The 144,179-nt window shown below is 46.7% G+C and overlaps 1 long non-coding RNA gene across 1 annotated transcript; it reads right to left on the reverse strand.

Annotated features, from left to right (window-relative positions):
* Window positions 1–34,203: 34,203 nt before the first annotated feature.
* LOC142020323 (uncharacterized) lies at window positions 34,204–82,414 on the reverse strand. Its single transcript, XR_012647361.1, has 3 exons — window positions 82,347–82,414; window positions 35,511–35,629; window positions 34,204–34,252 (listed from the first exon to the last, which is right to left on the reverse strand). It is a non-coding gene; the product is annotated as an uncharacterized LOC142020323 (long non-coding RNA).
* Window positions 82,415–144,179: the final 61,765 nt, after the last annotated feature.

The following is a 144,179-nucleotide window of genomic DNA, read 5'->3' on the forward strand; positions in this document are numbered from 1 at the left end:
GCTTCCGGTTGCTGGGCAGCCCAGTTTGCAGAGCTGCCATTCCACTTTGTCACCACAGGGGAGTGCAGCCTGGACATTCTCTGTCGACAGAACAACCTGTGTATAGATGCAATTTGTCGACAGAGGTTCCATTGAGATTTCTCTGTTGGGTGCATCTACACTAGCAAGTACATTTGAAATTCAGATTGGAACACTGAGTACTTTCGAAGGAAACCGTGGAGTATCTACACTGACATGGCACTCTTTCGAAATTAACCCCCCCATTCTTTTGACGTCAGTTCTCCACTCCCAGAATGGGAAAAGTGCCCTCTTTCAAAAGAAAGGAAGTGTAGATGGTCCGCAGCCCACTCTTTTGAAAGAGTGAGTCCTCCATGGCCATGATCAGCTGGTAGGTGGCGGCGTGGCTTTCAGCACAAGCAGCGCTCTATGGCTCCAGGGTCTGGACATGTTTCAGCACGCAGGCGCCCAGAAGCCCTCAGGCAGGAAACTGAGAGCATGCAGGCCTCAGGGAGCCCATGCTGCCACTCAGACTGCTGCCAGCCGAGACGCCCGGGGGGGAAGCTGTACCACCATGGCCAGCAGCCGGGACTCCTGCCCACCCCAGGGGCCATCCAGAGACCAGAGGGAGTCCTCCCAGGAGGGGAGTGAGCCCCCCAGGCACCAGGCCCCACGTCTGGACAGAGGCCAAGCTGCAGGACCCCCTCACCTTGTGGGAAGACGAGGAGCTCCTGCAGCAGACAGGGGTCCAGCACCGGAACACAACGGCGTTTGAGCACCTGGCCAAGGGCCTCACTGGGCAGGGTCACCCCACCTGGACCCCAGACCAGGTGAGGTCCAAGCCCGAGGACCTCCGGCAGGACTACTGCCAGGCTTGGGACATGGCTGGATGGCAGGGGCAGCGCCCACCAGCTTCCCCTACTTTAAAGAACTTGATCGCTTCTTTGGGCCCAAGGAAGCGGGACCCCTGGCCATGTACCTGGACACCGCTGACCCCCTCAACTGAGCTGGAGCCAGAGGAGATGGGCACCTAGGGGGAGGACCACCATAGACCACTGGCTACCTGCAGGCGCCCTCCACAGATCTAGGCCAGCAGTGATGATGAGGGCTCAAACGAGGGGGTCCTCATCACTGACGTCCCATCCAGACCATCCAGCCCGTCCCCCTCCAACCGTGCCTTGCCCAAGTTCAAGGAGGGACCCACAGGTCTGTACCATGCACGCTGGTGGCTGTGGGGCCAAGGCGGGGGGCACACAGTCCTGCATGGGCCACAGCCGACCCACAGGGATATCAGTCCGAGGACACAGGCAGTCCCGATGGCCCCTCCACCCCAGCCCCAGAGGGCTGACATATGGCACCCAGCACCATGCAAGCCACCAGGCCACGGAGGGACAGAGGGTGGCAGAGGGGAGGTAGCACTCCCACAACCCAGAGAGTGAACCCTGGATGTGGTCCCTGCAAGGCCCCTGAGATGAGGTGGTGGGGTTCAAGGGGTCCTTCACTGGGACTAATGGCCTGTTCCTCTCCCCTTTTGTCTCCACAGCTTCAGCAGCCAGATGAGCCCCCACAACGAGCCCGGGGAGCCTGACCACCAAGGGTGAGGGGGAGTGGCCCAGGCCTCTGACGGGGCCAGCGCAGGGCCACCGCTGTTCCTTCCACCGGCACCACCAGGCTGGGGAGGAGGAAGCTGGGGAGACGGTGCACATGGCCGCCTTGAGGGAGCTGACGGGCATCGTGTGGGAGTGTCTTTCCATGGAGTGGCAGACATGGGAATGGGTGGTGTTCAACCTGGATACCCTCACCTAGGTTGTGGTCAGCCACCTGGCCCCTGCCACTGCTCCAATCACAGGTCACTCCCATACCCATGCTCCCCTGTTGCCCCCTCACTGTACTCCACGCCCCGGTCACCCATGCGTCCCCTCCCAGCAGTTCCCCTCGCTGCCCCAATCCCCCATCCTCCTGCTTCCCCCACAACACCCCCTCCCCTCGAGGAGGCTGACCTAGAGGCCCTGCTTCCTCCCCACCTCCCCCTGCCCAGCCTCGTCCACCTTGCCCACACCCTGCTGGCCAGGGCTGGTCAGATGGAGGCTGAGCCCCCTGCCCACCCCCACCCACCCTGTGCCGAGCCAGGCACAGGCACAGGGACCGCACGTGAGCCGCTTCCCTACCTCCCTGTGCTGCCAGCCCCCGCCTGGCCCCCGGATATGCGGAGGAAGGGGTGGCCATGGGCAATGGGGCTCCCCGCCATCGAGCCCCGTGGAGGGCTGAGGCCCCTCACCCCGGCTCCCCATTCACCTTCCCCCCCACATATATATAGTTCTCCCCATTCACCCTCCCCCCCACACATGTATACCGTCCCCCCCTAGAAAATGAGGGGCACTGTTTTGTCTAAGTAAATAGTTTATTTTTATGGGTTACCCTGTGTTCCCTGTGCATATGTGCTGGTGGGGTATGTGTGAGTGCAGAGTGTGGGGGTGGGGAGTGTGCAAGGTCAAAGGCCTGTTTGTACCCCCACCCTGCCTTGGCAGCCCACCCCTGCAAGTAGGGCTTGTGTTTTGCCTCCATCAGGTTATGAAGGGTGCAGCAGACCCTGACTACCCCTGGGACGTTGGGGAGGCCCAAAATCAGCCTGGTGTAGAGGCATCTAAAACACCCCTTGAGGCAGCCGAATGCCTTTTCCATGGTGTGCCAGGTGCTGTTCAAGCACTCATTAAAAGGTCCTAGTTTGGCTGGGTGTGCCTGGTGTATGGCCGCAACAGTGAGGCCTGCAGCAGGTAGGCCTCGTCTGTAATGATGCAGGCTGGCATTGTAGTGTCCCTGAAAGGGAGCTCCCACTGGGGGACAAAGGTCCTCTCAGCAGTGCGACGTCCCGTGTGTGCGGCCAGCCCAGCCCACGTAGATGTCCTGGAACCAGCCATTGGCGTTGACCATGGCCTGCAGGACCAACAAGTAATAGCCCTTGTGATTCACATAGTCCCCGTGGTTGCACTCTGGGGCCCGGATGGCAATGTGGCTGCTATCCAGTGCTTGGAAGGAGCTGGGGAAGCCCAGCTCCTGGAATCCCTGGATAGTGTTGTCCAAGTCCCCGATGCAAACCAGCTGCCTCATGATCACCTTGTTGATCGCACAGACGACCTGCAGGGCATAGAAGGGCACACTCATGGGCATGGGGTGGGATGCAGCTTCCCCACCTGCACCCTTCGCCATCCCCGCCCCTGTCCCCGGGAAGCCCACTCTTCTCCTGATGGTGCTCGTCACCAGGCTGCCCCCTGCCCCCCGCATGCAGTCTAGGTGTGAGCTTACCTCAATGAAGATGGCCCTGATGGTAGCTTTGCCCACCAAAAACTGGTGTCCGATGGCTTGGTAACTGGCTGGGGTTTTTTGCAGGGGGGGTGGTAGCCTCAGGTGTGTGTCCCAGAGCTGGAGGACTGTGGTGAGCCAGTGGCACAGCTCCAGGAATGTCTTCTTGGTCATCCTAAAGTTCTGTAGCCACCGGTCATTGTCCCACTCCTCCAGTACCAGCCGGTCCCACCAGTCGCTGCTTCTGGGGAAGCTCCACAGGCAACGGATGACCCAGGCAACCAGCTGGGGATGTTTTGTCCTGAGGATGGCATACAGGAGGGTGGTTATTTTTCTGGTCACCCAGAGCCGCTGCAGCACACTGGCCAGGACCGTGGCCAGGGCACTGGTCACAGCTGCGTGGGGTGAGGGGTGCTGCTTGGGGTCCATGGGAGCCCAGGATGCCACCTCCAATGTCTCTCTCGCTCTTGCTGTCCCTGGGGACATGGTTTCTGGCCCTCGGTGTGTGCAGGATGAGGAAAGGTGGGGGGGCGCTTTATGGGGACGGTGGACAGCGGGCTCATCCGCCATGTGACCCTGCCTGTGGTGCGTCCTGCCCCTTCTTTTTCAGAACAGCACCCTGGTATGTGTGGATGCTCTCTTTCAAAATTGTCCTGGAGACCTTTTGAAAGAATGGACCGAACCTTTTGTCCCCACTGGTGTGTGTGGATGCTGTGTTTCAAAAGACCGTCTTTCAATGTTCTCTTTTGAAAGACATTCTTTCAAAACAGATCTGTAGTGCAGATGCAGCCTGTTGACAGTAACTTCTGTGAACAAACGTTTCTAGCGTAGACATAGCCCCAGAGCAGCAACTCCGGTGGAATTATACCTCCAGCTTCTATTTTCATGAGATAAAACAAGGTATGTCATAACCGCTTTGATCGTTGCTGCAATCATAGGGCCCTCTGTTGAAAACAGGTAAGCCTTCTCAGGGCATGCCCTTGCAGGGAGAGCGCAGTTAAGATGATAAAGGAACAGGAAGTGTACACAGATAAGGCCATGGGGTAGGTAAACAGGGGTTACAAAAATAATCAAAAATCAGATTTAAATACATTTAAAATTACATTAGAACATTGTTTAAAAATAACATTTAAAACTAAATATGAAGTTATGACAACAATCTATGTTAAAGATTATCCTGTTATAGTCAAAAATAATGTAAATTTATGAAAACATATTCAAACAGTACATTCATGCTGCCAAATTTTTAAACAACCTCAAGCAATGAATTGCTGGAAGGCACTGGCTGAGCACCTGGAACCTGAATTTGTTCCAAATGCTCATTTAGCTTCTGACAGCAGTAGCTGCTTCTGCAGGCACAAAGTATTTTCTTCTGACGTTTTACTGAGTTAGTTCAGTTACTAGCTCTTTCAAAGCTGAGAACCTGATTCACAGTGGAAAAAGCAGGAAAGGTTGTTTCCTTTTCCAAACTAAGAATGAAAATTAACGTGTGAGAGGCTACTTACTCATTTTGAAATCCACCACTGCCTTCCAGCCTTTAAAATCCACCACTGCCTTCCAGTCAGCGGTTTCTGGGCACGGCTACAGAAATCAATCCAGGGCACTTTTGCTTAAAATCTGGGCCACCTACACCTTCTTACTAAGTCAAATTCAATTAGCTTTAGAAGTATCTCTACCAGCCCCCTGGCCAGCCAGAAGCCACACAAGCAAACCCACAGACTTCCCAGATGCTATACCAGCCCAGATCAGCAACTCCCAAAATTCAGGTGAGAGGTTATTAAACCTATTTCAAGAACTCCACACAGATTCTTCTAGGCCCTGAGGGTCCAGCCACAGTCTCTTGTCAATATATACCTGGATCTTACCCAAAACAGCATGCCAAAGCCCAAATCCTTCACAGTCAAACATCTAAAGGTTTATTAAAAAAAAAACAGGGTTAGAGAGAAAAATTATTAAAGCTACACCTTACATACGTCAATTATAGCTGTTGATGCAGGCCAGTGATGTTATTTGCTAATTCCTGAAAGTCCATTTCAGGTTACATAGTTCTAGTGACTGGAGAAACATAGAGCTGGCCTGCTGGGGTCCACATGCTGGCGCAAGGACCCTTGGCAATAGGCACGGGTACCAAAAGACAAAAAAATCCAAGATGGACACTGTTATGTCCATCATGGTTCTCTCTCGTGTCCAGAGACCAAAGCCTTTCTTTTTCCCATCTGGCCCATGAGGGTCTTCCTCACCTGACCCTGGTAGGCTGTTGTGGCAAACTGCCATTGGTTGCTGGTTTTGTTAGCACGTCCCAGTCATTTACATGGCAGGTGGGATGATGGCTTAGCATCCAGCTTCAATTCCTTTGCTCAGACCAAGTCACCTGACCAGTGGGCTACATTCCATTGACAAGTTCCAAGCATCTGCGATGTGGATTTGGCACCTGAGCACCTGGTTTCCACACCATTGTTTAGCCCAGCGTCCTGTCTGGGGCTGAGTTCAAACCTCTCATTGTGAAGCTTAGCACGGAAACATTTTTTTAATACAGGTACATAGCTAAAAACTATAACTTTACCTACCAACATGATACAGACATATAAGTTGTATATGTAAATTCAGGACAACCTTAGCTTTCATAAGACACCTCACATGCCCGCTGGCACAATATTTGGGGCCAATCATTACACTGGGCACACAAAAGGGCTTCCATATCCAATATAAAAATCCAGTCACATGACAGCAGTGCAGCAGGGTTAAGGCGGTCTTCCTGGTTGCACTGGCCCAATGGCTCCTGGAAGCATATGGCACATCCTGACTTCCTGTAGCCTCTAGGTGCAAGGGTGGACGGGAAAGTGTCATGTTTCTCCTATGGCTCCTATTGGCTAGAAACTGCTGTCAGTGGGAGCCTCAGGAGTGGCACCTGTAGGTGCAGGCCTCAAGCACTGTGCAGAGCTGCCTGGCTGGACTTCTACCTAGGGGTCAGACATGGTAGCTACTTCCAGGAGTAGCACAGAGCTAGGGCAGGCATGGATCATGCTTTAGCCCCACGGTGCCACTGACCAAGAATCAAGCATTTATAGGCAAGCGGGTCGTTGCCCACCAAAGCTTATGCTCCAATAAATCTATTCGTCTGTAAGGTGCCACAGGACTTCTCGCTGAATTTCCATCCAAATGCACCTTTGCACAAGCAATAAATAAAAATAAGCCCTCTAGTAGATAAGAAATGCCTCATTTGCCATTTTCTATCATAATTAATTTAAAAAATTAAAAATATGAATGCATGTATGCTGAGATATAACTGTCTCAATAAACATATACAAACATTATGTATCCTCCTGGTTAGTATACCAGAGTTGTATCAACCCTTCTCTAGGAAAAACTAAAAAATACAAGCACAAACAAATATCTAAAACAGATTATTTAAATCAAGATATCCCACAGGCTGATTCAAATTATGATTAAAAGCTGTTCACCCTGGAAGAACTTAAATATAAAAGTATTGAGGGAGCCTTGCTATGAGGGAACAGGATGAAAGTCATGATTGGCTAAACAGGGAGGGTAGGCAAGGATGAAGCTGAAGGGGCTGGGCCTTCCTAAGCTGTACACAATGAATAGTCTCTCCAAGGGCCTTCTGGATGTAGGGAGGCAGCCAGGCTTATTCCACCCTGATCAACATATCTGGATAGCCATGGGGAGGGAAACAAGCCACATGAATAGTGCAGTATGTACAAGCCAGATACTCTCAGCAATAGAAATTGGGGAGGAGAAATTTCAAAAATTTTACAGTTAGTTGTGAAGAGCAGATAGAGAGATTGTGAGGAGTAAAGCATGTTCCCCCAAACTGTTGGAGGTGGACATAGCAGGTGTTTTTATTTTTTAATAGAAGAGAGTGACATAGGAGTTGTTGGATTGTAACGGAGGCATGGTTCACCCATCCAGTGCATTGTCTTCTAGAGTGCCCAGTGCTGGTATTATTTCTGTTTCTGTTGACTTAAATTCTGTATGGAGCTTCACTACTCCAGAGGAAATCCCATCTTTGCCCCTGCAGATTGATCTATCCATGAGAAGCGTGAGCTGGCATTCATGGAACCATAAGAGTCCAGAAAGAGTTCAAACGTGTAAGGACAACAGAAGTTTTTATGCTGGGGATAATCTCAGTGGAGGAAGAAAAAGAAATCTCGCTTCTTTGATTAGATTTTGCAGACACTTCACAGCTTTCAGTTATTGACTTGCTTTAACAGCTGTGAAATGTTTTCTGATAACCATATATCAGAAATACTTGTCCCTGGCTCCTGGTCTCTTCTGTATTTCCCTTCACTACCCCACACTTGATGCGGCACATAGATCACAGGAATGATGTCCTAAATACAGTACATCTGAATTTCGATCTTCCACCGTCCACCATTTTCTTTTGATGGACAAAGAAACTTAACTGAGACGTTTCCAAAGCTTCTCTGAATGTAACAGTGGAGGGAGAACAGCATCCACCAGCGACACTCCCTGCAGGAGACTCAGATCTTTATAGTTAGCTTGGCATTGTTCCCCTTTTTGGTGTGCACCAAGGCTTCTGTGACACAAAACATGTATTTGATGAAAGTCAATTAGTTCAGAGGAGGACTCTTTAAAACACTGAGCAATATAACAAAGGGAAATTGGAGGTTGAACTAACTGGTTGCATTTTTCCCTAGATTAATTTCTTAGCATGTGCTGAGCACCTAAGCAAGCCTATTTCTACTGAAAACTGCAATACCTGACCATAAAAGGTACAAAGTTTATCCGACCAGCTGTTGAATGTCCCAAAAGAATTAAGCTGTGGCGACATATGCACAAAATGGACCTCTTTCAAAAGAACAGGAGGAGCATCTACACGTGCAACACCTTCTTTTAAAGAAAAATTGAAAGAACGGGATGCAGACATCAAAATCCAAACCCTATCCCGTATAAGGAAGACCACCCCCTTTTGAAAAACTAAATAGAAAGAGTAAATGTGTAGACAGTCCACAGTCAGCTTTTTCAAAAGAGTGGTCCTCCATGGCACTAGTCAGCTGAAGAGTGGGGCCGCTTCAGCCATCAGCAGTGGGGCTGTATGATCACTGCGTCTGCCTGCTCTTAAAGCAGCATGGACACAAGAACCCCATGGCAGGAAGCTGACAGCAGGCTTGGAGCAGCCCCAGCACGAACTACAGCAGCACACCATCTGCAAACCCTGAGAGCAGCAGCAGGCATTGATGATCAGTAGCCAGCTCTCAGGAGAGCCCCTGGGCGCCCCTCTGAGTGTCCTCACAGGGCTCCCAGGGTTCCTGGGGTGAGAAAAAAAATCGGGCCTCCTCCTGTACTGAGCAGAAGCCGAGGGACTTCCTGGGCCTCTGGAAAGAGGAGGCAGTCCTCTGTGAAATGGGGGTGAAGCAGCAAAATGCCACAGCATTCAACTACCTGGTGCAGGGCCTCCTCATGAGGGGCCACCCAGAGCGTACTGCTGAGCAAGTACACTCGAAAGTTAAAGAATTTTGGCAGGGCTAAGCCTGGGCCAGGGACCAGACCAGCCACTCCAGGGCAGCTTCAGCATCCTGCTCCTATTTCCAGGAGCTCCGGGGCATCCTGGATCCCTGGGACAGCTCCCCACCCTCGGCAGCCACAGCTGGAGGCAGAGGAGCAGCCTGGACTGGTGACTCATGAGGCTGAGGGCACCACTGAGTGGTTGAGTGAGGAGGGGGATCTTACCATATACATCCCCTCCCTCTCACCCAGCCGGGTGACTGGGAGATGTGCATCCCTGGACATCACCAAGGGACCCTCCGGTATATGCATGATGGTGCGTGCACCCGGTCCATGGGGTAAGGGTGATGCACTGGCCAACCAGCCATACACATGAACAGTGGTCCCAAGCTGCACACTTCCCGGCCCATCACAGTACATGGAACCCCCTTGGTGGCCCGCCAGCCATGACCAGCACCTACCCCCAGTGGACAGTGCTGTGAGCCACAGATGGGGCAGCAGCAGGTCCGGGCTAGATAGAACCTGGGGACCACTCACCATGGGCTGGGAAGCCCCACCTACCCAAGATGCCCTGTCCCCCCCGCAGCTGCTGCACCACCAGTTGGGCTTCCAGCACTGAGAGTGGCGTGGGTGCCCTGGGCGTGGGTGCTGGGTCCATGGTCAGACATCCCCAGTCCATAATACATTATGAATATGCTGTCCCTCTCTCCATATAGCTGCACCATCTGAGGGCTGAGAGACCTCTGCGCCATCCCTGGTCTCAGAGAGCCCCCTGGAAGATGTTCAGGGCAGCCAAGCCCACTCCACATGGTGCACCATTGAGGCCATGGCCGGAGGTCCCCTTGGTGGGCAAATGAGGACCCAGCCAGCCACTGACAGGCCGAGGTGGCCAATCAGCACTGCTGGCTTGCTTAAGCCAACCTGAAATGGTGGAGGGCAGCATGGGACACGCTGACCACCCATGAGGGCATTGGCACCATGCTCTGGGAGCAAGCAGTCAATGTGGCCCACCTCCTGGTCCCCCCAGTGGTCTCCCCACTGAACCTGCTGCTCATCCCCTGGCTGAACCTGCTGCCACACCCCCATGCCTCCCCATCGCCTTATCTGCTGGTGCTCCCTGCCCCTTCCCCACCCTGCCGGGGACCCCACGCCAGGGAGGTAGGGGATTCCATAGCCAACAGGACTCATGGCCCGCCACCCCAGCCCTGGACTGATCCCTCCACCACCTCCAGGTTAGGAGCCCTCCTGTCCCACTCCAGGTTACTTACACCCCCTTGTGCGGTGCTCCTCAGGGAGGGATTGTGGGTGGTGGATATGTGGGTGTGATGCTGTGGTGGTTGTGGTAGAGATGGTTGGTGGTGGATGTGCATGGGGGATTGGTGTGGGTGCAGGTCACAGGCAGCCATCTGGTGGGCCTGGCAGATGGGGGCAGTGCTTGGCTGCTTGTACAGCTCAGCACTAGCCCTATTGCCCACGCGCCCCCCCCCAGACGTAGGGACCTCCTTTGCCCTCCACTATGTCATGGAGGATGCAACAGGTGCGCACCACCTGGGGCACATGGAGGACCCCAAACTCATATGGAGGCACCTCCACTGCCCCATAAGGCAGCCAAAGGCCCACTCCACACTGTTATGGCATGAATGAGGAGCTGGTTGAATGTCTGCGGGTGGGAGGCCAAGGTGGTCCGTGTATGACCGCAGGAACCACGTCTGAAGGGTTAAGCCACGTCTGGCATGGTGATGTATCCCTACTCCACCAGGATCTCATGCTGGGGGATGAATGTGCTGGCTTCCATGTGCCAGCAGGAGCCCAGAGTTTGTGAACATGTAGGCGTCATGGTTGTGGCTGACCCAGCCCATGTATATGTGCATGAATCAGCCCCTTGCATCCACCAGGGCCTGCAGGCCCACTGACTGGTAGCCCTTCCTATTAACATACTGCTGTGTACCAGGGCACAAATGGAGATGTGCGTGCCATCCAATGAGCCAAAGCAGTTCAGGAAACCCAGGTCCTTGAAGTCTGTGATGGACACATCCAGATCCCCCACGTGGATGACCCTGTGCAACAGCATGACGGTGGTGTCTCTGATGACCTACATGGGTGGGGAGGGGAACATGTGCGCCCATGAGGGCATGGCAGGCTATCCCTCTGCCCCCTGCCTGCCTGGCCCCTGCCTGCCCCCTGGCCCCTGGCCACCCCCCCACAGCCAAGGGTTCCCCTTGCCCCAGCCCCCCTCACTAGCCCCGGGGACGTGTGAAGCAGGCCTGACTTACTTTCATTAGTACAGCCCCAACGGTGGCCTTGCCCACCCTGAACTGTTGTCCTATGGAGTGGTAGGAGTCTGTGGTGGTCCGTTTCCAGATGGCAATGGCAATCCGCTTCTCCAGTGTGAGGGCAGGCTGCATGCAGATGTCCTGATGCCAGAATGCAGTGGAGAACCAGTGACAAATCTTGTTGAAGGTCTGCCTTGACATGTGGAAGTTCTGCAGCTACTGTTCGTCATCCCACTCCCCCAGTACCAGGCATTCCCACCAGTCTGTGCTTCTTGGGTGGGTCCAGAGGTGCCGGGGCACCCATGGGAACCATGGCGGTGTCCTGGCTGGGGCGGGGTGGGGCACAGCCCCAGGGGGCTGCTCAGCCACCCAAGTAGCTCTGTGGCAGCTGCAGTGACAGTGCAGAGCATTGCCAGGAGGGTCTCCATAATGACGGTGTCCTCATGCAGGAGCTGCTGCTGGGATTCCATCCTGGAGCATGAGTGGGCTCTGCTGGGATGGGGACAGCTGGGCAGCAGTAAGCTTTTGTGGGGTGGAGGGAGGGGGACTTTAAGGGAGTGGCTGGCTGTGGCCCCAAAATAACTTGTTGGCCATGGGATTCTGTCCATGGCATTTCCTGCTTCACTTCTTTTGAAGGAGTGCTTGGAGATGTGTGGACGCTCCCTTTTGAAAGAACACAATGGTCCCTCGAAAGGACGGATTGATCCATCAATCTGTTTCTAGTGTGAGGTAGCTCCCTTCCAAAAGCCACACTGTTGACTGCCTTCTGTGGATTTGCACTCTTTCGAAAGGGTGCTCACATGTAGACCCAGCTTTAGAGTCTCTTGCCAAACCTCTTTTTTCCAGTCCAGTAGGGAGAGGCTCAGATCTGGTGGAATGAATACACTATTCTTCATTGTCAACCTAGAGCAATGCTAACTGAGGCTGGCTGGAATGGTGTTTAGCTTTCATGCATAGGAAGGATGCCATGGTACAAGGAAAGAGTTGCAGCTTTGGATAATAGCTCTGATTTCTGTGATTCTGTTCCATAACTTACCTGAGAACTTTCTACAGTAACTATTTTGAAGCAGAGATTTATAACCCACTGGACATTTTAGGTACACTCTACATAATCTAATCTATAACAATTACTTTAAAATGCAATTAATAATGGTTATGAGGACTCTCCATCTCCCTCTGAAATGCTAAACAAATACCTTGCTTGCTGATACTTTGTGGAATTAATTGAATTTCTCCACTAAGTGATGGCACCACCTTGTGAGCAAAGCACAAATACTTGCAAGTTAGCTGTTAGCTTTCCTAATCATTCCATTATCAGAGTATAGCACCTAGAGGCTTAACACAGAGAAAGCTACAGTCTTTTTTTCCACCACACTAAGTTTTTGGTATGAGAAGTGGTTTAATTGGTAAAGCTGTCAACACAACCAGGAACAGATCAAGAAAAAAAATCAACCAAAAATCCTTTTAATCTTCATGCAGCAGAAGAAAATCATTTTAAATGACTTATGCTGCCTATTCATGTAGTTTTTTAAGGCCTTAATTCTGGGTACCACAGTGATCCAAGCAATCAGAGCAAGACAGCTGTGAATATCATGCCTTACATTACACTGATTCAAGAAAGACCACTGGCCACTGTATTGAAGCCTAAACGAATTTTTGAGCAGATATATGGTTGTTTAAGTCAAAACTAATTTGGATGGTTTTATTTCAGGAGAACTGTAGATAAGTAGCTGTTAATCAGTTTTGGGGGTACAGTCATCTTATTACTTTCACCTGAATTTTTTTCTGATCTAATATACCTTCAAGGTATACATGAGCAAGTGATCTTTGCCCTACCTCTTGCTGTGCCTGTAACCAGGGGTGCTCCACTCTAGAGTCATCCTGCAAATTTGATAAAATACAGAGATGAAAGTGTAACCCACTGTTGCTGTGGCTTATTTGTACCCTGCTCTACCTAATCCAGAGGATGAATCTATTACAACTGCTAGTTAAGGGTCCTTTAATTAAAGCTGTGAAGACTCATAATTTCAATGGGGTGTAATCCTTAGCAAAAACCAACATAACTCCTTATAACACTACAGCTGCTATCAGTATTGTTTAGTCTATGCATCCTGGTCAACAAAACAAACAAATCTACTTTGAAACAAAACACAATCTACTTTGAAAAGTTAGAGGCTCTTACTAAGTCAGGATCAGACCCAACCAGGAGAACACAAGCATTCAAGTTAAACCCAAAGCTGAGGTTGAATGGCTGGACCTCAAAACTTTCAATGCACAATAAGTGTATCCCTTCTGGTGAAAGTGAATCTATCCAAATCCATCTCTTCATATGAGAATAATCCTACAAAGCTTTTTCTAATGACTGCTGTTGATTTCTTATTGTTAGAATTTTAAGAAGGTACTTTTATTGTATGCCACTGACCTGGAGATACATGTGGAGGGTGATGGTGGGACGCTACTTTGTAAATAAATGAATATAAAATGTAATTACCAACATATGCTCTCTACAAGAATAATCCACACTAATGCTCACACTGAAGTGCTGATTGCAACTCTGTTTTTTCCACAGGTACTGCAAGATTTAATTCTAGATTGCATAAGCCTTACTTGAGTTAGCAAGTTCTTGAACACAGGAGCAGAAGTAAGGATCGCATAGGTTAGCTCTATATCAGCAAACTTTCCCCTCCCCCTTGATCTTGCATGATTACACTGTTGGCTTTTCCCATAATTAATGACTATAACTTGTTATAGGAAATGCAGCTAGCTGCATGTAAGAGGAAGTAAGTACAGTTCTTGGAGCCTAACCTACTCTCACTGAATCAATTTTGCTAACTTCAAGCGGTGGGGGTGGGGTAGGGAGCTATTGTAATCATACTCGTGATTACTATCAGGTATACATTTAAAAAAGTATTAAGGGAAAGAAAAAGTCATTGACAGGTTTTCTAAGAAAGGTCAATTTAAAGTTATTCAAGAATGAAGGTTTTACTCACTATCTATTTTATTAACATAGTCCTGAAAGTTTTTCCCAAAAACTTTATCAGACAAATGGATGTTGCATGTGTTCTAGTTACAGAAGGCCAGATTAGACTGGTGTTCAAGAAATTTAATTGATGCTTTAGGATATGATTTTTATCAAAACCCAGCTATTGATTCTGGAAATCATTCATTTCTCTGAGGATAGCTTTGAATAATTCTTTGGTTCTTTCTATACTGTGAAAAGATTAGACATTATCTTCATGATAAGGATGTAAAGGAAAAAACACACTGTAGCCTTGTCTCCTGCAGGGAAGATCCAATACCCCAGCTTTGCTTCAAGTAGCTTGGGTCTTTATTGTTATCTTTTCCAATAAATATTATCTCTCATCATTCCAGGTTCCAACACAGATTAATCTTGATATCACAAAGACTTTTACATCTCTCTCCTTGATAAAGGTTCATGTCTTTGCTGCTAGTTATGGTATTGGCTTTCTAGATGGTGCTGTCCCTTAAGGTTTCATGAGTGTCTGTCTTGATGAAAGGCTAACTGAAATCCAATGCTTTTACATTTTCATTTCATCTGTGTATTGCCATCTTAAGTGTTATCCAGACAATTTTCAGCTGTTTAGATCTTTCAGTGTTGAATCATCTGTTACTTTAATTCAGAGGCTATATTTTTAATTATCTTCCTTTTTAATTTAAAATATTAGTCTCCGCAATTTGGAGATTAGCACTAACACCCCTACTTTATGAGCTGCACGATGTAAAAATAAAATTGCACTGTACATGAATGGATTCATTTAACTGCAGTTATTAAAGCAGTCTGAATGTTTTGAGGTTATTTATCTCCAGCTGCAGCTGTGATTGGCTTCAACTGCGGTCGTGTGTTTTTACTTGCAAATTTTATTAATATGATTAACAAGTTTTTATTACAGCTTCAAGTCAAGGATAAAGAGATAGACAAAGTTTGTATCTTCTTGCCAAGTGCTTCAGTTTACCCTTGCAGTTTAGTGATATTCCGCTAAAAGACGAAAAGGGATATTATGGGTTTGGAGCCACTCTCCCGCCCTCCATTACTTCAGATTTACTTTATGTGTGTTTTTCTCCACTCTGTTTGTATTTAGATGAGCAAAACATCCTTCCAGCCTGCAACAATGTAACTAACGTGTAGGCCAGATCAGCTCAACACAGAATGTTGAAGGTGAGATTGTAGCCGTACTTTCCCATCATCACACTGATGAAAGCCCAGTTGTTGGTTTTTGTGAATGTTCAAGTAAATTAAAAGCAACGAGGGATCCTGTGGCACCTTATAGACTAACAGAAATGTATGAGTATAAGCTTTCGTGGGTATGCATCTGATGAAGTGGGTCTTTGCCCACGAAAGCTTATGCTCATACATTTCTGTTAGTCTATAAGGTGCCACAGGACCCCTTGTTGCTTTTGCAGATCCAGACTAACACAGCTACCGCTCTGATACTTGACACCAAATAAATTAAATATATCTACATGTATTTCTTCAGTAAATAGGATGCCTCAGTTTCCCAGCAGCTAACAGTACAATTAGGATTCTCAGTTTCAATATCTAATTTTGTTCATATTGAAGTCAATATCAGCATATCTGTTGACACCAATGGGAGCAAGATTGGACCTGAAAAAGCACTAATGATTATTTCCTGCACTGGCTATGGAAGTCTCATATGTGTTAGCCCATAAGCAAGATGCATTTGGTAATCAGAATTTTGTGCTCTTTCAGAAAGTGCAGAGTAGACAAATTTAAAATTGTCACTAGTCATGGCAGATTTCTACATAGTCTTCCCAGTGTGTGTGACATTCCACAGACGTTAGAGACATGAGCAAAGATCAAGCACAGTAGATTCACTCCACTCACAAAAACAAATTCCAACCCCCCCAAAAAAATCCGCCCAAAACAAAACCAAAAATGTTTGCAATGAATTGATAACAATGCTATTGTTGGCAGGGACCGATGTCAATAAGTCATGCATCTCCTGCAAAATTTCTGGTCCATTTCCCAAAGCACTGGGATGTGAAACATTTCTGAGAATAGGTCTTAAGAAATATTAAATGCGGACCTGACCGTCTCATCCCTTTAGCCTCATTCTTGGAAATGACCAACCATGTTGGTAGACACCCATCTGGAAAACTGCCACCCCAAAAGTTAAGACCTGGCAAAGTTATAAGCAGCACAAAATAGACTCTTATAAGGTAATAGGTAATGCACCAGCACACATAATACTGTCATTCCCTAATTTTAAAAGCTTCATTTTGTAATGCCAACAATAATCATTTAATGTAGTCTGTGTGCATTTGTGCTCAGAAGGGCCCCAAGGCTGCAATGTGCAGAACATCTTTATTTTTCAATGATGTTAATGGGAGTTGGAGATGTTTTGTACCTTACTGAGGCACTCTGCATTTGATTAGATCAATTCACCAAGACCAGAATACTAGCCTTCTGTGCAAGCACCTGAACGTGGTGATCTAGCACAGAGAGATGGGTAAAGGAAGACATATTGTTGAGGAAATTCATGAATATTATTCCAGTTGCAGGGTGCTCACATTTTTGTGACTGCTAAGAATCAGTGACTATCTAGTTTGTTGCAAATTATTCCCTCTACACTGTTAACTAGCAACCTTTTACATAAAAAATAATTTGGGATTGATTCTTTCTTTTTAAATACCTGCACTAACTGAAAAGAACAGTTTGTGCATTGGTGGAAACAGGGTTTGTTCTTATTAAGATTTGGAAGAATGGATATGTGAAATAATGCCTCTACTTGTTCATGAAAAAGATGTTCAGGAACAAAAGAATATTCATCTATTCACTTATCATCGCATTTCAGTTGGATGGTTTGTAATTGGAGCCATGAGGTACATTTTTGGTTTCCACTTGAACAACCAATAGTGAAAAAAGATGCAATAATCTGTTTTAAGCCTTAAAGCTCACCCCATGCAGGAGTCCAGGTGGAGCTCTAATTTCCATAGAAGTGAGAGGAGAAGTTGTTTTACCATGCAGTCTCTCACATATAATTTTCTGTGCTGCAGTTTATCATAAACAATCAATCTTTCACTCTGTCATGTAAAAACTTTCACCAGCAATCAGTAATGATGGAGACCACAGGTGTATTTGACTGATGAAAATAGCTTTACTGTCAACAGGAAGCTGTATTTCATGACAACTCACCAAACTGCAGCATCCACCACTGATTTGTTCACACCTCTCTTTTTCGCTTGACTCAACTCTCCAACACTTCCCAAAGCACCACGTAGGGTTTATTCATTCCAGCACTATTGCATTAGCATTATGCAATGAATCCACAGGTCACAAAAAGGTGGGAATTATTCAGTTTCCCAACTCATTGCATCATGGCTAATGGCATTGCATTTGGAACCCACAGGCCCACAGCAAGGATGTGGATGTATTGGAACAGGTCCAATGGAGAGCAACAAAAATGATGAGGGGACCTGTGAGGAGAGACTGAGGGACTTTGACTTATTTAGTTTGAGGGGTGATTTGGTAGAAACCTTTAACTTCCTGAAGGGGGGCTCTAAAGATGATGGAGAGAAGCCGTTCTCAGTAGAAATGGATGGCAGAAAAAGGAGTAATGGCCTCAAGGTACAGAGTGGGAGGTGTAGGTTGGATATTAGGAAAACAATATTTTAACAGGAGAGTGGTGAAGCACTGGAATGTATTTCCTAAAGTGGTGGTGGAATCTCCATCCCTAGAAGTTTTAAGTCCCGGCTTGACAAAGTCTGGGGTGAGATGATTTAGTTGGAGTTTTTTAGGCAGGGAGCTGGACTAGATGACATCCTGAGGTCCCCTCCAGCCCCAGGATTCTATGATTCTATGAATTAAAAGGAAGATTCCATAATGTATGCCCCAAAGTATTGGCTACAGAATCAGAGCCATACTCATTACATGCTGCCCTTAGCAGAAATCTACCCACATGCCAATGTTCAGATATCAGACATGTGCTATTTTGCAATAAGACCATTCCTATAAGTCACCAGAAAATTATTAAATCAATTGCCTAGATTACAACCTTAGTCCTTCCCTAGGACAATTACCCAGCATTGCTCAGGTTCTTTAAGACAGAGGCCTTGAAGTATAGGGGATGAGGGATTCACGGCAGGAGGCAGAGGGTGTGGGGCATGTAGGAGTCAAGGTTGGGGAAGAAGGGAGGCAGAAGTCAGAGCAGGGGGTGGGGGTGCAGGAGTCAGACCAGGGGCTGTGCGGGGAGGGTGAGTTCATGGGAAGGGTTAGGAGTGGGGCCTGGCGGCTGCCCTGGGGTGGTGGAGTCTGTTTATCCTACCCATCAGCTTCTTCCTGGGATGTGGAGACGCACACCCCCAGCCCTTCAGCTTGTCACCAGGGCCATCCTGGAGCTGGGGGGCATGCTTCTTGCACTTCAGCTTGTCTTTTGGCTGGGCCGGCGGGCAGGGGGAAGCACCCCTCTTGCCAACTTCTTCTCACGTGTGGGGTGTAGTGGGGTCTGCAGGCTGCCTTCAACACTCAATAGGCATATCATGGGGGCTGGGTTAAGCTGGTTGGGTGGATGCTCCCTGGGGATGGCCGGGTTGGTGGGGACTTTCTAGTAAGATGACCAGCAACAGCCGAGCTCAATCCCCAGCTGGCCACTCCATTCCCAGGACAGGTCCCCCCTGTGGTCATTTGTTAGAATAACTGTTCCTGCAATCAGTCCTCGTGTTTTCCAGTTAATTAGAAACAATTACATTCCAGGCACTTCCCATTATTTTGGCAGAACCAAACTGTACCATTGTTTTAAGTTGCAATAAGAAGCACTTGCATACCAAATTTGGTGATCCTAACTCTTACTGGCTACGTCTACACGTGCACGCTACATAGAAGTAGCTAATTTCGAAGTAGCGACATCGAAATAGCCTATTTCGATGAATAGCGTCTACACGTCCTCCAGGGCCGGCAACGTCAATGTTCAACTTCGACGTTGTGCAGCCCAACATCGAAATAGGCGCAGCGAGGGAACGTCTACACGCCAAAGTAGCACACATCGAAATAGGGATGCCAGGCACAGGTGCAGACAGGGTCACAGGGCGGACTAGCGCTTCCGGGGCAACAGCTAGCTGCTCCCTTAAAGGGCCCCTCCCAGACACACTCAGCCTGCACAGCACGCGGTCTGAGGAGCCATAGGCACACAGACCCCGGGCGCCGCAGTCATGGACCCCCAGCAGCAGCAGCAGGAGCAGCAGCAGCAGCAGCCAGAGGTCCACCCAGCCCTCCCGGCAGGAGCAGGGCTTGCCCTGCTCCATGCCATGTGGGAGGCAGCTGAGCACCTCCTTGCCACACAGGAGGAGATGCCCCCAGGGCAGCAGGGCTCAACCCCTAACCCTGCAGCACCCCGCCCCCCCACCGCCTCACACGCCGGTGGCTGTGGAGCTACCCCACCAGCACCGACTGGTGGGAGCGGCTGGTGCTTGGGGAGTGGGACGATGACCGCTGGCTCAGGAACTTCAGGATGAGCCGGCAGACATTTATGGAGCTGTGCCAGTGGCTCAACACCGCACTCAGGCACCAGGACACCGCCATGCAGCGTGCCCTCACAGTGCAGAAACGGGTCGGCATCGCTGTCTGGAAGCTGGCCACTCCAGACAGCTACCGATCCGTGGGGCAGCAGTTTGGTGTCGGCAAGGCCACCGTCGGGGCTGTCTTCATGGAGGTAAGAGAACCCACGGGGGGGAGGGCAGGGCAGGGGAGGGGGACCCGGGCAGAGGAGGGCAGGGCAGGGCCACGCACACCCTGCTCACCCCTCATTGGTGCTCTCCCATGTGCTTTCTCTGCAGGTTGTGTGTGCCATCAACGCCATGCTCCTGCACAGGCTCGTGAGGCTGGGGGACCCAGATGCCACCATCGCAGCCTTTGCCACCCTGGGCTTCCCCAACTGCTTCGGGGCTCTGGATGGGACTCACATCCCCATCCGCGCCCCGCATCACAGTGGAGGACGATACCTGAATCGCAAGGGCTACCATTCTGTCGTCCTCCAGGCCTTGGTGAACAGCCGGGGACGTTTCCAGGACATTTACATGGGCTGGCCTGTCAGCACCCATGACGACTGGGTTTTCCAGAACTCGGGCCTGTGCCGCCAGCTGGAGGCGGGGACCTACATCCCCCAGCGGGAGAGCCCTCTGGGGGACACCACCATGCCCTTCTGCGTCATCGCAGATGCGGCGTATCCCCTCCGGCCGTGGCTCATGCACCCGTACACGGGCCGTCTCTCCGCTAGCCAGGAGCGCTTCAATGAGCGCCTGAACCACGCTCGCCAGGTGGTGGAGCGCTCATTTGGCCACCTGAAGGGACGCTGGAGATGTCTCCTGACCTGTCTGGATGCGGGCCCCAACAACATCCCCCAGATTGTGGGTGCCTGTAGAGAGCAAGGGGGACACCTTTTTCCAGGGCTGGGCTGCGGAGGCCGGCAGGGCAGACGTCCAGCCACCTGCTGCCCCCAGTCTGCAGGTGGACCCCGAGGGGACTTGGGTCTGGGAGGCCCTGCGGGCCCACTTTGATGAGGAGGCCGCGAGGTGAACTTTACCCAGGCCCCCTACTGCCCACCCCTTCCTCCACCACACTCCTGCCCCAACGCCTACACCATGGAGCACCCCACCGCACCCTCCCTCCCACTTTTCCTGGACAAATGACAGCACACACTTGTGGCTGAACTTTAACTTCTTTTTTTGTTTCAGAACCTTTTTTTTGGAACTGTAAATATTTGAACCACAAACAAACTATGTACAAACATGTTGAAAAAAAGTAATATGTACAAAAATAAAACAATACAAAGAAACAATTGTCCTGAATAATAAAAAGAAAACCAGGGAGGATAAAGGGGAGAACTATTTACATGGGGGGACCGGGCAAATGGGGGGCAACAAATAAATAATAGGGTCCAACTATATACAAGGGGGGGGCCACGTCCCGGGCCCCTCACCCTATAGCCAGGCACTGGGGGTTGGCGGCTGGGAGCCCCGCCGCAGTCGCAGCCCTGTCCGGGGCTGGGTGGGGGGGGCCGGACCGGAAGGTAGGATGGCCGGCGAGTCTCAGGTGGCTCCAGGGGTCCCTCGGCGCTCCGGCCCTCGGTGGTGGGTGGCAGGGCGACGGCGGACGGGACAGCGACGGGCGGAGCAGCTGGTGGTGGGGCTGGTGGAGCAGGCAGGGTGGGCGATGCGGCGGCTGGCGCATCATGGGGGGCCAGGTAGTCCACCAAGCGGTTAAATGTCTCCATGTAGGCCCCCCATGCCTCCTGGAGCCAGGCCAGCGCCCGCTCCTGCAGCTGCAGGTGCTGCTCCGCGATCTCCAGCTGCTGACGGTGGATGGCCAGCAGCTGGGGGTCCGTCGCCGTCGGCTGTTGGTGGCGCGGGGTCTGCCGTCTAGCCCGCCGTGGGGCCGGTCGGTCCTCGGTCGACGGGCTGCCCTGGAGCGATGGTCCCGGAGGGCTCTCCGGGACGAATGATGCCTCGCCGGCGCTCTCTTCCGGTCCTTCTGATGGTGCAGGTGCAGGACACAGGAAAGGAGGGGGGGAAGAAGAATGGAGACAGGCATTAGTGTGGGCCCCGAGCCGTGGCCGTTGTCCCCCCAGCCCTGTGCTGCAGGTTCCCCATCCCCGTCCCCGGGAGATGCTGCTGTGATGGATGGGGTTGAGGGGTCTCCCTGCCCTGCATTCCGTCCCCTGGTAGAAGCGACTCTCACTTTACCCTGCAGGGTCTGACAGCACGAGAGGTTTCTTAGGCCACAGATGCCCAGTTTCTGGCAGGAGTGACAGCACCAGCTGTCGGAAGAGACAGTCCTTCCAACCTGTCGTGGGGAGAAGACCCCAAGGGGGGCCCCTCTGGGATGCAGCTTTCCCCCTCCTCAGGCTGGCTGCCTTCCAGCTCTCCCATCCCCTAGCCTCTACCTGTGGCCCCCGCCCTCGCCCCCCAATTCCAAACCAGCTCAGCTCCTCCCTTCTCTTTGTTCAGGGCAGAGGTGTCACCTGCCAGCTGTAGCCCCAGCATCCTCCTTTGGCCCTGGGAGCTATTCGGCTCTTGTTGCTCATATCTAGCCTGAGTCTCCCTTTTGCACTCCCCCGCACTCCATCACATGCTGCTGCTGCGGGGTGTCCCACCCCCTCCTCCCAGAGGCCCCTCGAGGTTCCACTCCCCCCTGGCCCGGGGATGGGGCATGGCACTGTCATGCGGGGTGGCGGGGGGCAGGGGCTGATGCAGTGCTGTGAGGGCCATGGCCCTGCTCTCCTTGGGGCCATGGCCATGTGAGCATGTGGGGGCCCTGGACACATATCTATTACCCCCACCCCTCAAGCCCAGGGGTGTCCACCAGAGGGGGGTACCTACCTGTCGATCCGCTCCCACGGTCCGGAGATCCCCGGGGGGCGGAGGCCCAGCTGCTGCTCCGGGATGGCAGGAGGAGGATCTGCAGCCTGGATTCTGCAGAGGAGGAGCCCCCCTCCTCCTCCTCCTCCTGCCGCGATGTCCCGGGTGTGGCCTCCGGGGGGGGCCCCCGGGGTGCGGGGCTTGCCTCCGGGGCGGACTCCGTCTGCAGGGCCTGCTGGGGCTCGTCGGCCGAGGTGTCAAGGGTGGCCGGAGGGGAGGAGGTGTGCCGGGGGCCCAGGATGTCCCTGAGCTCCCTGTAAAAGGGGCAAGTGACGGGGGCGGCCCCAGATCGGCTGGCCGCATCCCGGGCCCGGGAGTAACCCTGCCGCAGCTTCTTCACCTTACTCCTGACATGGTCAGGAGTGGGGGCAGGGTGACCCCGGGCAGCCAGGCCGTCGGTCAGCCGAGCGAACGCATCCGCGTTCCGCCTCTTGCTCCCCATTACCTGGAGCACCTCCTCCTCGCTCCAGAGCCCCAGCAGGTCCCTCAGCTCGGCCTCCGTCCAGGAGGGGCCCCGCTGCCGCTTCCCAGCCTGGCTGCCCGCGTGGCTGGGCTGGCTGCCCTGGCTCCCCTTGGGGGGGTCCCCTGGGGGCACTGGGGGGGCTGCCGGGCAGCCTTCGCAGCTGGGTGTGGGGCTGAGGTAGGTGCAGGCTGGCCGCGTGTGCAGGCTGCTGCCTGCATGATCCCTCAGCTTCCTGCAGAGGAAGGGAGGGGGAGGGGACCTTTAAGGGGCCGCTCCATGCGGCCACCAGTGAGCTGAGGGGCTGGAGAGAGCGTCTCTCAACCCCCCAGCTGATGGCCGCCATGGAGGACCCGGCAATTTCGACGTTGCTGGACGCACAACGACTACACGGTCCGTATTTCGACGTTGAACGTCGAAATAGAGCGCTATTCCTATCCCCTCATGAGGTTAGCGACTTCGACGTCTCACCGCCTAACGTTGAAGTTAACTTCGAAATAGCGCCCGACGCATGTAGCCGCAACGGGCGCTATTTCAAAGTTAGTGCCGCTACTTCGAAGTAGCGTGCATGTGTAGACACTGCTACTGAGTAGGAGTTCTTGAACACATGGACTCACAGGGAGATGGACAGACAGATACACTTTTCTAAACTACATAGGTATCTTGAACCTGCAAGCAGATGACAAGAAGCATATAAGTACATGTCCTCTCCTACTCCAGCGATTACAATTAGATGCATCACCTTGTTATTACTATTTACTGTCATCATATATACCCCACATATAGGTTTTCATGTAAATTAAGTACGTGGACAAAAAAAGGAATGAATTTTGTACTAAATGACACAATAAAAATCTCAGACATTAATACTTTGCTTCTCATTTTTTTAGTAACCTGTAACTCAAAAGTAGTTGTCCAGTGTTAAATACGGCAAATGTCAAGCCTACGTTTGCTCTCCTAAACCAAATTGTAGGAAAACTAAACACAGGATTTGTAACCTCATTTGCAATGCTAAAGAACTCCAAGGAGACAAGCAGAATGTAGCAGAATATTTCACATCTACTGGAAAATGGGCTGAAGAACATTCACATCTGATTTCTTCCTGTGATGAAAAAGGGGAGAAAGCACGCTGGCTGAAGTCTAAGCTCATTCTTAAATCCAGTTCTGTACTGCAATTTAGGGACATTCCAGTTTGCCCAGTCTGGATCCTTAATGTTTATCAATTTTCTTATTTCATGATGTGCAACATCAGAGGAAGCATCATATTTTTGATGATCCTTTATGGGTTATGCTGACAGAGGCAATGCTGGTAGTGATAGTTAAGACTTTCTAAAACTCTCCATTTTAACATGATTTTCAATTGCTGATATCTTCATCAATCTTTAACCTCTTAGCTAGACTTTGCAGCAAAACAGTTCAGCTACTCCTAGTACAGAATTAAAAAAATCCAGCAGCTGCTTATTGTCAAGGTCTAACCCTCCGCATGTGATAGAACAAGGGGTTGAAGCTCCAGAGTGGACTGCTGGGTGGTTGGGGATGAATTTACTGTCATTTTGATGAAAATCTGCCCAAATATGACCAAAGACCTTACCTTGGGTGGTGAGAGGGGATGATCTCGAGGGGGTTAAGAGAAAACACTTCATACATTCTCAGAGTTTGGCTATTGGCAAACACATTAATGTCCAAAATCTGTCTAGACTGAGTATGTCCAGCTATACACTGACCAGGCTATGCTTCTGCTATGTCCACCAAGTAACCGAACCTGCTTAGTCTCTAACCTGCAATGGCTGGGCAGGACTTTTCCAGCATTACTCCTCTCAAGCACTTGAGCACTAGAGATCAGAGCTGAGAGCAGTGAGATAGTCAAAATGGCTCAGTCAGTTTCCTCCAAGAATAATCCACTACTGAAGTGAATTATTGCCTTTGCTCCACTCATGATCTGGGTGGACATCTATATATTTCTACATGATATGTGGTTTTGATTGCTTTTTCAAAAGCATAGAAAATATGGAAAAGGTATATGGAACTACATGAAAATGCTAAGATTGAAAAATGAAGCACTCAAAAGTTAGGAAATTCATATTACACAGTTTCCAATGCAAGCCCTTTTCATATTACGTATGTGTTACGATCACTTTAATTACATGACGGCATATTACTTTTTGTGTGTGTCCTCTGCCTCATTCACAGCCCAGAATGGAACACAGGAATTCCTACACTGGGCTGTTTGGAGTTCCAACCGGTGACACTTTTACTAGGTAAGTTTTTGTAATTAAATCCCACTGCTGCTATTCAGGCAAAACTCCCACTGAAAGTTTTCTAAGTACTGAAATGTTTGCTCTGGAACTTAGGAGAAGCAAAATTAAAAAAGATCAAACTACAACATATAGATGATGGCTGGTAGGAGGGTGGGGCATTTGCAAACAACATGTATTCATCCCTTGGTATTTTTCCTTCCCCCATGTGTTAGGTTTGGTAAGTCCTTACAGAAATTCTAAACAAAGCCAACCTTCTGAAGGACAATCCAGGGGTGACCAAAATTTTTAGCTGACAAGGACAATCTCTTAAACAAAGAGTTTGTTATTGATTTGTATGCTGCTATAGTGCTGAGATCAGGAGCAGTTCAAAGCTATAAATTGTTCTTAAATTCCCTTCAGATTAAAAAAGACCTAATTACTATACATCCACTGAAGTACATAAAATGCAAAGCTATTCTAATATTATGTTTTAAAATTGATCTCTTCCCATTTTTCCAGTCCAAATGTTTGAACTGGTTATAGTTTTTGAAGTATTATGTGAAGAACAATTACTAAAACTAAACAAACATGGAGTAAATAAATAGAACTGAGCCACCAATGCTTTGATTGCTGTTTTATCACAGGTGTTTTAAAATAACAATTGAGAACATGGCTCAAGATGATGAATATTACTTTAGCTGCAATGAGTGACTTAAATAGCTATATTTTCTTATCTGATCCAAAAAAGATTAATCTTTGTGGGTAATCATTCTTAATCTCCTTTGAGCTATTTTTAGGATGATTCTAAGTTCCTTTTGCAGACCAATGAAGTTCTGTAGGGTTCGATGCATCATTTTGCTATTTTGATTGGCATTAATATTTTATCCAGCACTGCCACTATCAGTGGTTAAAAAAATAAACAACCAGCCTAAGAAATACACAGAAAATGAGTAACATCCATATGCCTATTTGAAATAATTGTATCTGCTTGATGCAAATAGGATGGGTATTTTTCATTTTAGGGTGGTCTTTTTCCTCATTGTTGTAGCAGACATTTCAAAAGGTGTTTGATCACACATTCTCTCTGGTTGATATTCCATGCTGGTGACTGACAACAGTCCATTGAGAGTAAGCATTTAAGGAATGATGTACTGATGTGTTTGGAAATTGCTGTGTCAAGGACAGAAATGAACAATAAATCAGAATAAAATGGAAACATGCTTGAAACTTTGCTTGAGGATTTTTGCATTTGTGAGGACAAAGGACATTTGACAATATGCGTCATCTTTGCAGTGTTGCCTGTAGCTACTGTCAAATTAGTTCTTAATACTAAGGGGGAAAACAGTCAGGAAGAGCAAAGCTTAAAATTTAAGACACTCATCAAAATTGCTGGAAATAATTAGCAATTATGAATTCCACATTTATAAAACAAAGGCATTTGAAATACAGATTGCACCTCCCTGGTCCAGCACCTTTGGGAACTCACTGGTCTTGAATGAGGGAGTTTGCAGGACCAAGGGATGTCAATTCCAGCCCTCTACTGGGCTTGTTTCCCAACTCCACTCCCAACCTCAACTACCCTATCCCCACACTTGGTCCCACTTGGGCTTCATGTCCCCACCAGATCCAAGACACCAGCCTTGCTCAGGCTGCTTGCTCAGGCCCACTGCCTCGGGTCCCACCTGAACTTAGGGCCATGAGTCCTGGCAAGGCTCCCTGAGGCAGGTCCTGCTATCCCCCAGTTACTGACTGCTGGGCTGTCTGGCCCAGGAACATCCTGCTGGACCACAGATGCTGCTGGACAAGACAGTCCTGGTTATTGGAGGTTCTACTTGTATTATGTTTGCAACAACAATCAGTTTGTGCACCTAATTCAGCTTTTGTCAACATCCACCCAGCTCCAGAGTAAACTATATGCATATGGTCCTAAGAAGGGAAACAAATCAAGAAATTAACCTGATATGTGCACTACACTATGACACCTAGGCTCTACAGAGCACATCCAGGCCTGGACTTTCTACCAGCATATAAGGGAGATGGACAGAGACTCAAGATTCTTCAATCATCCCCAGAGCAGCAGCATTTCACTGAGAGAAACATGTAACTTGTGGGTATAATACCATGCTTGTTAATCACAAATGAAGTGCATGTGGCAGCACAACAATCCATGACTCTCCTCTTGAAGTTTGCCAAAAAAAACAAACAAGCAACTGTAATAAGAGCTTATGCACCAACTCTAGATGCCTAAGATGACATGAAGAGGAAGTTTTACACCCAATTGGACACAGTCCTGAAAGACATCCCCAAAAGAAGACAAGATTATTCTCTTGGAGAATATCAATGCCAGGGTCAGAAGAGATGCAGACCTCTGGAAGAATACCATTGGGAAAGACAGAGCTGGCAACAGCAACTCCAGTGGAGTTCTCCTCCTTACAAAATGTGCAGAACATGAGCTTGTCATCACAAACACCCTTTTCCTCCAGAATAACAAATTTAAGACCTCATGCAGCATCCTCAATCAAAGCTTTGGCACCTCTTAGGCCATGTTGTCGTACACACTCGGGATCGGCGTGGTGTTCTTCACATATGTGCAATGAATAGTGCTGATGAATGATAAATTGATCCTGCATTATTCAGTCCACCGTGGCGATTAGGATGGTCCCCAATTAGAGAAGTCAGAGGAAACAGATCCAGCGAAAGATCAACATACAAGGCTTGATGGACCCCATCAGATGAAGTGATTTCCAGATAGCGCTTCAAAGGAAGCTGCCGACAGTACACTCTGAAAATGTGGAAGAGCACTGGTGTCGGTTGAAAAATGCCACCATTGGAGCTTGTGGAGAAACCACTGGCTACCAGTCTTAGGAGACTGAAGGCTAAAAGCAAGACCTTCATGACCTTGATCATGGAGCTCAAGTTCATGGATGAAAACAAGGTTGCTGCTCTTTCTCCCACAACGCTTCAGACCATCTTTAGTGCCTTCACTGAAGCATATGAGAATCTTGGCCTCACACTGAACATTAAAAAGACCAAGGTACTCCATCAACCCTTGCTGATGGGACAATCTCATGTACTGTCTATTGAAGTCAATGAAGAGCTCCTGGAAAATGTGGAGCACTTCCCAAACCTCAGATGTCATCTTTCCACTAAAGTGGACATTGATGTGGAAATCCAGCTTCATCTGCCTGAGACAAAGGGTCTTTGAGGACTGGGACATGTATTCCCAAGACAAAGCTCCTAGTATACTGTGCAGTAGCTGTTCCACTGCTACTATACACATGTGAAACCTGGACAACATGCAAGTGTCATTTGAAGGCATGTGAACAATATCATCAACTCTGCCTCAGGGGAATCCAAAATATCTCTTGGGAGGATAGGTGCATGAACACTCGCATCCTGGAAGTGTCAAACATGACCAGCATTGAAGCCTTTATCTTTCATCAATAACTACTCTGGACTGGTCACATGGTTTGAATGTTTGATCTGGGCCTCTCAAAACAGATTCTGTTTTTCTGAGTTGGAGGAATGGCAGAAGAGCATTGGGGGCCAGCAGAAGTGATATAAGAACGTGCTGAAGTCACACATGAAAAAATGCAGCATAGGTGTCAACAATTGGGAGAACCTTGCCCAAAACTGTTCCCAGGGGACAATGGTAATCAATAAGCGGGTGAGTGATTGGACGCAGAGAGGCACAGAAGAAAACATTAAAACCTACCCTGTGCCTCTCCAACAGCTGCCAACACTAGTCCCTCGTATGATAAGATCTGTGGCTCCAGAATCAGGCTGATCAGCCATCAAAGGATTCACAAATAAGAGGGTGACATGAAGACATCCTACACGTTATTGAGTGACCACCAAGAAAAGCATGTGGCACACAACAATTCATTCACTGTCTTGTTTCTGATCTTCACTGGGGAAAAAGCAAAAGTTGTATGATCTTACAAAAAGATGTCTCACAAACATAAAAATAGATTTGTGTTTACAATAAAACCTGAAACCACAAACTCACTCAGTGTTATTAAACGCTACACACATTCTAGGATGGCCAAAGGGGCTGAAAGGCTTCAGACTGGGCTGAGCTACAGTTATTGGTTTCACAGGTTTTCAAAGAAAAGCAAGGTATTGCTCAGTGGTATTTGCTAGGTGTCTGCTGGTTACAGTTCCTGGGTTCATGTGTGACTGTATTTTGGGTTCTAAGCAGCTCCAGTCTCCAAGCTAAGATCACTGCATGAGCTCCAGGGAATTAAAAACAAACATATCTCACTGCAGTCCAAGTAGGGAGGTCTGCTCCAGTACACTGAACCATTAAGCTATTTATTGTTGATATGGCATTCCTGAAAGACATAGGAAGAACAGAATGTGGGGCATTTAGGTGGCCCCTTTCCAGTAGCTCCTTCCATAAGAAGCCCATCCATGCAGCTGCATGCCTCTATTTCCAGTCTGGGCTTTGTACAGCAATCCCATTGGAAGGTGAGGATGGCAGCAGTGTAGCTGCTCCCAAGAAGCTTCCGTCATAGAGCTACATGGTGGCTCCACATTCTGCTTCTTTCATTGATGTGGCTTAACGATCTACAGAGGCTGGCACAGGTCAAGCTGCAGGGGCCAATACAGAGACAACCAAGGGCCCAATAAGGCTGCCTAAGATTTTCCACCAGCCACCAAGCACCAGCCCAGGTTTTACCCCGCTACCTGGATCGATGTCAACGGTGTCTGATCCAAAGGGGTTTACAGGGTGTGTGACAGAGCCCGTTTGCTCCCCAGAAAAGATGACAGACAAGGGGTCAACTGTCCACAACTAAGTTTCTTTTTATTTTGACAAGAGCTAGGTTTTTACAATGTAGCGTTTTCTCTTTCCTATTTATTTACTATGTTACCACACTTTATTTTACTATGTATCTATTTAATATCTCTAGAAGCTACAACTATATCCTTCCCTGTTCCCTGAGTCTCAGCACAGGATTTGGGACTAGTTGACTAATAGCCCCTTTGTTGTATTTTTGTAGTTACAACGTTTAAACTATACCCTTCTTAGACTTACTGTTGGCTCCACTGGGACGCACAACTTGGTGCTCTTCCGCGCGTGTGCTATAAGGGAAAAGAAATAAACCAGAACTGATAATAATTACTCTGCTGTATATTTACTTGTGTATTCATTTAAATATGTATATATCTTTATGTTTCTCTTTATGTTATATATTAATACGTTTCTATATATTTAATTATGCCAGGTTGTTTAGTCTGGTAACGGGCTTCCAGAATTTCTATGTATACATATAATATGCCAGGTTATTTAGTCTGGTAACGGGCTTCCAGATTTATGGGATATTTTTGCCCGAAAAGACCCCAGCGCAATAAAATAAGACTGCGCTGGCTTCCCTTCGCCTCAGCGTCCCAAACGCTCAATTATGAGTAGTTTTTGGGCTTAAAGGGACTATAATACGACGCCTCCCGAGAGCTACCTATGTCGGGCCCCCTAGTAAGGGAGCCCCTTTACTGCCCTGCCTCGGGAGGAACTATACAATATTATATTCCTCTTACTCGGGGCACCCGCCCCCTTCAGAGCACTTTTCTCCTTTTAGGAAAATGGCCGGTGATGTTCGACCCTAGGTCCCCCAGCGACCCAAGGGAACAGCTGTTATGCTTTTACTGCCTAGGTGAGGTTACCCCTGCTGGCCAGGCAGATGGGGCCTCCAAAAGTGGCTAAGGCCGCTACCCTAGGACTTCTTATATGTATACACTTAATGAATATTAATAGGATACCTGCCTCCTACGGCCGCCTCAGGACTTATTGGCAACGCCTGAGGTCTTATGTAACCCTACAGGGATTTATTTAATATGGGTACCCCCTTAATGGGGTGTCCCTTTAAATTACTCTTTTAGTTTAAGATTATGTGTAAAATTCTAATTGGGGTTCTCCCTTTACCGGGTTATCCCCTTATGCTTCAACCCCCGCTTGGGTGAGCTCTACCCAGCGGAGGGAGCAATCAGTTCTGGGTCCCTATGAATTAAAATTCTTATCTAGTCTTCTATTATGTATGCAAAGGGTAAAACGGCTAGGTCAGTAGACCGCCTCCTGTGCTTTACAAATGAGAACCCTGGGAACAGGGTTCCACAATTTAAGACGATTTAAACCCGTATAATATCAATGAGGGATCGATATTATTAATGCTAACAATATATAAACCCTAACTCTAGTGAAATAAGCTAATGTCCCTATCTTTTTGTGGGAAGCAATTATTAAATACCTATCCTCCTCCTGATCTGTCAGTCCGGGCGCCGGGCCCGAGGGTCTCCACAGGAACCTAGGAAATGAAGCCCTCACGGCGCGCTTTTTACTGGCAGCCGCGGCAGGCAGATAGGATAGATAGGGAAAAGAAGAGGAGGCCAGGGGAAAAGGCCAGCTTGGTTAACAAAAACCCCTGGCTAAAAGCGGCAGCAGCTCCGCCGCCGGCCAGCAGAGGCCGCCGCTTGTGCGGCTCCCCAGGCAGGGCACCTGCCGGCGCGGTCTGCCTGGCGAGCCTGCCTCAGGTAAAATCTGAGGCCTTTAGTGAGTTCAGCTCAGTTCTTGTTCACTGGAGCTCTTCAAAAAGGCTTCTTAGCTGGAGCTCTTCGAAAAAGCTTCTGCGTCCCACGGTGGCTGGGGTGCGTAGATTGACACGCGGGTCTGCTTCAGCGCTTCTCGTCGAATCTTCGGCCAAGGCTGAGTCCAGCTCTAAACTCAGTCCTTTTTGCTCTTCTGGGTCCGTTGTCCTCTTCTCCGCTGCTCCCCGACGGACTGGCAAAGCCGGGCTGCGCTCCAGAATTTATAGAGCTGGGGCGGACCTGGTTGAACACTCGCAGGTGTCAGGTCCGCACCTGCGTTGCCCAGGCAACCAGGATGCACGTTCCGTTTACATATTCATGAGCATCATAAATGGTCTAATCCGCGCATCTGAATTCAAACCGATGCTCATGAATAGGCAATTAGCTTATGAATATGCATAGGCAATGGGCAACCCTAACGGTCACTCCCTATACCTTGCATTTACTTGGGTTATATAGTTACCTAAACAGTGTTTTATGAAGTAAATTATTTTACAGTTTAAATTTATTCTTACCTAGATTAGTGGGGAAGACTGTTAAGTCCATATAAATCCTATTTTTAATTTAAAACTGCTTGACATCTCGAGGCTATCTGGTAAAGGGTAGTGGAAGGCACACACAAACCTCACAGCCCATGGCCAGGGACATGTTCTCTATAGAGGAATTTACAACATGGCTCAGGGAGAGCTCAAGAACAGAACCCCACACTGGCAGGTCCTTTGGCACAGCTGTCCCACCTCTCTCCCCAGTCCTGTTCTCTGGCAGGACTGCCATAATGACCCCAGACAGGACTCAGGAGATGCAGCTGTATGGAAGGGCTGGGGATGAGGCAGAAGGCAGTGCAGCCACATCAGAAGAACTGGTTTGAAGAATAAGCCTTCCCTTCATCTGTAGCAGCCTGTATAGCAGCTGTGCCTTTTCCCCTACTGGGAGCACTCCTGCCCCAGTAACATGGGAAGGAACATGGGGAGGGAAGAGGGAGAACATGGGACTTTTACTTGAAGCCCTGTGAAACTAATAACTTAATTATTGGTAGTAAATGAATTGTATGTGCACCACTGATTATTCTAGATTTCTGTATAAGCTCCTATTTTTCTCCTTTTTACATGTTTGCTAGTAGTTCTATACTTGCATGTTCTCTGAATTTAAGTATTTAAAAAAAAGCTTTTAAACAGGAGAGTTCTTCTGTATCTGGAAGCAGGTTAAATGCTAAGGAGAAGTACAATAAGAAAGACTAGTTAAAAATAATTTGTGCCTTTTGTAGTAAAATGCCCTAAGTAAAGGGATTAAACTTTATGCACAGCTTGATGTGGGGGCCTGCTTCACTTTCTAAAGAAAATATCAATGAAAGGCACCCTGAGGGACAGAAGAATGGAAGAGCTGAACTTAATGAAGGTTGACAATGACTATTATTGATGTCCGTATCACAGATGACAAGTGGTTTAGGGGACTTTTCTGCCATATTGACACTGTAGCAGTTCAAATGCTCTTTTTGTATTTGTGTATATAATCTAGTGCATTGTCTGCTTCAATGCCGCATCTGAAAATCTTGATGTAGAAAATGACAGTTTTCACCCTATCTTCTTTTCCTTCTTCTTTCAGGCTGAGCAACAGCTGCATTAGCACAAACAGTTTTTAATCTTGAGATAAAAATAAAGCCAATGTTTCCTCTACTGCAATGTTTCCTAAACTTTTTGAGACCGTGAAACACCAAATAATATTTTTAATGTGGAACACCTCAGCAATTACAAAATGAAGTCATTTAATAAGGTATCATAACAATGAAGTTGTATCTGGTTTCAACATATACCATCAGTGTGTGATACCAAAAAAGTGGCAGACACTTATGGCACACATGCAAGTTGTTCACAGAACACCATTGTTCCATGGAAAATAGTTTAAGAAACACTGCTCTATTGGATAAGTGTTTTTGACACCTTCAGAGACCATTGGGTACTGTCCGTGTTGTTGTCCCCTCGTGGCTCCCTCATTTTAACCCTATGACCTTCATGCTTGTGCCTGTTTTCTTTTCAGTTGTCCTCCATAATTATTTGAGTTCCTGAGTCTAGTGGATCTCTTCTGTAGGGGTGATCTTTCATCTGTGAAGGGGATTGCACCCACCCATTACTTAGGTTTCAATAGGGCTAAATCAGTGTTCCAGGTTTCTTCCTCTCCCCAAAAAAACACACAAATACACTTTCATGACACCAGGCTTTGTGATGCTGAAATCTTACATGATGTTTTCCTCATGCCCAGAATGGGGAGAGAGGGTGCTTAAATTTAAAATGATAATGTACATTTTTTACTAAAGCACACTAATTAACAGGGCACAAAAAGTACAGAATGACTACTATGGAGATTCAGAAGCTAGAAAAACCATCTTCCTTTTTACCCAAACAAGCCTTGATAGTATGGGGCATTGTGCCATCTTTAGGAGCTTGCAGGTATATAACAGGAAGTAGAGGCGGGGAAAACTTACCTCCTATGGAGACCTCCCCATCCGTTCACTGAAAACAAGCCATAGTGACCTGTGTGACACACAAAAGGTCAGCATTGCCACCCCCAAACATTCACATAGTACAAATCAGCCCCCCCCCAACCCCATTTTGGGTTCTTCTGTTTGCCTTCTTGTTTCCTAGCATTTAATGGTAACAGGATATGTTTTCAGCTGTCTCTCTATCTACCCGGTTCATACCAAAAAAATGTGAGGATTCTTAAGTAATCATGAGAGTCCTGGAATTTTAAGAAGATCAAATAGCACTTGCATTAGTGTTGTGAAAATTAATAAAAATGAAATGGTATAAAACTCTACAGCAATTTAGCAATGCACCCAGGTTTTAAATCCACAATAGCACTCGTGTTATACCTTTGAAAATGAGACTTCATTAAATAAAATAATCTTAAATAAATTCCATGTCTACCCCTTTGGACAGGCAAGATCTTTCATTCTCTAGCTAGCCAGGCAAAATCTCTCCCACCCTGTTTTCTCTCTCAAATATACAGAGTACAATACTCTTCAAAGGACTAACTAACCAAAAGAAAAAAAATAAAGTGCCCCAGCAAAACAGCATTAGCCCAACATCCACTTCTGCATGTAAATAAAAATGTTGCAGTATTGAGACAGGGCCTGAGAATGGGGGAGAACTGAGGCTTGCTGGCCAAGGAGACTGGGATTCAACTGAGAAGACTGAGACTGGCTGGGTGAGGAGAATGGGAGGAGAAGTCTGTGCCCAGTAGAAATTCTCCCCTCCATAGACAGGAGGAGAATCCAAGGTTTCTGTGTCTCATTATTCCTCTGCTGTAAGGAAGCATGTGTAAAAACCAGCTTGAGATGTTTCCTACCCATTCTACCACTGGTCCACATAGAAGATGAAAACCTGCTATAAATAACAGTTTCTCTGTTAGCTCAAGTGTTGGCAGAGGTCTATGTAGTAGATCTTAAGGTTCCAAATGTGCTGATGACCATGTGGAGGTCAATATGATTCTGCTTCTTTTTTCATTTTTTAAAACCTAGGGTGGGCCCGATTAACCAAATGGGACTGGATCAGGCCAGCAGACTCAACCTAGTGGGTGAGGCAGTGGCTTTGCACCTGCCATTTCCTCTCCTCCCAGCTGGCAGAATGACATTTCAGGGAAGTGGTAACTTTTAAAATTACTTTTAAAGAACACAATTCCAGCTGTAAAACAAAACACTCAAAAATTAGCTTAATTCTAGAATTTGCTTTTCTGGCCACCTTTTTTACATGTGTTATGATAGAGTCTTTCACAGCATAATCATGAACTTACCCCTTTCCCATGCCAGGCTTCCTGCCTCATTCAGTGTACAGGATGTTCTGTAATCTGGGAGCTGTTGTCTGTAGACAGTTTATTTACTGAGGAAGCTGGATGGTTTGTAGTGAATGGGGCTGTAGATTGCAAGAAGAGAAAGAAGAGTCTTGGGTCCAAAGCAGTTGAATGGGTTCTATCCTTGTCGCTACTACAAAGTTCCTTTCTGACACCCATGAATTCATGTAAATTAAACTATTCTGAGAGGGTCACTAACGGTGTGACCAAATATGAAACAGGGAGATATGGAGGGGGAGAGGTGGCTTCTCCCAGCTCCACCAAGCCGCGGGGAGCTGGGAAGGAGGCGGCAGCCCCTGGCCTTCTCCACAAGCCTCAGGGAAGTGATAGCCCCCAGCCCTCCCTCTGAGCCCTGGGGAAGCAGCAGCCCTCAGTGCTCCCGAAGCCCCAGGAAAGCAGTAGCTGCTGGCCCTCCCTGGGAGCCCCACGGAAGTGGCAGGGATGCGGCAGCCACCCACACTTCCCCCGCTTCCCTGAGGCTTGGAGGTGCTCTCCGGATGCCTGACTTAATGTAATATGCATCTAGGTGTGGTTAATTGTCCCATGTAGCGGCACCTAGACCACTCACACAGAGAAAGAATGAATATCTTCTGAAGCCTTTGCTGAGACTCAGACAGGTTTTTGATCAAACTGTAGAAGCTCCTTCATTAAGCTCCAGAAATTCCAGGTTCAAGTCCACTGGGGGCGCGGTTACATTAACATGAAGGGGTCTAATTTAGAGAAGTATACTCTCAGATGCGGCTAATATCAGTGAGACTTCTGCTTTGAACACAGGAAGTACTATTTAATGTTAAGTACTCTGAAAAAATCAGGTCTTAAGTGCCTGAGAATTAGTAGAAACTTAATCTTTCTTTGCCTCAGTTTTTCTGTGTTAAAAAAAGAGCACTAGATGATGCCCCTAATCTCATAGGGCTGTTGTGAAAATAAATGTAGTCATATTTGTGACATAGTCACACGCTTATGATTATGAGTGACTTAGTAGAACCCATGAGATAACTAATAATTTCTCTTCAGAGCAGAGTTTGAACACTGTTATACTGAGCACCACATACTGACCTTTCATTAAACAAGCATGGTCATTAAAAAAGCATGGTCCATTCTATGTACCAAATGAGGGCACTCCTGCAGAAGGTAAAAGTTATGAATCTATGTAAGCAATGACTATCTTAATGCACATGAACAGAAGGGCCAAATGTTAAGTTTCACAGGCTTTAAATACCCATAATCTTCTTTTAACATGGTCGGTGTGCATAACACATATTCATTTGAACACTGCCCCTCTGTAACAGTCAAAGTGTGAAGACACAACCTTTTAATCCAGAGCTCAGACCTCTTCCACTTTAGCTATTGCAAATTGACAGAGTTTAGGGATAAATAAGGAGGTACGAAAGAATATGCTGCTATTCTCTGTAGACCAGACCATGAAGGTAAACATAACACATGTTCAGAGTATATGCAAGATACTTCAGTGGAGCACTGGGAATAACATCCTTGGCTTTTAGTCCTGATTTCGAGATCAGATTTTTCTCCTAGTGAGTACAAACAGCATGTACAATATACCTCATCCCTATGCCACCAGAATTTCCAGCTATCTTCAAGACACCATGGACTTCCTGAGGAAACTACAATACACTGATGACCTCCCTGAAAACACCATCCTGGCCACCAAGGACGGAGAGGCCCTTCACACCAATATCCCACATGAAGATGGACTCCAAGCTGTCAGGACCAGTACCCCTGATGAGGCCAAGGCACAATTGGTGGTGGAGCTTTGCGGCTTTGTCCTCACCCACGATTTCAGATTTGAGGACAATTTATACTTTCAAATCAGTTGCACCCACATGGTCCCACAGAATGACAACATTTTTGTGGCTGACCTGGACCAACACTTCCTCAGCTCTTGTCCCCCAGCACCCTTCCTCTGCTTGTGCTGCATTGATGACATCTTCATCATCTGGACCCATGGGAAGGAGGATCTTGAAGAGTTCCACTGTGATTTCAGCAGTTTCCACCTGACCATCAACCTCAGCCTGGACCAGTCTACACAAGATAAGGTGATCATTCGTCCTATTTTTGGTGGGACAGGCCCAAAAGGTGTCCCTACTTATTTTTCTAAACGGGACTTATTGTCCCTTCTTTGGGCCCTCCCCACCACTGACTTTTCCACCAGCAGCTGTGCAGGAGCAGCTGCTGACCGGAGAGCACCTCCAAGCCTTGGGGAAGTGTGGGTGGCTGCCACATCCCTGCCACTTCCTTGGGGCTCCCAGGGAAGGCCAGCAGCTACTGCTTTCCTGGGGCTTCGGGAGCACTGAGGGCTGCTGCTTCCCCAGGGCTCAGAGGGAGGGCTGGGGGCTATCACTTCCCTGAGGCTTGTGGAGAAGGCCAGGGGCTGCCGCCTCCTTCCCAGATCCCCGCGGCTTGGTGGAGCTGGGCGAAGACACCCCTCCCACTCCATATCTCCCTGTCCCATATTTGGGACAGGGAGATAAGGTCCCCTAACATAAGAGATCTACTTCCTGGACATTATAATGCAAGTAAGTGATGGCCACATAAACACCACCCTATACTGGAAACCAATGACTGCTTTGTTTACCTACATGCTGCCAGCCTCCATCCAGGGCACACCACACAATCCACTGTCTACAGCTAAGTACTAAGGTACAACCGCATTTGCTCCAATCCCTCAGACAGAGATAAACACCTACAAGACCTTTACCAATCTTTTCTGAAACTACAATACCCACCTAAGGAAGTAAAGAAACAGATTAGGAGAGCCAGATGTGTACTTAGAAGCCATCTGCTACAAGACAGGACCAACAAGGAAAACAATAGGACACCATTGACCATCACATACAATCCCCAACAAAAACATCTCCAGTGGATCATCGGTAATCTACCACCCATCCTGGACAAGGATCCTTCATTCTCACAGACCTTGGGGGACAGGCCAGTGCTCACGTACACACAGCCCACCAACCTGAAACACATTCTCACCGGCAACAACACAACAGTAACTCCAAGTTAGGAACCAGTCCCTGCAACAAACCAAGGTGCCAATTCTGCTTACATATCTACACCAACAACACCATCACAGGACCTAACCATATCAACCACACCATCAGGGTTCATTCACGTGCATATCCACAAATGTAATATATGCCATTTTATGCCAACAATGTTCCTCTGTCATATACATTGGCCAAACTGGACGGTCTCTACTTAAAAGAATAAATGGACACAAATCAGATATCAGGAATGGTAACATGCAAAAACCTGTAGAAGAACCCTTTAATCTCTATGGACCCTCAGCAGAAGATTTAGAAGTAGCCATCCTGCAACAAAAACTCTTTGAAAACCGACTCCAAGGAGAAACTGCAGAGCTATGATTCATTTTCAGATTTGACACTATCAATAAAGGATTGAACAGAGACTGAGAGTGGCTGGCCAACTACAAAAGCAGTTTCTCCTCTCTTGGTGTTCACTTCTCCACATCAGCCGCTGGAAGTGGGCCACATCCCCCCTGACTGAATTGGCCTTGTGAACTCTGGCATTCCTCTTGGTGGGGACTCCCTCTTTTTCATAAGCTTGTATAATTAGACCTCTGTGATGTCCACTACATTGCATCTGATGAAGTGGGTCTTTGCCCACAAAAGCTTATGCTCCAAAATATCTTCTAGTCTATAAGGTGCCACCTCTCATTTTTTTAACCCCATCTGAATTCCTCTATGTAGACAGAAGTTCTTTAGAAAGCATGAGTCCATACCGTTTGAGCTAAAGAACCAGATCATAGCATGAAATAATTTGCAAAACCATATACCTCGGTATGTGGGTCAGATGCCAGGCTGGACAGAGTCCCTGAAGGCAGAGCTTGGAATTTAATCCATGCAATATGGCTCTTCTAAGTCTCCCTCACTTTCTCTCACTGAAGATACAGGATACATGGTGTGATGCCATAATCCACACTAATATAGCAGGGATCTGTGGCTGTCTCAGATCACAAGTCTGTTACTACCTCCCTCATGCTTTGTATTTCTGTGAGTCTGCTGAGGCCAATGGGATACTGTGGGGAGCAGAAGCAATGCTGTATGTTAAACGAGAGATCCACCGTGCCATCAAAAGGAGACTGTGCGTCATTCATTTTCAATAAATTGCATAGCTTATAGGAAAGCATGAGTGATCCCCTCTATTTCTTGTTGTTTAATTGACCTTCATCAATTGCGTTTTTGAGACCAGTTTTAAAATATATTGTGTACCTCGAACAGACAGCATCAATTTGCACAATTTATTGTTTAATTTAAACCACGATTGATTCAATTAATCCAATATCCAAGCAAAAAGCTTGGAAGATCAATTAGTCTGTGTCACGTCTAGTGAAGCATTTCAGCAGTGACTCTTGTCTGAAGCTGTTCTTTATTTCTGCTATGGTTTTATGAAATCACTGTTGATGTGGAAGTAGCCAACAGTTACAAAATGTCAACATACCAACAGAGCAGTAAACAACATAAAAGTGAAGATAGTCGTTGTGGCTCACAGCTTGGGACACTGTTGTAATGGTTTAAATCATAAGCCAAATGATTGTTATTACAGAGATAGTGCATGTCATGTTTGCAAAAAAAATTGTGCATGTTAAAAATGACTGCCATTATAAAGATAAGTCTCACAGGAGGAAGGGACCTCGACTCTGTAAACAGACAGCAATGTATTGCTGCAGAATGTTTCCTTTATCTAATAAGCAGCTTCAAGTATCATTTATGGTACCCTTTGCTACCAAAGAACAGGACGGAGATAGATTCAAAGGCAGTAAGCCCAATTATTTATGAAAAATGTAATGAGAAAATTTTCTCATCACTGGGACTTTGTGGGGCAATTTCTGATATTGATAAAACATAAGAAATAAAGCCACTGCTGATTATTATGGTTTAAGTACAGTGAGCCTGTACAAGGCAGCAAGTGAGAGACAGGACCTGCTCAGAGGAGGTTATGGAGTCAGTTCTTCTCAGCACTAACTCACAAAAGTAATAATTAACCAGCAAAAGATCACTGTGTTACACAAGCGAGCTTTGCTTTCGCAGGGTCTGTGCTTAGTCTGGTGAATAAAAACATACAAGATAGCAAATCAGAAGATCTAAACCAGGGGTGGATAACCACTGGTCAGCGTTCCACATCCCAACTGTGTGACAGGTGGGTGTAAAGCAAGCTGCATCTGGATCTGGCCCAAGGGCTCTGCCACGGGGTGGAATTGTGGGGGCTGGGGCTGGCGGGGGGAGGTGCAGGAAGCAGCTTTGTGCAGCACTGCTCCTTGCTGCTGTTCCCCCAGCAGGGGAAAGGAGAACAGGAGCTGCAGTGACAGTGCTACCTGGAGGCTTTATCCCACTCCTCTGATTGTCTGGAATTCCAGCCAATCAGAGCAGCAGAGGGTAGCACCTGGAAATTGGAAGTGGGGGCACAGAGTCATGTGCATCATTGGGGTACTGCACAGATAAGCTGCACCTCCATCATCCAGACCTCACACCCCTAAACTGGTCCTGCATCCTCCTTCCTGCCTAAATACCTAATCCCACTCCCTTTCTGCACTCTGTCCCGCACCCCAATTCTCCAACCCCACCATGGTCCTGCCCTTTCCCTCCCAGATGCCTCACCCCCACCCTGACCCCTCACTTCCAGACCCTTTACTCCAAACTTTCCTGCACCCTTCCTTCCACTCAGATTGCACACCGCAGCCCACTCCTCAGGTCTCCTACTGCCCAGTTCCCCACCACCCTCCTGCACCCCTTCCTTGTCAGACCCACAGCCCCAGCTGGCTCCTGCACATTCCCTCCCACCCAGACTCCAGACCCCAAGCCTACTTCCTGGTAGCCCCCTCCCACACTGACCCTCTCATTTTGGCCCCATCCCAGAGCCTAGAAGGCTCCACAAAATGTACACGCTGTGAGCACCCATGACCTTTGAAGCTGTAGGCATGGCAATACTTACAGATGAATCTTAAGTTTACTGGGTGGAAATTTTCAGGAAGCTCCATTATGTTCAGACCTGTTTATATTCCAGCTCCATTATGTTCTTGACTGCTGTGTGTCCTGTGGCTTTAAAATTATAAAAAGGATAAAAACTCCTCTGCTTCCTTTCCATTATTATTCTCATAATTACATGACTGGACAACATGTGTCGAAATGTTTCTGAAGAGGCATGCTAGCATAAGGCTATATTGAATGAAACCAGGTAAATCAGTATGCCAGATAATACTAAAAGTTAGCACATTCATACTACAGTTGAATGCTTCAGCAGGTGTGCTGCTGCCTTCTATGGTGATAAGCTTCCAATAAATTAAGAGAGCAGTGGAAGACAGAAGAAAGTCATCTAAATCACAAAAGAACTAAAAATGGTCGTATACCTTGCAGAGTTAAGGTACAAGACGCAGGGGTTGTCATTCAGACAGATGGTGATCAGTAAAAGAGTGAATTCAAAGGGGCCTTTTTCCAGAAGTATAGGCACTCCTCGTAGACATAAGGGATTTCAGCCAGAGCTGGGAGAGATCCATGGAAAATGTTCATTTCTACTGAGGTTTTACCAAAAAAACAACATTCATTTTAATTTAAGGAAGACTGTTTGGGAGTTTGGAAAACCACAAGGTGGGTTGCGCTGTTCATGTTACCTATCTTCAAGGGAAGAAAAAAGAAACAAAGGAGCAAGACAGTCAAAGGCAGGGAAGAAGTGGATAAACAAAAACCAAGAATGAAACAAGATGTTTCAACCCCAAACAAATCTGTTTCCTGTTTTATTTAACAAACAAAAAGTTAATAAAGTTCAAATAAAAAGGTTCTGCTGGTTTTTTTAAAAGGGTAAAATTACTTACCAGGTTCCAAGAAGACCTAATTGCAGCTGTCACTGATCAGGATTCCCCAGCACAGGATTGTGTATGATGGAAAGGCTCATGTTCGAGATCATCTTGCAAACACAGACACCAGAACAGAGGTGGAATACAGCATGAAGTGCTGATGCCCAAAGGCTGCCCTCAGACCACTGCCATAACTTGATCATACCGTATGAATGGACTATGGAGCAGCCAAGGACCTGAACTGATGTTACAATTGGGCCAAGAGGTGTATTCTAATTGTAAGCACAAGTGTAATAAGTGAAAGTTTGTAAGTCATTATAATAAACATTAATATGAGATTATTTAAGAGATGATGTAGCAAGGACACAGACAAAACTGAACTAATGTATTAGAAAAGCTTTTCCTGATATTATTCAAGTACTGTATTATGCTTATATCTGGTAGAAAGGAAGTAGGGGACTGGAAGTCAATGAATTGGTGTGTCTGAAATTAAGCCTGTTAGTGGACAAAATAATGACTGGAGGTCTAGTCCATTCAACATTCCTTTTGGGGCATTTTTACAAATAAAATATATTTGCCCATCCAAAATTATTAACTTGATTCATTCAACATATGAACCCTCAACATGCCAAGATGTTCACAATGATGCCTTGACAGAATCCTTCAGCATACCGTCGGGAGAGCAACGAGGGTGCCTATTGTCACCTTTCCTGTCCTTGATCTCAATGGACTGGGTTATGAACAGGACAGCAGATGGCCATCAACGAGGCATTCAGTGAACACTTTTCACACAGTTAGAAAACATTGATTTTACTGATGATGTCACCCTCCTTTCACAACAACATGAAAGAGCGAAAGGAAAGGTCACAACACTAGAAAAAGCTGCCTCAGTGACTTGACTGAGCATTAACAAGTGAAAGACCAAGACAAAGAGGATCAACCAGTCCAACAATACCATCATCACACTGGGAGGGGATGACCTGGAAGATGTGGAGTAGTTCACCTACTTGGGGAGTATTATGAGTATAGATGGAGGAACATATAAAGATATCAGTGCCAGGATAGGGGAAGCAACAGCTCCATTCAAGCTTCTCCATCCCCTACAAAATTCACAAATACCTGTGAAGACAAAACTGTGGCTCTTCAACAAAAATGTGAAGAGTGTGCTCTTGTATGGATGCAAGACCTGCTGTACTAAAGTCTTCAAATCACAAGCTACAGACATTCATAAACACATGCCTGAGATACATCCTTCACATCAAATGACAAGACTTTGTCGAAAATGAGGAGCTTTCAAACAGAGCAGGACAAGAACCAATTGACATTGAAATCAAGAGAAGAAAATGGGGATGGCTAGGCCACACTCTCAGAAAATCAACATCCAGCATAGTCCATCAAGTTCTCACATGGAACCCCAAAGAAAACACAGAAGAGGAAGACCTTGGACAAAATGGAGAAGGGCTACTAGATTAAAGGACAATAACTGGGGTACTCCTGGAGCCAGCTAGAAGTTTTGTCCCAAATTAGAGTGAAGTGGAGGAGACTTGTAGATGACCTATGATCCACACAGAGTACAAGGGTAAAGTAGTAGTAGTAAAAGAGATTTGGGAAAATTTAGAAGAAACAGCAGCTGCTAGCCATCTCTTGGGACTCCAGACCTTCTTCATCACAATCCCAAGAGATGCCCTGATCAGACCAAGCCTGAGAAAGGGAACCTAACGGCACCACAACCTCTTTTGGCTCCAGCTAAAATCGAAACACCAGCTGGGGAGCGTTTGCTCCTCTTCACATATGTATCCTTTCCCACATGATCTTATTTCCTCTCCATCCTGTCTCTTTTTTACCTTCTGGCTCTGTCTACACTAGCACCCCCTTTCCAAAAGGATGGTAATGAGACACTTCGGGATATGCTAATGAGGTGCTGCAATGCAGCTTATCTACATGGGGTCCTTTTCTAAAGGATCCCACACATTTTGAAATCACCTTATTCCTATAGCCAAATAAGGGAATTTTGAAGTGTTCAGGTTCCTTTTGAAGGGCTGCAGTGGCCATTATGATAATGAGGCACTGCATATTCATTGCAGTGCCTCATTAGGATATCTCGAAGTATCTCATCAGCATCCACCTTTCTAAAGGGGGTGCTAGTCTGGACACAGCCTTTGTGTGGTAAGGCTTTGGCTTAGTCAGCTCTAATGATAAATTTTGAAAACTGCTGTAATCCTTTTACTAGAAAGAGGTAGCTAAAAAGAAGTTTTTCCTGAACAGCCCAATGCTGGTACATATCTGGTGGGTTTCAGAGTGACTGATAAGTCTGGGTACAATATGCCTATGGTTTTCTTGTAGTGAGACTGCACTAGTCAACACCATAAAGAGACAATACATTTTGTATCTTTGCTGTTTTTTTTCCCTCTCCACTTGTGTGGGCGCTTGTCTTCTCAGGAAATGGGGTTACAGCTTAATAACTGCTACAATAACTTACTGTTGACATAGCCTGAATCTACTTCCTTTCCCCAAAAAGGACAGTTACCAGGATATAATACACACACAAGTCCTGAATAGTACTCCTTCAAAACAAAATAATCCCCTTGAAGGCAGAAAAAGCAATGAGAGGTCCTGTGGCACCTTAGAGACTAACAGATTTTTTGGAGCATAAGCTTTCCTGGGCAACGACCCACTGCATCAGATGCATCTGATGAAGTAGGTCTTTACTCACGAAAGCTCCAAAAAATCTGTTCGTTTATAAGGTGCCACAGGACTTCTAATTGCTTTTGTGCATACAGACTAACACAACAACCCCTCTGATACTTGAAGTGAATGAAAATGTCTAGCAATATAAAAGTCCAAAAGGGTCACTATAATCAACTGGGCAGATTTCCTGCAATACAAAAGCCACCAGAACCTCACCCAGTAATTTCTGCATGAAACTCATAAAATTCAGTTTGAGTTATAGCATTACAAATAAAATTACATCTAGTCTTTATTTAAAGACTTGAAGAGATGGAGACTATCATATTCTTCAATGCTTTGTTCCCATGGCTAACTATACTCTTCTCTGATTGTGCATAAGTGATGAGCAAATGAGTGCTGATTAGGGCCCTGACATTGGCATGCATGCATGGTAAAAAGAACAGTCATATTTAATAATATCAATGAAAAAATATTTTTGTTGCTAATAGTATGTGCATATGTAAAGTAAGAAAAATGCTACATGAGATCTGGTTAGAGTGTGGTTTGTGGATATTTACTTTGTGTATTTTACACTTTCTGTTTTAATGATTATAAAGCTTGACATTTTGAATATCAATGTCATTAAATTGCCCCCTCCCCAGTTTTCTGCAGCTGTGATAATTTAAACTGATAAAAATGGAAGTCAAGAGCCTATGATTGTACATAAGAGAAAAAATGCTCAAAGATAAATATCTGTCAAAGTTATAAAAAGTAAGTTCTGCCAAGACTAATTGTTCATTTCAATCTGAAAATCGGAAGAAGTGGGTCTTAACCATGAAAGCTCATTAGATAATAAATACATTTATTTGTCTTTAAGGTGCTGCCAGACTTCTTGTTTCCTTGTTCTTCATAGACCATTCTATGTTTCTTTCTGAATCCCTTGAGATATACCCCAATGATTACATTGAAGTATTTACAAATGGCTGTGTAATGTGATAATTTCTCAGCAAGGGTGTATTTGCCAACAGGGAGTTGCCTGGGTGCTTTCTATGATTAAAAGCCTTGTGACGTCTGGATTACTTATTACTAAATTCAGTTGGCAGAGTCCCAAACTCTCTCAGCTGCATCTGTATTTTTAGCATGAAACTCTTGAGTAATTCATAAGTCTAATATTCCATCTAGTGTCTTGAGGTTCCCAAATGAATAGCTGCATAGTCATGATGTGAGCTGTCAAAGCATGTAATCAATAAAATACACGAGCACTAAATACACAAAGGAAAATCTGTACTGTACATGTTGTCAGTAGCTGCACCCTTTTATTTCATGGTAACTCATCAAGACCACAAAAACTTTAAACTGACCACAAATATATATTTGCAATTTTACAAAAATACCTTTTAGAGGTAAATTGTGTATTTTTTGTTTATTTTTCAGCTGACATTTAGGCTCAATATAACTGGATTTCTTTTAAAAAATAAAAATATTACACATTACACTCAAGGAACAGCTGTAGAAAATTCGGTCGGGTGGGTGTGAGGGAGGTTGTCAGACAATTATGTAATGAGTAAATACAGAGATTCAAACAGCTCAAGCTTCACAGCAATTAAAAAATAACTAGTCAACATCACAGGTACTACACACAAAGTAAATATCTTAAAATAAATAAATAAATGAATCTCAAGCAGCAATTTTCTTACTTTGCCTATCTGCAAATTTTAAGTATCAGTGACATTTTATCACTTTTGGTGCCGGTGTTCGCTGAAATTTACCAATTAAAAATGAATCCTTCCAAACCTTTCTCTGCTGCACATGATGGCAAATCAAGTGACTGGCAATCTCTCTGATGGATTGTCAATCATAGTGAAAGCTAGCACAAGTCACAGCCACTCTTTGAAGCAGGTTCCTGCACAGAGGCTAATGCTCATCCTTCTGTAGGTTTCTAAGGCTTCATCTATGCTAGCAAGTTCTTTCAAAATATTTTTCGAAGAAGGGGATCTCTCAAAATAACCAGCAGAACATCCACACAAAAAAGTTTCTTTTGAAATTAAATCGAAAGAACAAGGTGCTCCTTTCAAAAGTGCTCTTCCACACCTGTTTCAGGAAGAGTGCCTTCTTTTGAAAGCTTATTTAGAAAGAAAGTGTGTGTAGATACCCCGCAGCGCCCCCCCTCCTTTTTTTTTTGAAAGAGCAATCCTCCTGGGGCCTGATTTTTCGATCCCTGGCCTGTTGTTTTAAAAGAACAGGTGCTGAGTGCACTCTCTCTTTTGAAAGAGCAGATCACGCTTTTGATCCAGTTTTTTTTGTGTGGACACACTCTTTTCAAAGAGGTTCTTCTGGAAGATAGCTTCCAGAAGGGCTTCTTTCAAAAGATCGCTGTACTGTACATATAGCCTAAGAGAGTCGACTTGAAAGGCCTACTGTATAAGTCATTAGTATTCAAGGGCAATTGCTTCAAAGCTTGAATTCTTATTACTTGAACCTCCACATATTTCAATGAAAAGCTCTGGAGTTTGAAAACCCAGCAAGAACAGGTTATCTCTCATGATCCGCGTCTACACTAGCCGGCTATTTCGACATAAGTCGCTATCCTCACAACGTCAAAGTAGGGCATGTGTAGACGAGCTGCATCCTGCAACATCGAAATAGCGGGGTCCTCCATGGCGGCCATCAGCTGAGGGGTTGAGAGATGCTCTCTCCAACCCCTGAGCTCTATGGTTGCCGAGTGCAGCAGACCCTTAAAGCTCCCCGTCCCCTTATTTCCTGTGCAGGAAGCTGAGAGCTCGTGCAGGCAGCAGCACTGCCACGTGCCCAGCCTGCACATCCCTCAGCAGCCCCAAGCCACCATGCTGCACCCCATGTCATCCAGCCAGCCCCCCAAGCGCCCACAGGGCACCCCCACCAGGGGACCCAGGGCTCCCAGCCTGCCAGGCAGTGGGGGAAGAGGCAGTGGGGCCCCTCCTGGATGGAGGCCGAGATCCAGGACCTGCTGGGGCTCTGGGGTGAGGAGGAGGTGCTCCAGGTAATGGGGAGCAAGAGGCAGAACGTGGATGCGTTCGCTCGGCTGGCCGAGGGCCTGACTGCCCCGGGGTCACCCTGCCTGTACTCCTGACCACGTCAGGAGTAAGGGAAAGGGGCTGCGGCAGGGTTATGCCCGGGCCCGGGACACGGCCAGCAGATCTGGGGCCACCCCCACCATTTGCCCCTTTTACAGGGAGCTCAGGTCCATCCTGGGCCCCTGGTACACCTCCTCCCCCCCGGCCACCCTTGACACATTGGCTGATGAGCCCCAGCAGGCCCCGGAGACGGACTCCGCCCCGGAGGCCAGCCCTGCACCCCAGGGGCCCTCCCAGGAGCCCACACCTGGGACACCGGAAGAGGAGGCGGGGGCCTCCAGCGACAGGGGGCTCCAGATCGTCCTCCCCTCCCACAGCTCCAGCAGGGTGTCTGCCCAATGGGTGTCCCCCGACCATGGGAGCGGAGTGTCAGGTATGTACCCTCCTGGTGCACACCCCCGGGGTTAAGGGGTGAGGACAAGAGACATGACCAGGGCCCTCCACGCACCCAGATGACCATGGCCCCGAGGACAGCAGTGGCATGTCCCTCAGAAGAGTCCATCAGCCCCTGCCCCCAGCAGGACAGCGCCATGCCCCATCCCTGGGGCTGTTGGGAGTGGAACCTAGGGTCCCCCGGCGGAGGGGTTGGGCACCCATCATCATCATCAGCAGCACCTCCGGGGGACAGGGATGGGGAACCAGCAGCAGAGGGGCAGGGGGACAAGGGCCATGGGTCAGGGCCCAGACTAATGGCTGTCTCCACTCTTCTTCCCCCATCTGTTCCGCAGCTGCACCATCGGAGGGCCCGGAGATTACCATCGCACCGTCTGTGGTCCCGGAGAGCCCACCAGGGCCATCCCACCAGGCCAGCCCCTCGGCGGAACATGGACCAGCCCCAGGACGAGCCCGACAGCGGCGGAGCCATCTGTGGGCATCCATGGACCCCCAGCTGCTTGCCACCCTCCGGCGTCAGCTGGAGGTGTCCCAGCAGCGCCCGCAGGTGCAGGAGTGGCGGCGCCATCTCCAGGAACGAGTGCTGGCCTGGCACCAGGAGGCTTGGGGGGCCTTCATGTGCACATTCAATGCCATCACACAGCACTTTCCCACCCCCCCCCTCCCCCCGCCGCTCCGCCCACTGCTCCGCCTGCCACTCCAACTGCCGTTCCTCCACCATCAGCCATCCTGGGGCCTGCCATCGAGGGGGACCATGGGCCTCCAGACTCCGCCCTGCCCTATCTACTGGTTCTCCCGGCCCCCACGCAGCCTTGACCGGGCCTGTGGCCGAGACATGGGTCGTGCCCCCCAACACCAGGCGCAGGACTATAGGGGTGCGTGGCCGAGGACGTTGCCCCCCAAGGCCCCCTCCTTTGGACATTTCCCCCATCTTTGTAAATAGTTTTTGTTCTACCCCTGTTTTGTACCTTCCCCCCCATGTACATAGTTCCCCCCTTATTCTTCTGTTTTAATAATTAATAATACAAGGTTGCAGGGTTTTGTTTAAAAAAATTCCATTTTATTGCACAGAAGTGTGCTGGGGGTGTGTGCTTTCGGGTGCTCTGTGGTGTGGGCTTGGGGGCAGGGAGTGTTATGGAGGATGGGTGGGTGCAGTCGGTGGCTCACCCACAGCTGGCCTTGCCAGCGTTCACCCCACAGCCTGGTCAAAATGGGCCTGCAGGGCCTCCCGGACCCGGATCCCCTCAGGGTCGACCTGGCGACTGGGGGCAGCAGGTGGCTGGACGTCAGCCCTGCCAGCCTCCACAGCCCAGCCCTGGAAGAAGGCCTCTCCCTTGCTCTCCACCAGGTTGTGGAGTGCGCTGCACGTGCCCACAACCTGGGGATGTTGGTGAGGCCTGCATCAAGGTGGGTGAGGAGGCACCTCCAGTGCCCTTTGAGGTGGCCGAAAGTGCGCTAGACCACCTGGCGTGCATGGTTCAAGCGTGTGTTGAACCACTCCTGGCTGGCTGTGACATGGCCCGTGTAAGGGTGCATGAGCCAGGGCCGGAGAGGGTACGCCGCATCTGCAACAACGCAGAGGGGCACAGTGGTGTCCCCCACAGGGATCTCCCACTGGGGGATGGAGGTCCCTGCCTCCAGCCAGGGGCACAGGCCTGAATTTCTGAACACCCGGGCATCGTGGGTGCTGCCAGGCCAGCCAACATAAATGTCCAAGAGGTGGCCCCAGCTGTCCACAAAGGCCTGAAGGACCACAGAATGGTATCCCTTCCTATTGAGGAAGCGTCCTCCGGGGCACGGATGGGGATATGGGTCCCATCCAGCGCCCCAAAGCAATTTGGGAAGCCCAGGCTGGCAAACCTTGTGATGGCAGCATCCGGGTCCCCAAGCTGCATGAGCCTGTGGAGGAGAAGGGCACTGAGTGTGCAGACAACCTGCAGGGGAAGGACATGAGAGAGCATCGGTAGGGGTGTGCAGGGTGTGTCTGGCCCTCCCCCCTGGGATCCCCCCTTCCCTCCAGGACTCCCCCCACAGGCTGCCCCCCAGGCTCCCCCTCTCCCCCCCCCCGGGCTCCTCCCCCTCCGGTCCTCTTACCTCCATGAGGACAGCCACGACGGTGGCCTTGCCAAAGCCAAACTGCTGCCCTATGGATCGGTAGCTGTCTGGAGTGGCCAGCTTCCAGACAGCAATGCCGACCTGTTTCTCTACGGTGAGGGCATGTCGCATGGGGGTATCCTGGTGCCGTAAGGCAGGGGTGAGCCACTGGCAGAGCTCCAGGAATGTCTGCCAGCTCATTCGGAAGTTCCAGAGCCAGCGGTCATTGTCCCACTTGCCGAGGACCAGCCGCTCCCACCAGTCCGTGCTCGTGGGGTATCTCCACAGCCAGCAGCGTGTGTGGCGGGGGGGGCGGGGCTGGGAGGGCATCAAGGTCTGGGGCTGCTTCCTCATCCCCCGAGGACAGCTCATCTTCCTGAAATAAAAGGTGGTCAGCTGCCTCCTGCATGGCACTGAGAAGGGCAACCACTGCTCCTCCAGGGGCGAGTGTGTGGGCCTCTGGCTGCTGCTGCTGCTGCTGCTGCTGCTGCTGCTGCTGGGGGTCCATGCTGCTTCCACGGGTTGTGCGTGCTTGTGGCTCTGCAAACCATGTGCTGTGCAGGCTGAGTGTGTCTGGGAGCGGCCCTTTAAGGGAGCGGCTTGCTGTTGAGTCTGCCCTGTGACCCTGTCTGCAGCTGTTCCTGGCACCCTTATTTTGATTTGGGCTGCTTTGGTGTGTAGACGCTCTCCTGCAGTGCCTATTTTGATATAGTGCTGTCCAACGTCGACGTTGAACGTCGACGGCACCAGCCCTGGAGGATGTGTAGATGCTGTTCGTCAAAATAGCTTATTTCGATTTTGCTACATCGAAATAAGCTATTTCGATGTAGCATCCCAGTGTAGATGTAGCTATGGTGTGACATTATGATAACATTTCATCATAAGGTTTGCAACCATGAGAGCACAGCTAAAGAAAAAGTAACTCAACAGTCCTGATGTTCAAGAGTCTGCCTTTGTGTGTATGTGTTCGATTCTATGACTTAGTTAGAGATTAACAGGGGGACATGGGTTTTATTTTTGCAGGAAGTTTTTCACATTCCTAACTGTAACCAGACAGAACTGCCAGAAAAAGAAATCTCTCTTCCTACTACAGTTTCCATGGAATTGTTTAACCCCATTGCCTGTTAAAAATCAGAGGTCAGAACTACTTTGGTGGTTGCCATTCTCTTTCTGTGTTTTATCTGAAGACATAACAATTATATGTGTTTACACTACAGAGCACCAAGCATGGTGAATAAACTAGAGCAGGCGTCAGCAAACCTTCTGAGGTGGAGTACAGAAATTTGACCTTTTGACGTCCGTGTATGTTCCAAGTGCTGGTGAAATTTTTTCAAGTCACTATAGTCCTAATTATAACAGCTTTATTAATAAATGCATTAAGATGCAGCGCTTTACCCTTTAGGTGGGGTTGGTAGCATTAGCTGGTCTTTTGTTAGTCCAGAGGCAAGAAGGCTTTGAGCAAACTTCTGGCTTCATGGAGAGGAGGAGAGGCAGGGCTGAACTCCTGTGTTGTGCGCCAAAGAAAATTGACTCACGTGGAACTCTTGACATGCATGCTGGGGGTTGCTCATCCCTGAACTAAAGGAAAAGGCAGTTTCTACTCCTATGCAACTTAGGGTACGAGACTGGGGTTTTCACACAGCACTGTAGCCAACATGGCCAACAGTAATCATGTGCCCTGAGGCAAAGTGGGAGGGGTCCAGGCTCTGTACCCTGCAAGAAGGGGAGCCTAGGGCACACAGGCCAGGGCCAAGGGCCCCTCACAGCCACATGGAGAAGTGGAACAGCAGTTCCAACAGTTCAAAGGGGCCCAGAGCTCTGGCCACTGCTAATGCTGAGCACAGAAAAATCTGTTAAAATGTATTGAAGTTCAGTGTATAAAATAAGATGGATGATTCACAGAAACTTCCTGGGCACAAGACACAGTTAACTGAATATTTCAGCTGCACGCACTGCAAAAGGATTGGTTGAACAGCACATTAGAACGGTAGAGTGGGCTGACTAGCTACCAAGGGGGCCATGGAAGTAAAGCACCTTCCTTTCCTGGCATGAGACTTCCTGTCTGAAATCCCCACTTCAGAAAAAGTTTGCAACTCTCAGCATTTGGAACTGACTCAGAATTCATGAGGGAATCAAGAGGACAATGCAGTAGTTTCCTCAAGGCTTAGTCTACTATGGTTGCAGGCGAAACCCACAGAAATCCACAGCCATCATCTTGACCCTGCCTTCCCCTCACCGGCCATTTTTCTGGATCAAAATTTCAAATCCTCATCAAATATGGCACAAATGGTATTGTGACCTGTGGATGTCATGGGCTACTGTTAACTAAAATGGACTAGGTTTGTCAGTGAAACACATTTCCAATTTCCTGCCCTCACTAGCCAATGTTTCCAGGCTGCTCCTCACACAGTTGAGGGTCTACTGACTGACGTACTTGCAGTCATGACACTGTAAAGGTGTTACAGTTGAGGAACAGGAATGTCCTAGCCAAACTGGGTGCCTTTTAATTAACAATTAACTCTCAGATATTTTTACAGCTGGCAGCTCTCAGTCACCATTGTGAAGTCCATGTGGTGGTGACGGGGGAGCCATGCCACTGGTGGCACACAATCCACCATTAGCAAACACATGGAGCTAGTCAGGGCTAATAACTTTGGCATTGTCTCATAGAACAGAAACCCCTCCCATCCCTATATTTACAAAGCTAATGGAAGCAGAAGCTAACCAGGGACTGGGGAGGCTTCTTTGAGAACCATATCTGCTGCCAGCTGCACAACAGGCTGTTCCTCAATGGCAGTACCAAATACCTTCTTTGAGTACAGCCCTATATGCTGCTGCTTCTCCTACCACAAAGCTTCCTCTGGGGTGAGTTTCTGCAATTGACTCACATCACTGCCCACACTTAATGCTTCCCATTATTCCCCATACTGGATTCTGGGACCAGTTCACACCCTAATGCAAGGCCAGGAGTCCCTCTAATAGCATGTGTAGTAATGAGAGGGCCTGACTGTCAGGCTTGGTGTAAGGCTAAAGGCCTAGAAAAATGGTCAATGCCTAGCTAAAGCACCTCAAGCCTAAATAACATAGTGTTAAAGCAAAATCTGTGAGCTTGGTAGATTCTGATCACAGGAATTCTGAAGAGACAGGGCTGATCAGAACATTACCCCAAATTGCTAAGCACTCCATGATACACATAAACACATCCTGCTTGGTACCGTACACTTTCCATACTCTCCCCATAGATAACAGCTTAGCACCAGGTACATTCTGACCCAAGTTCAGGAACAGGTGGTAATGACATGATGGATAGTGTTGTTTTGATGGTACCACCACTATCCCCAAGGTAATGGGTAGATCTAGTTACATTGGCGGGGGGCATCAATATATTACAATTAGGGGTTGTGCCTGAATATGTAATGCATATGTAACTTGCTTGTACCTGGGTATAAAAGTATACATCACACTGACTGTATCACCTGGTTTAGGGGACAGTTTTGGGGCACTCCAGCCCCTGAAAATATACCGAGGCCATTCTTGTGACATATGCAAGCACCAACATAAAACTGTAGACACCTAATCTGGATGCTTGGGGAGTTGGAGACCGTACATCAATGACAATAAAACCTGCCTTCATTTTCTTCATCCTTCACTTGATTTGTGGTTTTGGGGGCGGTTCTACAAGGTTGGCAGTGTCATCTAACTGCAGAGCCTATAATACTTTCCAAAGAGAGCACACACACACCCAGCCAAGGTGATTAACATCAAGCAGCAGATTGGATGTCCAAACAACACACAGGTAAAGGCTTTCCAATTGTAGTGTGCTTGCAGATAAGCGGTCAGGAGAGCATGGAGTAAGACTGACCTGAGCTCTGCAGTTCACAAAGGGTGGTGGTAGTTTCTATTTTCAATAGAGTGGCTTGCAGATAGTTGGGACAGAGAAGATTAAGAAAGTTGTTGCATTGAATTGTGGACTATTTTCACCTCACTTCTGAGAGCTGAGTCAAGAAAGGCTGCATCCACAGTGCAAAACAATAGAGCCTGTCCCCTGGGTTCTCATGTAATATGAGCTTTGACCTTCCACCCCGGAGGATCCTTTGAGTATTGATGCAAAACTGGATTAGTGCAACTACCATGTAGTTCAAGGGGTGAAGGAAGGCTTGAGCACAGGCCCATGGTGCAAAGTAGACATACTGTTAACTTCTAAATACATGTGACAGCGATAGCCACATGTTCAAAAGCATTTAAGTAGTAAACACTTCTATTCCTCCAAAGATCTGCAGGATTTGGACACCTTATTCACTTAGGCTACACTGTAGATGTATCTCAAAGTAACTTATGCAAATTTGCATAAGTCATTGCATAAGTTCTTCTAGAAGATCATCTTTTGAAGGATTGCTGTAGTGTAGAAGTGGGCAAAATGCATTTTGAAATAACTCCCAGCTATTTTTAAATAGTAACAGAATAGTTATGGTAATAGTAATAGTGTAGTAATAGTAATAAACAGCCATGTTAGTCTGTATTCTGTCAAAACAAAAAAAGCCATCATGTAACCCTTTAAAGACTAACAAAATAATTGATTAAGTGATCAGTTTTCATGAGAAAGATCCACTTCTTCAGATCGATAGCCTTAGCAGAACAGGCTCAATATATAAAGCACAGAGGTCCAAATATTGTCCCCAAGGTTGACAAATCAGAGAAATTGTTATCAAGGTTGGCAAATCAGATGGAAGAGCAGAAAGAATGGGGTGAGGGGTAGGGAAGTTAAGTGTTAGGTCAAACATTGAAGTATGTGGACGAGTCCTTATAATGGGTCACATAATTGCTGTCCCTGTTCAAACCAAGTGTTAATGCGTTGAATTTGAACATGAATGTTAGTTCCAAACATTCTCTCAGTAGACATTGTTAAAGTCTCCTTTCTCCAGAACACAGACTCTTAGGACTTTAGCAGAATGGCCCACTCCATTAAAGTGTTGGCTGATAGGTTTGTGCATCTGGAGATTTTTGACATTTGCTCTGCATCCATTCATTCTTTGGTGAAGAGTGTTTGCAGTTTTCTCGATATACACAGAGTGTGGGCATTGCTGGCACATGATGGCATATATGACATTAGTTGAGGAACAGGAAAACGTGCCCCTGATTCTGTGCTTAATGTGGTTAGGTCCAGTGATGGTATCTCCGGAATAGATATGTGAGAAAGTTGGCAAAAGGGCTTGTTGCAAGAAAAAGTTCCAGGATTAGTATTATTGTGGTATAGCCTTTGGTTGCTAGTGAGAGTCCTCATAAAGTTAGGAGGTTGTCTACAGGGGAGACCAGGCCTGTTACCTAGGAACTTCTGGAGTGTGGCATCATAATTTAGAATAGGTTGTAGGTTTTAATAATGCTTTCAGTGGTTTGAGTTGGGGGCTGTACATGATGAGTGGTGTTCTGTTATTGGATTTTTGGGCCTATCTTGGAGTAGTTGGTTTCTGGCTATTTTGAAATAGAGCATCTACACACAACAGAGCCTATTTTGAAATAGAGGCATTGGAAATACTATGGTTCTATTGCCTGTTTATTTTGAAATAGGTTGAAATCGGTGCTGCTTCTTGTAGAATGAGGATTATCTATTTCAAAATAAGACAACTGCTATTTTGAAATTTTTTTCAAAATTATTTCCAAATAGCGATTATATTGTATAGAACCTAGGAAAGTTATTTTGAAATAACAGCTCGTATTTTAATTAACAGCTGTCCTTAAGCATTATTGAAATCCCCCCAGGAAATCTTACATGCTAATTATCTATAGCATCAAATTCTAGGATGGCATTTGCTGTATGCTTAACTGGAGTAACACTAGTTTCTTTAAAGGTAACCTCTGCCTGTCTTTATACATAACCATCCCTCTATTTCTTCATAAAGTTTTAAAAAAAATTCCTAAACCATCAAGTAGTCTTAATATATTCTGTGAATTTCACAATGCTATTGTACCACTGCATTTAAATGATTCTTTGCTCTTGTACAGTAGCTTGTTATTTCTCCTCTTCTATGACTTACAATTGCAGACAAAGAAATCTGATTATTGCCATCCAAGCAATATTAGGAAAGTCAAATTAACTGGAGAATTCAGGTTCCTGGAAGGAAGCTACCAGTGAAAAGTACCTACATCTTATGAATTAGTTTAGCATTGACTTCGCAACTAAATTATCTTATTATCTCTTTCTTAATGCTATTGAAGCAAAATGAAGAATGTCACAGGTAAATGAAGTAGTAATGCAGAAGTATGTGTCCCTTTGGATATGCTCCACTCGTATGCATCACATTTTACTGCTGAGCCGATTAGTCATCTGTCTTTACAGTGTTATCCAAAGCAGATTGTTGCAATTTACTGCACAATTGTGACAAAGCTGAATAGAGAGCATGGCTGGGATTTTAATATCTAATAAAGGAAATAGTAGGCAATTGGAAGGAAGCCGAGGAAAGCAAGGCACAGTAGGAGAAAAAATGATCACCCTCTACAAGCCAACATTTCTAGTTACCACATCACTCCCACCCATTAGTCGCTGTTCTACATCTAGGGAAAAGAGAAGACAAAGGCATTTCTGATATTGCTATTTGGTAAAATTTGGGGAAAGCTAACTTTTTAATGCAGTTCAGCTTGTACTCATAATTTACGGCTTAAGTGTCCTTAAAAATCAGTTTAAGCTATATGCAGAGACAGACTGGAAGCATTTCACTCATAAAAAGAAAAATGGAAACAAAAATATTGTTAAATCTCTTCAAAGGTGTCTTCAGTACAGGGTTCAATTGAGCTGGAAGACAGGCCTTTGACATGATCAGAAAAGACAGGAAGTTCCATGAATTACAACTCAATGAGCATTCGGCTAGTCTCTCATAGGAGGGGTCTTAACATCTTTCGGTGACTAGCATAGTAGTATGGACTTCAAGCTGCAGGATAAGTGCTACAGATGTGGTAACCCAGACTTGCATACAATTACCCTTTCTGCTTTGGCTTTACAGCTCCTGGAAGAGTTCTAATGTTATTTACAGTTAACCCACACAATCACTACTACAGAAATGGCCAAGTAGAAGTTAATACAGATGGGAACAGCATGAACTTCATGGAATATCAAGAGGATTTGTAGGGGAGCATACCATTGGCAAAGTGTTAGCCGGTGGCCGGGTAATGTGCAGTGAGGTACCAACTATGCCCTTGTTACCATCCGAGTCTTTAACTGCTAGAGAGCGGAGCTCCATGCAGCGGGCAGCCCGGGCCAGGCTGACGGATGCCCCAGGGTCCTAAACACCCGAGTCTTTTACTGCTAGAGCAGGGAGCTCCTAGCACTCTTATCTATGGCCAGGCTGTGGTAACCAAATGGTTAAAGTTCTTTTTATTGTGCCAGCTGTGTTGCGGTGACAGAGAATAACAGCAGTCAGGCTTAGATCTTAACTAGTTACAAGTTTATTAAGCTACAGTTATAAGCATGCGGTTACAAAAGGCTACTGTCTCCTTCTTATATGCTAGCAGAGTACAGGCGTTTACATAACTACACTTTTACCACAAAGGCCGCATCTACACGTGCACGCTACTTTGAAGTAGCGGCGCCAACTTCGAAATAGATACACGTGTTGGGCGCTATTTCGAAGTTGAAATCGACGATAGGCGGCGAGACGTCGAAGTCGCTAACCCCATGAGGGGATGGGAATAGCGCCCTACTTCGAAGTTGAACGTCGAAGTAGTGCACGTGTAGATGATCCGCGTCCCGCAACATCGAAATAGCGGGGTCCGCCATGGTGGCCATCAGCTGAGGGGTTGAGAGATGCTCTCTCTGCAGCCCCTGCGGGGCTCTATGGTCACCGTGTGCAGCAGCCCTTAGCCCAGGGCTTCTGGCTGCTGCTGTGGCAGCTGGGGATCCATGCTGCATGCACAGGGTCTGCAACCAGTTGTCGGCTCTGTGGATCTTGTGTTGTTTAGTGCAACTGTGTCTGGGAGGGGCCCTTTAAGGGAGCGGCTTGCTGTTGAGTCCGCCCTGTGACCCTGTCTGCAGCTGTTCCTGGCACCCTTATTTCGATGTGTGCTACTTTGGCATGTAGACATTCCCTCGCAGCGCCTATTTCGATGTGGTGCTGCCCCACGTCCAAGTTGAACGTCGATGTTGCCAGCCCTGGAGGACGCATAGACGTCGCTACATCGAAATAAGCTATTTTGATGTAGCGTGCACGCGTAGACGTAGCCAAAGAGTTAAGAACTTGAACTAAAGCTTTCAGAGTTGGGCAGTTTCTTCAAGATCTTATAATCAGCATTTGTCCAAGAAGCTGTTTCTCACAGCCAGATGCAACTGCTCCAATATTCCTTTTTCCCTTTTAGTTTACAAACAGTTCTCTGCTTACAGAACTGCAACCATAATTCCTCTGATTGTCCCCAGTTCTTTTCCAACATTTCCTTGTCCCACTTAGGGTCACCCCATCCTTCCCGGGTGAATTCCTTCTCTATTTTACTAAAATCCATGTTGTTTATCATGACTGGTTTCATTTTGTTACTGCAGCACAGCCTGTGTCACAATCCTGCCAAGACTACGCCAATTCTGTTAGCCGGTGGCCGGGTAATGTGCGGTGAGGTACAAACTATGCCCGTGTTACCATCCGAGTCTTTAACTGCTAGAGAGAGGAGCTCCATGCAGCGGGCAGCCCGGGCCAGGCTGATGGATGCCCCAGGGTCCTAAACACCCGAGTCTTTTACTGCTAGAGCAGGGAGCTCCTAGCACTCTTACCTATGGCCAGGCTGTGGTAACCAAATGGTTAAAGTTCTTTTTATTGTGTCGGCTGTGTTGTAGTGACAGAGAGTAACAGCAGTCAGGCTTAGATCTTAACTAGTTACAAGTTTATTAAGCTACAGTTATAAGTGTGCGGTTACAAAAGGCTATTGTCTACTTCTTATATGCTAGCAGAGTGCAGGCGTTAGCAGGTTACATTACAATTCAATACCATGACGTCTTAGTGCAACAGCATCTATCTATAGAGCTCTAATTCTTTAACTGTGCGCACCAAAAGGAGACCTTAATATGGGTACATCTTACCCTCCTCAATATGGGTATATCTTACCCTCCTTGCGTCTCTCAATACCAGCGTAGCCAAGCCAGGATTGGTCACTCAATTCCGCGGAAAGACGAATACGAGGTTGAGCGTCCCCAGTTGCAGACCTTGGGAGGCAGTCACCTGACCCGACCAGCAGGTAGTTGGTGGAAATGCACTCAGAGTCAGAGTGCTGCTGGGCCCCTCTTTATACCCCCTGGGTCACGTATTCTCTTTCTTATCTATGGTACCAGATTGTACTGGTCTGTCTTTTTTGACACCAGTTTTTACAAGGGCAATTCTTACTTAATTTGCACTTGTAAGACAGGAGATAAGCAATTTGGGAGTACAGGACATTCTTTTACAAGGGCGGAGATTTCTCTTCTGGGATGGCTGTGTGGGCGCATCAAATCCATCAATGCCAGCTGGGGTAATTTCCTGAGGCCCCCCCCATTAACGGTTAGCCTGCTAGCCCTCTATCTGTGTTTTCTTTTTCTCAGGGTCACGATGAACCAGCACATCTGGGACCCTTTAGGAAGGGATCAAAGTCTGTGCTGTTTAACTGCTGTTCAGTGCCCTGTGTGCTCTGAGGCACCTTAGAGGGGAGGCAAAAGCAGGTCTGTAAGGGGGAGACCTTGTCTGGCTACACAAAGCTAGGAATGAAAATTTGGATAGATCCCAAATTATGGTGGACATTGACTAGGCCTGGACTAATTCTGCAGAGAAGGGACCAAGTTCTGCCAGGGCATACTCCAGCCCTGGAAGGTGGCAAGAGCTGGATCAGGCTCTGAGTTGACTCTACCTCCCAAATCAATCCTGGTATTACCAGCCGAGAAAAACCATGAATTACACTGTGTTGCTGAGGGGGCTATTCTCCCTCAGGTTCTGTGTGCAATGAGCTGCCAACATTCCTGAAGTGGTCTTGACATTCATTCCTGTATGGCCTGAGTAGGTGAGCTGCTTGAACTGACTACACCTCAGGCTTCTGGGGACATGTGGCAAGTTCAGGTACAGTTAACAGGACACCCAGCTTCAGCTCACTTGGGATAAATGGGGAACAAGCCACAATCAGGAATGGACACAGTCAGTCAAAACCACCTACTGAGAGCTCCTCCTGCCTGTGTCTGTTACCTGAGTTCCCACCTAAATAGTCACACAGGCTCAATTGGCTGGGTCTAGGTGCTTACTGGGTCGGCAGTGGCACACTAATGCCCACAGCTTCTCTCTACCTTAATGTGGGCCCATCACAGCTTCTTTCCCATGTGCCCATAGAGCTCTGGCATACTAATTTTCCCACAGGGCTCAGAAATCAGAAAGAAATAATTTATCTCTTCCAACCTGGCCTGAGCACTTTGGGGTTCTTGTTTTGCTTGCATTAGGGACAAGAGAAACCATGGTCTTATTAATTAGTGATGGGTCAAATTTGAAAGTGTGTTTGGGTCTTGCTTTGGGAAAAAAACTTACAGCACTTATGTTTCTCCTCCCCAAAACTAGCTGCAACAATCACCAGCTAGTAACAAACATCCCCTAGATGAAAAATTGATATCCATCTTTTCAGTCTGTGTAAGTTATCAAAGCAGCAGGAAAATTCTTGATTTTACCCTTTATCTTGGCCCAACAAATATTCAAGTAACAGCTGAAGAAACGATATTTGCAAACCAATACTTGTGGAAGAAGTAAAGACACCAAGCTGGAACTTAGCATCTGGTTTGTTCCAAACATTCATTCCATCTCAGTAGTAAATTCAGAGATTGCATAGCATTATAATGGAAATGAGGGTTTCCAAGCCAGTCTTGGTATGCAGCTGATGACCTGGCCTTACTGCAAGCAATTTGAGAGAGAGACTCTCCATAACCCAATACAATCTGCAATATAGCTGCTGTAGTGAAGAATTTAGGGCATTCTGATAGCAAGCTGCTATTGGATTTGCTTGGCTTTGGAGTTGAGGAGAAGGAGAAGATAACTTACTTACATTACTGATCCAGAAGAGTCTTTGCTAACAGTGGCCCTCATACCCTGAGAAGACACCACCCAGGGAAAAAGCAAAAGCACTCTAGGAAGGTTGCTGAAATTCAATACCCACTACCCCATCCGAGGTTGTCATGGCCCAGTGACAAACTGAGTATCATAGAGAGAGGTCAGTCAGAGATGTCATCAAGAAGTAGTTAGTGCTGCTCAGAACTCCTAAAACGACAAGCAAAGATCCAGAACTGGCACTAGTTTCATTTCCTCCATGATGCTGCTGAGACTAAGCTGCCAGAGGAAAGACCATGAATGAGAAGAGAAATGGAAAACAGCCACTGAAGAAGTCCTCCGTGTTAGTGTTAAAAGGAAAGGGAAGAGCTTTGGTCCAATTCCTTATGCGCTATTAGATTGATGGATCCCAAATAGAAACTAACATATCACTGGATGCAAACCAAAAAAATAATTATGTTTGTATACGTCATGTAAATTGTTCAGATTTCATGTGTCATGTATGGACAAGGAATGAGCGAACACAGGAAGAATTACCACTGATACAGAGCAAAATATGGCGGATTGATGCTTTGTGACAACAACATTTTGTTGGATAGATTGCAATATCTCCCCACCCTTTAGCAGGAACCTTAGGGGGATGTCATTGGACATGAAGGGTTGTGTGTTATATCACTGCATGGTAAATCAGTCACTTTAGTAAGCATCATCTCTTATTATGCAGCCTTTTGAGTGGATTCTGTTGTATTGCACTCTGTTTGTGCTGATAGTTTATCTGGTAGATTTTCAAGCTCCCAGAGGAGCACTCTTCCTAGATGGCATTCATAAAACAGTAAGGGACATGGGTAATTATAAATGATTACTATTTATAACAATCCCAGTATGGCACTAAAATTGATAGGGAAGCATTTCTTTGGGCTTTTATCAAAACAATATATGAGAAACTGATTTGGAAAGGATCATCCTGCATTTGAAGGTCAAGAACAAAAGTAATTTACATTCTCTGTTCACCAACACTGAAGAGAGGGAGACGGATTCTTCATTAGCACTGGGTACTTAGTTATCTCTTTATTAACTTCAGTATGTGCCACATATCACAGGGCTGTACTGTGCCACAGATTTTCAAGCATAACTCCCGTTTGAAATCAGCAAAGAGATGTTTTAGACAAACCAAACAAATGGCACAATATAGAGAATAGATTCAATGGGGAAATATAATCAGACTGGCAAACTGATATTTACACATTGAGACCATGAAAGCCAGCTGGGCATGCTGAAATGCCTGGCCAGTGTTTCTCAAATTGGTGACTTGGTTTATTTTGTTCAGCCATCAGTTGAAATTTCTGTTATTTAGATGCAGGACACATGAGTTTATTGATCAACATACCACAGTGACTTGGTTTTTATCTTTGTAGAAACCTAGAATACACATTCCACATCCTTGTCCTTCCCACTGAAAGAAAGGGAAGGAAATTTAAAGACACTGAATAAACTACAAAAGTAGAAATATCAGAGAGGTAGCCATGTTAGTCTGTATCTTTGAGAACAACATGAAATCCTGTGGCACCTTATAGACTAACAGATATATTGGATCATAAGCTTTCATGGGCAAAGACCCGCTTCATCAGATGCATGAGTTGGAGTGGAGGTTCAGAGAGGTATTTAAAGAGGGGGGTCCCAGTAAAAGGGAGGGCCAGAGCTGACAAGGTCTATTCAGTCAGGGTGGAAAAGGTCCTTTATCAGTAGTATGTATGAAGAGAGGAAAAAACAGGTCAGATAAGACCGGGGCGGGATGGAGGGGAATGGATATGGCCTATTCTGAGTCTATCGTGAAGATGTTAACATGGGGCAGAGAAGCTCCTTTTGTAAGGTGCGAGCCACTCCCAGTCTCTGTTTAATCCTTGGCTGATGGAGTCACATTTGCAAATAAATTGCACCTCAGAGATTGCTCTCTCCCTTTGATTTCTGAGATTTCTTTATTTCAGGAGTACCACCCTTAAATCTGCTACTGAGCGGCCAGGGAGATTGAAGTGTTCTCTCACAGACATCTATACATTACCATTCCTGGTGTCTGCATTTAGCTGTATTGAGTGGAAATCTATCAACCTCATGAAAAAACTTGCACAAATACAGACATCATCTTCCTCTCCAAAGGCAAACAGAAGCACATCATACCAAAAGGACTGAAGGTGAAAAACCCACTGAAATCAACACATGACACAGATTATAGTGAGAGATTGTGCCACACATTCTCTAAGCAACTGAGGAACCACCTAATCAGCATCCTGTACAGCAAAACAGGAAAACATCAAAAGAGAATTCTCTAATCTGGAGACCCTCATAAATCAACAGTCTTCCACACAATCCTCCACATAGCTGGAGTGTACTAAAACAAGACAGGAGGTTCACAATACGCATTTCTCTTCCCTACAGAAGAAAATGGACTATAAACTATCTAAACTCCTACTTTCCACATGGGGCTACAACAGTGCTACCCTACACTCACCTAGCAATATTGTCAATCTATCCAACTACACACTCAATCTGGCAGAAGAATCTGCCCTTTCTTGAGGACTCTCTTTCTGCTTCCCCACAGCCCCCACAAACTTGGTGCAGTTCTGTGGTGATCTGGAAACCTACTTTCACCGTCTCCGACTCAAGGAATACTTTCAACATGACATGGAACAGTGCACTGACCCACAGGTACCCTCCCGTCTACAGTACAAGGAAAAGAACTCCTCATGGACTCCCCCGATGGTCGAAATGACAAACTGGTCCTAAACATAGAATGCTTCCGCCAGAGTGCACAGGCAGAAATTATGGTAAAGTGACATCACCTACCCCATAACGTCAGCCGTGCAGAATGCAGCGTCATCAACAGCGTCAGAAACAACTCTGACATTGTCATCCATAGGGCCGACAAGGGAGGCCCTGTTGTCATCATGAATAGGACAGACTACCAAAAGGAGGCAGCCAAGCAACTCTCCAATATTACATTCTACAAGCCTCTGTCTGAGGATCCCACTGAGGAATACACAAAGAAACCACAGCATCTCCTCAAGATCCTCCCTATAAAAACACAGGAATGAATTTATACAGACACACCCCTTGAACCCAAACCAGGTTTATTCTACCTGCTGCCCAAGATCCATAAACCTGGGAATCCTGGACTCCCCATCATCTAGGTATTGGCACCCTCAGCACATGATTTTCTGGATATGTGGACTGTCTACTTAGTCCCTATGGTACCAGCACCCCCAGCTTGCTACGAGATACCACCGACTTCCTCAGAAAACTTCAGTCCATTGGTGACCTTCCTGAAAACACCATGCTGGCCACCATGGATGCAGAGGTCCTTTACACCAATATCCTACATGAAGCTGGACTCCAAGCTGTTAGGAACATGATCTCTGATGTGACCGTGGCACAAATGATGGCGGAGCTTTGTGACTTTGTCCTCACCCACAGCTATTTCACATTTGAGGACAAATTATACCTTCAAATCAGTGACAATGATATGGGCACCTGCATGGCCCTACAGTATGCCAAAATTTTTATGGCTGACCTAGAACAACGTTTTCTCAGTTCTCGTCCCCTAGTGTCCCTCCTCTACCTGTGCTACGTTGATGACATCTTCATCATCTGGACCCATGGGAAGGAGGCTTTTGAAGAGTTCAACCATTATTTCAACAGTTTCCACCCCACCATCAACCTTAGCCTGGACTAGTCCACACAAGAGATTCACTTCCTGGACTCTACGGTGCAGATAAGCAATGGTCACATAAATACCACCATATTCCAAAAACCCACAGACCGCTATGCTTATCTACATGCATCCAGCTTCCATCCAGGGCATACTACATGATCCATTGTATACAGCCAGGCAGTAAGGTACAACCATATTTGCTCTGATCCATCAGACAAAGACAAACACTTACAAGACCTTTACCAAGCTTTCCTCAAACTAGAATACCCACTTAAGGAAGTGAGGAAACAGATTGACAGAGCCAGATGGGTACCCAGAAGCCACCTGCTACAAGACAGGCCTCGTAAGGAAAACAAGAGACCACCACTGACCACCACATACAGCCCCCACCTAAGACCTCTCCAATGCATCATCAGTGATCTGCAACCCATCCTGAACAGTGATCTTTCACTCTCACAGACCTTGGGAGGCAGGACTGTTCTTGTCTACAGACAGCCTGCCAACCTTAAACAAATCCTCAACAGCCACTATAGGTCACAAAACAGTAATTCTAAGCCTGGAATCAATCCCTGCAACAAACCTCACTGCTAACTCTTCTCATATATCTACACCAGTGATATCATCACAGGACCTAACACCAACCATACCATCGGGGGCTCTTTTACCTGCACATCTAGGCTGCGTCTACACGTGCACGCTACTTCGAAGTAGCGGCAGTAACTTCGAAATAGCGCCCGTCACGTCTACACGTGTTGGGCGCTATTTCGAAGTTGAAATCGACGTTAGGCGGCGAGACGTCGAAGTCGCTAACCCCATGAGCGGATGGGAATAGCGCCCTACTTCGACGTTCAACATCGAAGTAGGGACGTGTAGACGATCCGCATCCCGCAACATCGAAATAGCGGGGTCCTCCATGGCGGCCATCAGCTGGGGGGTTGAGAGATACTCTCTCTCCAGCCCTTGCGGGGCTCTGTGGTCACCGTGGGCAGCAGCCCTTAGCCCAGGGCTTCTGGCTGCTGCTGCTGCAGCTGGGGGTCCGTGCTGCATATACAGGGTCTGCAACTAGTTGTTGGCTCTGTGTATCTTGCACTGTTTAATGAAAGTGTGTCTGGGAGGGGCCCTTTAAGGGAGCGACTTGCTGTTGAGTCCGCCCCGTGACCCTGTCTGCAGCTGTGCCTGGCTCCCTTATTTCGATGTGTGCTACTTTGCCGTGTAGACGTTCCCTCGCTGCGCCTATTTCGATGTTGGGCTGCGCAACGTCGAAGTTGAACATCGACGTTGCCAGCCCTGGAGGACGTGTAGACGTTATTCATCGAAATAGCCTATTTCGATGTCGCTACTTCGAAATTAGCTATTTCGATGTAGCGTGCACGTGTAGACGTAGCCCTACTGATATAATATATGCCACCATGTGCCAGCAATGTCCCACTGCAATTTACATTGGCCAAACTGGACAGTCTCTATGTAAAATAATAAATGGACATAAATCAGACATCAAGAATGGTAATGTACAGAAGCCTGTGGGAGAACACTTCAATCTCCCTGGACACTCAGTAGCAGATTTAAAGGTGGCACTCCTGAAACAAAGACATTTCAAAAATCAAATGGGGAGAGCAATCTCTGAGGCGCAATTTATTTGCAAATGTGACTCCATCAGCCAAGGATTAAACAGAGACTGGGAGTGGCTCACACCTTACAAAAGGAGCTTCTCTGCCCTGTGTTAGCATCTTAACAATAGACTGAGAATGGGCCATATCCCCCCCCATCAGACCTGTTTTTATCTCTTCATACATATTACTGATATAGGACCTTTTCCACCCTGACTGAATAGACCTTGTCAGCTCTGGCCCTCCCTTTTACCTGGACCCCACTCTTTAAACACCCCTCTGAAACCACCCCCCCCACACATGCAAAAGTAGAAGTGTAATACACACTTTCATCTTATATCTCTCTGGCCGTGTCTACACGAGCCCTAGACTTCAAAATGGCCACGCAAATGGTCATTTCGAAGTTTACTAATGAAGCACTGAAATGCATATTCAGTGCTTCACTAGCATGCGGGCGGCTGCGGCACTTCGAAATTGACACGCCTTGCCGCCGCATGTCTCGTCCAGACGGGGCTCCTTTTCGAAAGGAGCCCACATACTTCAAAGTCCCCTTATTCCCATGAGCAGATGGGACTAAGGGGACTTCAAAGTAGGTGGGGTCCTTTCGAAAAGGAGCCCCGTGGGGACGAGACGCACGGCGGCAAGAAGCATCAATTTCGAAGTGCCACGGCTGCCCGCATGCTAATGAAGTACTGAATATGCATTTCAGCGCTTCATTAGTAAACATCGAAATGGCCATTTGCATGGCCATTTCGAAGTTTGGGGCTCGTGTAGACATAGCCTCTTTGTTCACTAATCCTGTGATATTGCAGTTAAACACTGCCTCATTTCACCAGTTTCTGGGACCTGAAATTTAGCCTATTTTTTTTCCTATACTTTCTTACTTAAATATTTACCTGTGTTCTGTGAGTTGTTTTTTATAACAGGGAAAGAAGAACAAGAAGCAAATGAAATGGTAATTTTCTTTATTATTTTGTTTTCCAACTCTGTCTATGCTGTTAGTTTCCTTTTTATGTAGATACTACTTTTTCCTGTGTAGTTGGTTTCTAAAAAGGAGTTTTATTAATCAAGACACACATGTGACTATTACGGTGTGTCAGGATGAGGTTGGTAATGTACATTGGGTTCAATTTATGGGTTTAGAGGTAACAGTTAAGTATAATCCACACTGATTAACTCAGCTCTGTGTTCAGTAGCCTATTTAATAAAACATTGTATTACTATCTCCACTGTATCTAACAGAAAATTCCTTTTGCCAGTACATTTTCCCCCTATAGAGTTCAACTGCTCATCCATCCACAATATGAACTACAAAGCACAAAAAGAGAGACAAAGAGTACATTTTAAGAAGCAAAGATCAGAGAATAGTGCTTCCCTGAAAAGTGTCATATTTATGGCCTCCTATGACATATTTGCTTTGTTTACACATTAGGATATAGTTATTTCCTCTGGGCGAAAGACTATTTTTACCCTTCTTGCTTCATACATCTTCACAAGTAAAAAGGACTTGTTGGATAAATTCAATATTCCCTTTACATCTGTGCAACCCAGTTAGAACTAGCTGGATTCTTAGGCTATGTCTACGTGAGAGGCTTTTCCCAGCAAAACTGGGCTTTTGTTGGGAAAACCATGGAACATCTACATGTGAAATGTGCTATGTTGATCGTTTGTTGACAAAACCTGGCACATCTGCTGGCAGCACTATACCTCTCTGCATCCAGGTATAGTGTCTCTTTTGACAGCACTCTGTTGAGAAAACAGTTGTGTAGACACTCTGGGGCCCCTTTTGTTGACAGAGGGGTCCTCCATGGTGCCAGCCAGCTGGCTGTATGGCTGTTGCCTCCAGCTGCTCTGAAAGGCCCAGGGAGCCCCTGTGCAGGGAGCTGCAGGCATGGCTCTAGGCTAACAACATGCAGCCAGTATCACATCCAGGCAGACACTCCCTGCTCTGTAAAAACATGTCACAGGCTACCCAAGACCCCCCGGCCCCTCACAGAACACCAGAGAGGGTTCTCAGGACAAACCCTGGGGCACCAGGAAGTGGGCCCTTTTCTGGTCCAACCCCAAGCTGAAGGGCCTGCTGGCACTGTGGGCTGACTAGCCAGTCCTGCTCAACCCAAGGGCCAAATGCTAGAACATCCTGGGCTACGGCTGCACTGCTGGAGCCCTGGCAGAGAGGGGCCACCCGGCCTGTACCCTCGAACAAGTGCAGTCAGAGGTGAAAGAGCTCCACTAGGCACAATGGAGGTCAGGGACAGGGACAGCCACTTGCACCTATTATGAGGAATTGGACCACCTCCTTGGGGGCTATGAGAGCACACCCAGACAAAATAGTGTCAATACCACGGAGGAGTCTTCCGACCCCCGATGCAGCCAGTGACCCAGGAACCCCACAAAAGCCAGCCCAGGACACACCCTCTGACCCAAAGTCCAGCCAAGGGACCCTCGTCATAGCCCTCGACTTCGGTCCCTCCAGTGCCACCACCTCAGCATGGGTGTCACTGGATCTCTTCACAGGACCATCCGGGCAGCACCCCACAAGTTTCAAGCCACTGAGATGGGGGTGGGGCAGGAGAGGCATGCTATGGGTCTCACCAGCATGGCTCGGCAGAACCCACACCACAGGCCTGGGATGTGCACTTACGAACACAGCATTGTGTCCTACCCACACCCAGCAGGCGGCTCCTAGGCATGGCTGCTGGCCTACTGCAAGCCCCACTATGCAGGGGCCGTATGAGTCCCACAGCCCCAGAGGAGGGGGTCGCCAGCCTGCCACTGCCATGGCTGGGAGCAAGACAGCTGCATGGGCAATGGGCTGACTGCAGGGACACCACTGAGGATGGTGTCTCTCAGCTCACAGGCATGGCTGTGGGGCAACAGGCAGCACCCACTCTCAGGGATAGCTCTGCATGCGGCATACTTTTGGAAGGGGTCAGGAGGGACCAGCTCACCTGCCACCCCTGCTAAGACATCCTCCCTGGCTGGCCCCCCATGGGCCACTAGTCTGTCAGGCTCCCCATGTGGCAGGGCCCACCATGCAGGGGCATGGGTGTGTGCACCTGAGACAATCCCATCTCATGTCCTGAGGGGGGTAGCTGCTGCTGGGGGAGGTGGGGAGTGGGACCCACTTTCTTCCCCTCTCCCCTTACAGCGGCACCATCCAAGGGCTGGTCCAGCACCTCCACCCCCCCACCCTCCAAGTAGCCTGCAAGCCCCAAGGAGGAGCCGAAGCTGGCAAACCATCGAATGGCATCCCTGCAATATGGCAACCCACCACCCGCAGGGTGTGCCCACACCCAGAGGGGACATCGCCGCCCAGAGGACGACACCCTCCGGGCTTACAAGGCCACTCTCTGGCAGCAGAATGAACTCACCAAGCAGCGGATGTGGTGGGAGGAGGACTAGCAGTTGGATCAGGTGAAGATCTCCAACCAGTACAGGCCTCTGACCAGTGGCTGGCCTAGTTTCTCTGGCTGCTGGACCTTGTGGAAGTCTGCCTGTCCCAGAGTGTTGTGCCTGTGGTCCCTGCCACTCTTCTGCCCACCAACACCACTGTTCCCCCAACTACCCTGATCACCTTGACTTCATGCCCCATGTCTTTTCCCCTTCCCCCCATCCCATCTCTACTTCTTCTTTCCCCCACAAAGTGAAGGGTTTGCATCCCAAGGGTGCCATACCTGCATAAGGATGGCTTCTTCAGTTGACCTCCCAAGACCAAATTGTTGGTTTACAGAATGGTAGCTATTGGGGTGGCCAGCTTCCACAGGGCAATCGTGACCCACTTCTTGACGGCATGTTGGTGTCCTGTTATCAGAGGGCAGGGGCGAGCCAAGTGCACGGCTCAAGGAAGGTCTCTTTGCACATCCTAAAGGTCTGCATCCACTGGTGGTCACCCCTTTCCCCCATGACCAGCTGTTTCCTCCTCTTGGAGCTGGTGGGGTACCACCACAGCCACCTGAGGTCCTGCTGGGGCGAGGGCAGGTGGGGCACCAGGGCACCATGGGCGCACTCTGTGGGCTGCCTTTTGCAGTCGTTCCCCACAGATGCGGTGGGACACACTGGTAAGGATGAGAGGCAGGGCCAACATGAGCTGGTCCTCGGTCCAGGGCAATCCTGGGGTTGCTCTATCATGGTAGTGGTCTGGTAAGAACTGCTTCTCGCATACATGGGGAGGGAGCCCTGCACTAGTATTCCTTTCCCTCCAGAAAGTAGACAAACCTTGGCATGGGCAGGCAGCATGGATCAGTGGGACCCTTTAAGGGCACCCAAGGCCAGCAGCCCCAGAAGGGCTTGGCCTCCATGTGAGCCTCCCTTCCAGGGTTTCAGGGCCATTTCTATCGACAGTGCAGCTGAAGTGTGTGGCTGCTTTCTGTTGACAGAGTGGTTTGGACCACTTCTGTGTGTAGACGCACTCTGTCAACAGAAGTTTTCCTGGGACATCCCTTCTGACACTGACTTCTGTTGACAGATGCTTCCTATGTAGACATAGCTTTGTTGTTAGCTTCTGAGGTTACTAACTCCAACTGACTCTCATACATGTGTTAGCTTTGTGGAACTAAGAGGGGTTAATAGGAAAAGAAAAGAAAAAAACAGGCAGCTATTATTCTGAGCATCTGCAGATCCAGTCTGTTGATTAAAAAGGTGGTACTTTAGAGTCAGTTCTCCATTGCAGTTTAAGAAAAGTGAATGTTTTGGAAGGGGGGAACAGGAAGAGATTCATAACTGAAAAGTCATAAAGTATTAAATATAACATGTTTACATAAAGACTTCATAAGCCAATTTCAGTGAAAGATGACATTTTTGTCAAAGTCATAATCTCCTTAAATTAAGGATTTCACAGAATCACAGAATCATAGGGCTGGAAGGGACCTCAGGAGGTCATCTAGTCCAGCCCCCGGCTTCAAGCAGGATCAACCCCTCCTAAGTCATCCCAGCCAGGACCTTGTCCAGCTGGGACTTAAAAACCTCAAGGGATGGAGAATCCACCACCTCGTTAGGCAATGCATTCCAATGCTTCACCACCTGCCTGGTGAAATAGTTTTTTCTAATATCTAACCTACACCTTTCCCTCTTCAACTTCTGACCATTACTCCTTGTTCTGCCATCTGACACCACTGAGAAAGTTTCTCACCCTCCTTTTTAGAGCTCCCCTTCAGGAAGTTGAAGGCTGCTATTAAATCACCTCTAAGTCTTCTCTTCTGTAAACTAAACAAGCCCAGATCCCTCAGCCTATCCTCATAGGTCTTGTGCTCCAGACCCTTAATGATTTTTGTTGCCCTTTGCTGAACCTGCTCCAGCAAATCCACATCCTTTTTATACTGGGGGGCCCAAAACTGGACACAATATTCCAGATGTGGCCTCACCAGTGCCGAATAAAGAGGAATAACTACTTCTCTAGATCTGCTCGAAATGCTCCTCCTAATGCACCCCAGTATGCCGTTAGCTTTCTTGGCTACAAGGGCACACTGTTTACTCATACCCAGCCTTTCATCCACCATAACTCCTAGGTCCCTTTCCATCGTACTGCTGCTGAGCCAGTCGGTCCCCAGCCTGTAACAATGTTTGGGATTCTTCCGCCTCAGGTGCAGGACTCTACACTTCTCCTTATTGAACCGCATCAGATTTCTTTTGGCCCAGTCCTCCAATTTACCCAGGTCCCTCTGGATTCTCTCTCTACCCTCCAACTTATCTACCTCTCCCTCTAGTTTTGTGTCATCCGCAAACTTGCTGAGGGTGCAACCCAGTCCCTCATCCAGGTCATTAATAAAGATGTTGAATAACACCGACCCCAGAACCGAGCCTTGCGGCACTCCACTTGAAACAGACCGCCATCCAGATATTGAGCCACTGACCACTACCCTTTGGGCCTGACCATCAAGCCAGCTTTCTATCCATCTTATAGTCCAAGGATCCAATCCATATTTCCTTAAATAGTAACAGAGAGGAAGCCATGCTAGTCAATACACTATCAAAACAAAAAGCAGTCAAGTAGCACTTTAAAGACTAGCAAAATAGTTTATTAGGTGAGCTTTTGTGGGACAGACCCACTTCTTCAGACCATAGCCAGACCAGATTGAGTCTGTTCTGGTCTGACTATGGTCTGAAGAAGTGGGTCTATTTTGCTAGTCTTTAAAGTGCTACTTGACTGCTTTTTGTTTTGATATTTCCTTAACTTATGGACACAAATGTTGTGGGAGACTGTATCAAAAGCCTTGCTGAAGTCAAGGTATATCACATCCACTGACTTCCCCATGTCCACAGAGCTTGTTACCTCGTCATAGAAGCTAATCAGATTGATCAGGCAGGACTTGCCCCTGGTGAATCCACGTTGTCTACTTTTGATCACTTTCCCCTCTTCCAAGTGCTTCAAAATGGATTCCTTGAGGATTCCCTCCATTATTTTCCCAGGGATTGAGGTAAGGCTGACGGGTCTATAGTTCCGTGGATTGTCCTTCTTTCCTTTTTTAAAGATGGGCACTACGTTTGCCTTCTTCCAGTCATTCGGTATTTCCCCCGAACTCCAAGAGTCTTCAAGGATAATGGCCAAAGTTTCAGTAATGACCTCTGCCAATTCCCTCAGTACCGTGGGTGCATTTGTAGTTTTCAAGGCCAGAAGGGACCATTATGATCATCTACTCTGACCTCCTGTCTAACAGGCGACAGCATTCCATTCAGTAATTCCTGAATCAAATTTATAATCTTTCATTTCCATTATCATCCCATAACTATAATCTTTTTTCATTCAACATCACAATAACTGCTTGCTCAAAGATATATTGCAAAGCTTTGGCCCTATACTTGATTGCTGTGACTTAAAATGCAGTTAGAGCTGTCAAACCTCAGCATAATTCATGAAACTATGGCTAAGTCTATACTAGGGAAATTTCAGCATTATCTTTTTTCCCTAGTGAAGACCTAGCCTTTTACTCTCATGTCGACCTCCTGTACTCCACAGAATAGCGTGGAGTACATGGGTTGGCTGCTGACTCCAGACAGATTGATTTTGCCACATTTTCACCAGACATGCAAAAATCGAACTCTGGAAGATTGACCCTGACAAGTCCTATAAATTCCTGAAGTCAAGCATCCCTGAGCTTTGGTAGATTCTGAATCCAATTTCACAGATCAGGGTGAACTTTACTAGAGACATACTTTCTAGTTATGTAGCATCTTTCATCTACTGAAATTCCAGAGCAGTGAACCCACTTAAAAAAATACAAAGTTAATCACAAGTATAACTAACTCTCTGTAACTGAAGTGAGACTTCTCAGGAGACAATAAGGCAATATAAGAGCACACACCAATATTTTGTTATATCCATCTGAAATTAGAACCAAAGAGTAATTGCTCAAGATGATCTATGACAAGACACTTGAGGACAAATTTAAAGAAAGACTCTTCTTAGCTTTTAGATACCAGAAATGTGGTCTGATTTTCGCAAGTGCTCAGCATGTATAGTGCTTTTAAAAACTGACCCCCCTCCAAACAACAGAAACAGCTGCTGAGTACTGAGCTCTCTTGAAAACTTGTTCCCAGTCGTGGGGGCTGAACACTTGAAACTGTGGTCGCACAGCTAATGTCCTTTCCAATTTTTAAAGGAGCTCATTAATGACCATTAGCAAGAATGGACAAGTTTAGAAGGTCCCCATTACTACAGTGAAGTATGGATATATCAGTTCAGATGAAGAGTGCTGCTGACCCACCAGTACAATTTCTTACAATACATGGCCCAAATCAATTGAGGTGCTGTGCACTGAAAGAATCATATTGCAAGGAATTATGCCCTCACTCTTTCCTCCCGAAGGCTTGAAGCAAGATCCTACAGAGCAGCCTTTGATGTTGGGAAGTTCTTAGTTATTCTCCCTCTCATTTTGTTATAATTATTATTGCTCTCTCATAGGTTGTCATAGCCGGGGGTGGTAGCGGGGATAAGCTCCCACTATCTATAAAATACTCCCATGGCGTGTGTCTCCAATAGCCTCTGACAACCGAAGTCCAGCTCCTGGCCTTCACATGGGGCTTAGTTTCTAAGCCTGGCGAAACTGTTTGCACTGACAGGAGAAGGGGCAAAGGCAGGTGACTGGCACCTTAAAACCAGTTGCTTCGGGCAGATGGGGCTCGTTAGCCTGGGAAGGTCGCCCTCCTAGGAGAAGGAAACTCTGATCTAAAACCTCCACTGCCTTGCGGCAATACCTAGTCATGGGAAAGGCTTCGGGAGTAAACCCCAAGGAAAAATCTGGAGATAGAGCCCCTAAGGCAGTTTGAGGTTGTGCTCAATCTCACTCTGGCAGCTCCTGCGACGACATTGGTGCCAAGATGTACTGGCTTTTGCCTTTCCCTTGGATTACATCAGTGGCGTGGAGAGGGGGAACCTGCTGGTGGGCATCAGCTGGTTCTTCAAACTTACTTGCCCAGGCCTGCGCCCTGGAGAGAACACTCTGGCATCGCTTTCTGAGCGGTGACACAACACAGGAAGCAGCAGTTACCGGTATTAAGCCACTGCACTCGATTGGCATAGAGTGAGGCGCCAGGTGTTGCTTCCGATGGTGGGAGAGGTCTTCGGATCTCATTGGGCAGCTACCGCCCGCCTCAAGCTGGGCAGCCGCCAACCAAGTACGTGCTGCCTCACCACGGTCCACTTGCTCCACTGGGTGCGTGGGGCTTAGGGAATCACCAACAGGTGAATCGTTAACCTTACACCAGGCAAAACAAACAAGCAACAAAATAATCCAGCCTTCAGGCTGGGCACATGGAATGTAAGGACCATGACTCCGGGCCTTACAGAAGACCTACAGAGCATTAGAAACCCCGGAAGACAGCAATCATTAACAACGAGCTGAGAAGACTGCAGATGGACATCGTGGCCCTCCAGGAAACAAGGCTATCGTCCTCTGGATGTCTCACGGAGAAGGACTTTTCCTTTTTCTGGCAAGGGAAGCCCCCAGAAGAGACCAGGGAACACGGTGTTGGCTTCGCAGTCAGAAACAGCCTAGCTGGCTCAGTCATATCACCAAATGTGGGAACTGAGAGAATGCTGAAAATCCAGCTTCAAACACCAGTGGGCATGGTCAACATCTTCAGCGTTTATGCGCCTACTTTAACTTCTGCCCAGGAAGTTAAGGACAAGTTCTATGATGAACTTAGCATTGCCATCAGTAAGGTACCTTCCCATGAGCCGCTATTCATCCTTGGCGACTTCAATGCCAGAGTTGGCAGCGACCACCACAGCTGGACATTCTGTCTGGAACAGGGAAGATGAATGAAAACAGACAGCGCCTCCTTGAACTCTGCTCCCAACATGACCTCTGTGTAACCAATACCTTCTTCAACGTCAAACCCCAGCACAAAGTCTTGTGGCGACCCCCAAGATCGAAACATTGGCACCAGCTTGACCTTGTCCTCACCAAACACAGATGTTTAGGTAATGTCAGGGTGACAAGCAGCTACCACAGTGCAGACTGTGACACTGACCATTTGCTCGTGTGTAGTAAGGTGCACATCCAGCCACGAAGATTCTTTCACTCCAAAAAGGAAGGGAGGCCGCTCATTGACACTGGCAAGACTCGTGACCCTTCAAAAGTATGTGAGTTTGTCCAAGCACTTGAACAGGCCTTGCCTCGCCCGGATGACACTGATATCAGCAAGAGATGGGAACAGTTATGGGACGTTATCTATAATACTGCGATATCTACCTTTGGGAAGAAGACAGTCAAGTCTGCTGATTGGTTTGAAGCCCACGCTGAAGTGCTGATGCCCCTGATTGAGAAGAAGAGACAGGCACTGGCTGCATACAGGTCCTCTCCCAGTGAGGTGAACCTGCAGCGCTCAGGTCTGCTCAGAGTCAAGTGCAGCAGGTTGCTTGGCGGTGTGCCAACAATTACTGGCTCCAACTCTGCTCCAAGATTCAGCAGGCCACGGACATTGGTAACATGCGAGGAATGTACGATGGGATCAAGCAGGCCATCGGTCCATCACAAAGAAAGACTGCCCCACTTAAGTCGGCCACAGGCGAGGTCTTGAGGGACAGAACCAAGCAGATGGAAAGCAGAGTGGAACACTACTCACAGTTGTACTCCAGAGAGACCGTAGTTACAGAGAGAGCCCTGAATGCCATCGAGCCTCTGCCCACCATGACCAAACTAGATGCTGAGCTCACCTTGGAGGAACTCAGCGATGCACTAAAAGCACTCTCTTCTGGAAAAGCCCCAGGGAAAGATGGTATTCCCTCAGAAATCCTCAAATGCACCAATGGTACCCTAGTTTCAGAGCTGCATGGAATACTTTGCCAATGCTGGAGAGAAGGCAGCATACTGCAAGATATGAGGGATGCTAACATCATTACTGTCTACAAGAACAAGGGTGACAAACGTGATTGTAACAACTATCATGGCATCTCCCTTCTCAGTACTGTGGGGAAGCTATTTGCATGTGTTGTTCTGAAGAGACTCAATGTTCTTGTGGAGAGAGTCTACCCTGAGTCTCAGTGTGGATTCAGAGCTGAACGGTCTACCATAGACATGTTTTTTCTCTGTTAGGCAACTACAAGAAAAGTGCAGGGAGCAGAACAAACCTCTGTATATTGCCTTCATCGACCTGACCAAGGCATTTGACCTTGTCAGCAGAAAAGGTCTGTTCGCAATTCTGGCTAAGATTGGCTGTCCCCCAGCTCTGCTCAGCAGTATTAGGGCCTTCCATGAAGGCATGAAGGGGACTGTCATATACGAAGGATCCACATCCGAACCCTTTGAGATTCTCAGTGGAGTGAGGCAGGGGTGTGTGCTGGCTCCAGCACTGTTCGGCATCTTCTTTGCAGTTTTGCTCAAATATGCCTTCGGAACTGCTACAGAGGGCATCTCTCTCCTCACGAGAATGGAAGGCAACCTTTTCAAACTGTCGAGGCTTAGAGCAAAGACCAGGGTGCTTACAAAGCGTCTAAGGGAGTTCCTTTTTGCTGACGATGCAGTTATTGCTGCTCACACTCAGCAGGAACTGCAGTCACTCATAACTTGCTTTGCGGATGCATGTATGGAATTTGGCCTCACAATCAGCTCAAAGAAGACCCAGGTGTTGGGCCAAAACATGGGTAACGAGCCATCTATCAATGTGCTAGACTACGAACTGGAAGTCATCCATGAGTTCGTGTACCTAGGCTCGACGATCTCAAACAACTTGTCACTTGATAGAGAGATCAACAAGTGCATTGGAAAAGCCACCACAACGTTCTCCAGGCTGACGAAGAGAGTATGAGCTATCAGTAAGCTCACTGTACACACCAAGGTGCAGGTCTACACAGCCTGTGTTTTGAGCACACTGCTGTACGCCAGGGAAACATGGACTTTGCGCTCAAACCAAGAGCAGCGGCTCAACACATTCCACATGCGCTGCTTTAGGCGCGTACTCGGTATCTCATGGCAGGACAAGGTCCCCAATAGTGCAGTGCTTGAGAGGGCAGGAACTGCCTCCATGTTCACCCTTCTCAAACAGAGGCGTATGCGCTGGCTGGGCCATGTCTCACACATGAAGGATGGCCGAATACCGAAGGACCTCCTCTTTGGCAAACTGGTGTCTGGAAAGAGGCTGAAAGGGCGACCTAAATTGCGCTACAAGGACATGTGCAAGCATGACCTCAGTGCTTTCTCTATCAGTGTGAACACCTGGCATTCTCTCACCTGAGACAGGCATGCCTGGAAACAGGGAGTGAAGGAAGCTCTTGCTATGTATGAAACTAACTTGGTGAAGGAAGCGGAAGACAGGGGAGCCCTCAGGAAGATCCATGCCTGTGATACCAGACCGACATCTGCCTACTGCTGTTCACAGTGCAGAAAGGACTGCCACTCCCGGATTGGATTACACAGCCACGGAAGACGCTGCTCGAATCAGTCTATCTGGGGCGCAAATCCATGATCCCTCGGGATCGAAGGATGCCTACTACTACTACATAGGTTCATAAGAAATAGTTTTATTGCCAGCCTGAATGGATTCAGGAAGTGACAGAAATCTCAGTCCAGAACCTGTCACTTATGAATATGCCATCTTTACTTTGTAGAAACCAGAGGGTAAGAGATAAGTGGTATGAGGGTAAGGATAAACACACGGGTGATTAGTTGTGTCTCTGAACTGAATGAAGCAGCAAGTTTTCATCAATATGAACTCTCATAATATTTTTCTACCCAACCATGGCAATGCCACCAAACAGACTCCTAGTGGTGCACATTTCTGCAAATGAAAATTTCAAACTGTAACAATATCACTAGCCCCCTTACAGGTAGATGTCATTCTCTTTCTGATTACCACAGAGGCATTTCAATCATAGGAAAAAAAACAAAAAACAAATAGAAGGAAAGTGGTTTTCTTCAGCCACAGGTAAAAAGCAAACCAAACCCAATACATGCAGCTTCCTACCACCTAGTCTAAGGCTATGTCTGCACAGTGTCTACTGCGGTATCCCAAAATAGCTATCCACGTCTATGCAACACCTTCATTTTTGAGGTAATGGGTGTGCTATTCCAGCAGCCCTGTACACTGCAGTAGTAGAGGATTGACCTAAAAATGGCACATTATTTCTGCACGTGGTGCCATTTAGACAGTGCCACATGCCAAAATAGCTGGTTTTGAAAGCTACTCGAAATAAGTTACCCAATTTTGGCAGCGCAAATTCCAATTCCATAGCTCATTTCAAGGTTAGGGCACCATGTAGACATAGGCTACGTCTACACGTGAAGCCTACATCGAAGTAGCCTATTTCGATGAATCGAAGTAGTAGGCGACATCGAAATAGGCTATTTCGATGAATAACGTCTACACGTCCTCCAGGGCTGGCAACGTCGATGTTCAACATTGAAGTTATGCAGCACCACATCGAAATAGGCGCTGCGAGGGAACGTCTACAGGCCAAAATAGCACACATCGAAATAAGGGTGCCAGGCACAGCTGCAGACAGGGTCACAGGGTGGACTCAACAGCAAGCCGCTCCCTTAAAGGGCCCCTCCCAGACACAGCTGCACTAAACAACACAAGATCCACAGAGCCGACAACTGGTTGCAGACCCTGTGCATGCAGCATGGATCCCCAGCTGCCGCAGCAGCAGCCAGAAGCCCTGGGCTAAGGGCTGCTGCACACGGTGACCATAGAGCCCTGCAGGGGCTGGAGAGAGAACGTCTCTCAACCCCTCAGCTGATGGCCGCCATGGCGGACCCCTCTATTTCGATGTTGTGGGACGCGCAACGACTACACGGTCCCTACTTCAACGTTCAACTTCGAAGTAGGGCTCTATTCCCATCCCCTCATGGGGTTAGCGGCTTCAACGTCTCGCCGCCTAAAGTCGATGTTAACATCGAAATAGCGCCCAACACATGTAGCCATGACGGGCGCTATTTCGAAGTTAGTGCCACTACTTCGAAGTAGCGTGCACGTGTAGACATGGCTATAGCCTGAGTAACCACATGCAATGTAAGCCTGCTTTACATAGCAGAGACTCCAGTTGGGAAAAGAAACCAAAAAACCAACACCTCTCTCTGAATTTATTTTTAAATACATTCTTAGAGCCAGAAAGGACCCCTGTGATCATCCAGTCTGACTGCTTCCAAAAAACTGCACGAAAGTAATGCCTCGAGCAGATCTTCTAGAAAATCATCCCCAATATATGTGCCATAGCCACATTCTGAATTTCTCTAACTTTGATTTCCGGCCATTGGTTGACTCCTCTCCAGGTCAAACAAAGTGATTACGTCCATGGGCTTTTCTGCACAGGAAGACAACCAGGGAACATTCCTATGTTTTCAAAAACACCTGTGAACCCATGGAACTAATGGAGGACTCTGCAGAGACAATTTGTTAGCTACTGGTGCAAGAAACGTGAGCTTTAAAGAGCCACAGCTATTAAAACTTCTCTTTGAGTTCATCCACTGAAGCCATTTGTAACTGGTCCTGTCAGCTCAGGGATGGGTTTAAACCCTTTCCTGGCACACACAAAAACAGGGCTCAATCTCTCATCATGAGAACATAGTAAAAGAAAATTAAAGTAATTTGTGAGTCTCAAAAAAAGCTTTCAAAATGCATTGGAATAGCAGAAAAAATTACTCAAGTCTTAACCAAATGTCTACATTTCATAAAATATCTAAGGTGACAATGGCAATATGAATGTCATTTATAAGTTACCTGCCTTTTTACAAAGCCACCCTTTGTGTCTGGGGGGGCGTTAGAAAGACTTTAGCTATTTACTTCAATGGCAGTTAGGCTGGGCCTTGTTTGAAGCACTAAGTTTATTAAATGTAATTAGTTCCATAGTTTAGTGCTGAGTTGTCACACACTCAGCTGCTGTGTTATCTGACACCAATGAACAATGTGCTGAATTAAGCACTCCGCATAATTTGGGTACAGATCAAACACAACCAATTATAGATCTGAAAAAGCCATCAAGAAGGAAGGCCATTTTCTGACTTGCTACATCTGTTCACCCCTCCCCCCCGACAAATATGACTCCCTGACAGCGTTAGAGCTATGACACTAGAATTTTTACCATTAGTTTGCAATGGACTTTTGTTTTCTCTATCAAACTTGAGTAAATAAATATAAAGTGATTTTCAAAACTGCAGGCTCAAAGAGTGTGCTAATTTGTGCGTTCTGCTAACAAAATTGTACCTACGTTGCAGAGTGAGATGTGTCCTTGGCCATGTGCTCATACAAACTGAATAGAAGATGCTCATGCTGTTTTGAAAACCAGGTCCAAATATGAATATCTGATTTTGGTAAGGTGGCAATGCGTTATTTTAGGGTACAGCTGTTTTATTTGTTTTGCTATGGAGACAGATATGACATTAGCTAGAGTAGGTGGGGAAGGGATAGATTACACAAGAGGAAATGAAATGAGACAGCACTTCCTACTCCACACAGATCACTGAGGCTTCTCAATACCTTTCTTTTTAAAACAAAGAAACAAATAACCTTTTGCTAGGCCTTTTCCACTTCCCCACTGGAAATACAATGCATTAATAAGGACCCATTTCACTAATATAAGTTGAATTGCAGCAAGAAGTAAATAAAAAAAGCATTTGAAATTGCACATCACCGGTTATGAAATAAAGGAGTTACTACAATAGTTACCACCAGAATCACATCTGTCTTCCTGAACAACATAACCCATTCAGTGAAGGGTATCTTTCTTTCATTGGAAATTAAATTTCAGTTTCCACATCAGTCAGGTTATCTTATACAACTAATTGGTAAACCAGCCCGAATATAAAATTTTCATTCTATTAGTTTTTAAGCTACCGTGTTTTATATTTTTTACCAATTAATGACTTGTTTCAACTTCGGATCATGCACAATACTTGATTTGTTCACTTACATATACCGGAGGTTAAACTGTGTCTATTTATGTCATTCATTAATCACATCTCAATAAGTGCTGTCAGAATGTTGTTGTCTTTGATGTCTTGTTATTTGCTGCTTTCTTCCTTCCTGGTAGTTAATCAAACTCCCACCTGCTGTGGTCAAAGAAGTTTGATAATAACATCAGAGGTGACCTGAGCTAAAAATCACGTATTTATGTTTTTATTTTACCAAGACTCAATTTTGCAGATCCTGGCAAGACACATCTTTATTCTTTATCATGAATTTATGCTTAAGCAGCTGGGAAAAAGTCCCTGTAAATTCTGGTGTTTAAGTGACATTGTAATAATCGACTAATTACTTGCAGCTCTAAAATGAGTTGTGAGATTTTCTGCTGTCAGTCATGGTGAATTAATGTTTCTTTTCAACAGATTGGAGCTAGAACAATTGTCAAAAGGTACTAAAACTTCAGGGGGCAGTAAGTCAAATGAGAGCATCCAGCTGAGAGAAATTTCTACCCTAGGATAAAAATGAACTTTTTATTTTCATTTCAGGTGCTCGACTGAGACAGATTTACTTCTAAAACACCTAGATATAAAAATTCTCAATAGCAAGATTTAGTGGGCACGTAGAAACGCAAATGAAGTGCCAGCTCAGAAGAGAAAAATGTAAGAAAATTATATGGGAGTAAGATTCATCATGTAGGACAAAATCAAATCCAGAAATGAACTGTCTGAATATGACAGTGATTTTATTTTTGTACTAGAGTAATGTCATGGGGCTATACCGCACTGCTGATTTTGAAGCAGAACTCTTTACCGATTTCAAAGGAGAGTTCTGCTTAAGAACTGTGGATAAACATATGGTCTGTTGCTTTTTAAACTTGATTTTGAGGGGATGCAGTAGTCCTTGGGAAGATCCAAGCTATAGCTATTGAAAAAAAAGACTTGTATGTTGGGGTAGAAATATTTTCATTATTGCATTTTTTTCCCCCACAAATCTGATTCATAAGAAGTATAGGTGACTCTGAAACACAGCCCTAGACTCATCCCAAGCAGAAAGAACATCAAGACTCAGGCGCAAAGCCCACCACTGGGTCCTATTTCTATGTAATTCTACAGGTATGAACCAGACCTATATTTGTAAACACTAGAAATCATACAGAGAGGGGAAAAAAAAGGTATCCTGTGTTTATTTACCCAAGACAATCAGAAAGGATTTTGATTTCTATGCTTATTATTCTTCTATGTTATTTAACTATTTGTTTTATAGGCTGTTTATTCCTGGTGCAATTACACTCATAATTAACAGCAACAAAGTGTCCTCTGGCACCTTATAGACTAACAGAAAAGTTTTGAGCATGAGCTTTTGTGAGCACAGACTCACTTCTTCAGATGCTGGTCTTGGAAATCTGCAGGCCAGGTATAAATAAGCCAGAGCAAGGGTGGGGATAACAGGGTTAGCTCAGTCAGCAAGGGTGAGGCTTACTACCAGCAGTTGATCTGGAGGTGTGAACACCAAGGGAGGGGAAGCTGTTTCTTTATTTAGGCAGCCATTCACAGTCTTTGTTTAAGCCAGAGCTGAGGGGGTCGAATTTGCAGATGAATTGTAGCTCAGAAATTTCTCTTTGGAGTCTGGTCCTGAAATTTCTTTGACCAGAAAAGAAATTTCAGGACCAGACTCCAAAGAGAAATTTCTGAGCTACAATTCATCTGCATATTCGACCCCCTCAGCTCTGGCTTAAACAAAGACTGTGAATGGCTGCCTAAATACAGAAACAGCTTCCCCTCCCTTGGTGTTCACACCTCCAGATCAACTGCTGGTAGTAAGCCTCACCCTTGCTGACTGAGCTAACCCTGTTATCCCCACCCTTGCTCTGGCTTATTTATACCTGGCCTGCAGATTTCCAAGACCAGCATCTGAAGAAGTGAGTCTGTGCTCACGAAAGCTCATGCTCAAAACTTTTCTGTTAGTCTATAAGGTGCCACAGGACCCTTCGTTGCTGTTACAGATCCAGACTAACACGGCTACCCCTCCGATACTTGACTCATAATTAAGTTGTTTGATGGGGTCAGTCTTGCCTAGGATGAGCTGATATTGCAGTGCGTCCTCCATAGCAGCTGAAAAGGGAGTAAAGGCTTGTCCCCTGAATTTATTTGTTAAAAAAAATGGATATCCCTCAAAGTATTGTACTGAATTGACAAAAAAGAGGGAGATGAAAGCAAGACAAAGGTTATGTCTATGCTAGCCGCTTTTGAAAGAAATCCAACTTTGCAATGTGCACCCTGAAGCTAGAGTGTCCTGAGATTTATATGCAATCAAAAAAAAAAAAAAAACGCAGAAATTTGGTCAACCCAGCAGTTAAATATCAGGTAGAAGATGGACGTTAGGCAAATTTAAAAAGACGTTTTCTAACTCTTTTAGAAAGTCTTTGACTGTTGTCTAGCAGATGGGAATCAAAATATTGTCCCCTTTCCTTCCTATTCCATTATCTTTGTTCTTTTGGCTATGTGTACTCTAACCCTCCCCCTTTCAAAAGCAGGAGGCTAATGAGACACTTTGGGATATGTTAATGAGGTGCTGCGATGAATACGCAGCCCCTCATTAGCATAATAGCAGCTGCAGCACTTCGAAAGTGCTGCTTTCGATCATGCGCAGCTCATATACAGGGGGTCCTTTTCGAAAGGACCCTGCACACTTTGAAAATCCCTGATTCCTATTTGGGGGATTTCAAAGTGTGTGGGGTCCTTTCAAAAAGGATCCCATGTAGATGAGGCAGGCACAATCAAAAGTGGCACTTTCAAAGCATCATGTCCGCCATTATGCATTGCAGCACCTCATTAGCATATCCCGAAGTGTCTCATTAGCCTGCTGCTTTTGAAAGGGGGAGGGTTAGTGTAGACATAGCCAGATGAACAAAAATAATGGAATAGGAAGGAAAGGGGACAATATTTTGATTCCCATCTGCTAGACAACAGTGGAAGACTTTCTAAGAGTTAGAAAAAGTCTTTTCAGATTTGCCTAAAGTCCATCTTCTACCTGATATTTAGCTGCTGGGTTGACCAAATTTCTGCTTTGGTTTTTTTTTTGATTGCACATAAATCTCAGGACACTCCAGCTTCAGGGTGCATATTGCAAAGTGGATTTCTTTCCATTATTACATAACCCTTCTGCCAGGTGGAGCCAGCAGCAGCCAGGGCCAGGTTCAATATCTAGGAGTTTCTCTCCATCTACCCAACACAGAAATAGCTCGAGCCCCCACCCAGTAAAATTAACACACAACTTCTGAGCACCTCTGACAGGCCATGCTTCCTCACTCACCAGCACAGGTTTTGAGTGTAGAAAAGAAACTTCTAATAAAAAGGAGGAAGTTACTTTGCATTAATTGGGGAAAACACAAACAATTAATTTAAACAAAACCGTAAGAAGAATCTCTCTCCAAATAGGCTGTGCAATGTCCTTTTCCTCTCAAGTTCGTATGTTCAGCAACAAAAATTTCCCCTCCACATGCCCAACCCTTCCCTGCATCTCATTCATTGTGGTCAGGACAGACCAAGAGTTCAGAGGTGCTTCTGCAGGGTTCACCTCCCATCCATAGGAGGGGAGGTAAAGAAGCATCTTACTCATTCCACTGGTCACCCTCCATCCATTTGCTCACTGCTCTCTGCAGCTGTCCTGCTAGGGTCCCACCAGTGCTCTGCTGCTGTTCCCACCAGCTGGCCACCCACCTGCTGCTGCGACTCCCACTGGCCAACTGCTTGCTGCTTCCACTGGCTTGTGGTAGATCTGGGTCTGGGCAAAACCCAGTGATTTCAGCTCTTGGCCCAAATCACAGTCCAGTCCAAGAAATTTCAGCATACCCTGGAGTAAATTTGAAATAATAAAAGAGACTTCTCACGGAACCTATTCTAACTCTACCATTGAAACAGTCGGGAGAAACAGGTTGAACCAGTTCAACAGCTAACACCTGGAAGGCATGCTGACTATTGGGATGGGGCAGGGGAGGGTGCAGCATGATATGGAGTGGGGCGAGGCGTCGTCATTCCATACTGCACCCTGCCTTGTCCATTCATTGCCTCTGGCATTGGATACCTTGTCCATCCAAGGTTCTTTAAACTGACAATTCCCTTTGAAATGGGTTAAATGCCGTCTGTCTTCTCTGTATTCCCACAATAATTGAAAGTGTTGGTGATCATATTTCACAATTCACAAGTATTAACATAATCTGTGACTCCACACCAGTCAGGATGATTACAGTGAGCAAAATACCACTTCATGGCCTGAATATCTAACAAATCTAAGCAAAGCTAGAGCAAGACATGCCCAGGGTTTCTCTCACATCCTAGCTAGCAGAAATTGAAGTATTTCTTCCAATCCTGTTTACAATTACAGGAGATAGAAAACTGAGCACTCTCAGCACTGGGAGATAATATTTTTGTCAGTCAGCATTTTCTCTGGAACTGGGTCACTAGTTGCTTACTGACTCCATTTTAGATATTCTGAGGCAACTTCTAAGTGATGTTATTTATATCTTCACACAGTGCCATCTACTGCTAGAAATGGAGTAGTTTAACTTTTCCTCAGGCAGAGGACCAGCTAAACATTAGGATTTGGGTCTTTTTATTTTGGTTCTAATTCTGGTTTACACAGATGGCAGTATTCAACTTCCGTTTCTCGATTTAATTTTGTGCTGTGTGATGATTCTTATTCTTGTCTCACATTTTTACTTTAAATTTCCCATTTGATTAACTCACTTCTTTTCATTTTCACATGGCAGTGAAGAGTGACAGTGGGAAAAGTATTGTGAGGTAGATTTGTAGATCAATGTGGACTTTAGAGAACTTATTTGAACTAAATTGCCAATCCCTATATGGTTCACAGGTACTAAATAGAGAAGGGGAACATTATTTGCCAAAGAAAAGGACTAGGAATCTACGGCTACATCTACACTACAGTGATCTGTCAACGAAAGTTACTGTCGAAAGATATCTTCCCACAAAACTTCTGTTGACAGATCACAGCCACAAAGGAAAGCAGATCACTCTGTCAACAGAGAGCGGCTGGACTGTCCAGGCACTCTTTCAACAGAATGGGCAACCAGAATCACAGCTGAGAGGGCTGCCCAGTGATCAGAAGACAGAGGGGCCCCCTGGAATGTCCACACGACTTTTTTGTTGACAGATTCTGTTGAGAAAGGCATTCTGCCTCATGGGGGAGAGGCAGAAGTCTGTTGACAGAAGTTCTGACTTCTGCTGATAGTATGTCAACAGAATGCATTTTTAATGTGGACGCTCCATGAGTTTTGTCAACAAAACTCTCTAGTGTAGATGAAGCTTAGGTGTTTATTCCTTTCTGGAACTAAATTACTTTGTTACCTTGACAAATCACTTAAGGACAGATCTTAAGCACTGAGCTATTATCATTTACACTAGCTGAGGATCTGTCCTTTCATTTCTTTCTTCCTCAGTTTCTCACCTACATAATGGTCATTTGTCAAAAGTAGGAGAGCTAGGGCTTTAGGAGGGGTACATGCAGGATACCAAATCTTTTAGAGTATGGTGAGAGAAAGAAAAAAAATTGGGAAAATATTCAGAAATATCCATACTTTTAATTGCTTATGCAAATACTCTTTTATGACCTATTCACTAACAGTTTAAAAAAATAACTCTGACCCTCATTTTTGTATCACTTGTACTACTGTTGCCATGGTTCTCCCTCTGCTGTTACCTTTCACTAGATCCACCATGACGAACTACCAGTCCTAATGATAACAACAGCTTGAATAGACTACTTATAGTCTAACTTGTTCTTTTATTTTTCTTACCTTTTTATGTCAAGACTTAGCAGAAAAAGAAAATGATGTTTCAGACCCGGAGAGCTTTCTTCAGACTTCCTCAGATGGCTCAGGGACAGAAACAGTTTTCTTTCTCTTCATTCCTGTAAGTACTTAAGTTCCACTTGAGTCATATCCCTGTCGCCTCAAACACCATTTTCCTTTCTGCTTGACTCAAAGAAATAAAAAGAATGCATTAAAATGTAAGCAGTCTGTTCAGACAATTGTCATAATACTCCTCTTAGTGTGCTTTGTGATTGAAGAAGAGTCTTACAGAAGTTGAACAGACAGCTGAAAGGAGTAAACTTTCCTTGTCCTAAAAGCACCCTCTGATCTTATTCAAAATCTAAAGATTAATTTGATAAGGTCAAAGTGCAAAGACACTATTCATAGTGATACCTGCAGGCCTCCAAACAATCTTGAGCTCAGATGTATCCAAAGTTTAGCCCCACTCTACTCCCTGGATAGCTGAGCTTCTCTGTAGATAAATTAGGATGTTTGTAATTCAGAGTCATGTAAAATTGTCACAGCTTCCAAGAAAAAAAAAATACCATCAAGGCTTGGACACAGTGAGGTGCAGAACTTCGTCTATAAGGTGCCACAGGACCCTTCGTTGCTGTTAAAGGCAAGAGAGAGTGGGATAACTCACCATCTTGCAGAATCTCTTAAAAACATGTATTTTCATAAAAGTGTAGCCCAATCTGTACATTATGTATCAGTTATATGAGTTATTTAAAATACACAGTTATCATTTTAATGATTGACAGGATCTTGCCCAAGATCAGGCTCAGTATTATTACAATTATTATACAGCGAGGGATCATGATGTGCATGGTTGCAACACACAGGCTACATCTACACGTGCACGCTACATCAAAATAGCTTGTTTCGATGTAGCGACATCGAAATAGTCTATTTCGATGAGTAACGTCTACACGTCCTCCAGGGCTGGCAACGTCGACGTTCAACTTTGATGTTGGGCAGCACCACATCGAAATAGGCGCTGTGAGGGAAAGTCTACACGCCAAAGTAGCACACATCAAAATAAGGGTGCCAGGAACAGCTGCAGACAGGCTCACAGGGCAGACTCAACAGCAAGCCGCTCCCTTAAAGGGCCCCTCCCAGACACAGTTGCACTAAACAACACAAGATCCACAGAGCCGACAACTGGTTGCAGACCCTGTGCATGCAGCATGGATCCCCAGCTGCCGCAGCAGCAGCCAGAAGCCCTGGGCTAAGGGCTGCTGCACACGGTGACCATAGAGCCCCGCAGGGGCTGGAGAGGGAACGTCTCTCAACCCCTCAGCTGATGGCCGCCATGGCGGACCCCGCTATTTCGATGTTGCTGGACGCTGATTGTCTACACGTGCCCTACTTCGACGTTCAACTTCGAAGTAGGGCGCTATTCCCATCCCTTCATGGGGTTAGCGACTTCGAAGTCTCGCCGCCTAACGTCAATTTCAACTTCGAAATAGCGCCCAACACGTGTAGAAGTGATGGGCGCTATTTCGAAGTTGGCGCCGCTACGTCGAAGTAGCGTGCACGTGTAGACGCAGCCTGTACTAATAAACTACTATAAATATAGAAGGGTTCCTACAGTGTGTGGCTATATCTACACTATAGAGATCTTTTGAAAGAAGTCCTTCTGGAAGATCTCTTCTGAAAGAACTTCTTTCAAATGAGTGCTTCCACACACAAAAAACTGGATCAAAAGAGTGATCTGCTCTTTTGAAAGAGAGCATCCACACAGTCCACGCTCTTTTGAAAAAATGGGCCAGGGATGAAAAAATCAAGCCCCATGAGGACTGCTCTTTTGAAAAAAGGGTCCGCGGAGTGTCTACACGTTTTCTTTCGAAAGAAGCTTTGAAAAGAACGTGTTCTTCCTGAAACAGGAGTTAAAGAGTGCTTTTGAAAGGAGTCCTGTATTCTTTCTATTTAAATTCAAAAGAATGCCTTTTGTGTATAGACAGTCTGCAGGATCTTTTGAAAGAGCTCCTTCTTTCGAAAAATATTTTGAAAGAACTTCCTAGTGTAGATGCAGACTGTGGCCGCGTCAACACATGCACGCTACTTCAAAGTAGCGGCGCCAACTTTGAAATAGCGTCCATCACGGCTACACGTGTTGGGCGCTATTTCGAAGTTGAAATCGACATTAGGAGGCGAGACATCGAAGTCGCTAACCCCATGAAGGGATGGGAATAGCGCCCTACTTCGAAGTTGAATGTCGAAGTAGGGCACGTGTAGACGATCCGCATTCAGCAACTTCGAAATAGCGGGGTCCGCCATGGCGGCCATCAGCTGAGGGGTTGAGAGACGTTCTCTCTCCAGCCCCTGCGGGGCTCTATGGTCACCGTGTGCAGCAGCCCTTAGCCCAGGGCTGCTGGCTGCTGCTGTGGCAGCTGGGGATCCATGCTGCATGCACAGGGTCTGCAACCAGTTGTCGGCTCTGTGGATCTTGTGTTGTTTAATGCAACTGTGTCTGGGAGGGGCCCTTTAAGGGAGCGGCTTGCTGTTGAGTCTGCCCTGTGAGCCTGTCTGCAGCTGTTCCTGGCACCCTTATTTCGATGTGTGCTACTTTGGCGTGTAGACGTTCCCTCGCAGCGCCTATTTCGATGTGGTGCTGCCCAACGTCGACGTTGTCAGCCCTGGAGGACGTGTAGATGTTATTCATCGAAATAAGCTATTTTGATGTAGCGTGCACGTGTGGACGTAGCCACAGTTAGCAAAGAAATACTCTGAATCAGTAAGATAATACACCTGGACATTCATTCTCAGTCCTTTCCTTGCAGAACAATCTGAAACATTAGCCATTAGCTTCCTTATCACCATAGTTTCCTCTTCATTTACATATCCTCATGTACAACTTTTGCATATTATTTTGATGCCATTAAGTCCAATGCATAGTCATGTTTGTCTCCTCTTCCTTGTTTGAATTTCCTCACTTTGCTAATGTTGCACAAGTAAGAGGCTGACTGTGAACAGAAGGCTTCCCAACAACTCAACAACAACACATTCTACAGGACTCCTTCCTCTGATCTCACTGAGAAATACCAGAAGGAACTACACCATCTGCCCAAGAAACTCCCCTGCTTCAGCTCTGGACCAAATCCACACAGACACAACCTCAGAGTCTTGACCAGGACTTTTCTATCTGTTTATCACAGGGCTGATTGTTATTTGTTAATCTACAGAATAACACAGCTGTCCCTTGGGCGCTAACTGCTAATGTGCCTTTCTGCTATAGTTTAGTATTGGAATGATCTCAGCTTGTGGCCATGGCACTCTTATTGTCAGACATCTGCAGATGTTAACTTATGTTCGTATGGTCAGCTGGTGGCATTGTGGCTAAATCAGACAATATCTCCTTACACAACTATTCTCAGTTCCCCAAAACTTGCGGGAGGGCTACTCTTGGGTTTTTCTCTGTGCCAGAGTTCATTGGCCTCAGGCATTACACTAACTACTGAAGCTAATGTATTACAGAGTATAGGCCTGTAGATCTCTTGTATTACTGCTGAATGTAATGAAAGCAAGCCAGTATACATAATAAGAGCAAGCTAGCCTTATGGGTTACAAAAGATATATTTTATTAATTCAAAGGCCCGACTCTTCTTGTCTTCCACACTGACTTCAGTGCAGTTGTTCTGTATTGATTTACTGAGATGCTGTGAGAAAAGAATCAGGATCAATAAATCTTTAGTGTTAACAGGGTTCCCTCTAGATTTTCCATCCGGGGTAGAACAAATTTTATGCCCACCAAGGCATATGGGAAAGTGCAGTGCACCACAGGTAGAAACACTTGCTGCCAGCTGTGGGTGCTGTGAGCAATATGGTAATCAGATAGACAGCAACTGAAGCTCTCCTGGGCAGCTACCCAAGCACTCAGCTTACAGCAAACACTCATTTTTAGGTGTTATAAATTTCACAGAAGACAATTAATTTACACCCACATGAATTAAATCCGTCTGCATGTTTCTGAGGGCTTGCCTAGATTGCCACTTTATTGTGCTGTAACTTTCTCACTCAAGGATGTGAAAAAACAGCCCCTTCCTCTATGCGCAGCATGTTACAGGGCTGTAAATCTCACCTGGGTGGTTTTTCTACAGCACTGGGAGAGCTCCCCCTTTTGCTGGTGTCACGATCACAATGCCATGCTACAGTTTGCCATGACAGCACATTAAGCTTAGCCATGTAGACAAAGGCTGACACACAACACAGTTTTCCGGGGTCAAGAAAACAATCTATAACTTCTGTATTCAAATGTCTCCAAAGCAGTAGTGGAACCACAGGGTCTGTCGTACAACAAATTTAACGTTTTGTTTTAGCTATATAATGAAAGGGACTTGTTTCACTTCTCTATATTTTTGATGTTTGACTGAGACTGGCAATATGCAATACACAGGGAGCTTTGAGGATAACTCTCATGTGAAGCTCAGCCAGAAAACTCAGATTTTAAGTCTATGTGTATTAAGAGCAAAACTCAGTAAACCCTTATCACCACCTGAATCACAGAAGCCCCACAAAAGAAGTAGATGGGCTTTTTATTGATTCTGGAATGGTGAGGGGATAAAATTGTATTGATTTAAGATGTATTTTCACATGTTGGCCAAAGCTTGAAATTAAGTGGGATTTATTTATTTTTGTTGGCTCGAGTAAGCAGAAAAGGGCAGAAGCCTGTAGTCTCTCAAGTTACAGCATTTGGTATAGTGCTGTACGTTTGTATTACAATTTGGTATGCACCCAGGTGCATATGTATTTACACTTCCTGCTAGACAGGTGGCAAATATTCACCATAGCCAGAAGCTTGTATTGCGGATTTTTTTTCTAAACTTGCTTCAAGGGCATTTGTCTATGTGACTCTCATTTGCTGTCTGGGGTTCAGAGTGTGGCTAATCATTGATATGTTAAAAGGTAAGATAATTCCTATAACATTCATGACATGGAGGAAAACAAAGTCTGAGCCATAATGGATAAATAGTGGGATTGGAAGGAGGAGTGAGAGGGGGCAGCTACTTAGATTAGTAGACACAGTAATATTAGTCACCTGTCACAGCAAGGCTGGAGCATGGCAGCACCCAGGCTGTTTTTCCCATAGCAAACACCCACAAAGTGCTGGTAAGGGGCTGCATATACCCACATGGCTCATATATTCCCTGGAATAGCAAATCCTGCTACACAGGTCTCTGTCTTTGGACAGGCGTCAATTCACAGTTTAGGGCAACTTCAGGCCTGCTGACAGAGGTAGATGGCGGGCAAAGAGGGCCACTGCCCCATGGCCTGGTGACTCCAAAGGATTGAGGGCTCCCAGCTGCCACTGTGGCAGCATGCTCCAGGAAGTGCTTGGGAGGGGCAGAGGGAGGCGCTGGTAGGAGGAGGCTAACCCCAGACTTGCTCCTTCCATTTTAGGCCTTATCCATTTCAGCAGCATGGATCTGCTCCCTCTCCCATCTGGCCTAGGGGCCCTGGAAATCTGTTGGTCCCCCTGGACAACTTGTTAAAGACAAAGGGGATGATAATATTAGCTGCTCTGCTATGAAAGCATTGGTAAGGGTTGGGGGAAGGGGAGAGGAGAGAACGTGGGCAAGATTATGAGCAAGAAGGTGGTGGGAATGCTGTGTTTTTATATCCTAGCATCTAAATGGTTAGGTACACGATATGTGACATGGTCCTAATTTCAAAGGCCACCCCCCCATCCACCCTGCATACAGCTTCCTTCTCAAGCAGTCATTCTAGCACAAGTCCTGTTTTGTGAAAATATTCCTTTGAAGTTCTGAAGTTCCTCATTTCCCCCACCATGCCCCTGAAGGGTAGAAATTAAACTTTGTTTAAACAGAAATCTGTATGTAAACTAAAACGGACGGCTATGTGGCCTATGCTGACCTATGAGGTTTAGTTGAAATCCATATAATAGTTCCTTCTATATCCTTGAACATTGAGCACTGGTGACCAAAACAACAGTTTAAGGCATTAGGGTATTTTGGTACCAAGTTTTACTTAGTTTTACTGCACCAAGCAGGACGATGCATCATTCTCATATTCTATGGGTGTGGAGAACTAGAGTAAAATACATAGAAGGGCCAACAGCAGGGTGCAGCAGAAACAGAGGGTGGCATTGGCTGAAAAGAAGATGTGGAACAGGCAAGGTTAGAGCTGTTGCATGTAGCCCAAAGCTACACTGAACCCCACGATAAGTCGGTATAACTCCCATTAATTTTCATGGGTCTTGGACTCACTCCCATGCTGATTGAACTTGGGAGAGATGGGCATAGGGAAGGAGTAAGTTTAATTACATTCCCATGTAAAAACCCTGCATGAAGAATTTGACCGAGTAACAGAATTCTTGTAAAAAAACAAACCAAAACAAAAATATACATAAATCCCTACATCTTTTCCCTCTGCAGGACAGGAAGAATTGTAAAGGACCTTCCTTTGACTGAGTAAGTCCTCTTTTCCTATTGCAGTTTACTTTCTAATCCCTCAGCATCAAAGTTACCTTAGTTTTTTAAGCCCCTTCCCTTCTTACAACTCCCTTCTCTTTTTCCACATCACAGAGGACGAGGTTTCTTGTCTGCTACCCTTCTTTAACCCTTCCACTAGTCTCATCTTTTGATTTGTTTTGTGGCCCCTTTACTCTCCTTCTCCAACTCTCAGTCTCATTTGACTCTTTCCTTTCACGATTTAGGTAAGTAATTCCCACCTTTACTTCTCCAAGTACTGTGCCATCTCCTTTCCCACTTCCATCTTTCAGCACACTGCAATTTCTGTCAGCATTTTTTTTCTTTTAACTTCATTTTAGACCATTTCTAATCTGGTTTCTGCTCTTTGCCACCCCACTAAAACCCAGCTCACCAAAATCTCTTCATGGCAAAAGCTCAGAACTGGTATTCCATCCTCATCCCCTTTGACCTGTCAGCCAACTTTGACCATGTTCTTACTTGAAATCTTGTTCTCTGTTGGTGTCTACGCCTATCCTCTTGCGGCTTATATCTCATCCCTGGAATCAGTCATTCAATGTGTCCTTCCGAGCCTCTTCTTCCCCCTTCTCCAATTTTCTCTGAAGGTTCCACAGGACATTGTCCTTAGTTCCCATCCTCAGGTAATCTCACAGTTTTACCCATTCAGACTGCTGCAGCAAAGACCAGGTTCCTATCCTGTTGCTTTGACATTGTCACTCCTCTCTTTGCATCCATCCACTGGCTCTCCCTTCTCTATCACATCAGATATAATTGTCCTCACTTTCAGTACCGTTCATGGCTTATACGTCTACTTATTTCTCATTCACAATTGAGATGTTGACTTCCATCTCCAGTCTCCTCAAGGTGTTAGCCTCCACTGCTCCTCCCATATGGGAAGAGATCGCAGTGTGTATCCACAGAACTATGGCATTCTCTTCCTTTACCCTTATACCTACAGGAAATTTGACTATGGTTAAGGTGCTAGCCTACTGAGACCATTGCTTATCATACTCATTGTACCCTGCATATTTCCATCTGTAGCCATTGCCTGCATCTTGTTTTATACTTATATTGCAAGATCTTTGGGCCAGGGATTGTCATTTTTATAGTGTGTGTAAGGCTGATGGTGCAGGGTCTTCAGCAGGAGGAAATGACCTTGTGACCTTAGGGGCTTAAGATGTGCTTCTGAAGCATGAGCTAAAAGGCAGCTGGCTATTAGCTAAGGCTGTAGAGAAGCCTTTAGTCTTCCTTGTCAGTAGTCTCCTTGCTTCTGGGGGTTAGAGTAGAGTAATTAGCTAAATGGAGCCCTGGTCCATAATAGTGTCCCTCAGCATTAGGCTAATAAAAATACAAACTACTGTTACTAATAAAATAATTATACTTTGCTACTTACAGTACTTTGTTGTATTATTTACATCTGGTAACTCATACGGCTGCTGTTTATGCTACTTTCAAAGTAAAATATGTGACCTATCACCATGCAAGGTTCTGACCTTTCCCAGATCTCTAGTGTTTCCAAGTTAGAGTCTTAATGACAGTCTTTGTCTTAAGATCCTAAAAAAACAAAGCAATATCATAAGAAAACTCACACAGAAATTAGGTTTTGCCCATGATAGCTTATGCCTAAATTAATCAGTTCTCTTTAAGGTTCCACAGGAGCTACATCTACAGTAGAAAGTAAGTGTGTTCTGTCCACAGGAAATTAACAGAACACAGCATTTTGGTCGATATACTTCTGCCCCTCTCCTATGAGGCAGAATGCCTTTCTCAACAGAATCTGTACTCATAAAGCTATGTGGATGTTCCAGGGGACCCTCTGACAACAGACAGGGCGTCCAGGTCACCAGGCAGTCCTGTCTGCTGTGCTTCCCATTGGCCATTCTGTCGAGAGAGTGGCAGTTTGGCCATGACCTGTCAACAGAAGTTTATCCTATTGATAGATTACTCTAGTGTAGATGTAGCTAGGACTTTTCACTGTTTTTGCACATACATTCTCATGTAGTCATAAAGGGAAATGATAGAAATTATAATTGTTCTATCTGGACATTTAAATTGGTCACATCACTATAATTATCTGAACATCTCTCAAAAATTAATTTATCTTCATTATGTCCCTGTAAAATAGGGAAGTCTTAGCCCCATTCTATAGATCGGGCACAGAGAAGGCACATCTACACTAGCAAGATCTTTCAAAATAGTTTTTAGAAAGAAGGAGCTTTTCCAAAGAACCCAGTGCATTATCTACACACAAAAAGTGTTACTTCAAAATTAGATCAAAAGAGTGCAGTGCCCCTTTCAAAAGCGCTCTTCCACTCATGGTGCCTGATTTTACGATCTCTGGCCCATTCTTTTGAAAGAGCTGGGGCTGTGTGGATGCTCTCTTTTGAAAGAGCAGAACACTTTTTTGATCTGCTTTTTTGTGTGTGGACAAAGACTTTCAACAGAAGTTCTTTCAAAAGAGATCTTCAGCAAGAACTTTTTTTGAAAGATTGCTGTAATGTAGACATAGTCAGGCAGAAAGCCTGATAAAAAACACACTGCGGTACACGACATGAAAATGCACCTGTTGATTCTCATGGGCTTTGGATAATGTCCAGAGATACTAAGGATAGGGTCCAGAAGTAGTCTTAGATATTGAAATGCTGAGTCTCAGGGCACCTAGAGAAATTACAAGAACAACACTGTGACAAAAGCCTTCGAGAGTCTCCAAGACAGTCACTGGGGAGATAGCTGTACCTAACAATGTGATCCATAAAAGCCAATACACTAGGCACAGGGCCACCTAAGCTAGCCAGTCAGAGATGCTGACAACCGTGGGTGAGGAGTGGCTTTGCTAGGCCATGTCCCATTCAGAGATATGTGACTGTCTCTGAAGAGCAATCCATGAATAGCAACCAGAAGCCTGGAAAGAGGTGGCTTAGCTGCCTAAAGTGTTTCTTGTGAGACTGAGTTAGGCACCTGTTCCACACATACACAAAAGGGTCTGATGAGGTGCAGGTTCCAGTATCCACCTCATAACTTTTAGCTGTCTGGTTACAGCACTCACATAGCATGTGGCACACTCAGATGCAATTCTCTCCTGCCACCACCATTGTCAGAGGAGGAAAACAGCTTTGAACAGGAGAGACCTGAACCACTGAGGAGTAGGATTTCCATTGTGGGTTTCCCCAAGTGTCTTCCCTTGAAACTGACCTATAGTAAGTACCAGAGAGATAGTCTGTAATCTATCAAAACAAAAAACTGTCTGCAGAGGGAATGTTCAGAATGAACATTCATATTCAAATTTGACACTTTAACACATGGTTTGAACAGGGACAGCAATTACCTGATCCATTACAAGGACTCTTTAACATACTTTGATATTTGATCTAACATTTGCTTCCTCACCCCATGTTACTTGAGTCTCAGCTTAGTGCCTTAAATACAAACCAGTCTTCCTCTTCTTGCGCCATGGCACCTTTACATAAATTTCTGTTTTTTTGGATACCGTAGTGGAGGCTGTATTAGACAAAACGAATATGCTTTTCTCTGTAGCACTGGCTTGCAGAAAGTTTCTTGAAGATATGTTTGAAAATAGGTTTTAAACAGTCACACTTAGGTATATGTGATTTTCTACATTAGGGGAAGGGGGCATATACTAGAAATACTTATGCAACATTAAAAGACACATGATTGATGATATTTGCCACTCCTTCAGTAACTGGAAGCTGTTCTTCCTGGGAAATTATCTGAGGAAGGACTTACTCAGCCTTCATCAAATAAGTATCACTTAATGATTGATATATTTCACCATCACAACATTCTTAAAATAAGGAGGTATTGTCCTCATTTCACAGATGGGTAACTGAGGCCCAGAATTTATTAAGCAACTGTCTCAAAGGCACAAAATCAGTGGCTGAGCCCAGAAATAAACCCAAGACTCAGACCATCCTTCCTAGCAGTAGCTGCAGGTATTTGGAATGCACAGCATGAACAAGATATATATTTCTTCTTTGCTCTTCAAGGCTGACATCTATGTTAGCCTTATGCTGTGGAAGCTATTTACAAGTTTGGCATAAAAAATTTCTCTTTTTAATTTCAGGCTAACCAATATCACTGTTCTTAAAATTCACACAGGGTAGAAGCTTGGCAAGCAAAGTCTCAGCTCAGGATGGAACCTGAAAGAAAAGAAAAAAATACATGAATCACTTTGATTTAAAAATTGAAGTTATAATAAAAAACACTGATAGAATCTTTGTACAGAAGTGTTTTCAGGTGTCACTGGATATTTTGCCATAATCCTAATATTTGCATATGATTTAAATTTAATTTATATTAACAAAAAGCCAAAGGATCATGAAAATAGTATTAATAAATGATGGATCAATTTAATTCAAGATAATTCTGGTATGTGGAACTAGGAAACTGAAATAGCATTAAGTGATTCATCTCCTGCCCTCCTCTGCCTGTGATCATATCTCATTGGAATCACTGCAATTCGGATTTTTAGATGAATTGTTCATCCACTCTTTATGCTTCCTTTTGCCTGCTTGCTTCCTTTCTAAAATAGAAGAACAACTGCTTGGAAAGAAGAAAACGATCTTGGGATACCTAATCTGAGCTTCTAAATGGAGGAAATTATTTCAAGCAGCTTTATATGAAGGGTATATACCACCCACAGTAATTAAATTGTATTGAAGTTTTGCGGGTTTAATTAATTTAATGCCCTCTCTTCAAAGGCTTCCGATTTCATTCAGACAGGATTATGAAGCAATTTTGCAATATGTCTGGATAACAATATTCAAAATTAGTTAGGGTTTGGAGCCTGCCACATTCATGACAATATAAATGAGAGAGTCTCTGCCACTGCTGCTAGGTGTTATCTTTATGGTGTTAATTTTATATGCACTTCCCCCTGTTGATACAGGAGTGATGCTGTTCAAGCTGGCGGTACTATTTTTTTAATTATGAGTGGTATATATGTGCCAGGGTTTCGGAAGCATATTTATACATGTATGCACACCACAGGGAAAGTGGTAAGGCACTGGGACAGGATCAGTCAGACACCTCCATTTAGTTCGAGGCTCTGACACTGGCTTCCTCTATAAAGTTGGGAAAGTCACTTAATCTCTCTGTTCCTAAGTTTCTAGACTTCTGCTCATATATCATATCCAGTGTTGTTTTTAGCATGGAAGTTCATTGAGCAAGAACTGCCTTCTTGTGCCTGTGCAGTACCTACACCATGGTGTGAGTGTTGAGATGTTGATGAGCATTCTTGTGATCATTGGGGCCTTTTGGGGCTAATATGATACTAAAAAAACATAATGTAAGACAGATGTTCAACTCATACTACTGTTAGTAGATTTACTATATACACAAGTAATTTCTGGCTGGGTGCACATTTGACCAATTCCCTTGAGTAACACTTCATGTTCATATACAAGGGGAGACTAGTCCATTCCATTCTGCATACATTTGGTTTGTTAGGACCATCAAACTGTTTTAAACCATAAATTATGGTAGAAAGAAGATCTAAACTTATTATAAAGCCTTTTCTATTTACATTACTCAGAGCCACTGAACAATTAAATAAATATGACTTTACAAACATAGATGGACACATAGCAGGCTTAGACGTCCAAACAACGGGATCTTGGAAGGAAAAGGCCTTACTGAAGTGCAGCAGGGTCTTTTCCCATTTAAATTTTCAGTCATTGACTCATTAGACAGCAGGGTGCAATTAACGGCCAAACTCAACTAAAGGTATCTACTTAAAGTAGATTATTAAAAAAAAAAAACTTAGATTTTTTTTAACCTATCTAGTTCAAGTTAAGTCTCAGAGGCTACGTCTACACGTGCACGCTACATCGAAATAGGCTATTTCGATGAATAACGTCTACACGTCCTCCAGGGCCGGCAACGTCGATGTTCAACTTCGACGTTGCGCAGCCCAACATCGAAATAGGCGCAGCGAGGGAACGTCTACACGCCAAAGTAGCACACATCGAAATAGGGATGCCAGGCACAGGTGCAGACAGGGTCACAGGGCGGACTAGCGCTTCCGGGGCAACAGCTAGCTGCTCCCTTAAAGGGCCCCTCCCAGACACACTCAGCCTGCACAGCACGCGGTCTGAGGAGCCATAGGCACACAGAACCTGGGCGCCGCAGTCATGGACCCCCAGCAGCAGCAGCAGCCAGAGGTCCACCCAGCCCTCCCGGCAGGAGCAGGGCTTGCCCTGCTCCATGCCATGCGGGAGGCAGCTGAGCATCTCCTTGCTACACCGGAGGAGGAGCTGCCCCCAGGGCAGCAGGGCTCAACCCCTAACCCTGCAGCACCCCGCCCCCCCACCGCCTCACACGCCGGCAGCTGTGGAGCTACCCCACCAGCACCGACTGGTGGAAGCGGCTGGTGCTCGGGGAGTGGGACGACGACCGCTGGCTCAGGAACTTCAGGATGAGCCGGCAGACATTTATGGAGCTGTGCCAGTGGCTCACCCCCGCACTCAGGCACCAGGACACCGCCATGCGGCGTGCCCTCACAGTGCAGAAACGGGTCGGCATCGCTGTCTGGAAGCTGGCCACTCCTGACAGCTACCGATCCGTGGGGCAGCAGTTTGGTGTCAGCAAGGCCACCGTTGGGGCTGTCCTCATGGAGGTAAGAGAACCCACGGGGGGAGGGCAGGGCAGGGGAGGGGGGCCCGGGCAGAGGAGGGCAGGGTAGGGCAGAGCCACGCACACCCTGCTCACCCCTCATTGGTGCTCTCCCATGTGCTTTCCCTGCAGTTGTGCGTGCCATCAATGCCATGCTCCTGCACAGGCTCATGAGGCTGGGGGACCCAGATGCCACCATCGCAGCCTTTGCCACCCTGGACTTCCCCAACTGCTTCGGGGCTCTGGATGGGACTCACACCCCCATCCGCGCCCCGCATCACAGTGGAGGACGATACCTGAATCGCAAGGGCTACCATTCTGTCGTCCTCCAGGCCTTGGTGGACAGCCGGGGACGTTTCCAGGACATTTATGTGGGCTGGCCTGGCAGCACCCACGACGCCCGGGTTTTCCGGAACTCGGGCCTGTGCCGCCGGCTGGAGGCGGGGACCTACATCCCCCAGCGGGAGATCCCGCTGGGGGACACCACCATGCCCTTCTGCGTCATCGCAGATGCGGCATACCCCCTCCGCCTGTGGCTCATGCACCCGTACACGGGCCATCTCTCTTCTAACCAGGAGCGCTTCAACGAGCGCCTGAACCATGCGCGCAAGGTGGTGGAGCGCTCATTTGGCCGCCTGAAGGGACATTGGAGATGTCTCCTGACCCGCCTGGATGCGGGCCCCCACAACATCCCCCAGATTGTGGGTGCCTGCTGCGCCCTGCACAATTTGGTGGAGAGCAAGGGGGACACCTTTTTCCAGGGCTGGGCTGTGGAGGCCGGCAGGGCAGACGTCCAGCCACCTGCTGCCCCCAGTCGGCAGGTGGACCCCGAAGGGACCCAGGTCCGGGAGGCCCTGCGGGCCCACTTCAATGATGAGGCCGCGGGGTGAGCTCTGCCCAGGCCCCCCACTGCCCGCCCCTTCCTCCACCACACTCCTGCCCCAATGCCCACACCATGGAGCACCCCACCGCACCCCCCTCCCACTTTTCCTGGACAAATAACAGCACGCACTTGTGGCTGAACTCAAACTGGTTTTTCTTGGAGAACATTTTTTTTAACTGTAAATATATAACACAAGAACAAACTATATACAACATGTAGAAACAAACTAATATGTACAAAAATAAAACAATACTACCAAACAAGTGTCCTCAATAATAAAAAGAAAACCAGGGGGGATAAAGGGAAGAACTATTTACATGGGGGGACGGGGCAAACGGGGGGCAACAGATAATAACTTTAAACTATATACAAGGGCAGGGGCCACGTCCCGGGACCCTCGCCCCTATAGCCCGGCACTGGGCGTGGCCGGCCGGGAGCCCCGCCGCGGTCGCAGCCCTGTCCAGGGCTGGCTGGGGGCGGACCGGACCGGAAGATAGGATGCCCGGCGAGTCTCAGGTGGCTCCAGGGGTCCCTCAACGCTCCAGCCCTCGGTGGTGGGTGGCGGGGCGACAGCGGACGAGACGGCGACGGGCGGAGCAGCTGGTGGTGGGGCTGGTGGAGCAGGCAGGGCGGGCGCTGCGGCGGCCGGCGCGGCATGGGGGGCCAGGTAGTCCACCAGCCGGTTAAGTCTCCATGCCTCCTGGCACCAGGCCAGTGCCCGCTCCTGCAGCTGCAGCTCCTGCTCCGCGACCTCCAGCTGCCGTCGGTGGATGGCCAGGAGCTGGGGGTCCATCGCCGTCGGGTGGTGGTGGTGCGGGGTCCGCCGTCTAGCCCGCCGTGGGGCTGGTCGGTCCTCGGCTGAGGGGCTGGCCTGGAGCGATGGTCCCGGAGGGCTCTCCAGGACCACTTAGGACTCGCCGGCGCTCTCTTCCGGTCCTTCTGATGGTGCAGGTGCGGGACACAGGAGAGGAGGGGGGGAAGAAGAATGGAGACAGGCGTTAGTGTGGGCCCCGAGCCGTGGCTTTTGTCCCCCCAGCCCTGTGCTGCAGGTTCCCCATCCCCGTCCCTGGGAGATGCTGCTGTGATGGATGGGGTTCAGGGGTCCCCCTGCCCTGCACCCCGTCCCCTGGTGGGAGTGACTCTCACTTCACCCTGCAGGGTCTGACAGCAGGAGAGGTTTCTTAGGCCACAGATGCCCAGTTTCTCCCAGGAGTGACAGCACCAGCTGTCGTAAGAGACAGTCCTTCCAACCTGTCGTGGGGAGAAGACCCCAAAGGGGGCCCCTCTGGGATGCAGCTTTCCCCCTCCTCAGGCTGGCTGCCTTCCAGCTCTCCCTTCCCCTAGCCTCTGCCTGTGGCCCCCGCCCTCGCCCCCCAATTCCAAGCCAGCTCGGCTCCTCCCACCTCTTTGTTCAGGGCAGAGGTGTCACCTGCCAGCTGTAGCCCCAGGATCCTCCTTTGGCCCTGGGAGCTTTTCAGCTCTTGTTGCTCATATGTAGCCTGAGTCTCCCTTTGGCACTCCCCCCACTCCATCACATGCTGCTGCTGTGGGGTGTGCCACCCCCTCCTCCCAGGGGCCCCTCGAGGTTCCACTCCCCCCTGGCCCGGGGATGGGGCATGGCACTGTCGTGCGGCGTGTGGGGGGGGCAGGGGCTGATGCAGTGCTGTGAGGGCCATGGCCCTGCTGTCCTTGGGGCCATGGCCATGTGAGCATGTGGGGGGCCCTGGACACATATCTATTACCCCCCACCCCTCAAGCCCAGGGGTGTACACCAGAGGGGGGTACCTACCTGTCGGTCCGCTCCCACGGTCCGGAGATCCCCGGGTGGCGGATGCCCGGCTGCTGCTCCGGGATGGCAGGAGGAGGATCTGCAGCCTGGATTCTGCAGAGAAGGAGCCCCCCTCCTCCTCCTCCTCCTGCTCCTGCCGTGATGTCCCAGGGGTGGCCTCCGGGGGGGGCCCCCGGGGTGCGGGGCTTACCTCTGGGTCGGACTCCGGCTGCAGGGCCTGCTGGGGCTCGTCGGCCGAGGTGTGAAGGGTGGCCGGAGGGGAGGAGGTGTGCCAGGGGCCCAGGATGTCCCTGAGCTCCCTGTAAAAGGGGCAATTGATGGGGGCAGCCCCATATCGGCTGGCCGCATCCCGGGCCCAGGAGTAACCCTGCCGCAGCTCCTTCACCTTACTCCTGACGTGGTCAGGAGTGCGGGCAGGGTGACCCCGGGCAGCCAGGCCGTCGGCCAGCCGAGCGAACGCATCCGCGTTCCGCCTCTTGCTCCCCATTACCTGGAGCACCTCCTCCTCGCTCCAGAGCCCCAGCAGGTCCCGCAGCTCGGCCTCCATCCTGGAGGGGCCCCGCTGCCGCTTGCCAGTCTGGCTGCCCACCTGGCTGGGCTGGCTGCCCTGGCTCCCCTTGGGGGGGGTCCCCTGGGGGTGCTGGGGGGGCTGCCGGGCAGCCATCGCAGCTGGGTGGGTGGCTGAGGGACATGCAGGCTGGCCGCGTGTGTGGGCTGCCGCCTGCACGATCCCTCAGCTTCCTGCACAGTAAGGGAGGGGGAGGGGACCTTTAAGGGGCCGCTCCACGCGACCACCATTGAGCTGAGGGGCTGGAGACAGCGTCTCTCAACCCCTCAGCTGATGGCCGCCGTGGAGGACCCGGCAATTTCGACGTTGCGGGACGCACAAGGACTACACGGTCCCTACTTCGACTTTGAACGTCGAAGTAGGGCGCTATTCCTATCCCCTCATGGGGTTAACGACTTCGACGTCTCACTGCCTAACGTCGAAGTTAACTTCGAAATAGCGCCCGACGCGTGTAGCCGTGACGGGCGCTATTTCGAAGTTAGTGCCGCTACTTCGAAGTAGCGTGCACATGTAGACACGGCTAGAGTGTTGCAAAAAAATGTTTGAGGCCAGGAGACTGAACATAGTATATTTAGGGATTCTGCAGCTATAAGCTGGGTCTCTGTTTTGGAGAAAATGAATGTTTCAAAACCTTGAATGGCACTTTGGGACTACTTCATGCCTTCTTGCTTGTGGTCTGTCTAGAAGCAAAAGTCCAGACCCTGGGAATGGGATTTCCCTTCTTCTACAAGTGCAATCCTGAGGTCAGCCAAAATAAGACAACATTGCCAGGCATTTGGTTTTAACCTTGTCACTACACTTGCTTTAAAAGCAAAGACTATTTTTCCCCCTTGAGGTGAATGGGACTTTGCATTAATTACCAGCCTCACAATGTGTGTAACTGTCAGGAAGTGAGCAATTCTGTGAAGCAGATATCATGGTTGCAGGGGTGCACTGATCACGTCATAGTAGTATAGTTAATCTCTGCATAAGGAGCTGATTGAAGGGGTCGTTAGAAACCAGCATCTACTATTTAATTTCCCAAAGGGCAACAGCAAAAACAGCTCAGTTGCTGCTGCACTATCTTGTGAATGAATTATGACAACTGACCTGCAGAGGTCCTCCACAGGTGTGTAGAGTATATTATGGCTTTGCTGATGAGAATTCTGGGAAGGGCAGCTGCCTATGCCTCATTTGCTCTCAGTGACTGTAAAACAATTCTCCAGTTTTCTGAAGATCCATGGAAGGCTGCAGGTGAGGATGTTAAAATGAACAAGTTCAGCATTTTAGGAAACAGCGATTTTCTTTTTACTCATCTTGCTGGGAAGCCTGAACCACCAAGGAAGTGATGATCTGTGACATTTTGTCCCATGGAAGGGCATGAAAAATTGTGAAATTGGACCCCGGAAGGATTCTTTTTCTTTGACATAAAATTTTTCTAGTATTCCTGAGACTGTTATTACAATAATAGAATCATAAGTTTGGAAGGGACCAAAAGAGTCATCTAGTCTATCCCCTGCCAAGATGCAAGATTCATTGTGTCCAAACCATCCAAGGCAGATGGCTATCCAGCCCCCTTCTCAAAACTCACAGTGAAGTAGCTTCGACAACCTCCTACTGTTCTTTCAGCTCAGAAGTTTTGCCAGTGATTTAATTCTTGGGTCATCATCTCAATGAGTCTAGCAAAACAAAAAGCAGTCAAGTAGCACTTTAAAGACTAGCAAAGTAGTTTATTAGGTGAGCTTTTGTGGGACAGACGCACTTCTTCAGACCATCTGAAGAAGTGGGTCTGTACCACGAAAGTTCACCTAATAAACTATTTTGCTAGCCTTTAAAGTGCTACTTGACTGCTTTTTGTTTTGATAGTGTATAGACTAGCACGGCTTCCTCTCTGTTGCTATTCAACATGAGTGTAGCAAAAAAGTGAGTAGGGATTAATCCATCCTTATTTAGAAAAATGGTCCTGTAATTGTATGGGACTGTTCGTTAGCCCAAAAAATTAGAGACAAGTCATATGACATAAACAGTGTAATGCAATCTTGTTTATTGTCTCTATGGTATTTTTTTTTTCCCTTCACAGTCTCATGATTCACAGCAATGTTTTGATTTTCAGTTTAAATTGCTTGAATTCCTCTGGTTCAGCTGCAGTCTTTATGAGCTGTAATGAATAACAGTAATGACAGTAAATTGGCAGAACACAGCACTTTTGTTGACAGTCTTATCTCGCTCCCCAGAAGGAATAATGCCTCTGTCTCCAGAGATCTGTCAACAGATGGTTGGTCTGGACATTTCAGGGGGCCCTCAGTTGGCAGACAGGGCTTCTGAGACACTGAGCAGCCCTGTCTGCTGTGCACCTGGTTGACCACTTTGTCGAGAGAGTGGCTGGGCAGTCCAGCTGCTCTCTGTCGACAGAGTGGTTCGCTCTTGCAATCCGCTTGGCAGTTTGGCTGTGATGCGTCAACAGAAGTTTTGCCGGAAGATATCGTCCCACAAAAACTTCTGTGGACAACCTGCTGTAATCTAGACATAACCTATATTGGACAATGTGGGTTACAGCTCTGTCCATGTTTGTTGGACTACAGAATGAGTGACTGTTGTCACAGACAGGACAATCAGGATATAGACAGTCTGACTGAGTGGTCAGATCATGATCTAGGAGTCAGGTAGGGGATGCCAGGAAGTCAGAGTGTGAGATAGGCCAGACGAAGAGTCAAATGTCAGGGGCAGACAGGCAAGTTACAGAGAGAGTGGGGTCAGGAGGCAGCCAGTTATAGAGAGCAATCAGAGAGCAAGGTTGAGGATGAACCACGAGCAGAAGGAGTCCATCATTAGCAGGTCTGGAACAGAAAGAGGCAGCAGCCTGTGCTCCTCAGATATCACCCCTCATGGCTTGCTTGTTTATATAGAGGCATCAACCAAGCAGTAGCCTTTGAGTGGCTGCCATTCACATTGAGCCTATCATTATGGGTCTTCCCATGTCCACCAAGCCTAACCTCTAGTGGTGATTTGTAGGTATCAGCTACCCAGAACACGCATGAGCCAAGTAGCCAGCATGGCAGTTTCTTACAATTGTCTGCAAAAATAGCTACTTAGGAAGAGTTAAGCAAGTTTGCCCTTTAAGTTTGAAACATATCTGAAACTTTTTTAAAAGAACCAAAATATAATGAGAGAGCAGAGCCCTGGGCTGATAGAGCAGGGAAGGAAGTCAGGAGCATTGTCATGAGCGCACTTTGACTCCATTGGAACCTTGCAATCAATCTTGAGCAAGGGGCAACATGTCTTTTCACTTCACCATGAAGAGACAAGGGACGAAATTATGACATCCTGCCCTTGTTTTCAATGGGGGAGCAAAGCTGTGCCAGGACTTTTCCCCAGCACAGCTCACTTCTCTCAGTGAATTGACTGGTGCATCAGAGGGGGGCAGTGACAACATTCCATCTACACAGCAGGAGCAGTAATGGCCAACACCTAAAACTGGGGATTTTGGAGCCTCTCACTCCATTGGACAGATGCATAGGCTGACTCACAGCTGTGCTCTGTGTGATTCTGACAAAACCTTGAGGAACATACTGAGTGGGAGTAAGGAGGTAAAATCACCTATGTATACACCATGGCTCAGACTACTTTCGGAATAATATCTGGTTCTTCAAGGAGGCTGAAAAATTAGAGGAAGATCAGAGAAGGGCAGAACAAGTTCTGGAGGTTGGAAGCTGAAAGCAAACAAATTAAACCTGGAAAGAAGATGCAGAGGTCTAATAGGGAAGTTAATTGATAGAACTCACCAGAACTGGTTAAAAGTAAACCTTTGGCCTCAAAACTGAAACGATTTTTGCTTTTGTGATGGCAAACTGAAAAAAATAATCAGGAAAACAGATACTTTTTGAAAATAATTGTTTAATTAAATCCTCAATTTTATAATACACACACATACACAGGCCCCATCTATATTAGCAAGTTCTTTTGGAAAATCAGGCCCTTTTTTGAAAGTGGCATGGTAATACGCGGCCCGAAATATGCTAATGATGCACAGATGCAAATTCCCCATGCCTCATTAGCATAACATCATGTGATTTGGAGTCTGGAAGACCGTTCTTCCAGAATACAAAACGCCGTATAGAAGCGTGGCCCTGGGGGAGCTTCCAGAAGGAAGTCCTTCTTCCGGACACCCCTTCTTCCTGAAAATTTGTGGGAAGAAGGGGCCTCTGGAAGAAGGACTTCCTTCCTGAAGACCCCCCCCAGGGCTGCGCTTCTAAACGGCGTTTTGGAGTCTGGAAGAACGGTCTTCCGGACTCCAAATCACATGACCGTATGCTAATGAGGTGCAGAGAATTTGCATCCATGCCTCATTAGCATATTTTGGGCTGTGTATTACCATGCCACTTTCAAAGAAAGTGGCCTGTGTGGAAATGGCCAGAGTGTCCACACACAAAATGTGCTATTTTTATCTGAAATCAGAAGGACACAGCTCTTCTTTCGGAAGCCCTCTTCTGCTTGTGGATCAGGAAGAGCACATCCTTTCAAAAGTTTCTTTTGAAAGAAAGATAGCAAATGTAGATGCTCTGCGGGTCTTTTTATTTATTTTTTTTTGAAAGAGCAGTCCTTATGGCATCAAATTTTTCAGTCCCTGGCCTGTTCTTTTGAAAGAGTGGGGGGGCTGTTTGGACACTGTCTATCGAAAGAGCAGGTTGATCATCTGATCTGCTTTTTTATGTGTGGGTGCACTCTTTTGAAAGATGGTCTTCCGGAAGATCATCTTTCGAAAGATTGCTGTAGCATAGATGTAGCCACAGAATCAACAAAGTTTTCAACATGTCCTAGTGGTCAGTCACTGGAATAACTTGCCAAGAGATTTGACAAATTCTCTATCATGTGAAATCATTAAAATAAGGGTGCATATTTGTTTAAAAAGACACACTCTAGCTCCCTCTCACCTGATTGAGTTTGGTTGAACATTTACTGAATGAAATTCTATGCCCTACTTTACACAAAAGGATAGACTGTGTAATTACATGGTCCTTTCTGGCCTTAAAATCCAAGAAACTAGATCTTTGCTTTTCTTGCCAGTCTGCCACAGAGATATAATTAATGTTTGCTAGCCATTTCACTCTTTACTGTTAGGGGACAGAGGACTTTTCCAAGAGCAGTAATCCACTCCTAATGTACACACACATTTGTGTTTTGCAGCCTGCACCTATCAACCTACGTCTACAAACAATCTTTGGTCTTGGTCTGATGTTTTCATATAGTGGGATTCCTGTAGAGAAGAAAAGAAGCTCATCTGCTGTATTACCTGACAACAGATCAGCCAAGGGGATGATGACCTTTCCCCTCCTACTTCTTCCAAGAGTAGTGTGGTCACTTGAAGAATCTCTAGGAGGCATTAGATGGCAACTTATTCTCCCACTGCTTGGTCCAGGAAGGTCAGCAGGAGGATGACATTTTTCTCCATAGATGAAGAGCTGCCTTCCTGTGAATGTTATGTAAACTCCATAGTGCTAGTTAAACATCATTGTTGCACATATTTGACACTTGGTATAAAGGGAGAATTTTTACATCGTGCTCAGGGTATTGTTAGATGCCTTGAGTTCAATAAAGACATGCCATTTTAAACTAGCTGCACAATAGTTCTTAACTGCAGTGCTCTGGATTGTAAAGTTTATCTCTTCTCTATTGTCTTTAATTACACAAAGGGCTCATCTGCACTCACCCCCTCCTTCGAAGGGGGCATGTAAACAAACCTGAGTGGTGAAGAGCAATGAGGTGCTGCACTGCATATGCACCACCTCATTAGCATAATTCTCACTGTGCAAACTTCGAAGTTGCTAACTTTGAAGCACAGGCATGCAGTTTACCCGCGGGCACTTTGAAGTACCCACACAACTTCGAAGTTCTCTTACTCCCAAAACATTTTGGGAACAGGGGCACTTCAAAGTTGCACGCATACTTCAAAATACCCGCAGCTACACATCTTGCAGGTGCTTCAAAGTTAGCAACTTCGAAGTCTGTGCAGTGAGAATTATGCTAATGAGGTGCTGCATATGCAGCACAGCACCTCATTGCTGTGCACCAATAGGGCTCATTTACATGCTCTGTTCGAAGGTGGGGGCTAGTGTAGATGAGCCTAAAATTGTTAAAGATTCTACGAATATGCCAATAAGATACAAATTATATTACCTGTCAGAGAGCCACACAGGGATGTGCACAGGCCTGATCTTGCATATTAATGAGCATCCTCAAAAACCATTGCAAGTTGCGGGTGTGAACAGCCTGCACCTGGCAGAATCAGAGCATTTGTCTGCCTCCAGTTGGCTAGTAAAGGCAGCCTGCTGCACACCTTTGGGCAGACAGGAGTGCTCCTGCCAGCACCTCTCTGGCAATGGACAGGAACCCACCTCAAGGCTCTGCAGATCATTTGTGTGAGTCTGCTGGGCTTTGACTGCCTAACTCCATGGATGCTAACGGTGCAATACAGTCATTCGTCCAGGTCATTCCTAAAGATGTTGAACAATACTGGCCCTAGAACTGAGCCTTGGGGCACTGCACTTGAGACTGACCACCAACCAGACACTGAGCCATTGACCATAGAATCATAGAATCATAGACCAATAGAGCTGGAAGAGACCTAAAAAAGCCATTGAGTCCAGCCCCCTGCTCTAAGCAGGACCAAACCCATCAGATCAGCCCCACCAGGGCTTTGTTGAACCAAGACTTAAACACCTCCAGGGATGGAGACTCCACTACTTCCCTGGGTAGACCATTCCAATGCTTCACCACCCTCCTAGTGAAAAAGTTTTTCCTAATGTTCAACCTGGACCTTTCTAACTGCAACTTGAGACCATTGTTCCGTGTTCTGCCATCCGTGACCACTGTGAACAGCCTCTCTCCACCCATTGGGCCTGTCTGTCAAGCCAGTTTTCTGTCAGTCTTACAGTATATGTATCCAATCTATACTTCCTTAACTTATGGGCAAGAATATTGTGGGATACTGTATCAAAAGCTTTGCTAAAGTCAACTTATATCATATCCATTGATTTCCCCATGTCCACAGAGCTAGTTACCTCATCATAGAAGCTAATCAGACTGGTCAGGTGTGACTTGCCCTCGGTGAATCCATGCTGACTACTCTTGATCACTTTCCGCTCATCCAAGTGCTCCAAAATGGATTACTTGAGGATTTCCTCCATGATTTTTCCAGGGACTGAGGTGAGGCTGACCAGTTTATAGTTCCCTGGATTCTCCTGCTTTCCTTTTTTAAAGATGGGCACTACATTTGCCTTTTTCCAGTCATCTGGCACCTCTCCTGATCTCCACAGTTTTTCAAAGAGAAAAGCCAAAGGCTCTGCGATGACATCTGCCAATTCCCTCAGTACCCTTGCATGCATTAAATTTGGATCCATGGATTTGTATGCATCTAGATTTCTAAATAGCTCTTAACCTGTTATGTACCTACCAAGGGCTGCTCACCTCCTTGCCATATTCCATTGCCTAATGCCGTAGTTGAGGAGGTGACCTTGTCCATGAAGAAGGAGGCAAAAAAAGCATTGAGTACTTCAGCCTTTCCCACCACATAATCTGTCACCAGATTACTTCCCTCATCCACTAACAGCCCCACACTCTCCCTGATAACCCTCTTATTGTTAACATACCCGTAGAAGCCCTTCTTGTTGCCCTTCACATTCCTTGCTAGCTGCAGTTCCAGTTGTTCTTTCACTTTCCTGATAACCTCCCTCCACATTCTCCAGCCATATTTATACTTCTCCTTACTCATCTATCCAAGTTTCCACTTCTTATATGCATCCTTTTTTAATTTAAGCTTGTCAACAATTTCCCTTGTAAATTAAGCTGGTTGCCTATCATATTTGCTTTTCTTACTGCTCATTGGGATTGTTTGTTCCTGTGCCTTCCATAAAACCTCTTTAAAATACTCTTTAAAAACCTCTTTAAAATAGTCAGTTCTCCTGAACTACTTTCCCCTTCAGCAGTCAGTAAAGCAAATAGGATGTTAGGAAATTAAAATTAAAAAGTGATAGAAAATAAGATGAAGAATATTATACTTCCCCTATATAAAAGTATGATACGCCCACATCTTGAGTATTGTGTGCAGATGTGGTCTCCTCACCTCAAAAAAAGATATATTGGCATTTGACTAGGTTCAGAAAAGGGCAACTGATTAAGGGTTTGGAACGAGTCCCATATGAGAAGAGGCTAGAGAGACTGGGACTTTTCAGTCTAGAAAAGAGGAGACTGAGGGGCAATATGATAGAGGTATATAAAACCATGTATGGTGTGGAGAAAGTGAATACAGAAAAGTTATTTACTTGTTCCCATAATATGAGAACTAGAAGACACCAAATGAAATTAATGGGTAGCAGGTTCAAAACTAATAAAAGAAAGTTTTTCTTCACACAGCGCACAGTCAATCTGTGGAACTCCTTACCAGAGGACCCTGTGAAGGCCAGGACTCTAACAGAGTTTAAAAAAGAGCTCGATAAATATTTGGAGGTTAGGTCCATAGATGGCTATTAGCAAGGGGTAAGGTATGGTGACTAGCTTTTTGTCGAAGGTGGGAGATGGATGGCAGGAGAAAAATCGCTTGATCATTGTCTTCAGTTCACCTCCTCTGGGGCACCTGGCATTGGCTACCGTCGACAGACAGGATACTGGGCTAGATGGACCTTTGGTCTGACCCAGTATGGCCGTTCTTATGTTCTTATTAGCTTCCCAGGGGATCCTGCCCATCAGTTCTCCCCGGGAGTCAAAGTCTGCTGTTCTGAAATCAAGGGTGAGTATTTTACTGATCACCTTTCTTCCTTTCATCAGAATTCTGAAATCTACCATCGCATGATCACTGCAGCCAAGGTTGCCACCCACTTCTATTTCTCCTACTATTTGTTCTCTGTTTGTGAGCAGCGGGTCAAGCTGTGCATGGTTTGTCCCTCCAGCATTTGTACCAGGCAGTTATCCCCAACATTATCCAAAAACTTCCTGGTCTTGCCTGTGTTCTGCTGTATTGGTCTCTCAACAAAAGTCCGGGTGACTGAAGTCTCCCATGAAAACCAGCACCTGTGATTTGGAAGCTTCACTTAGTTCTCTAACGAAATTCTCATCAACCTCATCTGGTGGCCTATAGGAAACACCAAACACTGCATCGCCTCTATTGCTTCTGCTTCTAAGTTTAACCCAAAGACACTCAACTGTCTCTTCTCCCCCTGGTTCCTGGCTCTCTGCCACTCTGGTAGCCAGGAAACTGGCCAGTCCTGCTTGCCTGGTCAGTTTCTAGGCAAGTCCTGCAGCCTGGTTCCCATCTTCCCTCCACTTGCATGAAAATTCAAGTTACGCGGAGGTTGCAGAAATGTAACCCCCACATAACTTGAGGGTTTGCTATACTAAAAATAAATGCTTGTATTAACCATAATATGTATCAGGGTCGTTCATTATGGACTCCATCATAGACTGTCCAGATGACACATAGGTCCATACTAGCCGATCACATTGAAAGACTAGAGCCCTTAAAACAATAATAATGTATGTTCTTAATAGAAAAATGCTCATGTAAGAAAAAAATCTCAATTCAGTTACAGAGTTTATTGCTTTCAAATGGAAACATTTGACAAGGGAAAAAGGAGAAGAGATTTCTGTATCTAGACCCTGCTACTTGCTTGCTATTGAACTTTGGGGAATTACTGATTGTCTCTGTGCATCATATATTATTTTGGACTACACCCTGATCTCACCTCACCAATTTCTCCTCCACTGGCAAGCTATCCTGCGGCCAGGGTTCTGAACATTTGCTAACACTTGGTACAGAGGCAATAGAATTGTTGGTATTTCCATTTTAAAGAATAAATGATGCACAGAGGCAATCAGTAATTCCCCAAAGTCCAACAAGCAAGCATATAGCAGGGTCTAGAAACAGAAACCTCTGCTCCATCTTCCCTTTTTTCAGACACTTACTCCAGAACATCATGCGTATCAATCATGCGTATCAATCCTTTTCACCAGGAATCTCAGCCCAATACCAAATACCCAGGGAGCAGTTCTGCCTCAAGAGGTTATGCTAAACAGAGCAAGGCAGAAAGCAAATCTGCCTGCTTCAGAACCTTACTTAACAAAACTAAACATCAACACAGAGCATGTCTACCCTAAACAGAAAAATTGCTTGCCTGTTAAGGCTGAGAGAGAGAGAGAGCTTGGAAGACTATAGGTCAAAGATGTAGAGATACCCTACTTGGTTTTCATCTATGTCGCTCAAATAATAGTAGACGTGAAGCTGCAGCAGCACAAGTGGCAGTAAAAGCTATACAAGTTCACCCAGGACCCTGTGTATGTATTCAAACAGAGATCCTGTGATGTGTGGCTTTGCTAATTTTGTTATTCTAGCTTGTTAGGGTATGTCTCCCCACCAATGTTCAGTCATCATTCGAATTACAGCACAGACATATCCAGTGGTATTATTACACACATGCTGTTACCTGACATAACAATACTCATCAATCTCCACAGAAACCTTGGAAAACCAACTTATCTCATTTAAAATATTTTGATATCTTAAGTGAAATGCATTCTATACAAGTAAATATGGGCTTCCTGTTATGTGCATGTATTAAAGTGATGTGTGCAGATCGAGAGCATTAGATAGACTTTAGTTTGGATTCTGGGATGATTTAAACAGATGCATGCTATGCTGGCATTTACAAGCCTATACTTTCCTCCATTATCTTCCCTAAGTGCTCTCTCCCTTCCTCTCAAGCACACAAAAGAAGAAAACAGGCAACAGCCCTATTTAAAATGTTTTTCTCTAAGTTACAGTTTCCTACAAATTAATATTGTGGTCAAAATGAGCACACGAAGAGGAATAATATACTTACAAAGGCAGAGTGAGTAGAAATCTGCAGAAGCAGATTTCTCTTCTCACTCAGAGCAAATGTGATCTTTCCTCTTGATGAATTAGAAACAGAAAACAGATTAGGTTTGCTATAAATCTCTGTGCACTCATTTAAATGGTTATATTATTGCATAGCTGGGTGATTATTCATTTAACAATTTTAGAAGTCCCATGAAACTTCACAGCCAACAGATTTTTACCAAACTTTTCTGACGTTGCTGTAGCATTGATTTACATGTTTCCAAGCAAGCAGCAGAATTTTTAAACTGTCCAGGCAGAGATAAATGAGGCTGTTTCCTGCTACATGAGAAGACGATGACAACATTTTGGTCAAATTAGTATCCTTATTATAACAAAGAAAAGTCTGCATAGCATAGTACAGCTAACTCAGTTTGTATTAGCTTTGCAGTACATCTGGAGGTTGTTATGAAAGAAAACAACTTAGTTGGCAAATTGAGACTTTCCCTCCCACTCCCAAATGGAATGGCTTTGCTTGACAAACTGGTCTGAACACTATCACTTGGTTCTTAAAATGAAATGGGCCAAATGATCAAAATGACTTGCAAAATTAATCAATTCTATCAATCATATGTGCTCCTTTTGCACAGAAATCAAGTCACAGATCAATCATTTGCTAGGGGGGTTAGATAGAGTACGGATAGCTGTCTTTTAATTTTAACTTTCACATTTGATTCACCATTTTCATCAGCATGTTCTTTGTCCTATGCAGTTCATCTAATGCAGGTGTCAGCAACCCTTCCATGGGTGCCAAGAGTGGCATGCAAGCTGATTTTCATCAGCACATGAGGTGGGAGCTCAGTTTTGCCCTTCCTTCCCGCTGCAGCCAGGAGCTTGCTCAAAAGCCATGCCTCCTGTGGATTAACAAAAGACCAGCTAATGCTACCAACCACTGCCTAAACGGTAAAGCTCTGCATCTTTATTTATTAAGGAAGCTGTTGCGAGTAGGACCATTAGTGTCTTTAAAAAGTATCACCAGCACTCAGAATGTACATAGAGGTCAAAAAGTCACATTTCAGCACTTTTCCTTGTGCAGGCTTCTGACCCCGATCTAATACATAGAAGTTGGATCTGGAAGCAGTACACAAAATCAATTAAAGATAAACTAAAATTGAAAACTGCCTTTAGAAGCATAAGCCAAAGGGGAACAACAACAAAAACATGACCAGCACTACATCCTAAGCTATGTCTACACTAGAGCGCTACTTCGAAAGAGCATCTTTTGAAAGAGAGATATCAGTTCCACCCTCCCAGCACCCGGGACAACAAGGTTGTCAGGGACCAAATCCCAGCAAGCCTCATCCCGTTACAGGGTACAATAACAAAACTAGAACCAGAACTAGATTCCTCATCCAAGTAGGAGTTCACCCTATCGCAGCATGAACCCCAGGGGCTGCGGCTAAGGTAGGAGTGGACGTCGCTGTCATCAAAACAGACTGGTCCCCACCAGAAGATGTTGCTCTTGTGCCACCAATCATTCAGGTTCAGAGGGACAAACTCAATTCCCAATGTGGTAGAGGAGTTCAGCAGGGTACACATCCAGCAGTCTGTGGCACCAGCAGTGGAGATGATGGACTGGATGGTATTCCTGAGGGGATGCTTAGGTGTGGCAAAGGTCAGCAAGGTAGTCAGGAAGATGACGAGGAGTTGAGGTGCCATGCTGTCATCTGGGTTGAAGGTAGCTACAACACAACTAGGCCTATAGCAATTACTAAGAGTCTATTAGTATTAATATGGCATCTAGCAGCATGCATATATTATATACATTAAAGTTCTTTGGTGTGTACTGATGTTACAGGTGGCCGTTGCCTTGCTTCCTCCCAGGGAGGTGTGCATTCCAGGTGGTTCCTTCTTTTCTGGAGAGAAAACACAAGGTCAGCCGGTCTTGGATGTGATCCAAGCTTCGGTAATGGTTATTGGTTCCCTTTTAGAGTCTAAAGCAGTTTACACCCCACCTTTGTATGAGTGCAGTACATGAGTCTGTGTTCACAGGCTAGGGTGTTTAATTACAACAGTATCTCCAGGATTAGATTTGGAGTCCTTGAGTGGCGCAGCCGAAGTTGAGGAATTTTTCCCTGTAGGGAAGAATCCTCTGCTGATTGGACTGCCCGTAGGGGTTTGCTCATTGTGTAGTTGCTGCACCACCTTATCCATCCTGTTTTCCCAAGTGTCAGCCGTGGGCTTCAAGTGGCTTTTTAACAGTCCATTCCAGTGCTCAGCTATGCCGTTGGACGGGAGGGGGTCAGCAAGGGAGGTGATAAGTTCACTGAATTCCATGCTTAGTAGCCCACTCTTGTACTGCTTTGTTTTTAAAGTGTGAGCTGTTGTCAGACTGGATTTCATGGGGTGCTGGGACAATTGCTGTTAAGCAGTTTAGTCCCATAATTGTGGACAGTCCTGTTGCCAATGGGGCAGGGTATGCAAAACCAATTCCTGAAACAACTTCCATTCCAGTCAGGAGGTGCTTACACCTTTGCCTGGTAGTAGGTAGTGGGCCAATGTAATCAACCTGCCAGGTTGCCCATAGTGTTTTCCCATCTCTTAGTCTGGTAAATCGCTGTTCTTCAGCTGTGTGTTTTCAGGTTTTAGCACTGATAGTACAGGCTTGCAACAGGTCTCTAGCCTGTCAGTGGGTGATAGGCCACCCCCTGATATGTGCTTGCCGTACCAGCTCATCACTCCCTGTGTGCCCCAGAGTCTCATGCAGCCATAGATACAAATGTTTCCAATCTGCTTGGGTGGCAGAGATCTGGGCTGCTGCATCTGCCAGGTTATTTAGCTGTGCAGCCGGGGTGTTATTCTTTTGGTGTGCTGACACTTGTCCTATACTTAGGGGTTGCTCGGTGACATGGTGGTACTCACTAGGCATTCCCACCTTCCACAGGGATTCCTTAATTAAGGTGGAGTTCTGTTCAGTATCAGCTTTCCAGCATGGACATTCCTCTACCCATCCCGAGAACAAACAAACAATAACCAGCACATTTTAAAAGATTTACATTTGGGTAGCTGAATGAAGCTCATTTGTAACTTCTATTTTTGGTTGGAATAGCGGTTTTGACATCCACAGCAGCTAAGATTGATTTCACCTTTGAAGTAGCACACGGCATGTGTAGACGTGACGTGCCCTTCTTCGAAGTGGTGCCTGTTCTTTCTAAGCATCAGTCTAGTGTAGACGTGGCTCTAGTGACATATCATAGCCTATTTAGTTCAGCTACTCATTCATCTTAGTTAGTGAGACATTATTGACTGAACAGGTTAACACTCTAAATTTCATATAAAATACATCCTGCAGAGGAAATCTCTGTGTTGATTGAATAGTGAATCCCATACAAAGTGATAAAGAAAAGAAATCTCTGGTTAATGCTGACATCTGAACACAGCTACTAGGTCTCAGTCTTTTCGTTTGCTTTTGTTTAAATAACAGCTGCTAGGAATTAAACTATTATACTTTGAACATTGTTTGAGTGTCCTCTATTATTCAGGACCACAAGCAATCTGAACAAACCCTTGAAGCATCAGAAGTCCAAAGGAGGGATCTTTGAACTGGATTATAAAGGTATTAGTTATAGCAAGTACAAGCTCATACAAGGACAGAAAAAAGGATAAAGATGAAGAAATTGTGGTAAGAAATCTTAGGGTTAAGGCTGTAGTATCTGAGTATAGAGCATGAGAAGCAGGGCCAGAAAGAAAGGACACACACCTCTATGTCATACGTTACAATTTCCACAGAAATCTGAAGTTAAAAGTGATGTACAAATATCATAAAAAGAGCATGTACAATGTATAAGGAACAAAGCACCACATCTGCCTCTGCAGTGTGATCTTTTACAGTGTGAATCAAATTCTATGTGTTCCACTGGGTACACATCTTTGAAGACGTTGGTGCACTCACATACAGACAGAAAGCATTGGCACTTATACTTTAATTAATATGGTATGTACACAAAAGATCCGTTATGGTAGTCAAATCTGGATCACACATTGCACAGGGCAGTCCAGAGGACCTACAGTTATATTTCCAGGTGTGTGTGTGTGTGTGCACGTGCGCGCGCACGCACGCATGTGCAAAGGAGTTGTTTTTTCTTTCGGGTCATACTTTTCTTGTCAACCTATATGAAAGAAAAATGTGTTTTTCAGATTTCCAGCTGCTGTACTTCTAGTCTAAGTATTTAGTGTCTGCTGCTTGTGGCGTTACCTCCCCTCTGGAATAAAATAGGGCCCAACCCAGTTTTTCTGTTACACCTGTCCCTTCAAAATAGTTGACTATGCAAAAGATATGATACCTAATATAATTTTAAAAGTAACTGCAGTAATAGCATTCAACCTTTATCCTCTTTCTGCCTCTGGTCATTTGGTTTTAAACAGCTAATGCAGTTTGCAGTATCTCATTACAAAGTATCATCAAAAACTCATTTTTCCAGGAAAGCAATACAAGTTAGATACAAAGCCTTGTATTGGGAATTGACTCATATCCTGAAGCTACTGTAGATTCCTAAAAATGAGTTCACATCACCAAATACAAATGGTTACTCTAAAAATTATTTGAGAGTGGCTTGATTGTCTGACACACACCAAACCTCTGGATCAATTTTAGACAGGATGTCCAGTGTATTTTTAATAAAAAGTATGGTGTTATGAACATTCCATTGAACAGCCTTTTACTACCACCTTCCAAAGCATTTGGGAACTCGAAGGGTGTACACATGTGTAAATACTGCTCGGTAGGACCAAGGGCAGCAGAGCTGGACCTTGTAGTGGAAAATGCAGAGCACTATAATGTTCATGAGAAGAAACATCTTTTAAATTTTCCAGAAGACATGGGATAGAATACTGAAAAAATTATAAATTCTATCCAGAAGTGCAGTCAGATAGATAACAATATTTGTTACTGCTGTTATTTGCTTTACTGTTGAGTCTTGGTGAATATCAAATTTCTCAGAAGGTCAAGCTATGAGAAAGGAGAAAATTTTGGCTAATATGATTAAAGGCATCCCAGTGACTTTCTTAGGCTGCATCTACACTACCAGGTTTTTATTTCCAGAATATCTGTCCCTTCTTCAAAAGAACACCCAACGTATCTACCCCTAAAATGTGCTCTTTCAATCCAAAATCAAAAGAAAACTCCTCTTCTTCTGGAACCCCTTGTCTGCTCCTGAATCAGGAAGAGTGTCTTCTTTCGAAAGCATCTTTCAAAAGAAAAAGCTTGTGTAGATGCTCTGCAGGGAGCTGTTTTGGATGCTCTCTTTCAATCTGCTTTTGCGCGTGTGGACATGCTCTTTTGAAAGATTTTTTTTTTCCAGAGAGATCTTTCGGAATGGCTTCTTTTGAAAGATCACTGCAGTGTAGAGATAGCTTGAGTGTGATAGCACTTGGACAAATATAGGGGATACATTAGGCAGTGACTTGTAATGCAGAAAAAAGACAATGACCTTTCTAGAAATGCAGGGATTGTTGAGGATCATTTGGCGCTCTCACTACTACCCTATGCCACTCATCCATGTGGGCACAAATGATGCAGCAAGGTGTAATGGTCTTTCACAGTATCTTGCCTGCAACTTAAAGAAGTATGAATTGGATAAATGGACTGTAAGGAGGGTAGAAAGCTGGTTAGATCATTGGGCTGAAGAGGTTGTGATCAATGGTTTGATGTCTGGCTGGCAATCAGCATCAATCAGAGTCCCCCAAGGGTTGGTCCTGGGGCCAGTTTTGTTCAACATCTTCATTAATGACCTGGATGAGGGGATGGATTGCACCCTCAGGAAGTTCACAGATGACACTAACCGGGCGGAGGGGGAAGATAGATATGCTGGAGGGTAGGGATAGGATCCAGAGTGACTTAGACAAATTGGAACATTGTGCCAAGTGAAATCTGATGAGCTTTAACAAGAACAAGTACAGTGTCCTAACTTAGAACATAAGAATCCCAACACTGTTACAGTTCAGGGGCCAATTAGGTAAGCAGCAGCTCTGCAGAATAGGTATTACAGTGGATGAGAAACTGGATATGAGTCAACAACAGGCCCTGATAGCCAAGAAAACTAAAGGCTTATTGGACTTCATTAGTTGGAACATTGCCAGCAGATCTCAGGAAAAGATTATTTCCCATTTTTGACACTAGTGAGACCACATCCGGCCTATTTCGTTGAATTCTGGGCCTTCCATTACTAAAAGGATGTGGCTGCATTGGAGAGAGTTGAGCAGAGGGCAACAAAATGAGCAGAGGACTGGAGCACATGACTTAGGAAGAGAAGCTGAGGGATTTAGGCTTATTTAGTCTACAGAGCAGAAGAGTGAGGAGGCAGAGAACAGGAGCAGCTAACAGGGAGTTTGCCTGGGAAAGCATCCTAGAGGAGCTCAGGTGAGTGTAGCATTTGGGGGGCTGCGCTGTGAGCTGGTGGGTTGAATTTCTGTCTGTGGTGTCTGTGCATTTGTTTCATTTTGCAGTGAGGGGCAGTTTGCATAGCTGCCTGAGCATCTGTTTTGCAGAGAGGGGCAGTTGGAAAGCATGTTTGGCAGTTTGTGTGAATTGGGAGAGCAAGGTGTGAATTGGGAGAGCTTCCTTCCAGGTGGGCCTTCAAGGGCTGATTAGATTGGAGGCAAAGGCTGTGAGCCGGGCCTAACCAGCTAGCAGCTCTATAAGAAGGCAGCCCCAGCGAACCTGTGAGCAGCAAACAGGAGCAGCTAACAGGGAGTTTGCCTGGGAGTTTGCCTTTGGGAGAAGCCCCATACCTGTTTTCGCCCTTCTTACACAGTGTTTCTCTTGTGCCCTTCAAGGCGGCACTAGAAACAAATAAGGGATATCTGAAAAAGGAAAAAATGGAGAGTGATATGGCTGTTGAGAGGTCTGTTGTTGTGACCTGCATGTCATGTGCCATGTTTGTCTTTCTCCCGAACGATAAAAAGGAGGATTTTCTCTGTACCAAGTGTAAGCTGGTAGCCATTTTAGAAGAGAAGGTTAAAGGTCTTGAGGCACAAGTATCAACCCTCAAGTCCATCAGAGAGGGTGAAGACTTTCTGGATAGAAGGCAACAGATGATACTGCAGGAACAGCAGGCTACCCAAAAAAGGAGGAGAACTGGAAGCATGTTACCTCCAGGAGGAGAAAACCAGTTCCAGTCACTCCAATTCCAGTGGAGTTAAGTAACCGCTTTAAGCCTCTCTCCACAGGTGATACAGCAGAGATAATTGGGGCTGATACCTCCCAGAGTTTGTATCTGAAAGAGTCCCCACAGTTTAGAAGGCATGGGGTGTGCAGTCCTAGGGATGGGAGTTCTATGACCACCACCCCTAAGAGAAAAAGACGAGAGGTGATGGTCGGGGACTCCCTCCTAAGAGGGAGAGAAGCATCTATCTGCTGCCTGGACCTAGAATCCTGGCAAGTTTGCTGCTTGCCTGGTGCTAGAATTCAGGATATTACAGAGTCGCTGCCAAAAATTCTTCAACCGGCAGACTATTACCCCTTCCTCCTACTTCATGTAGGAACCAATAATACAGCCAAGAACAACTTTGATGAGATCACAGCAGACTACTTAACCCTCGGGAGAAAGATCAAGAAATACAGAGCACAGGTGGTCTTCTTGTCTATCCTCCTTGTGGAAGGAAGGAGTCCGCAGAGGGATCGTCAAATCACAGAGGTAAATGCGTGGTTGTGTAGGTGGTGTAGCAGGGAAGGATTTGGTTTCTTTGACCATGGGATTCTGTTTCGTGAACAGGGATTGCTGAGAAGAGACGGGATCCACCTCACTAAAAGAGGAAAGAGCATCTTTGCGGGCAGGCTTGCAAACCTAGTGAGGACACCTTTAAACTAGGTTTGTCGGGGGAAGGTGACACTAGCCCAGAAGTAAGTGGGGAAGGAGGAGGGAACAATCAAGTGGGTTTGCTGGGTGAAGAGGAGAAAGTGGGCCAATCGGCCCCTTCTCTAAGATGCTTGTACACTAATGCCAGAAGCCTGGGGAACAAACAGGAAGAATTAGAGGCCCTGGCACAGTCACACAAGTATGAGGTGGTTGGAATAACGGAGACTTGGTGGGATGATTTGCATAACTGGAGCACGGTCATGGATGGTTATAAATTGTTTAGGAAGGACAGACAGGGGAGAAAAGGAGGAGAAGTTGTGCTCTATGTGAGGGAGCAGTATGATTGCTCAGAGCTCCAGTATGAGGAAGGAGAAAATCCAGTTGAGTGTCTCTGGATTAAGCTTAGAGGTGTAAGTAAGAGAGATGATGTTGTAGTTGGTGTCTGTTATAGTTTGCCAGATCAGGGAGAGGAGATAAATGAGGCTTTCTTCAGGCAGCTTAGTGAAGCTTCCAAATCACAGGCCCTGGTTCTCATGGGAGACTTTAATCATCCAGACATTTGTTGGGAGACCAATACAGCAGCACACAGACAATCCAGGAAGTTTTTAGAAACTATTGGGGATAACTTTTTGGTACAAGTGCTGAAGGAACCGACCAGGGGCTGTGCGCAACTTGACCTGTTGCTCACAAACAGGGAAGAACTAGTAGAAGAAATAGAAGTGGGAGGGAACCTGGACTGCAGCGACCATGAGATCATAGATTTCAGGATCTGGACAAAAGGAAGAAGGGTGAGCAGTAACATACAGACCCTTGATTTCAGAAGAGCAGACTTTGACTCCCTAAGAGACTGGATGAGCAGGATCCCTTGGGAAACGAAGATGAAGTGGAAAAGAGTTGAAGAGAACTGGAAGTATTTTAAAGAAGTCTTACTGAAGGCACAGGAACAAACAATCCCGCTGCATAGTAAGAAATGCAAACATGGTAGGCAACCAGCTTGGCTTAACAGGAAAATCCTTAGTCAGCTAAATTAAAAAAGGATGCATACAAGAAATGGAAACGAGGGCAGTTGACTAAGGAGGAGTATGAACATACGGATGGAGAATGCCAGGCAGTAATCAGGAAAGCGAAAGCACAATTGGAACTGCAGCTGGCAAGGGATGTGAAGAGTAACAAGAAGGGTTTCTACAGGCATGTGAACAATAAACGGGTTATCAGAGAAGGTGTGTGGCCATTACTGGATGAGGGAGGTAACCTAGTGACAGATGATGCAGGAAAAGCTGAAGTACTCAATGCTTTCTTTGACTCAGTCTTCACAGACAAAGTCAACTCCCCAATGATAGTCCTAGATGATGCAGTATGGGAAGGTGGAGGGCAGCCATCTGTGGGGAAGGAACAAGTTCTGAGCTACCTAGAAAAACTAGATGTGCACAAGTCCAAGGGTCTGGATTTAATGCACCCCAGGGTACTGAGGGAATTGGTAGATGTCATTGCTGAACGTTTGGCCATTATTCTTGAAGACTCTTGGAAATCGGGGGAGATACCAGATGACTGGAAGAAGGCAAACCCATCTTTAAAAAGGAAAGAAGGAGAATCCATGGAACTATAGACCCGTCAGCCTTACCTCAATCCCTGGGAAAATAATGGAGGGAATCCTCAAGGAATCCATTTTGAAGCACTTGGAAGAGAGGAAAGTGATCAAAAGTAGCCAACATGGATTCACCAGGGGCAAGTCCTGCCTCACCAATCTGATCAGCTTCTATGATGACATAACAAGCTCTGTGGACATGAGGAAGTCAGTGGATGTGATATACCTTGACTTCAGCAAGGCTTTTAATACAGTCTCCCACAACATTCTTGTCCATAAGTTAAGGAAATATGGATTGGCTCCTTGGACTATAAGATGGAGAGAAAGCTGGCTTGATGGTCAGGCCCAACGGGTAGTGGTCAATGGCTCAATATCTGGATGGCAGTCTGTTTCAAGCGGAGTACCGCAAGGCTCGGTTCTGGGGCCGGTGTTATTCAACATCTTTATTAATGACCTGGATGAGGGACTGGGTTGCACCCTCAGCAAGTTTGCGGATGACACAAAACTAGAGGGAGAGGTAGATAAGTTGGAGGGTAGAGAGAGAATCCAGAGGGACCTGGGTAAATTGGAGGACTGGGCCAAAAGAAATCTGATGCGGTTCAATAAGGAGAAGTGTAGAGTCCTGCACCTGAGGCGGAAGAATCCCAAACATTGTTACAGGCTGGGGACCAACTGGCTCAGCAGCAGTACGATGGAAAGGGACCTAGGGGTTATGGTGGATGAAAGGCTGGATATGAGTAAACAGTGTGCCCTTGTAGCCAAGAAAGCTAACGGCATACTGGGGTGCATTAGGAGGAGCATTTGAGCAGAGCTAGAGTAGTTATTCCTCTTTATTCAGCACTGGTGAGGCCACATCTGGAATATTGTGTCCAGTTTTGGGCCCCCCAGTATAAAAAGGATGTGGATTTGCTGGAGCAGGTTCAGCGAAGGGCAACAAAAATGATTAAGGGTCTGGAGCACAAGACCTATGAGGACAGGCTGAGGGAATTGGGCTTGTTTAGTTTACAGAAGAGAAGACTTAGAGGTGATTTAATAGCAGCCTTCAACTTCCTGAATGGGAGCTCTAAAAAGGAGGGTGAGAAATTGTTCTCAGTGGTGTCAGATGGCAGAACAAGGAGTAATGGTCAGAAGTTGAAGAGGGAAAGGTGTAGGTTAGATATTAGGAAAAACTTCTTCACCAGGCGGGTGGTGAAACATTGGAATGCATTGCCTAGAGAGGTGGTGGATTCTGCATCCCTTGAGGTTTTTAAGTCCCGGCTGGACAAGGTCCTGGCTGGGATGACTTAGTAGCGGTTCATCCTGCTTGAAGCAGGGGGCTGGACTGGATGACCTCCTGAGGTCCCTTCCAGCCCTATGATTCTGTGATTCTGTATATGATAGCTGCCTTCAACTACCTCAAGGGGGATAAAAGAGGATGGAGAGAAGCTGTTTTCAGTGGATACAGATGACAGAATGAGGAGCAAGGGTCTCAAGCTGCACTGGGAGAGGAACAGATTGGATATTAGGAAAAACTATTTCACCACGAGGAAGATGAAGCACTGGAATAAGTTACCTAGAGAAGGTGGTAGAATTTCCATTGCTAGAGGTTTTTATGTCCTAGTTTGACAAAGCCCTGACTTGGATGATATATTTGGAATCAGTCCTAATTTTAGCAGAGGGTTGGACTTGATGACCTCCTGAGGTTTCTTCCATCTGCTATCAGGTATGTGTGTAACTAGTTGGATGACCAGTCAGAGACTTGTTATTAATGGCTCACAGTCATGCTGGACGGATATAAAAAGTGGGATTCTGCAAGGGGAAGTTTTGGAGCCAGTTCTGTTCAATATACTGATCAATGGTTTAGATAATGGCACAGAGAATACTCTTATTAAGTTTGCAGATGATACCACATTAGAAGGGGTTGAAAATGCTTTTGAGGATACGTTCAGGATTTAAAATGATCTGCACAAAGTGGAGAAATGGTCCGTAGAAAGTAGGAGCAATCAGTTTCACACATACAAAATGGAAAATGACCCACTAGGATGGAGTACTGTAGAAAAATATCTAGGAGTCATAGTGGACCACAATCTGAGTATGAATCAATAGTGTAATACTGTTGCAAATAAAAAAGAGAAAAAAAAAGAAATACAATTCTGGGATGCATTAACAGGAGTGTTGTGAGCAAGACATGAGAAGTAATTCTACCACTCTACTCTGCACTGATTAGGCCTTAATTGGAGTATATTTTAGGAAAGAGCTGAAGAAATTGGAGAGTGTCCAGAGAAGAGCATGAAAATGACCAAAGGTCTATAAAATATGTCCTATGATAGAGGATTAAAAGAATTGTTTGGTTTTTTTTAAGTTTGGAAAGGAGAAGGATGAGAGGAGACATGATAGCAGCTTTCAAGTACCTAGAAGGCTACGTCTACACGTGCAGCCAACATCAAAATAGCTTATTTCGATGTTGCGACATCGAAATAGTCTATTTCGATGAATAACGTCTACACGTCCTCCAGGGCCAGCAACGTCGATGTTCAACTTCGACGTTGCTCAGCCCAACATCGAAATAGGCGCAGCGAGGGAACGTCTACACGTCAAAGTAGCACACATCGAAATAGGGATGCCAGGCACAGCTGCAGACAGGGTCACAGGGCGGACTCAACAGCAAGCCGCTCCCTTAAAGGGCCCCTCCCAGACACAGTTGCACTAAACAACACAAGATACACAGAGCTGACAACTGGTTGCAGACCCTGTGCCTGCAGCATAGATCCCCAGCTGCCGCAGAAGCAGCCAGAAGCCCTGGGCTAAGGGCTGCTGCCCACGGTGACCATAGAGCCCCGCAGGGGCTGGAGAGAGAGCATCTCTCAACCCCCCAGCTGATGGCCGCCATGGAGGACCCAGCAATTTCGACGTTGCGGGACGCGGATCGTCTACACGGTCCCTACTTCGACGTTGAACGTCGAAGTAGGGCGCTATTCCTATCTCCTCATGAGGTTAGCGACTTCGACGTCTCGCCGCCTAACGTCGAAGTTAACTTCGAAATAGTGCCCGACGCGTGTAGACGCGACGGGCGCTATTTCGAAGTTGGTGCCGCTACTTCGAAGTAGCGTGCACGTGTAGACGCAGCTGAAGTGTGCTACAGGGAGGAGTGAGAAAAATTATTCTCCTTGGCTGCTGATGATAGGAGAAGTAGTAATGGGTTTAAATTGCAGCAAGAGAGGTTTAGGTTGGACATTAGGAAATATTCCTAATTGTCAGTGTTGTTAAGTACCGGAATAAATTGCCCAGGGTGGTTGTATAATCTCTATCTTTGGAAATACTTAAGAATGGGTTGGAGAAATATCTTACAGGGATGATTTAGGTGGTATTGGTCCTGTCATGATGGCAGGGGAGTAGACTTGATGAATTCCTGAGGTCCCTTCCAGTTCTAGTATTCTATGATTCTAGGATGCATGGGGCCATGTCATTCTGTAAATCAATTCACCAGCTTGTTAATTGTGATATCGAGGGGCAAAATCCTGGCTCCATTGAAATTAAATGATAGGACTCCAACTGATTTCAGTGGAACCAGAATTATTTTTCTAACAGGGTGGTAAAGCATTTAAATGGATTACCTAGTGACTTGGTGGAGTCTCCATCCCCAGAGGCTTTTAAGTCCTAGCTTGACCCAGTCCTGGATGAGCTGATTTAGTTAGGGTTTGGCCTGCTTTGGATAGAGGCTGGACTCAATGACCTCCTGAGGTCTCTTCCCTCCCTGTGATTCTATGACTGACCTTAAAAGTTCACAAATCACTTAGGACACAAAGGGAAATTCAGAAAAAAAATCAGAAAATCTCACCAGAGATTTAATAGGCTTTTGTCCAAAAAAATGAAATAATGCAGAACAAACATTGCCATATGCTCAGTAGAGACCCATGCAGTAAAGTTGAAGACAAAGCTTGAAATTAATTAAGGGAGAGATGCCAGAAACTTTGGACTGCATATGGTATCTTTTTACACGCCTTTGATTCCAGATAATTACTTTGTGCCCTCATTTTCATAAATGTTTCATAACCCCAAGACACGTATGCCATCATAGCGTCAGTAGATAGAAATACTATGTCATGACTGGCTACCACACATGAATAAAATACTCACTGACCTTAGTCTTCATTGAAAGCTTGAACTATAGTTTTATTTTGAAGCTGAGGAGCAATGGCAGGCTGACATGGTGAAGCTATTATTGATTCCCAGAATGAAGAGTTTTGTCTGCAGGAAAATAAAGCACAAGCACACTACTTTTCATTCAGAGGCCTCCTTTCTCTCCACTTTCTCTTTTGATACGATTTTTTTTAGCTTTAAGTTCAATCTGTAATTTTTTTTTCTTGCACAGTACCCAGAGCTGCTGACTTGGCACATCCCACCAGCCTGAACGGTATGTCTTCCTCAGAGTGTGGCAGTTAATTACTAATGCTATTCCCAGAACTATGCTGACACCACTGATAGCTGCAGTGAACAAAGAGGCATGATACAAGCTAGTCAATTTGAATTCACTGTTGTTCTTAAACAAAAATAGCCAACCTTAATAGAACACTCATTCTGGAAAAGTAACAAGGTGGCAGACAAAGGAATTAAATAACAGACACAAATGAGAACAAAAAGTGACTTTATACCAATATGAGAAGCTTAAATACAAGGTTCTTTCCCCAATGTGCAACCCAGAATCTAACCTGAAGACAAAAGTCTGAGGCCACATCTACACTGCCACGCAGTTTGGAAAGGACGCCTTTCGAAAATACACATCGAACTGGCCTTTTGAAAAGAAGCATCCACACAGCCAAACAGGGACTGAAGGTGTGACCTGCTCCCTCCAAATGCCCCACCACTCTTTTGAAAGAGAACATCCACATGTTCCAGGGCACCCTTTCGAAAGTACAGGGCCAGGAAATGCCACAGGCAGGGTCCAATGACAGCCAAGACCTTCTGGGGCAGTTGACCCTTTAAAGGGCCCCTCCTCAGGAACCTCAGTTTGCACATGCTGAGGCCTGGCCAGCTGTCCCCAGGCAAGCAGAGGAGGTACCCTGGGCCAGCCCTTGGGCCCTAAGCAGCTCATCCCACACACCTATCGAGGCTGTGGCCAGTGCGCTGGCTGCAGTGCTGACCATGCCGCCTACAACACCTCTGGGTGGCCACCATGGTAGCCACCCTCCTGGAGACTGTCCTTAGGGTGCAACACACTCGCCCAGTCCCCTGGGACATCTGTGACATGTGAGGCTACCCCATAAGCAGTGACTGGTGGGACTGGCTGGTGCTGGAGGACCGGGGCAATGACTGGTGGCTGCAGAACTTCTGGATGACCAAGGGGACATTCCTGGAGCTGTGCCACGGGCTTGCCCCAGCCTTCCCACACCGTGACACCCACATGAGGCCAGTGTTCCACCTGCACAAAAGGGTGACAATTGCCCTCTGGAAACTGGCCACCCTGGACAGCCACAAATCCGTCAGCCCCCAGTTCAGGGTGGGGCAGGGCCACTGTTGGGGCTGTTCTTAATAAGGTAAGCCATGCTCGGGTCACACTCTTACCACAGGTGAGGGGCAGAGGACTGGGGTTTCCCCCACAATGGGCACCATTGGGAATCGGGGGTGGCTCCCAGAAAAGATGGGGGAGAGGACAGGGAAGGGGGCATGCAGGGCGCAGGTGCCCTGGGGAGGAATGCCCTGCGGGGGAGGGGGGCAGGGACAGGGGGGAAGGGACAGGGACGGTCAGGCATGCTGTTCCCCTATCCACACTCATGAGCATGTTCTCCCCTCACACCCTGCAGTTTGTCCAGGCCATCAGCGAGATCCTCCTCCGGCAGCTGATCCATGTCGGTGACCTCGATGATGCCATCTGGTGGGGTTCGATGAGTTGGCCTTACCCAAATGCTTCAGTGCCCTGGACAGCATCACACACCACCATCTGGGCCCCGGTGCACAGTTGTGGGACCTATGTAAACTACAAAGGCTACCACTCCATGGTGCTGCAGGCACTTGTTGATGCCAAGGGATGTTTCATGGACATATGTGTGGGCTGGTCCAGCTGCACTCATGATACCAAGGTGTTCCGGAACTCAGGACTAGGCCGCCAGCTGGGCAAGGGGACCTACCTCCCCTGGCAGGAACTCTCCATCAGAGACACTGCAATGCCTCCCTGCGTCATCGCTGATGCAACCTATCCCCGGAAGGCCTGGCTCATGAGGCCATATAAGGGACACACAGCTTACACAGGACGTCTTTAATAAGTGGCTCAACTGGGCCTGGAATACAGTCGAGTGGATATTTGGCCTACTGAAGGGGCACATTTGCTGTCTCCTAATGAGACTGGAGGTGGGTCTCCTCAATGTTCCAGTGGTGGTCAGGGTGTGCTGCACCCTGCACAACCTTGTGGAGGTGAAGCATGACTCCTTTGTGCAAGGGTGGGCCACCAAGGCCAGGTGCAACTCCAACAACTGCCTGCCGCCCTGTGCTGTCAGGCTTAGAAGAATGGAGTGCAGGTAAGGGAGGCCCTACATGAGGCCTTGACCAGAGTGCTCTGTTGACTCCCCCATGCACACACCTCCCACCACTCACATGGCCACACACACACACCCCATCACCCCCATGCACACACACCCCACCACCACTCCTACACATACACAGGGGACATAGGGGCAAACACAAATAAATGTTTTCCTGAGCACCTAAGGAAACATAGGATGTATGTAACCTTGCAACTATGTATGGGGGGGGAACTATGAAATGGGAGTGGAGTGGAACTATGTAAAGCTTGTAGGGGGAACTATTTATTGCAGTGGTGTGGATCAGGGCAGGCAGACACCAATGCTCCAGGAGGGCTCGGGTTGTAGTGGGGGGCCTTAACCCTGGATGGGAGTTGATGGATAGGATCCTGGTCACCCATGTTCGCTTCCCCCCCATGTCTAGGGGCCCCATGGGGGCTGAGCTGGGACTGGGAGCACAGACAGGTAGTGGTGTGGGTGGGCTGCAGCCTTCCTGAGGTTGGCTGGTGGACGGGGGATGGGGGGGCACTGCCTCCTCATGGCTGGCTCTGGCCACAAGCACCATGCGGGCCAGCTGGAGGAGGCAGGCGGGTGGGAGGAGGGTTGGGATCAGGGCAGCAAGGTTGGGCTTGTGGGGGGCAATGCGGGGGGGGAGGTTGGAGGTGGGAAGTTGGAGGGGGGCTGGATGACAGAGGGGCTGGAGTGGGAGGGATGGGTGCAGGAGTGACTCATGAGAGGGTGGCAGGCAGGCTGGGGGTAGTCACAGCATGGGTCAGGGCATCCAAGGTGGACGCCTCTCTGTCCCAGGCCTGCTGCTCCATCACGAGCCACTCCTGCAGCATGCCCGTCAGGTCCTGAAGGGCTGCAGTGTGGGGAGGGTTCCCCCCCAGGAGGGTTATCCCCCCTCATCCCCACCTCCTCATCCCCATCTTAGTGGCACCAGCATACGGCCTGTCAGCAGCCCCATGTATCCCTGGGCGGGGTCTGGGTGGCTCCCCCTTGCCCTTGATGGTCAGGTTCCCTGGCCCATGGATGGCTGCACTGAAAAGAGAAGGGGACAGAGGAATGGGCCATTAGTCCTGTGTGATGGCCTCTGTGTCCTCCCACTTCCCCTCCCTTCATATCCCAGGAGCCCTGTGATGTCTGGATCCTGGTGTTCCCCGCATGGGTGGCACATGTATGGGCTTCCCTGTCCCTCCCCCTCACCCGTCCCTCCATGGCTTCACAGCCTGTGGTGCTGTCCAGGCTACATGGTGCTGACTGCCACATGCTGGCACCCCAGGACCCAGGGAGTGTGGCCATCCAGGCTGCACCAGGATAGGGGCCAGTGGCTGTGTGGGTGCACTGCAGCCAGCCCAGGCAGGACCAAGTGCCCCCTCCCCAGGTCCCAGGACACCAGCATGCATGACACCCACCTGGGGGTTCCTCCAGGGACTCAGGAAAGGCACATGTGTGGGGAGGGCAGCTGGACAGCCCGGCTGTGATGGCAATGATGACGGACCCCTCACTTGAGCCCTCTTCATCACTGATTGGGTCCAGGTGCCAGAGCATCCACGGGGCCCTGGTGCTGGTTGCTGGTCCCATGTCCCAGGTGGTCCTTGCATTCTGTCCTTATTTTCAGCTCCGGCTCTACCTCTGGCTTAGCTGTGCCCAGGACAATGGTGGGGGGGTCCCACCTCCTTGGGCCCGAGGAGATGGTTGAGGTGCTTGAAGCACGGACAGCTAGTGGGCACTGCCCCCTGACTGTCTGGCTGGCTGAGTCCCAGGCCTTGCAGTAGCCCTGCCATAGGTATTTTACTTTGGACCTCACCTGGTCCAGGGTGTGGGTGAGGTGTCCCTGACTGGTGAGGCGCTTGGAGAGCAGCTCGAATACCCATGGCATTGTGGTGCTGGACCCCCATCTGTGTAGGACCTTCTCATCTTCCCAGAAGCAGAGGAAGTCCTGGAGGTCAGACTCCATCCAGGAGGGGGCCTGTTGGTTTGGGGCCTGTCTCACTTCCTGGGAGGGCTCCCTGATGTCCTTGTGGGGCCCCTGGAGTGGATGGGAGTCTGGGTTGCTGGCCATGGGGCCAGGAAATGCTGAGGGCTGGCTGGGGCATCGCAGCAGGCAGCGTGCTGAAGAGCAGTTTAGGCTCACTGCTGCCAGCATGTTCTCAGCTTCCTGTCTGGAGGATTGTGGGAGACTGCATCTTTAAACAGGAGTGGATGCAGGAGCCACAGAGCTCTGCTTGCACTGTGAGTGGCTCTGCAGCTCACCGGCTAATCAGCACCATGGAGGACTCCCTCTTTTGAAAGAGCCATCCAAGGAGTAGCTACATTTACTCTCTTTCAAAAGAGCCTTTCGAAATGGAGCGCTCTTCCCACTGCAGGAACAGAGAACTGATTTCGAAAGAATGGTCCCGTTCTTTCAAGGTTAATTTCAAAAGACCACAGTTTGTAAGCAGAGGCTCCGTGGGGAATTTTGAAAGACAGGCTTCTTTTGAAGTTACTTTTGAATGTACTTGCTAGTGTGGACATGGCCTGAGTGAGCAAAACCAAGGAATCTATGTGGATCCAAATCCTCAATCAATTATACCACTTTATTATACCAATTTACACTGGAAAAAATGCTATTATAGGAGATCAAATAGGCTGCCTCTGCACTACATTGTCTTTTCAGAGGAGGAATGAATATGAAGGAAATCAAAAATGCAAATTAAGCGCTGGTTTACAAATCTCATGCTTCATTTGCATAATCTTGCATGATTGCATTTCCAGAAAAAAAAAACAGCACTGTAGACAAGATTCCTTCTTGTTGGGGAGGGGAGTGACAGAGTGGAACATTTTCAAAAGAGCCCTTGTTCCTGAAAAAAACGAGGAATAAGGGTTCTACTGAAAAACGTTTATTTTTTCCCAAAGGAACCCTATCTACGCTGATGCGTTGTTTTTTTTTTTCCCGAAGAGTCTCTTCTGGAAATGCAATCATGCTAGATTATGCAAATGAAGTGCAAGATTTGTAAATCAGTACTTCATTTGCATTTTCAATTTCCCTCATTTGCTTTTCTTCTCCGAAAGGGAAATGTAGTGTAGGCGCAGCCATAGGATATCTAAAGTCTAATAAATCCTGAAGAGCAGCTGTTCTTTAGCTAACTGTACATAAATGTGCCCACATAAACTGTACATAAAACCAACTTTTAGCATTCTAGTCTGAACATTTAGGCCCTTTTCTAAAAGTGACTCAAATGTGAACACTGCATCTACCTATATCTGCTATTAGCAGGACCTTATTGAAGTGTATTGGGTTTTCACTCTTTTGTAGTGACCTTCATGGACTTTGAAGGGAAGATCACAAGCTGCAGAAGATAAAAGTTTGGAGATGGAATCAGGAAATTAGCCTGTGTACACTAGCTGCAGTTGCAGCCCCTTTTTATATAATAATAATAAAGAACCAGTTTAGTTTTTAGAAATATGGGACCCGCTTGCGATATTATACAGTGCATAATCTAGGAAATGAATGTGGCTGGAAATGTTTCCTACTCTAGGTCCAGCGAAAGCACAATGCACCACAACTTCCCTTCCTTCATTTCAGCACCGCACGATTTATGAAAGTGAAGTACCATGCAGCATTTTTTTGTTACTTCTGCACTTTTTCTAACCTGTTTCCCCGGGAGCAGAAATGAATCCTGATGGTCACACTCATCTTTGGTATACCAGCAATCCTCTTACTTTGGCTGCTCCTCTTAGCATGATTGCCACACCTGAGATACTTTAAATTAGTCCCAGTTGTAGCCTGTGCTTAACGGCAGCAACTGGCAAGGCAGAAAAGACTTTCACTGATCAGGTGGTTCCCGAATCATGCTGGGGAGAAATACCTACCATCATCAGGTAAACAACTTTTTATTATGGCAAAGGGATGAAAACTAAAGACCCGTTTCTTTATGTTAGGGAAATGTTAGGAGGACAGACTCCAGCAGGAAAATAGAGAAGGAAGAAAAGCCCAGTTCATACACCTCTTACATCATATATCTACATACCAGCGAGGGGTTGTGGTGCAGGGATTCTTGTATTAAATGGGCATGGATCCAGGGTGCGGTAAATGGAAAGTTCTATCTAGATATTTATATGTTGCACCTCTATGGTAGTTTTTACTCACATTAGTATCTTGGGTATACTTTTTCTCACAGCATCCCTCCGAGGTAGGAGAGCAGGCTATATCCTCTCACAGATGAGGAATTGAGACACAGAAACACTAAGGGCTCATCTACATGACTCCAGCCTGCACTATCCTTATGCAGATGAACTGTCCACATGGACCCTCCTGACATCTTAATTTATAATTTATTCTCATGTTATGCTCTTTGAAATAGGATTTGATAAAAATTTACTAACATAATGTTAATGTGCATCAGCAAGATCCACATGGACCGTCTGCGGCAAGGTTGATTCACACCCTCCCTTACCGCATACACAAGATCTAAGTGATCATATGGAGTCTGGTTGGCTCAGGGAACTGAATCTCGGTCTTCCCATTCTGAGCTTACAACTCTAGCCTCTCATCTGAAAAAAGGAGAAGTCCTGTGGCACCTTATAGACTAACCAATCATTTGGAGCAGATGCTTTTTGTGGGCAAAGACCCACTTCCTCTGATATATACACATGAAAGCTTATGTTCCAAGTGATTGGTTAGTCTACAGGATGCCACAGGACTGCTTGTTTTTGCGGATGCAGACTAACATGGCTACCCCTCAATGCCCTCTCAACTGTTAATATTTTTACAACTGCATCATTTAGTTGAGCTTGTAGCAGGCTGAGATGACCTGGTGACAAAAGACCTAGTATCCAGTTTAGAGGTTTGTCTGCTTTAATGTTACCAGGTGGGGAAAAAAAATGGAGATATTCAGTGTTGAACACTGTGGAATACTGGGGACACCTATTTACGTTTAAAATTGTATTCAGAACCTAACAAAGCATACATTTTGAATAATCTTGGCAACAAAATGTAAGACAACTATTGAAGGAGCTAAATGTGTGTGAGGACATTTGCAGAGAATACATTGACACAAAGTGCAAAAAGCACTGAATGAAAAGAATGGCTTCAGTTGCGGCACAATGTAAAAGTCCAAGAAAGTAGAGGTCCCAGCCTGGAAGTGATTTTGAACAAAAAATGAGATCAGATTTTGTAACGTGCCATATCAGCAAAAATGACCTATGCAGTTGTTGAGTATACTTATAAAGAGATAGCACAGAACAAATCTGACAGTGTACACTTAACCTGCATAATTTCTGGCCACATTTTTACCAAAAAAAAAAGTTGTCAGAGCCAAAATATTTCAGAGAAGAGTAACAAAAGCATTTCATAAGAAGCTGCCAGAATTGTTTTATGTGGAAAGATGAAAATTGACATAAAAATGTCTACTGTATTTAGTGACATCACAAATATCACAAAATAATACATTCTACTACAATAATTTTCTAACATAAATATTATCTCCGAAATTTACAAATACGAACTAGATGATTTTTGAATGACCTCTTGGCAAAACAAAGAATTAAATGTAAAAAAAAAACCCCATGTCCGATGAAGCTAAAATTCTCAAAAACAGAAACTGAAGCCACAGTGTACATGTCATTTAAAAAAAAAATTACAATAGCTTCATTGTTGAGGCCTCCATCCAGCAAATTATCCAGGCACACAAGTTTTCCCATTCTTTTCAATGGCATGACTCAGATTTAAAGGTAAGCAAACACTTTGGTGTATCAGGGTCTTCTGATATAAATATGCACTATTTAACAAAGAAAGGGCAGCCAGTACACATTGCATGGCCTACTGCTGAATGTATTGTAAATCTTGCTGTGTTTTAGGATGTGACTTTCAGTAGAATACTGTCCTATAGCATCGTGTATACAGCTATCTACATACAAATATATAAACTTCTTTATGATAACTATATAAAGAAGGTAAACTAATAACCATGTTATCATTTCAGATTTTTTTTAATCCTCTAGAATCATCATCTAGAAACTCTCTTCTACACGCATAATAAGATTCAAGTTGTTTGCAGGGAAATCAATACCTTCAGAAAGACAATATGGCTGTGTCTACACTACACACAAATCTTGAAAGGGGGAATGTCGAAAATCTAAATTAAAACAAAAGATTTGGAAATAACGTGATCACACACGCAAAGCGGATTGCCATACCAGTCCGCTATTTTGAAAAAGGGACTCCCCAATGTCTCTCAAAATGGAGCATCCACACAACAGTGAAAGCCCTTTTGAAAGAACAAGCCAGGAAACACAAGACATGAGGTCACATGGCTGAAAAGCCCTTCTGGGTCCTGCAGCCAGTGGCTCCCTTAAAAGGCCTCTCCCAAACACACCCACCCCGCACACACAGAACACAGCAGAGCAGCAGACAGGACAGCGGGGATCGTGCTCTGGGAAAGTTGCTGTGCATGGAGCACCAGCAGCTGCCCAAGGCCAATGCCTCTACTCACAATGGGGCTCAGATAGCCTACCCTGTGGCCAAACCCCCACACCAGGGTCCTGCAGACCCTGGCCACAGGGCAACCACTGCACCCCAGTCACCATCCCCTATGGCACCTCTGGAGCCACCCCAACAGTGGGGACTGGTTGGAAAGCCTGGTACTGGGCCAGTAGGATGAAAAAAGGTGGCTCCAGAACTTCATATGTTGAGGCAGACATTCATGGAGCTGTGCCAGTGGCTCACACCCACCCTGCAGCATGTGGACACCCACATGCAGCCCACACTCCCAGATGAGAAATTCATGGGGATCACACTGTGGAAGCTGGCCATCCCAGATAGCCACTGTTTGGTGGTACATCAAATCAGGGTGGGTAAGGCCACCGATGGAGCCATCCTTCTGGAGGTAAGCCAGGTCAGGGCCCCACATCCAGCCCAGAAAGGCGGGGGCGGGTACCTTGGCGGGCGTCCTTGTGCATGAGGGGCATGGAGGGCCACAGGACTCCCTGATGTGCAGGCCCACATGTCGATGCCCCCCCACCCCACAGGAGGTCCAGGTAATCAACTGTGTGATACTGTGGATGGCCATCCACCTCAGGGACTTGGATGATGCCCTGGCAGGGTGCCCTTGACAGCACCTACACAGCAATTTGCGCCCTGGACCACAGTGTGGTCTGCTACATAAACCGCAAGGAGTATTGCTTGATGGTGCTGCAAGCCCTTGTTGATGCCCGGGGCCAGTTCAGTGACATCTGCGTGGTCTAGTCTGGGTGAGTGCATGATGCCCAGGTACTCCGAAACTCCTGGCTGGGGCACTGCACAGAGGAGGGCATGTACGTCCCTGCCTGGCAACTCCCCGTGGGTGACATCACGATGCCACCATACATAGTGGCCAACGGGGCGGACTCAATTGCAGCCATGGCTAAAACATCCGTACATAGCACATGATACCACCAGCGAGGATGCTTTTAATCACTGCCTCAACCGCTCCCACAATACCATGGAGCAGGCCTTCAGATGCCTAAAGGGGCACTTCCAGTGCCTCAGCACACGGCTGGAAGTCAGCCTGCCCAACATCCTTGGGGAGGTCGTGACCTGTTGTGCTCTGCACTACATAGTGGAGGGCAAACATGAGAGTTTCGTGCAGGGTGGGCTGTGGACACTGGCCCTGAGTAAGAGCAGCCATCTGTGGCTCTGTGCCACCAGGTACACAGGGACAGGGTTAGGGTCCCTGAGGCCCTCCGGGAGGTCTTCGATCAGGAGACTCACTGACCCTCCCCCTGACACCTTCCAGCCCACACCCACCCTGCATCACAACCTCCCATGCACCCACCCCTCATCATGGCCTGCACACACACAGGGGACACTGGGGTGAACAACACAACAGTTTACTGAACATAACTTAACCAACACACATGTAAATAAATTGTGCATGAACAAAAAGGGGTCATCATAACTGGGAGATAGATATGGGGGAAAATGGGGGAGAACTATATACTAGGGGTGGGGGCATGGTGCAGTAGATGGGGTCATGGGCAGAGGCAGGCCTAGTCCTCCACAGGGGTGGGACCCTTGGCGGGTGCAAGGGCCCAGTTGGGGCTGGGATTGAACTGTGATGATGGGGAGGCAGGCTTGGGCTGGGACTGGGGGCACCACCCTGCAGGGGGCCAGGTGGACTGGGAAGTTTAGGGGGTGGTGGGATGCTGAGAGGAGAGGGGGGGCAGGCTCCCCCTGTCCTGTACTGGCAATGAGCCAGCAGCCCACTGAGACCCAGGCAGCCAGGGAGAGGTTGGCTGAGATAACAGCAGTGAGTTTGGAGGCAGCAGGGGTGGGGAGGGGGATGTAAGGGGGAGTGGGGTGTGGGGCAGAGGGTGGGGAGGCAGGAGGACCTGGCAGGGGGACAAGACACCAGAGGGCTGTGACCACCTCACCCCAGACCTCCCTCCACCAGGCCTTGTTCTCCCGTTCCATCTGGAGGCAATCCTGGAGGACAGCTGTCTGCTCGCAGATGGCAGCAGTGTAGGCCGCTACGGCCTTCTCCGGCTGAAAGCAATGGCTATGGCAGGCCCTCCAGGGCTGGGCAGGCACTGGCCTGAGCAGCATGGATGGGGGTTCCCTGGCCCTGTCAGATGGTGGGGCTGGTGTGCTGGTGGCTGGGACAGGACTGGGCCGCCCCTTCGAGGATGAGGCTGTGAAGACACAAGGGAGAGAGAGGCCCCATCAGTGCTGCTTCCTGGCTCCAGGGGCCCTGCCTGGCCCCCTCAACATGCCCCTAACTGGCCCCCAATGCAGTTTCCACTTGCCTGACCCCCTGAAGGGGTTTTGTGTGGCCGCTGGGGCTGTATCTGTGAAGTGCCCTCTGTCTGTGGTCTGGACCCCACATCCCCTCCCTCTCAGGAGGGTTAGGGCACTGGCCACAGGTGTGGGTGCTGGATGCTCCCAGACCTGGGTGTGGGACAGGGCTGGGGTCACAGGACCGGGTGCCCTCCTGGGCTTCCTGATCAACCCGTTACCTACCTGGGGCTCTGGAGAACAGATCCGGGGACACTGGTCTTGAGGGTGCCTGGCTGGAGGTGCCAGAACCGACCATTATGATGAAGAGGCCTTCATCCTCTGAGCTGCTCCCTGGCTCCACCACCCTGGTCCAGCCTGATGGTCCTGGCTGGCTGTGCAGGTCCATGTTGACTGTGTTGGCATGCTGGCTGTGTTGACCATGGCTACTGGTTTGGGGGCATACTTCATGCTGAAGAGCTGGTCCAGCATGCGGTAGTGTGGGCTCCTCGGCACAGCCCCTGCCACCGATCGCCTGCAGGCATCCTTGGCCAGGCTATAGGCCTTCCCCATCTCCTTTACTTTTAACCACACTTGATCAGCTGTGTGCTGGGGGTGGACCCACTTCCGCAGCCCCAGAAACAGCCATTCAAAGGCTGCTGCATTGTGAGGCCAACCGCTGCTGTGCAACAACATATCCTCCTCTGCCCAGAGGCTGGGAGGAGGGGGTCTCCTGGGGGTCTCTGGGCTGTGGCAGGGGTGTCTGTGCTGCTGGAGCATGTGCCAGGCAGCGCTTGTGCTCCTGAGGCTCTGGGCATGCTCTCAGCTTCCTGAACAGGGTTTCCAGGGCTATGCAGCTTTAAAAGGCTGGCCTTGGAGACCACAGAACCCCTCTGGGGCTTGCTAGAGCTTCTCCGCACTCCCTGTGGCTTCCGCCATGGAGGACCCTCTATTTCCAATAGCAGCCCTGGCGCATCTACACATGCCCTATTTTGAAATTTAATTTCAAAAAGGGCCACTCTTCCTGAAATAGGATGGGAAAAGAGATTTTGATACACACATTCCTTTTCACCAAAAACAATTTTGAGAGAGGCCATTATGCATGTGGATGCTCTGCAGCCCTTTCAAAATTGGGCCCCCTTTTGAGATTGCTTTCGAAACATGAGGCTAGTGCAGATACACCCTATATGTTGAACACGTTACATATAACTTTCCCTCACAGAAATAATTACACTTTTCGCCGAAAATATTTAACTGTCTTTTACAAGGTGACAGAATCCCCTTGGCTTTAATCATCTTTAACAGATGTGTAAAACTACAAGAGAAATGGGAAGCTCAAAACAAATAAATATATAGATGCCACACAGAAGCTACCAAGTCAGAGATGCACACTGGCCTCTTCATCTTTTTGTCTCTCATTTGAGCCCTGCAGATGAATTACATAGATATGCTTTCACTGATCTAAGACAATAGGGGTGAAAAATGAAAAAGGAGAGCCTGGTAACTTTTTAGAGCAAGCTCTTGCTGCCTTCTTTATTATTAATCAGTTTTGTCTTCAATCAGACTACATTTTATAGTTCAGTTCTACAAAAAAAAACTATTCCTACGGGGCACACAGAGCCAAATAACTTTATTCTTCATGCTTAACAATCTCACATGTGAGAAGCCAGTCCAATTTGTGCAAATGAATTGCTCCTCAGGGTTATGTTATTTCAACCAACACTGAATATATTACTCATTTAAAAAGTCGCAATAAAGATTATATAAGATGTAATTCATTATTTTTCTAAATGTTCCATGATTCCATCGGGAGGTGAGGCTTAAATAGCTTACAGGAAGCATACCTTAATTAGATTGCTTTCAAATCAAACATAATACAATTTTAACATAAAAATGTCACTCAGGGGAAGTATTCCATTTGCAAGGATGATTAATGAAGTTTAAAGGAGAAAAAACTGTGTAGATCTACAGGTTATATAGAGTGTAAGTGTATGTGTTCATGCACACATGGAGACCCACACCAACACCTCCTCCATACACACCATTATGCAGGTAATGATGAGATTCACACACATAGGCCATGTCTACACTAGCCCAAATCTTCAAAATGGCTATGCAAATGGCCATTGCGAAGATTACTAATGAGGCACTGAAATACATATTCAGTGCCTCATTAGCATGCCAGTGGCCATGGCTCTTCAAAATTGCCACGTCTCGCTGCTGCATTGCTCATCCAGACAAGGCTCCTTTTTGAAATGACCCCGGGAATGTCGGAATCCCCTTATTCCTATCTGCCAGCCATTTTGTGGCCATTTCAAAGATTTTACTAAGTGTAGACATGGCCATAAAGCATTCTGTAGACAGAGTCTCGATGGAACTCTGCTTTTGTCTTGACAGACTTATCCCTCAAAAATCTGAGGCATAATACTCTGTCAACAGAGTACAGTAACTTCTGGTGACAGATGCTTCCAGCATAGACATAGACTTTAAGGGCTAACACTGTTCAGGCAAATGCAGAGTTCTGTCAAGACTCTACCAACAGAACACTTTCTGTGTAGACGCTCCCTCCTGAGTTATGTCGACAGAAGGCCCCTTCTGTTGTTAAAATTCTCTAGTGTGGACACAGCCATCAGAATAGGTAAGGACATCATGAAAGCATAGCAGTCAAGGTCAGGGATTTATGTCTTTGATTACAAATAATATTTTGTTGCTCTGTTTTTTAAAATGTTAGGTATTGTATAATCTAAGGAATCAGAAAAGTTGAGCATAAATATACCTCTAAGATCCTTTTTCAATTTATAAGATTTGTTTTCAAACTGTATACAAACAGAAGAAAACTTTTTAAAAGCTGATTTTGGGGATATTTTGTTAGATTTTAAGACAGCCAGCTTATTGTTGGAATCTGAAATTTTGACAGACATGCTATAACTCAGCCAATCCCCTTACCCCGGGGAAAAAAAAATTACTCTGAATTTCAGATCCAGTAGTTATTACCTGTTCTATGAATAGGACATATTTCAATGGTGCAAGGAGATAAGATGTATGTATTAATATTGTTTATTGGATTGACTTCTGCTGGTGAGAAAGATAAGCTTTCAAGTGTATGCAGGGCTCTCCTTCAAGTTCTGAAAAAGACTTCTAATTACCTGAAGAAGGATTGTGAAAGCTCAATAGCTAGTCTCTCTTGCCAGAAGAAGCTGATTCAATAAAAGATATTGTCTTCCCTGCCTCACCATTCTAATACCTTAGTACAACATGATTACAAGATTGCATACTGCAACATAGCAAGTTTTGATAAATATTCACTTTTCACAAGGACCATTCTAGTTGACTTAATTTGCAAACTGAAGTTCAATTAGACTTGACAGGCAGGATCTTTAAGCAATTAAAACTGTTTGGTGGGCATTAGAGTCTATCACAGGCCTCACAACTTCCTCACTGCACAACCTTGGTGAAGTGTTGGTTGCCTAAGGACAGGCAACTAAATCCAGCTTGAAGGATCTAAATAAAAGACCTGATTTTTCAGAAATGTTGAGCACTCATAGCTCTCTGGAGCACTTTTCCCCTTCTGAAGGCTCTGTAGCTGCCCAGTGGGCATTTAAGTCCCTGAATTTCAGAATACCAATATAAATTAACATTTTAGCCTTAACTTTTCTGCATTTTCGGTAAGCAGTTAGGAAATTGGATATGCTAAAATACCTGAGAGCAAGGATGAAAGTAACATACATTTTTTACAGATATTGTGGCATCCCTGGTGTGTGGGTGCTCATGGCAAAGTGTTAGGGTATCTGCCATAGGACAGAACCTGTAAGAAATCTAAGTATGGAGTAGCATACATGGCGGAAGAGGCTCAGGGTGAGGGGTCAGTGTGTGTGTGAGGGGAGTGCAGCAAGTAGGGCAGGTGGCTGGCCAGCGGTGGGGAACTCAGGTCAGCTTTCAACTTCCTGGAGGGGGCTCTAAAGATGATGGAAAGAGGTGGTTCTCAGTAGTGACAGATGGCAGAGCAAGGAGCAACAGTCTCAAGTTACATAGAGGGAGGTGTAGGTTGGATATTAAGAAAAACTAGTTTACCAGGAGGGTGGTAAAGCCCTGGAATGTGTTACCTAGTGCGTTGGTGGTACCTCCATCCCTAGAGGTTTTTAAGTTAGGGTTGATCCTGCTTTAGGCAGGGGGTCTGGACTTGATTACCCCCTGAGGTCC

This window comes from Carettochelys insculpta, chromosome 13 (genome assembly GCF_033958435.1).
Source record: "Carettochelys insculpta isolate YL-2023 chromosome 13, ASM3395843v1, whole genome shotgun sequence".
NCBI lineage: Eukaryota > Metazoa > Chordata > Testudines > Carettochelyidae > Carettochelys > Carettochelys insculpta.